Source organism: Rhamphochromis sp. 'chilingali' (genome assembly GCF_963969265.1).
Source record: "Rhamphochromis sp. 'chilingali' genome assembly, chromosome: 9".
Lineage (NCBI taxonomy): Eukaryota > Metazoa > Chordata > Actinopteri > Cichliformes > Cichlidae > Rhamphochromis > Rhamphochromis sp. 'chilingali'.
Genome location: NC_137936.1, coordinates 2494689 through 2638867, shown reverse-complemented (window position 1 = coordinate 2638867; position 144179 = coordinate 2494689). Strand labels below are relative to the sequence as shown.

Below are 144179 nucleotides of genomic sequence, written 5' to 3'. Positions count from 1 at the left end.
GATATCGCTGGCGCTCCGGCGTATTCCATTACTCGCATATTGGACGCCAGGCGCCGCGGTAGGGGCTTCCAGTTTTTGGTGGATTGGTCGGGGTACGGTCCGGAAGAGCGTTCCTGGGTGCCGCGGTCTGCAATTCTCGATCACGGTATGGTGAGAGAGTTCCGCCGTCGGCACCCTGACAAGTTTCGTGGGTCGCCCGGAGGCTCCCGTTAGAGGGGGGGTACTGTCATGGTCGGACGGTCCTTCCCGGGGCGACCTGCCTGTGTGTGTGTGTATGTGTGTGCTTCTCTCTCTCTCTCCTCCTCCACCCAGTGGCTGACACACCTGCATCTAATTTGCCACCCAGCTGTCACTGATCATCCTTCGTTGTGGGCTTTATGAAGACCATGAAAAACGCTTTATTTCACCACGTTAGTGCGTTTCTCGCTATTACATGCATTTGAATGGAGTTCTCGCCCGACACAAAGTAGTTTTCATTTTGTGAATAACTTGAAAATCTTAGCTCACACATCTGTAAAACCTGTTTGCCCAGCACGGGGAAATTGAATTCTATAAGATAAAGCCATGAATACGTATATCTGAGTCTTCTATCAAAAGTTACAGCTATTTATATGAAGTTGTACAAAAACGCTTTCTTTCGTCAAGACAGTGCGTTTCTGACGATTACATGCATTTGAATGGGGAACTCGCACGAAAGAAAGTATAGGTTTTCATTATGTGAATAACTTGAGAATCTTAGCTCAAACAGCTGCAAAACCTGCTTGCCCAGCACGGGGATATTGAATTCTAAAAGATAAAGCCATGAATACGTATATCTGAGTCTTATATAAAAAGTTACAAGTATTTATATGAAGTTGTACAAAAACAATTTATTTCGCCGAGACCGTGCTCTTCTGATTATTACATGCATTTGAATGGGGAACTCGCCCGAAAGAAAGTATAGGTTTTCATTATGTGAATAACTTGAGAATCTTAGCTCAAACAGCTGCAAAACCTGTTTGCCCAGCACGGGGATATTGAATTCTATAAGATGAAGCCATAAATTTGTGTGTCTTAGTCGTCTATCAAAAGTTACAGCTATTTATATGAAGTTGTACAAAAATGCTTTATTTCGTCAAGACAGTGCGTTTCTGACTGTTACATGCATTTGAATGGAGTTCTAGCCCGACACAAAGTATAGGTTTTCATTATATGAATAACTTGAAAATCTTAGCTCAAACAGCTGCAAAACCTGTTTGCCCAGCACGGGAATATTGAAGTATGAAACGTATGATGCCTTTTGTATGGCCTGCTTTAACAAACTGCTTTAACAACGTGCTAACCTTATTTTCAATCAATATTGTATGGATGTAACAATGGTGCTAAAGATACAGAGGGCTGTTAAAAAATAAAAAGAAAGTTTATCTATAAGATATCGCCATAAACACGTGTGTCTGAGTCTTCTATCAAAAGTTACAGCTATTTATATGAAGTTTTACAAAAACGCTTTCTTTCGCCAAGACAGTGTGTTTCTTACGATTTCCATGCATTTGAATGGGGAACTCGCCCGAAACAAAGTATAGGTTTTCATTATGTGAATAACTTTAATATCTTAGCTCAAACAGCTGCAAAACCTGTTTGCCCAGCACGGGGATATTGACTTCTATAAGATAAAGCCATAAATATGTATGTCTGAGTCTTCTATCAAAAGTTACAGCTATTTATATGAAGTTGTACAAAAACGCTTTATTTCGTCAAGACAGTACGTTTCTTGCGATTACATGCATTTGAATGGGGAACTCGCCCGAAACAAAGTATAGGTTTTTGTTAGAGATTTACAGTTAACAAACAGTCAGGTGAATAATCAACACTGAGACACTCGAGATAATTAACGTGCTGCACGGGTGAATTACTCAGAGCAATCACACACAGTGCGAGGCACAGCTCTTTATTTATAGGTTACATCGTCAATATGCAAATATAATCACATTTCCTGTTACGCAGGTCCTGATGCTGTCTGTGTGTAAGCTGTGTGTGTGTGTGTGTGTGTCACAAAGTATGTGTGTTGCAAGTCAATTTCTAAGAATAATATAATGCAAGTCAACTTCTGCGGATATGTATTTCTGTACTGGTCTCTAGCGGTAAATTTCAGTGTCACAGGGTCAGCTTCCTGTTTCTACAGAAAACTGTGTCTGGTGAAATATGTATAACATAACATTTGAAGCATAATCAAATAAATAGAACATGACTTAGAAAAGGACATTTAAGGTCACATTTTGTCTAAGATGGGGAGAATTGTCCCATATGTGTTTATTTCTCTTCTCTTTTAAGAGGACAGACGCAGTTACTGAGTGTTGTCTACTTCCTCTTTCTGATTCTTGAAAGCATGTTTGATAAAATACTCTTAGGAAAGCGTATTTTTGAGTGATTCTAAGTGTGTGAATGCTGTGAGTACTCGATTTGAATGATTCTGTGTGATTTGTACAAAATAATAAATAACTAATAATAACTCATAGGTGAGTGTATGAACAGAGGAAGTCTGAGAGAGAAGTGTGTGCGTAGGCAAACTGCAGAGTGCGTGCGTGAAAGAGGGGGTATTGTTTTTACATCAAGATTTAGTAGAACTAAAGTAGAACGTCACAAACAAACAGATAAAAAAGTCAAATAAAGAGAGAAAATAACTGACAATTACATTAATGAATAGAAAACACACATACACAAAGTGCCATATGTGAAATTATTCTAGGAAAGAATCAGAAGTGAGATAGTTTAATATAAGATGCAATGAAGGAAGCAGCTTACTGTCGTGGTCTGGGTGGTTTTCCACAGCATCAGCTCCTCCCCACTGGGTGGAGACTTTGTTGCTCCTCACCTGATGGCAATCGTACCAGCAGTATTTATGACCGGCGCACTCAACTGGTCTTCGCCAGATTATCTGCCAACTTTAGTCAGTTCTCGGCCTCACGTCCGTTCCTTGGTGACTAATCGTGTGTGTTAACCGAATCTCTGTTTTTTCTCGTCAGCCTCTGAAACCCACCTACCAAGCTCTCCTGGATACCAGTTGCTGCCTGCCTCCCTGCATTGCATGCAGCACCCGCCTGGACCTCTCCTGCCTCCCCCCTCCACGCAACCCCCACCTGCAAGCTTGTAAGACAGCTCAGTGTACTATCCTTGGATTCACTCGCAAACCTCTGTGGGATTCCCCTGACTGCTCTGTCCTCTGTTTCAGTGCCCTGGCCCGCCACAGTTTCCCCTGCCCAGTACCTGCACCCAGTTATCCCTGCCATCTAGTTATCACCACAGTATTTTTCTCTCGCCTCAGACACCTAGTTTATGTTCATTGATTCAGTCTGCACTTTCTGTTAGCCTCTGAGCATTGTAAAAATAAATCTCTTTTCGTTACACCTCACCCCTGGCCTCCGGTTTTGAATCTGCACTTGAGTCCATCCCATGTCCACGGGCCACTGCGCCTGACACTTACACTCCAGAGCCAGTGTGTCCCCTCCCCTCATAGCACCCCTGCACACTTGGCCCCCGTATCAGGCGAGTATGGAAGGCTGGATAGCCCATGACGGGTAAGATCCCACCTCGAAACCCTGGGACAACCTAAGGCAGGCACAGTCACGATTACTCGGCCTCAGTCCCTGTGAGCTCAGACTCACTGGTGAGATGAAGTGAAGAAGACGGGGCCTCAAGGGTAAAGCCGCTGGCTGAGGCGGAGGGGGAAAGTGGCAAGTGGAGCCCTACCTTCTGGCTGAGGACAAGGAATGCTGTTATTTAAGGTGGGAAATCAAAATTTGGGTTAGCAAATTTGGGAAGGAGAAAATTGACTGTTTAAAGGGAAAACTGTGAAGGAGTCTGAAACACTGCAAAGCAACACATGCAAAATCACACACACACAAACAGAAAATGCATTAACCTTACAAAGACAAGACAAGCTCATGATGATTAATGCATAGACATTGATTAAACCTGGCTTAGAACACAAACATACGCGATGAAGATCAGCTTGCTATTTGTATGAGTGATAGAATGGGGTGAATGTATAATAGAATACACTTGAGTTTGAAGCTGAGGAATAACTCAAAAGAAGCTATATGACAAAGGGAGTTATTGTCACGGTCCTGGGTCTCCTGACCCAGCGTTTTTAGTTCTTTGTGATTTTTGTATTATTGTACTTGTGTGTGATTTATTCTATGGCTTCTAGTTTTGATCCCTTGCCCTTCATGTCTCTCTGTGTCCCCTCTGTTCTGTGTAATTGTGTGTCTTTGCATGTTTGAGTTTCTTGTTTTCTGTCACTCTGCATTGTGCATTATGTTCTCATGGTTGGTTTTTTGTTACTCTCTCTAGTCTAGTCTCTTGTGTTCCCAGCTGAGTATTTCCCTGTGTATTTTGGTTCTTAGACCTCTGCCTTATGGTTTATGTCTCTGTATTTCTTAGTTGCTGTCTCCACTGTGTCAAGTTCGCGTCTCTGTGTGATACTTCCTGTTTTACTTTGATGGTCCGTGTCTCATGTGAATGCGTCCTGCTTTGCTTGTCTCGTCAGTCCTGATTTCTCCCAGCTGTGCCCTCCTTCTGTGTCTCATTCCCCTCGTTACTTCCCAGTGTATTTAAACCCTGTGTTTCTCTGAGTCAGTGTCGCGTCGTCCCTCATGCTGTGTGGATCTCCCTGTGTGTCTCTCTGTGAGTTTTCCAAGTTCCCAGTTTAGATTAGTTTGTATGTTTTTTCCCTGCCAGCAAATAAAGCTGAGTTTTGAGTTCACCTCCCTGAGTCTGTGAGTCCTGCATTTTGGGTCCAACTCCTGCCTGCCGCACAGCGATTCATGACAGAACGACGCGACCAGTAATGGATCCAGCGGACTCACCGTGGAAGCGCAGCTCCCGTTTTGACGGGACTCGGCTAGCGCTTGGAGGGCCTCCGTGCTGCCGTTCCTCGCTGGCAGCCTACCCTTCGGCCCACTCGTCTGCTTCCTCCCCGCGGACGCCCAGGTCTCGCAGAAAACGCTCCAGCCGGTCCCGGGAGGATTACTACGAGCCTGCAAGCAATCAGCTCACGCCTGCACAAGCATTTTATAAAATGCTGGGGATTATCATTGTTCCCCCCAGTGCACCCAACATTTCCACACCGCAGCAGGAGCAACTGCAGCCGAGTTTTCCCACATCACCTTCAGCCAGCCCTTCTCCCTCTTCAACAGGGAAGCGGCAGACACCCCGCCAGCATTCACAGCCCCAGCGAGGGCCTGGATTTCTTCCTGTACAGTCGGCTAGGGTGAGTGGTGGAGCTACTCTTTTGGCTCCTGCAGAAATAAAAACTGTTAATTCCGGGCCGGCTTGTTGTGTAAGCGGCACCGGAAATGAAAGAACTGCTTATTTTAAGGACAATTATTCTGGCCCATTGAGCCATTCAAACTGTGTCACTCCTGTTCCTTTCGAGCCTATCCATGAAACTAGGAAGATTGGTGTCTCTGTGCTCAATAACTCCAAGGATCCAAAGACTGTTTTAGACTCAGATGGTTGTGAGCTACAAACTGAAATGAAGGGTCCTGAGGGTTCGGTTAAAAATGAACTGTGTGTTCCCCAGCCCTCAGCTCAGTTAGCCGCCCGGCCTAAAGCCCAGTCGCCGCCTCCACCACCACCATCACTACACCCAGCCATTCAGGCTGCTACTCAGTCAGACATTCAACCCATAGCCCTGCCGTTAATACACTCTGTAGCTGAGCCACTAGCTGCCCGACCCGCAGCCACTTCAGCCACTCCTCCACCCGTTACACCTCCACTACAACCGTCACTGCAGTCTCTAGTGCAGTCTCCAGTGTCCCCAGCGCAGTCTCCAGTGTCCCCAGTGCAGCATCCCTTAGCACAGTCATCCACTCAATCACCAGCTCCACTTTCCCCTCAACTATCACTACCACCTCTAGCTCAGTCTCCTGTGCACTCACCTCTGGTTCATTCTCCTGTGAAGTCATCAACTCCACTGCCTACTCCACTCTCACCACCTCCGTTACAACAGACATCAGTTCAGTCCCCTGTGCCAGTGCAGACGCCCTCAGTTCAGTCTCCCGTGCAGTTATCTACTTCACCACCATCAGTAGCTCAGCTCCCACTCTCATCCGCATCTCCAGTAGCTCAGCTCGCACCTGAACCATTGGCCCAGTCCCCGATAGCAATACGGTCTTCTGTTCGGCTTAACATTCAGCCAGGGGTCCCAAACCTCTCTGGCTCTACATCAGCTCCTGCTGGAAGCTCGGATGAGCTCATCCAGGACTCCGCGGCTCCCACGCCGCCATCTACCTCGTCCGCTGGGGGTTCCAGTGAGCCCGGCCAGCACCTCCTCGTCTCCGCTGAAGGGCCCGAGGGGCCCGTTCAGCCTCCTGTCTCCGCTGGAGGGTCCGAGGGGCCCGTTCAGCCACCTGTCTCCGCTGGAGGGTCCGAGGGGCCCGTTCAGCCTCCTGTCTCCGCTGGAGGGCCCGAGGAGCCCGTTCAGCCACCTGTCTCCGCTGGAGGGCCCGAGGAGCCCGTTCGGCCTCCTGTCTCCGCTGGAGGGTCCGAGGGGCCCGTTCAGCCTCCTGTCTCCGCTGGAGGGTCCGAGGGGCCCGTTCAGCCTCCTGTCTCCGCTGGAGGGTCCGAGGGGCCCGTTCAGCCTCCTGTCTCCGCTGAAGGGTCCGAGGGGCCCGTTCAGCCTCACGCCGCATCAGCTGGAGGGCCCGAGGAGCCTGTCCAGCCGCCACCTGCGACCGCCTCGTCGTCGCCTGGTCCGGCTGCATCTGCCTGTGCTTCTGCTACGCCTGGGCCAGCCTCTGCCTCTGCTTCTGCTACGCCTGGGCCAGCCTCTGCCTCTGCTTCTGCTACGCCTGGTCCGGTCTCAGCCTCTGCTTCTGGTCCAGCTTTGGCTTCTGCTTCTGCTCCGCCTGGCCCAGCTTCGGCTTCAGCCTGTGCTCCCCCTGGTCCAGCCTCAGCCTCTGCAGCTCCGCCTGGTCCAGCCTCAGCCTCTGCAACCTCGTCTGGTCCAGCCTCAGCCTCTGCAACCTCGTCTGGTCCAGCCTCCGAGTCTTCGTCCTCGTCTGGTCCAGCCTCCGAGTCTTCGTCCTCGTCTGGTCCAGCCTCCGAGTCTTCGTCCTCGTCTGGTCCAGCCTCAGCCTGTGCTTCGCCTGGTCCTGCCTCGTCTGGTCCTGCCTCGTCTGGTCCTGCCTCGTCTGGTCCTGTGCCCACCAGGCCATGGCCAGCACGCCTGAGACTGGAGGGCCGCCGCTGCCTTCCGCGCGGTCGGCCCCCTGAACTGCTCCGTTGTCTCCTTCGCCGCCGCCGCTGCCTTCCGCGCGGTCGGCCTCCTGAACTGCTCCGTTGTCTCCTTCGCCGCCGCCGTTGCCTTGCGCACGGCCGGCCTCCTGAACTGTTTCCACGTCGCCGCCGTTGCCTTGCGCACGGCCGGCCTCCTGCACTGTTTCCGCATCGCCGCCGTTGCCTTGCGCACGGTCGGCCCCCTGAACTGGTTCCACGTCTCCGCCGTTGCCTTGCGCATGGTCGGCCCCCTGAACTGCTCTGTGTTTGGGTTGTTTTCTTGGGCTCCGGTGTTTGCTGTGCTCTTCTTTTGTTTTCTGTTCCGAGCCCTCCGTCCTGGGCCCCCGCCGCCCGCCCTGGGTTGTTTTCTGTTTGGTTTTGTTTTTCTGTGTTTGGGCTGTCTGGAGCCAGCCCTTGAGGGGGGGGTACTGTCACGGTCCTGGGTCTCCTGACCCAGCGTTTTTAGTTCTTTGTGATTTTTGTATTATTGTACTTGTGTGTGATTTATTCTATGGCTTCTAGTTTTGATCCCTTGCCCTTCATGTCTCTCTGTGTCCCCTCTGTTCTGTGTAATTGTGTGTCTTTGCATGTTTGAGTTTCTTGTTTTCTGTCACTCTGCATTGTGCATTATGTTCTCATGGTTGGTTTTTTGTTACTCTCTCTAGTCTAGTCTCTTGTGTTCCCAGCTGAGTATTTCCCTGTGTATTTTGGTTCTTAGACCTCTGCCTTATGGTTTATGTCTCTGTATTTCTTAGTTGCTGTCTCCACTGTGTCAAGTTCGCGTCTCTGTGTGATACTTCCTGTTTTACTTTGATGGTCCGTGTCTCATGTGAATGCGTCCTGCTTTGCTTGTCTCGTCAGTCCTGATTTCTCCCAGCTGTGCCCTCCTTCTGTGTCTCATTCCCCTCGTTACTTCCCAGTGTATTTAAACCCTGTGTTTCTCTGAGTCAGTGTCGCGTCGTCCCTCATGCTGTGTGGATCTCCCTGTGTGTCTCTCTGTGAGTTTTCCAAGTTCCCAGTTTAGATTAGTTTGTATGTTTTTTCCCTGCCAGCAAATAAAGCTGAGTTTTGAGTTCACCTCCCTGAGTCTGTGAGTCCTGCATTTTGGGTCCAACTCCTGCCTGCCGCACAGCGATTCATGACAGTTATGGAAAAAAGAAACAGTGATTAAAGTAGTTTTAAAAGAGTGACTTAGGAGTGCTCTCGTACTGAGTGATCAAAACCAGTGATCACGGTTGAAAGAAATAAAATAATTTAATAAGGTGGTAATGTTTGAACATGTATTTCTCTGGTCACGGCAACTTCTTGAGAGATGACTCAGTATGCAAAGTAGTTGAATGACTTGGGACAGGAAAAGAAAAAGAGGAACTTGGGTTTCCTGTCTGACTGTGTGAGTGAAGCTTGCACTGGAGGAGACACTGTGACTGTGTGGCGTTTAACAAGACTTTCTGTGTATTGAGCAGGTGAAATTATGTCAGTTGACTTCGGAGTGACAGGACCATGAAGAACTTGTGGCAAAATGTTCTGTGTTTAGGATATTTGAGGTTGTTGTTGTAGTGATGGATTGATTCGGTCAGTTTGCTTTGGATGTTCTTGTTATTTTAATAGAGGGAGTTTGATTATCCATGGACATGTCTGAGACGGGCCCATTATTTTGGTAACAGTGCACTTAGAGAAAACCTGTCAGGTGATTTTGTTTTGTGCTTTGATGAGCTAATAATCAGCTCTCTTTCTCTCATTTTTGTTCTAAGCAGGCCTGCAACAGTGAATAACAGCGCTGAAAATTCTCAGGAAGAGCAAATATAAGGTGGGCTTTCCAGATTACAACTGGCTGAGGAGAAGCCTACCTGTGATCAGGTCTGTCTAAAAGGATTGTAGCGATTCAATCCAGTCAAAAGCATAAAAAACTAGCTTCCAAAACAAGAAACAAAAAACAAAACAGAATAAAACAAATGAATGAGCTCATGTTGCTGAGAGTGGAGAATCTGATTATTTGCGCGGGGGTCTCCACTATTAGCAATACCTGGTGTGAATATGTATGAATAGGATGTGTGCAAATGGACGGTGACTGGACGGACGAGGTGAACGAAGGTTGGACCAACTGGACACTGAGGTAAAGACTGGACTAAGGTTAAGCACATGACTGATGACTGTTCTGTTTTAAGTTTTCTTTCTTATAACACAGATTGGATGATAAGTGAGGAAAACTCAGTATGAAATGTGAAGTTTGGGTTAACACACAGGTTTTGTTTACCTGAGAAGAGGATTGATGAGGTGTGAAATGATATGACTAACCTTTTTCTTTAATTTTCTAAGCTCAGGTGAAGCATTTGTGACACATCTTAATGTGTCACAAAAGGGGGGATTTAAGGTTTAATTTGAAATGGGTTTTAGGATCATTTTATGACTTTTGGGGTGTTTGATGATTTAGATATGGTGAAACTGAGGCAGAAATTGTTATTTTCATGTTCAAGTTGAAGGATTAAAATGAACTGAATCCTGTTTAGAAGATAAACTCTTTACACACATAAAGAGCATTGAGATTAAGTAAAGTTAATATAAAGGATAGAGCCCAGAACATGGTATCTTGAACCAACTTTGAATGATTAAGGGAACATTAGATGAACACAGTAGATTAGTGAGGTGTAGCAGGGAGAGGCTTTCTGCTTTCTATCCTTTACAGGAGAACATTCCAGTACCACAGCGACCACAGGGGTGGCGAGGATCTCCAGTTTCACAAAACAGGTCACATCTGGAGTACACGCTGTGGACAGGGCGACCCCGGAGGCAAAGGTGGTGTGGCTGAAGGTGCTCAAACGAAAGTGGAAGGAACCATGCTGGACGGGTCCTTACGAGGTCATTGCCAGAACGACTACAGCAGTTCAACTGGAAGAGAAAGGCGACACCTGATACCACTGGTCGCAGTGTGCACCAGCACACGAGAGCTTGGTAGAGGAAAACTCGTCTTCAAAGAACACAGGTGTCAACAAACAGAGGCAGAATAAACCCTCTCACCTGTGCAACGGGCCGACCAGTAGTCCACCTGGAAGGCCGAAGAAAGAAGAAGAGCATCGCAGAAGGTCGCCGCGCCACCAAAAGGAGCGGTAACAAATTGAAAGAACTAGAAGGAGTGAAGGTGTAGGAAGTAGATTTAGGGCGGCTCACAGCCTGGCGTAAACGCAAGGTGCTGTCTCACAGCTTGATTTATTTGTTTGATTTTTTGATGACAAAATAATTAGGAAACATTGAAGCATACAACCCGTTGAGGGGAGAGATAGGGTTCGGCAATTAAAAGGTATTGTTTTGTTGAGCAAAATCTCTTTTGTTATATTTTAACTTTTAATATGAAACACGCCTCTCTGGAGCTTTTCTCCTTAGGGTACCCGGGGAAAAAACCCTTATCCATAGAGACTATGCCAGCTTCCAAACAGATAAGAACAAACTAAAAGCTAGAAATAAACAACTTAAACATAAACAAGCACGAAGAACAAACAACACAGAATCCACATCTGAACCAAAGATTAAGACAGTGAAATGTGGATTATTGAATATTAGGTCTCTCTATGTTGCAGGGCCAGAGCGTTCTCACTCCCGAGGCGTAACATGTCGACGTTTTGTCACGTCCCGCGGCGTTCCTGAGGAACGCGAAAGGAGACCTTCGGCGTTCTTATGGTACGCGGCGGGTTATGGCTGGAATCCAGTGCAATGACGCTCCCGCGGTAGTAGACGTTCCAGCCCTGTATTCCAGCCCTAAACCTAACCTTATCCCTAGCCCTGACCATAACCTTATTCCTGACCTTAACCAGGACTTTAATGATGTTAAATAGCGTGTTTCTAAGCGATTTGAAGAAAAAGAGCGAACATGTGTAGGTTCAGTCCAGACGGTTCTCATATTTCCTCTTTTTCCGAGGTCGTCATTTAGGAACGTGGTGGGTAGCCGAAAACGTAATATGGTGACGATTTGTCACCTAGCGTAAAATGTTACGCTTTGGGAGTGAGAACGGGTTGGCAGGGCGCATTTTCTGAATCGGTCGGACGCGGATGCCAGTCCAGCACAGCACTTCCTGAGACAATAGTTGCTCAAACGGGATCGCTGAAAAGACTAAAGCGCGAGGTGTCAGGTAAAGGTGATGAGTGTCTCAGCACATACAATGGCATAGAATTAAATTATGTTAAAGGGTCCACCAGCTCATTCACGTTTGATTTGTGTGACGTCATTAAGTGTGCAGGAGCTAGTAGCAGCTGGAGAGCATATGATGTGTGGGTCTGTAATCACCCTATGATATGCTCCAGTCATGCTTATTGGAGCCCCTCCTGGGGCAAACACATCCATACATACACAGCAGGTCAGTGGTGCTCCTGGGAAGGTGAGGTAGGTTGGACAGGAGTAGGATGGCAGCCAAATGTGCCAGAAGGCCTGCAAGGAATAGTAATTCAAAGGGTTTATTCTGTTTTTCATAACCCTGTCACCATCTTCTTAGGTCCATGGAACATACTGCCTAAAGCCGAGAGCCCGGGAGGCGTATTCTATCTGGTAATCAGAGTGGACATGTCAGGAACAGATTCGTTTGGGGTAATTAGGGTACACTTAGTTTACCCCAAAGCCTGAGTCACACTTAAAAACTCAACCACCACTCTAACTGATAAACTAATAATCTCGGCACCAAACACGATAGGGCAAGCGGAGAATGCCAATTCATTTATGCCAAAACAAGATAACTATACATGTTTCAGGTTTTCTACAGATAATGTAAAGTACCACGTGAGAGAAATCGACCCTACTTGGTGTGCCGTCACACCCACGGGAAGAACCACGAATAATGTGAGTGACCCGAGCACATTAATGGGAACATAGGCAAGAAGTGGGTTGTATTATTATTGTGGGCAAAGCACCCTTTTGGTTCGTGTCCCAATGGGAAGCGTAGGGACATGTGCGATGGTGCGACTGGGAGCTCCACTCATACTGATTGGAAATCAGGTAAAGGCTATTCAGCAACACAACACACGTACCTTAGCAGCCAGACATAAGAGACACATTTTGGCAAAAAGAGGGACCCAGGGTATACATGCATATGACCCCCGGTTAAACTCTCCGACTAGGATAGACTCCATAGGAGTGCCCAGGGGAGTTCCCAACGAGTATAAGCTGGCAGACCCAGTAGCTTCAGGGTTTGAAAGTATATTCCTTTGGATAACGCCTAATAAGAATGATGACCGCATTAACTACGTTCATTACAACTTGCTGAGACTCTCTAGCCTTACCAGGGACGCCATGGAACAACAATACTGCCCCAGATGGCTCAGTAACCCGAGCTCTGGAGGGCCTGAAAATTTGTCTAAAACCATGCATGAGCACTCAGGTATTGAAAACCCGCTGGCATCCTGGATGACATCCGTGTTTGGACAATGGAAAGGTGTGGCTATATCAGTGATGTGCTCATTGGCTGTATTTTTGGGAATATTGGTCATCGCTGGGTGTTGTATGTGTCAGAGGATTGTTGGTAAAGATAGTGGCGAGGGTTGCCAACCCTGGCTGGGTTGGGGGCAACATGAAGTATGGTGACATTCCTGTTGGAATGTCAAAAGAGGGAATGTTGGGATTCAGAGATTCTTTTATTGCTATCATATAATTTGCCTTATGAAGAATGTATTAATAACATGTTTCACAGTATCATTTATCAGTAATATTTCCTACAGGGTTTATATTGCATTGAATATGTCTGTCATCACATTGACCTTTCTATGTTTATAGGTTGAGTTCATTTTATACACAATGCATAAATGTGCTTGGTTAGAGTTGATGTTCCATTCTAGAAGGTTTTAAGCTTCACTGGTGAGAGTGTCCAGATGATACATGCTGAGGGGAGATGAGAACATAGCAGGTTAATTGCATGCACGCTTACGATACACATATTAATCTAGTAGCAGGTCTGAGCAAAGGCCTAAGCGTCTTCTGCTTCAGTTTGAGACTGGCTGCAAAGTACTCTACTTAGTGATTAATGACGAGGGTCCATTATTAGCTCTCAGAGATGCTAAGACCTGAAGTTATTACCTTAAAAGGCAAGTAATGTAGAAAGGAGAAGTTATATGTCGGTGTAAGGTTATATGTACGTGATGTACCCTTGTCTGCACGAGTTGAACTTTTGCCCGTCTGTCACCATGTATTTTTGAACTGTATTGACGTAGGTGTGATATTTTGTCCTATAAAACCAGAACCCAATGTATTCTTGTCAGAGCAACACATTCCGTATGCTGATGGTTGGTTGTTCTCCTGTGATGATAAAACTCATCGTTTGATTGCACTTTTCCGGAGTCTCCGTCGTTTGTTGTCTGGTCTAAAGTTGATCGATCTCGCAGCACTGACCAATACCATCCATATTTCACCAGGGCCAGTGTTGTTAGATGAGGCCATCCACATTGCACTAGGGCCTGTGATGCTGGCTTATACCATCCACATTACACCAGGGCCAATGCTTCCTGGGAGTCCATCTTCACCACACCAGGGCGTGTGCTGCTTGTTGATGCCATCCACATTACACCAGGGTGTGTGTTGCTGACCAATCCCATCCATATTTCACCAGGGACAGTGTTGTTAGATGAGGCCATCCACATTACAAATGGGCCTCTGCTACTGGCTGAGGTCAACTACAATTCACCAGGGTGTATGTTGCCATCTGAGAACATCTACATTTCACCAGGGCCTGTGTTCATGGCTGAGCCCAACAACATTTCTCAAGGGCCTGTGTTGCTGGCTGATCCCATTCACAATACACAAAGGCTTGTGCTACTTGCTGATGCCATCCACATTACACCAGGGCAAGTGTTCCCTGTGAGGCCTTCTTCACCACACCAGGGCCTGTGCTGTTGGCTGAGGCCATCCACATTACACCAGGGACTGTGATGCCGGCTTCTACCATACACATTACACCAGGGCAAGTGTTCCCTGTGAGGCCATCTTCACCACACCAGGGCCTGTGCTGTTGGCTGAGGCCATCCACATTACACCAGGGACTGTGATGCCGGCTTCTACCATACACATTACACCGGGGACAGTGCTTCCTGTGAGGCAATCTTCACCCCACGAGGGCCTCTTCTGCTTGTTGATGCCATCCACATTAGCGCCTATGGTGCTGGCCGATATCATGCACATTTCACCAGGGCCAGTGGTGTTAGCTAAGGCCATCTACATTACACCAGGGTGTGTGGTGCTGACCAATACCATCCATGTTTCACCAGGGCCAGTATTTTTAGATGAGGCCATTCACATTACAACAGGGCCTGTGCTACTGGCTGAGGCCATCTACATTTCACCAGGGCTTGTGCTGCTGTCTGAGGCCATCTAAATTTCACCAGGGCCTTTGCTATTGGCTGAGGCCAGCTAAATTTCACCAGGGCGTACGTTGCTGGCTGTTGCCATCCACAATACACAAGGGAGTTTGTTGCTGGCTGTTGCCATCCACAATGAACAAGGGCCTCTGCTATTGCTGATGCCATCCACATTTCACCACGGCCAGTGCTCCCTGTGAGGCCATCTTCACCACACCAGGGCCTGTGCTGCAGGCTGATACCATCCACATTACACCAGGGTGTGTGTTGCTGACCAATCCCATCCATATTTCACCAGTGTTGTTAGATGAGGCCATACACATTACAACAGGGCCTCTGCTACTGGCTGAGGCCAACTACATTTCACCAGGGTGTATGTTGCAAGCTGAGAACAACTACATTTCACGAGGGTGTATGTTGCAAGCTGAGGCCATCTACACTTCACCAGGGCCAGTGTTCATGGCTGAGGCCAACAACATTTCGCCAGGGCCTTTGTTGCTGGCTGATCCCATCCACAATACACAAAGGCCTGTGCTACTTACTGATGCCATCCACATTACACCAGGGCCTGTGCTCCCTGTGAGGCCATCTTCACCACACCAGGGCCTTTGCTGCTGTCTGAGGCCATCCACATTACACCAGGGACTGTGATGCCGGCTTCTACCATACACATTTCACCAGGGCCAGTGGTGTTAGCTAAGGCCATCCACATTACACTAGGGTGTGTGGTGCTGACCAATACCATCCATGTTTCACCAGGGCCAGTGTTGTTAGATGAGGCTATCCACATTACAACCGGGCCTGTGCTACTGGCTGAGAACATTTACATTTCACCAGGGCCTGTGTTCATGGCTGAGGCCAACTACATTTCACCAGGGCCTGTGTTGGTGGCTGATGCCATCCACAATACACAAGGGCCAGTGTTGCTGGCTGATGCCATCCACAAAAAAAGGGCCTGTGCTACTTGCTGATACCATCCACATTTCATCAGTCCCAGTGCTCACTGTGAGGCCATTTTCACAACACCAGGGCCTGCGTTGCTGTCTGAGGCCATCCACATTACACCAGGGCTTGTGTTGCTGGCTGATGCGATTCACAATACACAAGGGCCACAAGCCAGCTGTAGCTACTCCTCCGCCTGCACCTCAGTTTAGGAGAGGACTGCGACGATCAAATGCTAGCTGGGATGCACAAGGTCGGCCTATCTGTCGGACTTGTAAACTAGCAGGACATATAGCTAGGTTTTGCCAGACCTCCATGTCTTCTCAGCCAAGTTTAAACTAGATGACCCTGCTGCTGAGGTCCGAGGGGCGGGAGCTTTTGGTTCACCTAAGGAATTAAGGGCCACAGAAACATTTATTGGGCAGTGTCCAACAGTGAAGATAGTGATCGAGGGGGTGGAGCTTCAAGGCTTGTTAGATACAGGATCACAAGTGATTTTGATATAGGAGAGTTGGCCGCAGTCCTCTCAGTTTAGGAGAGGACTGCGACGATCAAATGCTAGCTGGGATGCACAAGGTCGGCCTATCTGTCGGAGTTGTAAACTAGCAGGACATATAGCTAGGTTTTGCCAGACCTCCATGTCTTCTCAGCCAAGTTTAAACTAGATGACCCTGCTGCTGAGGTCCGAGGGGCGGGAGCTTTTGGTTCACCTAAGGAATTAAGGGCCACAGAAACATTTATTGGGCAGTGTCCAACAGTGAAGATAGTGATCGAGGGGGTGGAGCTTCAAGGCTTGTTAGATACAGGATCACAAGTGATTTTGATATAGGAGAGTTTGTTAAATGAGCATTTTTCCCAGGCTAAGCTTGAGAAAACTCCAACCGCCTTTAAGCTGAGAGCCGCCAATGGTCTGGAAATTCCCTATACCACCTATGCTGTCCTGGACATGGAAATAGAAGATGTTAAGGTTCCTGGACGCGGGGTTGTGGTGGTAAAAGATGACCATTGCACGCACCCACTGATTGTTGGTATGAATGTTGTGACTGCCTGTTGGAATGTATTTAAGTGGCCGGAAAAGACTGCTCCTGTCCCACAGCAATTAACGAATCAACAGGCCTGGAGGACTGCCTTCGCAACATGCGTAGAAGCAAGTACAGTGGAGGACGGAATGGTGGGGTATGTACGGTTAGCTGGCCGAGGCAAAATTAAAATTCCCCCAAGGAGTGAAATAATGGTGTGGGGCCAGGCTCAGATGGGTCCGCAAGGAACGGATTATTGTGCCCTGGTGGAGGCACTGCCTGAAACCCCTGATGTGGGGGTGGCGAGAACCCTCGTCATGGTAAAGGCCGGGAGAGTGCCAGTGAGGATTTGTAACCCACACCCCTATCCTCTTTTTATAGGTCGCTACCAGAAACTGTGAAAGTTATTCTGCGTAGATGAAGCCGACGTACATGGCTCACAGGACCAGAGCCTGTCCCTTGGGACAGATGATGTGGTGGAGGTGGCTCTGGTCGACAGTGGCACCCCCGCGGAGGATGAAGGATTACCTGAGGAGGTGAGTAAATTGATTGAAAGACCTGATCTGTCTGAACTGCAACAGGGCGAGCTGCGGGCTTTACTGCTTAAATGGAAGAAGGTGTTCTCTAAGGATGACGAAGATTTTGGGAGGACTGACCTGGTGCATCATTGTATCCCCACAGGTGATGCAGCCCCCATTAGGGGGAAGTATTGTCCTTTGCCCCCTGCAATGTATAAAAAAATGAGGAGCCTCTTGACAGATATGATGGAAAAGGGAGTTATCCGGGAAAGCTGTAGCCCGTGGACTGCACCCATTGTTTTGTTGAGGAAAAAAGATGGTACCTGGAGGTTCTGTGTGGACTACAGAAAATGTAATGCGGTGACACATAAGGATGCTTTCCCCCTGCCACGAATAGAAGAGACATTGTCAAGCCTTTGTGCAGTAGAACAACATTGTGTTGCCCAGGTGGCCTCTTTCAACTACGAGATCAAGTATCGTTCGGGTAAGAGCAATATTAATGCTGATGCCCTTTCTCGATTCCCCACTGTCCAGCATAGCACCTGGAAGAGGCTGGATCAGAGCGTGGAGTCACTTCAGCAGCCATTGAACTGACCTGTGAGGCAGAGGGGAGTGACTGGGCAGAAGCACAAGCTGGTGATCCGGATATTCAAGTGGTAAAGCAACTTGTGGAAGCTCATGTCGCGCCCATAAAGTTAGAACGTCAGACATTGTCACATGGTGTGCGGCGACTCCTGCAGCAACAACAAAGACTTCTGATCCAAGATGGCATACTGTGCCGTAAAGTGCTGGATGAATATACCCAGGAGTTTCTTTATCAAGTTGTGTGTCCCAGTTCCAAGTGCCATGAGGTGTGGCGGAGGATCCACGAGGCTGCTGCCCATGCGGGGATAGACCGAACCCTCTCTCGGATACGGCAGCGGTTCTACTGGGTTAACATGGAAGGGAAGGTACATCAGTTTCATCTGGGTTGTGTCCCCTGTAGTTTACAGAAGGAGAGAGTAGAACCTAGGGCTCCACTACACCCTATTTCAGTCTCATACCCTTTGGAGGTCGTAGGCATGGATTTCCTGTCCTTAGGCCGGCCCACTGACACTTACCAGATCATACTTGTGGTTACTGATCTGTTTACACGGTTCGCTTGGGCTATCCCTACAATAAACCAAACAGCAGAGACTATAGTAAAGGCTTTGTGGAAGTATGTGATACAGCCGTTCGGTTGCCCAGGCCGACTCCACTCCGACCGTGGGTCTAATTTCGAATCTGCATTAATGAAACAACCGCACGACACCTTACCACCCTGCAGGGAATGGTAGTGTAGAACGTTTCAATCAGACCCTATTGAACATGCTTCGCTCACTAGAATCAGTTAGACAGAGTCAGTGGGTAGGAAATCTGCCAGAACTCGTCCATGCTTATAACAATACTATCCATATTTCCACAGGTTATGCGCCTGCCTATTTGATGTTTGGTTGACCCTTGAGACTTCCCATTAGGCGTGGCCCCCCAGCAGGCGAGGCAGGATGTAAGTGAATGGGTGTATTCTCATCAACAGAAACTCTCCCTAGCTTACCGTTTGGCTGGGCAGAGGATGTATAGGGCTGCCTCCCAACACAAAAGCCAGTATGAGAAGAGAGGTTGTACCCTCCCACTGTTGCCCGGAGAGAGAGTCTGGGTATGTGACCGAAACAGGCAGAGCAAAGGAAAACTGTGTTCCTGGTGGTCTGCTGAGCCGTATGTGGTGTTGGAACAGGTGCGAGATATGGGCTTAGTGTATAAGGTCAAACCAGAAAAGGGGGGTAATATACAAACTTTACACAGGAATGCCTTGAAAGTGTGCATTGCTCCTCAAACAGACTTTACCCCTCCTATGGAGGAGCCAACCACAGGCACCTTATCATGCGAATTCCTGAGATCAGATGGCCCAGGACAAGACTCAGCTGTCCATCTGCATCTTAAGGACAAAGGACACTCTTTCGAGGATGCCAATGCTCACATTTTGGACAGAGAGGACAGATGGTTTGAAAGAGGAGTGAAAGAAGCCACTGTGAGCGACCATCTTTGAACAGAGGCGGGGGTTTACGACACCAACTCTCTGCCATCTATAATCCAGTTTTGAGATCCCTTCCCAGACGCCTTAACGCCCACTCACATCCTGGGCCATCTGATCTCAGGAATTCGCATGATAAGGTGGGGCCAGGTTTCACAATGAACTCACCCAAAACTCTGGCTGATTGGGACCCACACCCAGTTTCACACCTTGGCTCAGGCGATTAGAGGATCATCAGGGGGTCCTTTTGTCCCTCTGTGGGGGGATACTCCCACTAGGTTTATAGGGCTTTGGAGTTGACGTCACGCCACAATGCATTGTGGAAGCGCAGCGCCATTTTCGGGGTCTACGAATCGAAACAACACACTGTGTTGGAACGACGACTACAAGAAAGATGCTTAAAAGCAGCTCAAAAGAGAATGAACTGTATAGAGACCGATTGAGTCCAGAGGCGAAGCAGCGGTACTTGCAGAAAATAGCGTGCATTGGAAATGTGGACCCGTATGAAATACGGCCGTGGAGTAGAAACCCTGAAGACCAACCACTATTGACGTAGCCTGACATATTTTCGTACCTTGTCTGTGGAGTCAGCGCGTACAAGTCGTCATTCAAACAAAGGTAAGTCAGCTCGAGTACTGCGTGTGAAATGCATTTGATTTCCCTGCAAACATTCAGATTAGTGCAGCATAAATTCATTCATGAGGGGAAATTACAGTGAGAACATGTGGAGGCTGTTAGGTGGATAACATAGTGAGTCCAGTGCATTGATGTGACATTGTCCTGAAGGATTTAGTTATTCTTTATGGTTTAAGAAATTGCACTAATTTATTCATATTTATTATAAATAATCCTAATTATACATCTTGCTTCCATGTTTGTATCCTGTGTCACTAAAAATAAATTTTATTTTAATTTTATACATTGATTAATGACCTGCAGAATCTCCTTATCATGTTAAGTGATTCATAATTGTCACTTTATGCTTTCTCCATCTTGAAAGTGATTACATCCTTGCATTACATACTTTAGGTTCATTTTCTGCAGGCAGGTTTCTGACAGAACAGGCAGATTTAGAATATAACATGCAGCGTTCTATAGATGGACACATAAAGAAATGAAAAATTACATGTATGTGCTAACTTTCTAAACACTTTGTTACATTTATGATAAAGTAGATTAAAGACATTTATGTCGGCCTTGGCCCATTAGTTCTTGTCTTTAAATGAACTTTGTCTGTGTGTGTTTCAGGTTCTGCACTCTCAAAGACTGAACGAACCAGCATTGCAGCCACGGGTCACTGTGAGCATCACAGGGAAGGTTGAAGCAGCCCACTGCACCTGTATGGCCGGAGTCACAGAGACCTGCACCCACGTCACTGCTCTTCTGTTTAATGTAGAAGCAACAGTGTTGATCCGTGGCACAAGGACTGTTACAGATGAACCTGCATACTGGGTTTTGCTGGGTAATATGACCAAGATACAGCCAGAGGTTGGCCATAAGATAGACTTCTCCTCTTCAGCTGCCCAAAAAAAGGCTCTCAATCAAAACATAAACAGACCATCTGTAGTGACAGGTAAAAGGAGCTGTCCTCAAAACAGAAAAATCCCACCTGCTACTGTGGAGGAGTTGTCACTGCTATTGGATACTTTGCTGGAACACAGTAAAGCTGTGGGTTGTGGGAATGACCCATAATGATTTATCTAGGGGTCTAGATTTATGCCTGTTGTGCTCTGCCATGTAAATAATTTGCATTTACTGAATATGTACTGACTGAGTCCCACTGTTCAAAAGTTGAATAAAGAAACAAACTACTTTTTGCCTCTTTTTTTTTTTTAATTAAAACCACTTTATAGAACATCACATCAGTTACAATGTAGAATCCATTACATTTATAGTTTACAAATGACAAAATGTTTAAACAAAATCATGAGTGTTTACATGATATCACCCACTACTAACATTACTTTATTTACTGTATCTTTTGAAAAACTACAGCAATTTTAACAGCACAAGACTTAAGAATATTTAACAGGAGCAGGTTTCATTTTTCCCTGGTTTTATTATCACACTGTTCACCAAACGCAGCAAACCTTCACCATCTTATCCAGGAGGGTCACCTCTTCACCCTCACATGGAAGAAGTAATCTGATGTTTGAAGCAGGTCCCTTGTGTAGCGCTGGAACTCAGTCACGATGTGTTTCATCCATTTCATAGGCTGGTTTGCTGCAATAATGCCAAATAATTAGCAACTCTATAAATAGAAGGTAGTTCTGCAAAATCACTCAGTAGGATGTTTGTTCTAATTTGCTATGAGCTCAGAGCGCATAGAAAATAAAACTAATAGGCTATAAAGAGTGATATGAACATATTTAGAACTTACCGGAATGAAAATGTCTGGAGCACCAACAGATATCTGGAGATGGAAGAGAACTGCACGTCAGCTCGTCTCACAGCTGCTATCCAGGCTAGACGCCTTCGTTTGGTAACATCAGATACACGAGCTGCCTCATGTTGCTTCCAGGTTGGGAAAGAATGAAAAGACAAACCCTTTTCAAGCTTATTCTCTTGCCGGTCGTGTGATCGAACATTGCAGCCGACCACACGGCAAATACGAACCATGGCTGTTGTGTGTGCCTTCGCTCCCTTTTCACTTGCGCTAGACCCCCAAAATGGCGGATCGGGGCAAAATCCTTTCCACGCCCACCCCCGTGACATCACGTTCCAAAGCCCTATATCTGGGACTCTCCACCATTTTGTGGAGGTAAGCATCAACGACACAGAGCTCTCAGTTCTCACTCCTTCTTTATTCGTCTCCAACATCAACTGCGCATATCGCGCCACAAAACACAGGAACACACTTCCTATACACTGGGTGTGAGTGGAGCCCTCTAGTGGTCCACCACACATGCCCCCCCCCCCCCCGAACACCCAGCAGAACTAGTCCAGGCCCCGGGCTTAAGCAAACGGCCAGAACGGCTGAACTGGGGGGGGGGGGGAACTGACAGAGGGCAACCCAGCCCGGGAGCGAGGCTGGCACTGGCGGTCAGAAAAAGCTGCAGACGACTCGGACTCCGTTGATTTTGGGTCGCTCCTGGGGGAAAAAACAGAATCCATCAGCCCGGTGGCAGGTGGGCGGCCGCGGGCGAGGGACCTGGGCCGGGACCACCTGATCCTCTTGCATAACATGTGCAGGCTTAAGTCTGTCAACAGAGACAACTTCCTGCCGACCGCCAAAGTCCAAAATAAAATGTTTGTTGCCTGGTTTAAGAACCCTGTATGGCCCGTCATATGGTGGACGCAACGGAGTCCTATGGGCATCGTGCCTGACGAAAACGAAACGAGCAGAGTCCAATGAACTCGGAACAAAAGTGTCAGGCAGGCAGTGGTGCACAGGACCAGGAACAGGAAATGAGTCTCTTGGGGGGCGAAAAGGCAACAGAGAGGTATCGAAACATGGGGAGGGCTCTCAGGTAAGAATTACCCGGGGACCCGGAGAGGCTGGCCGAGGACCAGTTCAGCCGGGGAAACCCTGAGGTCTTCTTTAACCGTGCTACGCAATCCCAGCAAAACCCACGGAAGACAGTCGACCCAGTCGCCACTTGTTAAGGAAGCACGGAGTGACCAGTGAAACCGTTCGCACATCCCATTAGCTTGCGGGTGGTATGCTATGGTGCGGTGGACCTTGACTCCCAGGCCGTCAGCCATAGCAGACCAAAGCTCGGAAACAAACTGGGGGCCACTGTCCGAGGTAATGTCAGCAGGGGGGCCGAAACGTGAAACCAACCAGGTCCACATGAACGTGATCGAAACGCCTACCCGGGACACGGAAGGGTTCGAGGGGTGCCTGTGTGTGCCGGTGGATTTTCGAGCGTTGGCATGGGATACAAACCGCCGCCCATCCTTTCACCGTCTTGCGAAGGCCCGGCCAAACAAACCTGGGCTGACCAGCTTGACCGAGGCCCGGACGCCGGGATGACATGACGACGCCACGAAAGGGGAACCACCAGGCGGGGGCGGCCGGTGGAAACGTCGCAAAGAAGGTGCGGACCGCCATCCCACACCGGAGTGTCCTCCAGCACGAGGCCCGTTTTTGTTGACTGAAGGGCAAGGACGTCCGGGTCAGCACGTTGCTCGGCGGCCATGGCAGCGTAGTTGATGCCGACATACACCGGAGAAACCAACACACGTGAGAGACAGTCAGCGACGTGATTGGACTTACCAGCCACATGCTGAATGTCTGTGGTAAACTCAGAAATGGCCGCCAACTGGCGCTGCTGGCGTGCGCTCCATGGGTCAGAGACCTTGGACATCGCAAACGTCAAAGGTTTGTGGTCAACTTATGCAATAAAGTTGCGACCCTCAAGGAAAAAACGAAAATGTTGTGTCGCGAGGTGCAGGGCCAGCAACTCCCTGTCAAAAACACTGTACTTGCGTTCAGCATCCCGGAGCGTACGACTGTAAAAGGCGAGCGGTTGCCAGAGACCAGAAACCCGCCGTTCCAACACCCCACCCACTGCCACGTCAGAGGCGTCGGTGGTCAACGCGATCTCTGCCGACGGAAGCGGGTGGGCCAGCAGGGCGGCGTCAGCCAGCGCAGACTTGGCTGCGGAAAACGCACGGACGCGTTCCTTCAGCCAGTCAACCGGCTGTTTTACCTTTTAAGGTAGCATAGAGTTGGCTGTAGCAGGTGGGCAGCTCTGGGGAGAAAGCGGTTGTAAAAATTTATCATCCCCAAGAACTCCTGCAACGCTTTAACCAACGTGGGACGCGGGAAAGCCGAAACGGCCTGGACTCTGTCGGGCAACGGAACCACACCTTCAGCGGAAATGCGGTGCCCGAGGAAATCCAGAACAGGCAACCCAAACTGGCACTTGGAAGGGTTGATGATCAGGACGTGCGCTGCCAAACGCTGGAAAACCTGGCGCAGATGGGACTCGTGCTGGCTCGCTGAGCAGCTGGCCACCAATATATCGTCCAGATAAACAAAAACGAACGGCAGCCCATGCAAAACGGAGTCCATCAGCCGCTGAAAGGTTTGGGCGGCACCTTTCAGGCCAAACGGCATGCGCAAAAACTCGAACAAGCCAAAGGGGGTAATGACAGCGGTTTTAGGAAAGTCTTCGGTGCGCACGGGAACCTGGTGATACCCCCGCACCAAGTCAATTTTAGAAAAAATCGACGTTCCGGCGAGATTGGCAGAAAAATCCTGAATGTGGGGGATGGGGTAACAGTCATTCTCCGTGGCATTATTTAAACGGCGGAAATCTCCGCATGGCCGCCACCGACCGTCCGATTTGGGCACCATGTGAAGCGGAGAGGCCCATGCACTGTTCAAACGCTGTACAAGGCGCTCCATGGCTGCAAACTCTTCCCGAGCGACGGACAGTTTCGCGGGGTCGAGGCGGCGTGCGCGCGCGAACACCAGGGGCCCGACCGTGGGAATATAATGCTCAACCCCATGCTTCGTTACCGTGCTAGAGAAATTAGGGACAGACAGCGATGGAAACTCTAAAAGCAAACGCTGAAAAGCATCCCCGGAGGTCACTACATTAGCCCGAATCAGGGGCTCGGCGGCCCGAGTAAAACAGGGTAGCGAAGAAAATGAGAGAGCATCGATTAAACGTCTGTTAGCAACATCGACAAGTAGTCCATGAGCACACAGGAAATCAGCACCCAAAATAGGTACAGAGCTAGCGGAAACAACAAAGTTCCACTGGAAATCCCGGCCATGAAAACAAACAGTCACCAACCTTTCCCCAAACGTTTTGATGGGAGAGCCATTAGCTGCAATGAGCTGCGTCCCACAGTTCGCTGCTAGTCCGTCGGCAGCGGTAGGGGGAAGGAGGCTCTTCTGGGAGCCGGAGTCCACGAGAAAACGTCTCCCGGAGCGCGAGTCCTCTATGAAGAGCAGTCTTTCTGTATTGCCAGCGGTCGCGGCTGCTACGGCGCGCTGGCGGGTCCGTTTCCCTGGGCCGTGAAAGCGCAAGGCGGCAGGCAGCGACGCGCTCTGTCGCCAAAACACTGATGGTAGAAACAGATGCTCTTTCCGCGGTGCCGGCGTGTAGCAATCCCTGCTGTCAGCAAGGGGGCGGATGCTCCGGGGGAGGCAGGTGGAGGCGTGGAAGGTGCCGCTGGCGTGTCCGTAGCCAGGGCGTGAACGTCGAAAGTGCGGCTAGCCAGGAGAATGCGATCCGCTTCTTCAGCCAGGGAGCGATAATCCTTCGCAGGCAGAAGCGGAGAGTTTGCGAGGACAGCTCTCACGGCGGCCGGTAGTTGGCGGAGGAAGAGGTGCACGAAGAGGAAACCACCGTGATCCGGCCCGAGCAACGATAGCATGTTCTCCATGAGCTCGAGCGCGGTACCGCCACCCAAGCCTGACAGGTTGAGGAGCTTTTCGGCTCGTTCGGCGTCGGAGAGGGCATAGCACCGAAGAAGCAGCTCTTTGAAGGCGGCGTATTTCCCTTGGGCGGGTGGGTCCCGGAGGAGCGCCATCGCGCGACGGGTGGCCAGCGGGTCGAGCGAGGCCACCACATGGTGATACTTCGTGTCGTCAGCCGAGATGCCGCGAAGGGCGAACTGAGCCTCCACGTGTACAAACCATGACGGGGGGCCAAAAGTCCGGCAGTTTCAGCGCCACAGCGAACGTAGCTGCAACAGGAGGCGGAGGTCCGGCGGCCGCTGATGCATCCATAGCGGAGTCTGCGTTATCTACGGCCCGTTGCATGCTCAAGTCAGGGGTCACCAATGTGGAGGTAAGCATCAACGACACAGAGCTCTCAGTTCTCACTCCTTTATTCGTCTCCAACATCAACTGCGCATATCGCGCCACAAAACACAGGAACACACTTTCTATACACTGGGTGTGAGTGAAGCCCTCTAGTGGTCCACCACAATTTGACCTTAGAACTGAAGAAGCTTCTCGGATGAGAGGTGAAACGTCTTCAAGTAACTTAAAGAAGTCCAGACGCTTTTCTTTGCAAGCTCCTTTGACTTCTTCTGCAAATGTTAATAAACGGCTGTGCTCCCTGGCTACCTCACGGGAAGCAAGACCAAACGATACCTCCGTCTCCTCCTTGTCTGAGCTCGCCACATTGGTGTCAGAAGTGGGATAGCTCACCCTCGCCGTAATGGAGAGAGACATTCAGAGGCCGGTGCTCACCTCGCAACCTAACCAGCAGGTGCCCCCCCCCCCCCAAACTACCCCCAAATCAGAGCCGCAGACTGCGACGGGGAGGGGGAGGTCACTGAGATGTCCCAGCTGCAACCCTCAGTGCCCCGGAGGCGTCCTCGTCGACTGACCGACCGCAGCTACCGGTGCGATGAGCCTGGCCACGTGGCGCATGACTGCCCAGCACCAGCTCCAAAGACCAGAACTACGCAGCCTCAGGGAAATGAGGAGGGAGCGGTGTAGCGAGGGGACCACCGCTCCAGCTTCCTGCCCCCCTCCAAGGACGATGCACAGTGGTGGGCCGAGTCGGGCACCTCAAGGGACTCTACCTGAGCTGCTGTGTTGAGGGCCAGCCATGCCAGGCCCTGGTGGACACGGGGTCTACCATTTCCCTGATACGACCTGGCATGCTCCCTGAAACATCCGGGCCACTGGTGAAGGGTTGGTTGCCCACAGACACCCAGCTGATGACAGTGAAGGGGGAGAAAACTGTTATGCGGGGGAAGAAACCGTTGCGGATCCGAGTGAAGGATCTAGAGCTGGTGCACGACTTCTGGCTCGCCGACATTCAAGACCAGTGCATCATTGGCCTGGATCTGCTGAGCCGCTGGGGGGCCTGTGTCGACACCGCGAAGCTGGCTATCACTCTTGGCGCAGAGATTTTTCCTCTCCAGCGTGGCCAAAAGTAGGGAGCGGGGACCAGACGAGACAGGCGTCGAGCAGCTGCCGCTCAGCAGATTTCGAGTCGAGTGCCGCTACTGCCTGCGACAGGAGGAGCGGGCCCGGGAGGTGCTGGGGGTGGCTACTGCTCAGGCCACAGCCGGTGGAGGGGGGTGGCTCCCATTGACAAAGCAGCAGCTGAAGCGGGAGCAGCAGCAACATTGGTTCAGGTGGGGGCCTGGCTAGAGGCGGCGCAACGCCCCGCCTGGACGGGGGTGTTGGGAAAGGAGCCCGAGGTGAAGGCCTACTACTCCCAGCACAACAATCTGGAGACCCACGACGGCCTCCTGTACCGGAGATGGCGAGCCCCCGGTCAGGGCAGAGATCTCCTGCAGCTGTTGGTGCCTCGGTCGCTGCGGTCGCAGGTGCTTGAGCTGGTCCACGGCTCGGTGGAGGCAGGACACTATGGGAACGCCAAAACTCTCCACCGCCTCAGGGGACGGTTCTACTGGCCTGGCTGTCGACGGGATGTGGAACTTCATGTGCACTGCTGTGACACCTGCACGGCACAGAAGGGCCCAACTCAATGCTCCACTGCCCCCCTTCAGCAGTACCTGGTGGGGGCCCCAATGGAAAGAGTGGGAGTGGACGTCCAAGGGCCTTTCCCGTCACAGAGTCAGGGAACCGGTATGTGTTGGTGGCTATGGACTATTTCACGAAGTGGCCAGAGGCCTACGCGGTGCCGGACCAGAGCGCAACGACGACGGCCGAGAAGCTGGTGGAGGAGATGTTCACCCGTTTTGGGGTCCCGGCTGAGCTCCACAGTGACCAGGGGCGTAACTTCGAATCGAAGGTCTTCGGGGAGATCTGCCGGCGACTGGGGGTGGAGAAGACGAGAACCACACCGCTCCACCCACAAAGCGAAGAGTTGGTTGAGCGCTTCAACCACACGCTGGCCACCCAGCTCGCCATTCTCACCAGCTGCCACCAGCGGGATTGGGACCGACATGTGCCCCTGGTCCTTTGGTCGTATCGGACTGCGGTGCAGGAGTCCAGCCAGTGCACACCTGCCGCTCTGATGTTTGGACGGGAGCTCCGGATGCCTGTGGACCTGGTGTTCGGGTCCCCCCCCCGAGCCGGAGATTGATGGTGGGCCAGAGATGGACTACTACAGGAGGCTGAGGGAACGCTGCAGGTGGTTCGTGACTACACCCGCCAGGCCCAGGCCAGCGCCAGAGTACGACAGAAAAGAGCCTATGACACCAAGTGCCAAGGGGGGGTTTTCATGCCTGGCGACAAGGTTTGGGTGTACTGCCCGGTTCGCCAGAGAGGAGTGTCCCCCAAACTCTGCAGTCACTGGCAAGGGCCGGCGGAGGTCGTGGAGCAGCTAACAGACGTGGTGTACCGTATCCGCATGCCGGGCCCGGGACGCATCGTGGTGTTGCATCGGGACAGGCTCTCACCGTACCGACCGCTCGCTCCGGCAGACGCCGGGGCAGGGGATGATGGTGGCACCCCATGTTCTGACCCGAGTGACTTTTCCCCCGGCGGCCGTGACCAGCCGGTGCGCCAAAAGAAGGCACCTGGACATTTGCAGGACTTTGTGTGGGGTAATGGGGTCCTCGGGTACGACTGACCCCTTAGGTGGGGGCTATGTAGCGGGTCAGGGCTGTTTGGGGTTCTGTTTGTACAGTTCTGTTTGTTTATGTTGCCATAGTGACGGGTGACGCCCTCTCGCTGCGACGGTGTGTCCATCCGGGGTCAGAGGGCGCCCTGTGTGTTGTTGTTGAGTTCCCTCCCCAGACGCCTTAACGCCCACTCACATCCTGGGCCATCTGACCTCAGGAATTCGCATGATAAGGTGGGGCCAGGTTTCACAACGAGCTCATCCGAAACTATGGCTGATTGGGACCCACACCCAGTTTCACACCCTGGCTCAGGCGATTAGAGGATCATCAGGGGGTCCTTTTGTCCCTCTGTGGGGGGATACTCCCACTAGGGTTAAATCTGGGACTCCTGACCACTTGACCTTAGAACTGAAGAAGCTTCTCGGATGAGAGGTGAAACGTCTTCAAGCAACTTAAAGAAGTCCAGACGCTTTTCTTTGCAAGCTCCTTAGACTTCTGTGTGTACAGTTATCGCAAAATCTAAAATTATGGCTTTAGATGCCTTATGTAAGACTTATGACCTCGATAAACAAGACTTCTTCCAATACTTGCAATTTTGTGACTATATTGGCAAAAGAATAAACAGCTGTGTCCTTGGAGACTTCTCGATTGTTATCATCTTCATTGACGCTTATGACTCCGAGAGTAACAAAGCACTGATAAGTAAAGTGTACAAATGTATGATTAAGCTTAAAAGGACTCAACAATTTACATAAAACAGAAATGGGAAAGAGAAATGGACATTGAGATTACAGAAGATGGGTGGACAAGTATTTGGGTAACGCAGTTCACAACAACTAATTCCAACATGTGGCGGGAATTTTGTCATCTCTTGGCTCTTGACGGAGGCGGTCGCACTTTCTCCTGCTCCCTCTCCCTGCCGGATACTCGATGGCCGGTTGTATCGTGTGTCTGGCAACACTATCGATGGAAGACATTGAATAACATCTACCAATTCGGAACCATGATAACAGAGTTCTGGCCTATTGGAGCTGGCTCAGACCCGGCTTATCGAGGAACAAAAGCAGCTACAGCTGTTAAAAAACCCACAAGGCTGGCCAACATGATAGATGACGGGCAGGACTGTGTGTACTCAGACTGTGTTTTTTTGAATGCAATATGGATAAGATCTTGGAGAAGAACAACGGGAATTGAGAGACCTGGTGACTAGTGACGGACATTAGACCTACTGTAAAATTGGATGCAGTTTGTTTGCACTAACCAAAACCACTACCATCTTCATCTCATGTGGCCCCCCTGGCACCAGCTGGATGCTCAAGGCAAAAGCTGACGGGAATAACAATTCTCCCTTAGATAATAAGACTGTTGTGACTCTCTCCCTCCTCATTCAAGGTCACCCGCGTCGACCGAAGATTGTTGACTTTTGCCTAACCGGGTGAAGGGACACTTTCTCTCGGCTGAACATGGAACACACACACGCACACCTACACATGTACACTGACAAGGTCACCCGCGTCGACCGAAGATTGTTGACTTTTGCCTAACCGGGTGAAGGGACACTTTCTCTCGGCTGAACATGGAACACACACACGCACACCTACACATGTACACTGACACAGACCTACACCCACCCACCCCCCACCCCCTCCAAACACCTTTGAAGCTTATGTCTTCTATGTTGTGAGATGTGATGATTCATGTGCTATTTACTGAGGTTTTTTTCTGTTCTCAAACTGAGCTCCCTGTTGGAGTTCTTTTTTCTCCTTGTCTTTCCTCATGTAGTGCATTTTCCATTGATATACCTCTCTGACCTGTCTTCCCCATGTGATGTTGTGTAATGTATGTATGGTCGGAAGGGTAAGATGGAGTTGGCAAAAGGTCGGCAGCCTTAATCCAATTTCCTTCGGGGTCAACCTTCGGGATCAATAAAGTTTAATTGAATTGAATTGAATTATATGTTTTTTCATAGGACCTAAACAAAAGTCTAAATTCAGTGCTACACCTGTGCTGTGCTTGAGAAACTGTGGGGAGGTGTCAGAGTTCCTGGGTCTTTGACCCAGTGCTTTCAGTTTTGTCAGGTTTAGTTTATGTTGCCACATCAATGTTCTCACTTCCTGCTTTTCCTGTGTCAGCTCGTCTCTTGTGTCGTTAGTCAGATTATGTTCAGCTGTGTACTCACCGGTCTCTCATTATCATCCTTATCAGTCTGTGTATTTAAGTCCTCTGTTTCCACTTGTTCACTGTTGTGTCATTGATGTTATGTTGTCGTTTCTGCCTGCGTTCAGTTCAGCCAGCCATCCAGTCTTTCAGCCAGTCAGTCCTTTCGTTCCTGCCCTGTTCATCCACTCTTTGTAATAAACAATCTTCCGTTCTTCATTATCCACGAGTCCTGCGTTTGGGTCACTTCCTCGCCTCCACACAACACAAATCCTGACAGGAAGTCACGGCGAAGAAAATGGCTGGGATTTATCAACTGTGGTAGCATTCTTTAATGCATAGAACTTCCAGCAGCAGCAGCAGTCATTTTGCCATATCATTTTTTGATTGGTCGACATGGTGCCTTTTTCCACCAACATGAACGGGCTGGTTTTTTTTGTATTTTTATTTTTTGCTCATAAGCAGAGAGTGCTCGCCGCGCTGTCCTTAGACAGTAAACGTGACAAAACTATTGAAGAAAAAACGCGTATATATTGTTTATCATGACTCTGGTTTTACGTGGACTATCAACACAATTTAAAAACTGGTATATATCACCTTGTTGCTTTGTCATCTTAAAGTGGTCATGTGATTGGCTTACCAAGACTACTTTATTCTTCCTCAGCCAAACAGCAGCACTCATGCGATTGGTTTGCCCCCTGAGCTCCAGGTGTTGTGCCAAAAAGTGATCATCTACCAGACAGTGATTGCTGCCCGCAGGAGCGTGCACAGCTGCTTAAAGCTGTAGCGCCCAGATTACTTACATAGACAGCTACTTCCATTCAACTGATATAAGGTGCGGTAGACTAAAGACAGCTTCAACCGTCTGTTTGTTGAAAAATAGTAACGCGACCGCACCGCATTTTCTTTCTTTCTTTCTTTCTTCCTTTCTTTCTTTCTAACGGTAACAGCGTTGTAACGATAGGAATAGCAATTAGTTAGATTACTCGTTACTAAAAAAATTAACGACGTTAGTAACGCTGTTACTTGTAACGCCGTTATTCCCATCACTGGATTCCACCCTCAAAGATATCATCGATTTGATGAAAGCTAATCTGCTGCTTTTTTCTGACTATCCTCGGCAAACATTGGTGATGACATCGTTGTGGAAGTTGATAAGGCAATAAAACAACACACCTATAGAGTGAATCCTACCAACCAACTGGTTTTAATGTAACAGTAAGTTGAATATCTAGTTAAACATGGGTTAGCTGTGCCCAGTAGCAGTGCATGGAGTTCGCCCTGTATTTTGGTGCCCAAACCAGATAACATCCCACGTTTCTGTACTGATTACAGAAAGGTTAATGCTACATACGTTACTAAGCTAGACCTCTCCGGAAAATTATAAAGGTATGATTAGATGATGTTCGTCAACTGTGAAAACCTGTTTTTGTCATCTGCCATAATAAACTACACACTCTTTGTTAAAGTCCACATTTGGGTCATCTCAAAAGAAAACCACACAGTCTGCCACTGCTGTTTGTCCTTGTGTTCCTGCTCCCAGGATAGCTAAGGCCCAGCCATTCCCTGCAACTGTATCAGTTTCTCGGGTGAGGGTGGCTAGGACGGCTTTGTCAACAAAGATATGTTTATTTACTTCACTGACCCCATTCTCAGATGGCCAAATCCCTACACTCTGAACATCTCTGTGGGACTGAAATGCGTTCTGTGGAGGAAACAAAGAAGTCCTTTAAAAATGTTGGTATATTTGGCTGATCCCAAATGCTCCTATGCCGTTCTGCTCCTCTCATCACCCAACTAAGTGACTCACTACTCGTATGAAATAAGAAGACCATATGGCTGCGAATCTGATGATACATTTACAAAAACATCAACATAGGTTTGACCTAGGCTGCAAACCAAGTCAAGGAAACAGTCCTCTTGCCTACCAAAAATCCCAATGTACAGACATTGAAGTATAATGACCTTACCAATGGTGGAGTGGAAATGAGTCCAGCCTCTTCCCAGGAGACTAGTTCCAGAAACAAGACTGTGTATTGATGTGGTCCTACCTTTATTTCCATGGTACCTCTCAACCTCACATAAAAGTTCTGGCTTCTTCCTTTACTAACATTAATGTTAATTATTGTCTGTGTGATTTTAAAAATACTATACCATACAGTAAAATGTCCCAGAGACATTCTGGGACTATTTAGTTTAACGTTGTAAAATGTTTTCATTCATTTATTTTGTGCACTGCACCGTTTTTGCATACATTGTGTTTTCTGTTCAAATAGTTCTGCTTTTTCAGTCTTATCGACCACTACTGCCATGTACTTTTTCAATAGTAATATTCCAAATAGAACGAAGTATTTTATTCTATTTGCATAGTACTTTTTATATTGTATATAGTATTTTATTCTAGTTTGTATAGTTATTCTATTCTACTGTTTTTTCCCCTTTTTTTCTTAATTTTTACTGCTCTTAACTTGTACTTTCTGCCATGACCAAAAGATTTCCCACATGTGGGATTAGGTTTATCTTGTCTTATGGCTCCAGTCTATAAATATAATAAATCAATACATTTTTCACATATGCATGGGAGCAATGAGCAGAATTGAAGAAGCGCTCAAACATGCAAGCACATGCGTTGCTTGAGTCTCATTGGTGCAGGCAAGCAGCAGGTTCAGCTGGCTGGGCTTAGATTCTTGCAACACTTAGTCACATGGGCTGATGATTATCTCACACAAATAGGCACACAGAGCAGGGATCTGTGTATTCTGTGATTGCACAAGCCCTTCCCCCTCCCTTTAGAGCTCTCGCCCTGTCGCTCCCTCCGTCTCTCTGCTTCCCTGCCCTTTTCTGTTGTCTCTATTTTTCTCTGTAGTGCACGCCTACACGTAAAGGCACACACTCAGCCAAAGCAAAATTGTCGGTGCGCAGCTACATTTGCGATTTAAGAGGTAGGAAAACACTGATTATTTTTCAAACTACTTCAATTTTCATGTGTTTTATTCTTTAGTCAGTGCTGGTACGCCCCTTCTACAGTACGCCTGTTTATCTCCACTGGATACCTTTGGGTATGTGTGAGGAAGAATGTCTGTGCCTTTGTCACTGCATATCACAGGCTTGTTCAGACCATTATGGACCTATATTGTGGGAAACTTTCAATGTGGAAGCTGAGGGGATTGCTGGGTGTCCTAGAAGAGCAGTTCTTATTCCAGTCATGTTTGGGCTAGACATTCCTGCTTCCTTTTATTGTTTCTTAATCCTGCCAATTTTTACTAACCCAAGCTGTAATTGCTATTTCTCTCACATATTTGTAGCACTACTCAAGTGTAATATTCTGGATATTTTTTTTACATTTTTAATTTTTTTATTCACAGATGACAAAGAGGATACAGTGTTAGGGAGTCTGCCCCTGCTCAGTTTCCAGATTGGAGGAGTAGAGCTTTCAGAAAACATCACCTGCAAATTTGCCTTTAAGGTCAGTAACTGAACATTACAAAAGGTTCATATATAATTGCTTGTTATGGAAGAAATACATTGTGTATTGAACAGCATAGATCTATTAAATGACTTTGGAATGTGCAATTGTTGCAATAAATGCATTGGTTCTTATATAATGCTTTTCCATCTTAGCAGTCAAAGCATTCGCTTCACTCTCCCATTCATACATCAGTATGTATTTTCTATGTAAGTGCTTATAGCTAGCTTTCACACTCCAACAGATCCATCCAAGAGCAACTTAGTTAGTAGGTTAGTATTCTGGTAATCGCCAATCTTCTGATTAGCAGATGACCTGCTCTACCTCCTGAGCTAAAGCCACTTCTGTAGTCTTTAGTCTGTAGCTTAGTGGAAAGCAAATATGACTTGGTTCTTCGTATTAGTGTACTTTGCCTTAACTTATACAACTGATTAATGAAGGTCTTTAGAAAGGTTCTCTTTAGCACAAGATGATTTTTATAATGAAATAGGCAGCTGTTATAATATCCCATATAGTGGGATGGTTGTTACCTGTTCTCCTGAGTGATAACAGTTCCTCACAGAACAGCTGTTTTAACCCCTGAGCTCCCTTGTGCAACAAAACGTCTCATTGAAAAAATTAGGATTTGCTAATGTTGGAACTTTGTTGTTGTTTTTTTGCCTTGGTGTAGTGAAGGATGTTGATTTGGTACTGGCTAATAAAAGTTTAATAGCCTTGGGCTGAGGCAACGTTTACATCATAGTGAAAGATTTATGTTTTATTTTCATTTAAAGAAAAGACCTGGGATTAGAACAATGGATTATTATTAAAATATATTCAGTTATTTTAAATGGTAAATGGACTGATTCTTATATAGCGCTTTTCTACTCTCCCGGAGTACTCAAAACGCTCTATACAACATGCCTCATTCACTTCTAAACACAAGTGCAAACTAATCTACATTCACATTTATTCACACTCCAATGAATGCATCGGAGGGCAACTTGGGGTTAGTATCTTGCCCAAGGATATTTGACATGTAGACTGGGGAAGCCAAGGATCGAACCACTGACCTTCTAATCAGTAGCTGATGTGCTCTACCACTTGAGCCACCACACCCCATTTTAGTCTTTAGTACATTATATTTGCCTTTTATTTTCAGCTTTTACTGCAATCACTGTTTTCTTTTTCACTTTTCAGTAGATCTAGGCTTTTCTGTCACTCTCTCTTCACTAGTGCAAACTCTGGCTCAAAGTCCAGTTTATGTACCCAGTGTGTACACACACACAAACAAAAGCCCAAGTAGGTTGTTTACTGAGTGGAGACAGACTGCTTTTTTCCCCCCTAAAGAACATGAACTGAAAAACCCTTTTTTTATTCAGTGTTGTTACAGTACTTAGTACTCTTGTCTCTTTTCCTCATAACTAAGGTATTTGGTTTTGGGTGTACAGAGACCATACAGTTACATAATAGCAGGTCCATCAGTGAGTGGTGTACTCGACCAGCTAAGTCAAACTGTGTTTTTTATGTCTTGTTAATCCTGTTGCAAAGTGTTAAAACGTTAAAACGAACACAGATAATTGCAACTCTTGTTTTCACATTTACAGAAGCATGCGGGAGGTCATTGCTGACCATTTTCAGTGTAGCAAGATTTTTTTCCTTGCTAATAACAAAAATAGATTGGTGAATATGTAATAAAATCTTTCTGTTAAGTTCAGAAAAGCGGTCATTTTGAAACCATGAACATGCACACCAAAATTTCAGGTCCTTCAGTTCATCTATCCATCCATCCATCTTCATCCGCTTTATCCGAGGCCGGGTCGCGGGGGCAGCAGCCTAAGTTCATTGTGTAGTTTTAATGATATAGCTGCATCTGGCTGGGTATGTGTTTATGTATGAGACAGATAATCAAGGCATTTCAGTTTTTTATCAGCATGGTTCAAATATCAGCTCAACTAGCAAGCTATTGAAACCGGTTTTATCAGCAGATTTACCACCTTCCTGTACAGTGGTGTGGGTTAACCTAGGGTACATTTAAGGGTTTCAGTAAAGTTGACAAATGTGCAACTAAAAGTTATGTTTCACCTTAGTGTTCAAGCCAAACCAAAATTATTATATTTTAATAGAAATATTTAATCAAATGTCAAAGCACTTTATACAACTTGCCTCATTCAGCCAAGCACTTCTTTCTACTGAAGTGCTTTCTTTCTAATATTCATACATCAGAGGGTAACTTGGTATTAGTATTTTGTCCATGGATATTTGACATGCAGACTGGAGCAGCCATGGATCAAAACCACCAGCCTTTCAATTAGGAAAGGATCTGCGCTACTATCTGAGTTACAGCCACCTGAGAAGAACTCAAGGTTCTATATCATGTCAATTTCTCCTTTATGGCAAATAAGGCTGGCTTGTCAGATTTATTCACAATATCAGCTATTGTGCTAGATTTATCTGAAAGTCTTATGCTGTGGGACTGCATATGACTGACACTTTCTTTTTACTATTCTTAAAGTTAAAATAAGGATGCAGAAATAGGATTGGGTTTTAAAAAACGATTTTCCCAAGTCAAATTAATTTTATCTTAAATAAAGCAATATCGATTCATTAAATCTCAAATCGATTTTTTTAAATGTAAATGGACTTTGCCAGAAATGCCAGAATCTCAGGTTAAAGCTCACAAAACTATTTTAATGACCACTAAACAGCTAAAACAGTAAATGAGAGCAGTTACACGGATTCAGCACAAAGATGTAAACACAGAGCATTGTTCACCTGATGGCACATACGCAGGCATGCCATCTGAGCTGAAAGCCAACATCTAACAGATTCTAAAGATGCAGGTTTCATCCCCAAAGTTCACTGAATCAGCAGCAAAAGAAGATCCAAATTATGCTTCACGTTTGATAAAAATTGTCATGAATTCCCTCCACCACAATAAAAATCACACTTCCTGCACAGCTCTCTCTCTCTCTCTCTCTCTCTCTCTCTCTCTCTCTCTCTCTCTCTCAGTGTACTCTGCGCATCTGCATGCATCTATCCATCCACCCATTTTCTTACATTTATCTGAGTCACAGGGGCAGTTGTCACAGCAAGGATACCCAGATCTCTCTCTTGCCACCTCCTCCACCTTATCTGGGGAAACATGAGGTGTTCCTGGGCCAGCTGATTTGTCCAGTGTAGTGGGTCTGCCCCAAGGCCTCCTCCCAATGGCACATGCCTCAAACACCTCACCTTGTCAGATGCCCAAATCACTGAACCACTTTGGCCCCAGTCCATCTGACAATCTCATGCCTCATGAGCAAGACTCTGATATACTTAAACTCCTCCACTGGGGCAGTCACTTCTCCCTGACCTGAAGTAGAGACTCCACCCTTTTCTGGCTGAGGACCATAGCTTCCGACTTGGATGTTCTCATTCTTATATCTGCTGTTTCACACTCAGCTAAGAACCACTCCAGTGTGAGCTAAAGGCCACTGCCTGATAAGACCAACAGAACCATGCAGAATAATCTGAAAAAATAAGAGATGCAATTCTATGGCCACTAAAATGGTAGCCTTTTGCCACCTGGCTATGAGTAGAAATTCTATCCATAAAAACACAGAGCAAAATTGGTCACAAAGGGAAGCCCAGGCAGAGTCCAACCCGCACTGGGAATGAGTCTGATTTTCTAGTTCAAAGGTGGGGCCCAGTAACCCTACTCCAGAATACACTTGCTTTTTTCTCTCACAAAGGGGTTGACTGAATTACTCTTTGTCTAGCCACTCTTCCAGGACCAGTTTGCTTTGGGAGACCCTGTCAGGGGGCAACTGTGATGAATGTACAGTAAATGTCCTGGTGGTGCGGGACCCAAATGCAGGACTTAAACGAAACAGGATAAACTCAAAGAAGCAGCTATATTGCTGTGAAAAAATCCAAATGAAACATAGAAGTGAAATAAAAACTAAATCTGAAAAATAGAACTTAGACTAGGAACAAACTCAGAAATAACCTGGAGGACAGGAAACATACACAGGAACATGGGATGATGTGTCAACAGGCAAATGAAAACAAGACTAAATATACAGAGGATAACAAGGGAATGAGAAACAGGAGGGAAACACAGCTGGAGCTAATCTGTCATAACAAGACAGAGAGGAAGCAAAAATGAGTAAACTAAAAATAGGGCAAGGGACTATCAAAGTAAAATAGGAAACATGAGTCACACACTGAGACACAGGACTTGATACTAGGACCAGGGAAGAATAAGATCAGATAAACCTTTATTAGTCCCACACGTGGGAAATTTTTTTGGTCACAGCAGAAATGTTAAGAGCAGTAAAAATTAAGAAAAAAAGAAAAAAACCGAGTAGAATAAGATAAGATAGAATAACATGCTATACAAAAAGAATAAAATACTTTGCTCTATTGGGAAAATTGCACTTGGTACTGTTGCACATTAGGGAGACAGGGTGAAAGTTATCATTGTGTTTTGGATGTGCGTGTGGGTCTGTCTGCCGCAGCCTGCCACTGAAGGAGCTGCTCAGTGCTGTCACAGTCTCCTGCATGGGGTGGGAGATGTTGTCCAACAGGGATGACAGCTTAGCCACCATTCTCCTGTCACTCAACACCTCCACTGGGTCCAGAGGGCAGAACAGAGCTGGCCCTGTGGATCAGCCTGTTCAGTCTCTTCATGTCCCCAGCAGAGATGCTGCCGCCTCAGCAGACCACACCGTAAAAGATGGCTGAGGCCACCACAGAGTCATAGAAGGTCTTCAGGAGTGGGCCCTTCACGCCAAAAGACCTGAGTCTCCACAGCAGGTACAGCCTGCTCTGCCCTGTCCTGTAGAGGGCGTCTGAATTATGAGTCAGTCCAGTTTATTGTTCAGATGAACACCAAGGTACCTGTAGCTGTCCACAGTCTCAATGTCCATACCTTGGATGTTCAGTGGTTGCAGTGGAGAATGCTTGTGCCTGCGGAAGTCTACCATCAACTCCTTGGTTTTACTGGCGTTGATCTGGAGGTAGTTCAGCTGGCACCAGTCCACAAAGTCTTGTGTCAGTTCTCTGTACTCCTTGTCATCCCCTATCAGTGATGAGGCCAACTATTGCAGAGTCATCAGAGAACTTCTGCAGGAAGCACTGGGTGGAGTTGTGGGAGAAGTCTGCAGTGTAGATGGTGAAGAGGAACGGAGCCAGAACCATTCCCTGTGGGGCCCCCGTACTGCAGACGACCCTGTCCGACACACAGCCCTGAGTTCTCACATACCCCCTTGAGGTCCACACCAAGAAAAAAACGCAATGGAAATTTTTTTTGTTTGCATTTCTTAATGACTTGGGTGAATAATAACCACAATCAATTTTTTTTTTCAAAATAAAAAAATTTAAATTAGTTTTCAAATTATTGATCTCTACCAAATGGTTGAGATTTCACTTAATGGTAAAAGTATGAAATGAAATAATGCAAATACAAGTACAGTAGATAATACAGTTGAAAAAATCTAATAAAGGGCCAAATTATAATTAAATTACTGACAAAAACTATACAGGGCATTTGATACAGTTTATTTCTAGTAGCATGCCAGTGAATATTGCTATATTCATTTCATCAAAGGAAAGTATTATATCAAACAACAAAATACATATTTTTGTAATCTGCAAACGTGAAAAATGTGCAATAGCACAAAATACTCACATTCAGGCCACTTCTAAATGAATGCTACTATGCAAAATCTTTTTTTTTTTTATAAAAATAAAATAAAAACAGTGCAAATCGAGCACATCTGCTTGTGGTTTTGGTCGTTGGGGTTTTAGGGTGTAGCATTTATTCTGTGGTCTTGAAGAGCTGGATCATGGTTGTCTAACTCTAGATGCTGGCTTGTTAACTTGTAGACCAGGTATTCAAGTTAAGGATGTATCCGAACCGTGGAATTTGCCATCTCCTTAACTTGTTAATTATATCTTATTCTGTGACTTAACTTTCTGTTCATTTTAATCTTTTTGTACAGCGCTTTGTGACGGCCTGTCCATGAAAAGCACTTAATAAAATAAACTTTACTTACTTACTTACTATAACTTACTATAACTATAACTTGTCTTATACAGGTGTAATAGCATATCAGAAAGTACAAGGGGTGGCTGTAGAGCAGGTCATCTACTGATCAGAAGGTTGGTGGTTCAATTCCTGGCTTCTCCTAGTCTGCATGCCAAACATCCTTGGGCTCTTCTAACCCCAAATTGCTCCCCGATGCATCCGTCGGAGTATGAATGTGTGTGTGAATGTCAGTTAGAAAGCACTTAGAAAATGTGCTGGTGTGAATGGGTGAAAGCACAAGTTGTGTAAAGTGCTTTGAGTGTTCAGAAGAGTAGAAAAGCACTATATAGAAACTAGTCCATTTACCATTTATCATATTCCAGGAGCCTGCGTTTCATTTCAGCTGTGTTGTTGTGTATTGTAGACTATACTATTTTTACTGTTTATCATGCTACTGTAACAGAAAAATGTCCCTTGTTGGATCAGTAAAATATTTATTTAATGTGGATAGCATTCATTTGAATAACACTGACTACAATGAAAATTTAGCTGTAACCACAAAAAAGAAAGTTATTTTACTGCTTTTATAGGAGCTCAAACCCAACCCAAGGACGTACCAGGCTTAGAGCTGCACTGTGGTTTTAGTGTTTTTCAGAGTGTTCAGTGGTTAGGAATTTTTTTTTCTGTTTATTGAGCTTCATTTATGCAAGTAATGTACTTAGGTCAAAGGTGAAGGGCACAGAAATATTTTATAGATGCATTAACATTTTGTTATATAAAATACAAAAACAATTGCATCCATAAGTATTTGACCTGATTTTGCCTCTTATTAAAAAGTGCTGAAGTTTAATTACATTTTTTGTTTAATTCAGGTTCTTTTTTTTTCTACTTTTGAAGAGGTTTTATGTAGTGTGCTATTGTCTGCTTCATCTCTAGTTCACTGAAGCATATTATTGCCACCTTAGTATTTTCTTTATTGGCTTTGTTTTTCCTTTGTTTCTTCTCTATTTGTTCTTCCTTTCTTCCGTCTTTAATTGTTTCTCATCTTTTGTTTATTTTTCAGTCTTAAGTTTCCAGTGAGGAAACGTGAAACTGGAAACCTTACTATGTTTTTGCTCTATTGTCATTCCATTTCTTATATTATCTTTTTAGCCTTTTCTTTTTTAATTTATTTAATTTTTTTCTGCTTCCCAATCTAATGCCTTTGCCTAAATGCATTTTCATTTTGTGTTAGTTTTGGTATTAAGTATAATAGCAAATAGTATACAGTAGATTTAAAAAGTATATTTGTATAATTGTAAGTAATACATTCATGATTTAAGAAAGGAGCAAAGAATGGAGGGATCAGTAACTTGTTCTCCTTCTTTCATTTTCTGCTCTAGAAAGAAAGAAAGGACAACAAAGAAGGGTTATACATACACGTACATGCACACACATGCTCTGCCCCAACCTCTGTTGCTAGGTTACTGCTGCGTCTTAATATTCAGCCATTTCACACAGTTGCATCACCCTCTGTGAGTGCTGGAGGTGGAGTCTCATGATGTTCCACCGTGGAAGGAAATGACTCTTGTTTATGAGTGACATCATGTCCTCTATCCACATTAGAGGACATCTTCTCTACACACACACACACACACACACACACACACACACACACACACACACACACACACACACACACACACTGCCCCAAGTGGAGCAGTCCACATATCTCGAGTCTTGTTCCTGAGTGAGGGGAGAGTGAACGGTGAGATTAGCAGACCGAATGGGGCACCATTTGCATCTGTTGTGGTGAAGAGAGAGCTGAGCATTAAAGCAAAGCTGTCGATTTACCAGTCACACATTGTGTTTTCAGAGGCAGTATGCTTTAAAATTAGAACCGCAAATGAAAAGGAGTTATGAAAAATGTGTCCAAACTAAATCTACATCCCAGAATTTAAATCGGACTGACAGATATGAGTTTCTTGAAATATGAAGAATTACCTGTGTAGCCAAAATGGATTGATTATGTCATTATTTGAAATAACTACAGTACTAGATAAAGCAATTATTAATATTTGGTAGATATTTAAAGCATTGTGATCCATAGTGCACAGTGTGTTGAAGCTAGAGTATAGTGCAGCATTTTATAAAGAGCAGTGACTGGTGGCTTTTGTCACAGCTAATCTTTTCCTCCCCTCTGTGTTTTTTTCCTCCCACTTTCATCTACACACATGAGGGCTTTGTCTTTTTGTTTTATTTGGAAACGCAGTTGGTAACAACATTAATATCCCAAAAGTTGTTTCTGTTCATCTGGACGTAGCGTTTTCAGTGGGAGAAACATTTTGTCACTCATCCAAGTGACTGCAGGTTTCCAAAATTATAAACAGTACATTTGCATAATGACTGAAACCAGCCCACTGAATGATTCATGGTCTGGTAGGTCAGTTCTTGATCATTATTATGCAAATTGGCATGACCATTGATCAACAACAACTGATCAATGGCCATGAGTACCATTCGCAGAGAGTTGGGGAATGGGTGCAAACACAGCATTGTAAGATAGTGAACAATACAGCATTAATATTTTATGTCTTACTCTGATTTAGAACTTCCCTGCCTGCAAGGAATGCACTATTATCTCTGTTGCACTGAACTGCATGCCATTTTTTCAGTTATTGTGTGTGAATGTGTGTATGAATGGGTGGATGACTGGATATGCAAAGCGCTTTGGGGTCCTTAGGGACTAATAAAGCGCTATATAAATACAGGCCATTTACCATTTATTATCTGTATGTCATCTCTATTCTCCATCCTGGTTTAGTTCATAAAGTTTCACTTTCACCTCAAGAGAACATGTAAGGATTCTGGCATGCTACTTAGCAAAGCTAATCAGAAACTATACCCAGGATAATACTGAGCTATTAGCACTTTGGACTAGTTTGCATTCTAATTTTATTATTAAACAAAACCACACTCTGGGAATATGATGGCACCACTCACCCACGAGCGTTTCAGAATAAAAAAGAAAAAAAAAACCTTTATTTTATTTTATAATTTTTATAAAGCCAGCTACCAATACTAATGCGCTTTTATTATTAAATATATTATTACATTTATAGAAAAATAATAAGTGTCAAAATTACTGCCTGCAGGATAGTAGTTTGTGTCACAATCTGGTTGTAGGAACTCAGGTGTTAGATGTCTCCAAAAAACAGTTTATTTACAGCACCAGTGCACAGTATATCCAGTGAAGGGAATCCAAAACTCCAGGGAATCACAGGGTAGCTCTCTCACGTCTTCTTCCCACACTCACACACGTTCACACGGCAGGGAGGTCACAGGTCTGGGGAGGAAGGTCTGAAAGCAGGAGAGAAGGAAAGAGAAGAAACGAATCACGAATCTCAAATTACTAAGCACAAGTTCACAGGAGCTGCGAGAAACACTAACATCAGTAGTACAATCATCCAGTGACAAGAGGAATTGTGTTCCAGCCTCAAATAGTGCTCCCGGTGATGACAGGTGATTGTTGTCAGGTGTGTGGGTCAAGGGCGGGAGCCCACAGTGAGCTCCGCCCAGGCAGAGAGGGAGAGAGAGAGAGAGAACCAAAACAGCACATGTAGCTTTGTGGGGCCGGCCGGGCAGGCACGGAGACCATGACAGTTTGAGACTGAGTTGAATGTGTTGCATCTCTTTGTTTCACTCTGCAGGTGTGGAAGGAAGAGGAGAAAAGTGAAAAAGGCAATTTAAAGCGTTTATTTGATTTTGCATTCAGGTGGAGCATGTCGGGACCAGGACATACTATTTCAGCACAGACAGCTATGCAGAACAGGAAGAGTGGATCAGAGCCCTGAGTGATGCTGCTGAGGTCACTAGTCAACCAAGAAACAGGTTTACACACACACATGCATGGAGCTATAAAGAGATTGAAAATGTGACATCATTTTGGGGTAAAACCGCAAAGGATTGTGGGTACGAGTGGCAAGCGGTACTAGCGCACGCAGGCTTTCACGTGAAAACAGTTACACAGCCATAAAAAGAAACACAAAGAATGGCAAGAAGCTGTTGTAGTATAAACTGCAATATCCGGTCGCATAACACTCACGGGAAGCGTCGTGGAAGAGAAATTGTTTAAGCCATGTTTCTGAAGTAACAAAGAGCCGACGGATGGCCTGGATTGCAGCCATTCGAAGACCAACTATACAATACAATACAATACAATTTTATTTATATAGCACATTTAAAAACCCGAAGGCACACCAAAGTGCTTCACAGTAATATGAAGAGTCAACTATAACGTCCCAGAACACTCCAGCTCACATGTTAGTCTGCTCCAAGCATTTCCACAAAGGTAAGTCTTCTGTTGTAGTTATTACGTAATTTATCATAACATAATTATTGATGTAGGTTACAATCAAGTCTTATATTGATTTGAATTGAATTCATTGCGCTATGCTGCTTTGTTCACTGTGGCTTTGCGGGCTATTATTTCTTGTGTTTTGTAAGAAAACCAGCCTACAAAATGCTGGAATGTGATCCAGACTGGGCCCCTCTATCAACCTGGGTCAGACCGAGTTTAAAGCTGCTACCACAGCGAGATTTGAGAGAGAGAGAGCGATATCAAAACAGCCACGAAAAGTCCTGCATATATGTGCCCAAGTGTTGTATTGAAGCAATCAATTGATGAATAACTGTTTTCCAGTATGTTGTTTTGCAATGGCTTATTTTTGTTGCATTGTTGATTTGTTTTTCACCGAAGCAGCTAATAAAGCGTGATGGAATACAATTTTGCCTCTTTCTTGTAAGATTCTATAATAGAACGAAACAATAATGCCAGTTACAAATAAAGACTATAATTGAATGAATTACAAAACACTAATTTTATTTCTAATAGATCTGAGAATGTTGTGTAACACTACAACCTGAAACGACAACTAGATTGCGTTGACCTGTACAGGCGATAAAGGGGGAAAAATTAACAACAGCTGTGAAATGGAATAGTCCAAATCACCAAAGTAAGTGAGTGAGTAAGTAAGTGAGTGTATGCACTCACACTTAGGACCATATAATAATAAATATTTGCGTGATGAAAGTTGGGCAGCACGCTAACGTCCTTACTCCACTCTGTATGCTTGTATGGGTCTTACCCTTTCACTCCTTTGATTTTTTTCCTCGTACATTTTTTTGCCTTTTCGTCACGTCTGTCTTTGTACGGAGCTGCCGTGTTCTCCTTCGTTTTGTACATAACAGTTTTTGGGGCAAATAAAATGCAAGTAGGGATTAAAACCGCAGAAATAACGATTACCTGTGCTGGAAATGCTAGCACTTGATGCAGTGTTTTGATTTTGTTGCCACTCGTACCCACAATGCAATGTGCGAAAGTCACGTGGTCTGTCAATCTCTATACATGGCACTTGAAAATATGTATATGTATATATTCAGCCATAGTCTATTGGGCCAATTCATTTGAACCTATCCAGATTTCCAGTCAGATTGGTGTGAATGCAAGCCAGGCAAGAGATAAATGGAAAATTTGGATCATGTTGTTATTTTGCATGAAAAGAGCAGAAATGTACAAAAGGTCAACTTATCCCCAAGGCCATAGCCAGGGCATAATTGTAACCACATAGCAGATCCATTTTTATCAGCAAATACAGACTCCTTTCCTAAAACCAGTGAATTGACAACTTGGTTATTGATCTCTTGGTTATTGGTTATTGATCTCTATCAGTCCTAACTACAGTACACAGTACAAGAGCCAAGGCTGTGAATTACTACAGAATAAATAGTGGCAGAGTTGAGTGGCACAATTTGACATGAAATGAAAAGAATATTTTAATGATGCAACTTAGCAGGTGAATAGACTTATGTGGCTCAGAAAATGAATGTTTTTGATCATATATTACAAGATCTGAGTGAGTATTTGTTCTGTGTCTGTTAGCTTGCCATCACCAGTGTGTGAATGTGTGCATGAATGGGCGGATGACTGGATGTGCAAAGCGCTTTGGGGTCCTTAGGGACTAGTAAAGCGCTATACAAATACAGGCCATTTACCATTTCACAATTTAGAAATGTTGATGTCACAGATCACTTTCATATTTTAAAGATTGATCCAGCCATCCATTCTCTCCCCCTTATCAGGGTCACGGAGAGAGGCAGGGTACATCCTGGACAGATTAACAGCTTAATGCTAATACTGATTAAATGCAGAGGTGTATAAACACATAGTGAGTGGAACAGGTGACTGAAGAAGAAATACTCATAATAGAAATCCCCCAGTAGCCTACACCTATTGCAGTGTAACGCGGGAGAGGAGGATTCAGGGTCACCTGGTCCAGCCCTAACTATATGCTTTAGCAAAAAGGAAAGTTTGAAGCCTAATCTTAAAAATAGAGATAGTGTCTGTCTCCTGAATCCAAACTGGAAGCTGGTTCCACAGAAGAGGGGCCTGAAAACTGAAGGCTCTGCCTCCCATTCTACTTTTAAATACTCTAGGAACAACAAGTAGGTCTGCAGAGCGAGAGCCCATCCATCCATCCATCCATCTTCATCCGCTTTGTCCGGGGCCGGGTCGCGGGGGCAGCAGCCTTTGCAAAGAGGCCCAGACCTCCCTCTCCCCAGCCACCTCCTCCAGCTTGTCCGGGGGAATACCAAGGCGTTCCCAGGCCAGCCGAGAGATATAATCTCTCCAGCGTGTCCTGGGTCTGCCCCGGGGCCTCCTCCCGGTGGGACATGCCTGGAACACCTCACCCAGGAGGCGCCCAGGGGGCATCCTTGTCAGATGCCCGAACCACCTCAGCTGGCTCCTTTCGATGTGGAGCAGCAGCTGCTCTACTCTGAGCCCCTCCCGGATGGCCGAACTTCTCACCCTATCTCTAAGGGAGAGGCCAGCCACCCTTCGGAGGAAGCTCATTTCTGCCGCTTGTATCCGCGATCTCGTTCTTTCGGTCACTACCCACAGCTCGTGGCCATAGGTGAGGGTAGGGACGTAGATCGACCGGTAAATTGAGAGCTTCACTTTTACACTCAGCTCCCTCTTCACCACGACGGACCGGTGCAGCGTCCGCATTACTGCAGCTGCAGCCCCAATCCGTCTGTCGATCTCCGGCTCCCTTCTCCCATCACTCGCGAACAAGACCCCGAGATACTTGAACTCCTCCACTTGGGGCAGGAACTCATCCCCGACCCGGAGTGGGCACTCCACCCTTTTCCGGCTGAGAACCATGGCCTCAGATTTGGAGGTGCTGATCCTCATTCCCGCTGCTTCACACTCGGCTGCGAACCGTTCCAGTGCGAGCTGGAGGCCTTCACCCGATGAAGCCAACAGAACCACATCATCTGCAAAAATCAGAGATGAGATTTTGAGGCCACCAAAGCGAAAGCCCTCCGCCACTTGGCTGCGCCTAGAAATCCTGTCCATAAAAATTATGAACAGAACCGGAGACAAAGGGCAGCCCTGGCGAAGCCCATCACCCACCGGGAACGAGTCCGACTTATTGCCCGCAATGCGAACCAAGCTCTTGCAACGGTTGTATAGGGATCGAATGGCCCGTAGCAATGAGCGAGAGCGAAGTGCTCTAATGGGGCATGGAACCCTGTGGAACTACATTATTAACCCTAGTCTGTGAAGACGACTCTCACTTTACATAACCAAATTGGAGTATATTAGATAGATATGATACAAACCACTGCAGTGCAGTACCTGTAATACCTACAGTGCGCTTTTATCGCTCTGGAGTTCCTATGCCCATCAACTCATCCAGCTCAATCAGGGCGACACCAAGTGAGTCCCATGCTAGCGAGAGATATAATCTCTCAGCAAACCTAGGTGTGCCCCAGGGCCTCCTCCTGGTAGGACATACCCAGAATACCTTACCTAGGAGTCATACTGGAGGCATCCTATTAAGATGCCTGAACCACCTTAACAGACTCCTTTCGAAGTGGAGGAGCAGTGGCGCTACTCCAAGGCCGTCTTAAGTAACCAAGCCCCTCACCCATCTCTAAGGCAGAGTCTTGCCGCTCTTCGAAAAGAAAAAAAAAATTTCTGCCAGTTGTATTCTTGACTTCATTCTTTCGTCCACTACTAACAGCATGTGACCACAGGCGAGGGTATGAATGTAGACTGACTGGTAAATCGACAGCTTTGCTTTAATGCTCAGCTCTCTCTTCACCACAACAGATGCAAATGGTGCCCCATTCGGTCTGCTAATCTCACCGTTCACTCTCCCCTCACTCAGGAACAAGACTCGAGATATGTGGACTGCTCCACTTGGGGCAGTAACTCTTTCCTTGTGACAAGTTATTGCTATTAACTATTATTTAATTTTATGGCTACTTCTTGTATTTACCTTGTGTTCCATCTAATTTTTGCTGGTCTTTTGTTGGTTTCAAGCAATATCTTATTGATTTTCTATTTCTTTTACCTCACTTTGCTTTATTTTTATTATCTTTTTTTTTTTGGGGGGGGGGGGTGCTATCTTTTTGCTTTTTTAAATTTATGAATGCTGTTAATAGTTATTATTTTGACCAAAGCTAATTTCAATTGAGGGTGTGTGGGAGTTTGCCCAACCAGTCTACATGTGTTTTGTGGCATTCGACCAGGTCCCTGGAGGAAACCTGTGGGGCTGCTTTGGGCGTACAGGGTGTCTGTCCAGTCGATGGAGGCCATTTAGACCCTGTACAACTGCAGGAAGATCTTGGTTGTATTGCCGGCAGTGAATCAGACTAGTTTATGGTGTATTTTTAGACTGCCAGGGCTGCTCTTTGTCACCAATTCTGTTTATAGTTTTTTTTTCATTAGTCCTTTATTTATCCAGGTAAAAATCTCATTGAGATTAAAAATCTAATTTCCAAGAGAGACCTACCAGCAAAAGCCAAAAATACATGTACCACATAAGTACATAACAATTAAAATAAATACAATATCCCATACAAACATTAAAAAAATGCAATAACTGATCATTATGAGGTATATTAGAAACAATCACACTGATTTTGAGTGGTTGCAGAGAGACTTCTGTTGATTAAGCTGTTTTAAATCTGGATAGAAAGATTCAAATAAAGACCCTGATGAAAGAAAATGCCCATTAAAGCAGTTTAAGATGTCACATTTTTCTGTTAACGTGCACACTGGCATCTCATTGGTAGTTATGTCCCCATGAGAAGATTTTCTTATTTTTCATTTTTTTATTATATCCAGAATTTTTTAGGGTCATTCAGATGTTTAGTTGTTTTTTAAAGACAGAATTCTGATTTGGCCTTTTTAATTATGGAGGTTGAACGAAGTCTGAGCTGTCTAAAAATCAGACAATCCGCTTCAGACTGAGTTTTTCTGGCCTGAGCCCAGGCAGCATCCCTTTTTTGAGGAGACTGGATAGCTGAGGAGAAAACCAAGGGTTGTTTCTGCACTTTACTCTAAATTTGCGCATGGGGGCATGTTTATTTATAATTTTGATAAAACTGCCATACAAATAATTCCATCTGAGCTCAACATCAGTGATCAGGTGGATTTTATTCCAGTTATAGTCCCATAAAACTCGAAAGAAAGCTTGCTCACAGAAATGCTTCAAATCTTATTTAAAAACTATTTGTGGTCTCGATTTTGGGACCTTCAGTTGTTTGACTACAGTTATCAGACAGTGGTCACTGATATAATTTGCAAAAAACCCAGTGTGAGAATATTTACAGTATTTACAGCGTGTCAGTTAAAACTAAATCTATAAGTGACGACTTTTATGGGCATTTAGGATTTGGATGAGTTGTAAATTAGTTGTGTGAGATTGTATGAATCACACATAGATTTAAAAAAGTCTGAGGCAGAAGACGACCAGTCCCAGTTGAACTCTTCAGCCAGCACAATTTCATCAAAATCTAATGTAGATAGTTTTTCACTAAATGAAATTCAAGCCTCACTACTAGCCGAGGGGTGTCTGTAACAGCCCACAATGGTGATAAAATAGCCTTTGAAAACCTCCAAAAAGTTGATTCTGTTCATCTGGACGTAGCGTTTTGTGGGAGAAACGTTTTGTCGCTCATCCAAGTGACTTCTTCAGTCTCAGCAGGTTTCCCCAATCTTATAAACAGCACATTTGCATAATGACTGAAACCAGCCCACTGATCATTGGTCATGAGAATTTGCATAATTAAGATTAAGGAACTGAACTTAATTAGGAACTTTTTTACATAAATTGCAAAACCGCCACCCTGGGGCAGTCGCAACAGAAAAGCCGTTATTGTGATGTCTGTCAGGAATTGATTTTGTAAGCCAGGTTTCTGTCACGGTCCGGGTCAGCGGCCGTGTGAAGAGTGGAAGGAGGACTCAAACGCAGCACTATTTCAGACGTGAAGGGTGATTTATTGACAATACCAAACATAAAGTGGAGATGGCAAAAACTGAACTCAGGACGAACTAAACTGGGAGAAACTACACAAAGGAGTGGCAAACCTGAACATGAAGGGAGAACAGCAGGGAGAGCACGCAGGGGATTTCACAGGGTATGAACACAGACGACGCGACGAGGAGCAGAGGAAAACACACACTATAAGTACACAGAGAGACACTGGGAAATCACACACAGGTGGGGGAAACAGCTGGACCTGATTAACCTGACGAGACAGGGGAACACTAACACCAGGGACCAATAGAGGGAGCACAAACCCAGAACCCAGTATCTAAAATCCCAAACACAAACCATCCCCAAACAGCCACGAATAATAATGAAAGTAATAACAATAAAGAACATAAACACAAAGTCACTGAGTCATGGCCACAGGACCATGACAGTACCCCCCCCTCAAGGGCTGGCCCCCGACAGCCACAGAAACACACCACCTGCGGGCGGCAGGGGGCCCAGGACGGAGGGACCGGGCCATGACCAAAGATGGAGGCCCCAGAGTCCCAAAATAAGGCACACAAAACTCACAGGGGAGCAGAGTCCGAAACACAGTTCAGGTGGCCGGCCTGGGGCCCGATAACACAGGAGGCCAGGCCAGGAGGCCTCCTGAACTGTCCCATCCTGGCCTCCAACTAAACATCATTGCCAGACCTGGCCCACATCTGGCTGACATACACCCTGCCATGACACCAGTCAGTCAGAAGTGCCAACTTGATGCCGGATCCAGGCCAGTCCTGTTTCCTATGAGCCTGGGCCACATAAACCAAGCCACAATCTGGCCAGATGTGGCATGCCATCACATAAACAGTGACCCAAAACCCATATCTCTATGACATACCACTTACCATGCCAGAAGTCAGCCAGCAATGGGTGATGGTGGAACCTGGCTGTGAAAAAATATCTAGACATAGCTAAGTGATAGCCTTCAGGCTTCATCAGGTGGTGACCACCAGTTTGCACTGGAGCTTTTTGTGGCCGAGTGTGAAACGGCGGGAATAATAATTAACACCTCCAAGTCTGAAAGGGCAGAGCACCGACTGCAGATCAGGGCCGAGTTATACCCCCCAAGCAGTGGAGCTGAAGTATCTCACGTATTTGTTCCCAACTGAGGGGAGAATGGAACACTCCCTCACGTCATCTGTCAACATGAGATAATACAACACATGAGCTCTGTTGTGGCAATGAGAGAGCTGAGAATAAAAGCGAGGATGTATTTTTACCAGGCAATCTGTGTTCCTATTCTCACCCTATGGTCACAAGCTCTCATTAGTGGATGAAACAATCAGGTTGTGGACACAAGTGGAATAAATTTCTTTAGAAGAGTGGCTAGGCCCTCCCTTAGAGATAGGGTGAAGAGCTTGGTTATTCAAGAGGGACACAGTGTAGAACGGCTGCTCCTCTACTTCTGCTTCTGTGCCAGTTGAGGTAGTTGGGCATCAGACTAGGATTCCTCCTGGACGCTTCCTAGGTGAGCTATTCCAGGCATGTCCTACGGAAAGGCCCTGGAGCAGGACAAGTCCCTGGCACATACCAAGGACTCAGCAACAACAGAAACTACTATTATTAAATAAATAAGTGGGGTAATATCGGTAACAGTGACTCTTGACTCTTTGGTGCCGTACTCTGCTTGATCTTTTGGTGTCAGATCCAGTGCTGTCCTAATTCTCATTCATTCTTTTTCTTCCAAATACCCAGGAAACACCAAGATTTTATCAACCACAGCATGGAGACAAAGCCTCATAACTCACAAACACAACACTTATGCTCTCACATAAATGATAGAATGGAAGGGAAAAGTGAAGAAGCTGAAGGGGGAAGAACAACTCCTCCTCCTAGTGCCATGCCCCTCAACAGCAGTAGTAAACCCCCTCCATCCAACAGCCACAATGGACATCAACCAGCTGAGGGACATGAAGAGCCAGGTGTTGGTTTATCATATGAGCCCAGGGAACAACAGGAGAATGTGGTGCTGAGGAGAGGTTTTGTCCCAAGGACAGCTCCAGAGAGGTTGGCCCAAAGAAAGTGCTCAATGGCTCAACTGCAACAGTGGGTCAACCAGCGGCGGGGCATGGCCTCGCAAGAAGACATCAACAGGTAGCTCAATTTAGAAGAGAAGAAATATAACTGCTCTTTGTGTCTCCAGGTCTTCAAATATTATAAGTTATTTACTATGATTTTACACTGGCACAGTGATCATTGAATTACGTGCACACTAATAATGTAAACTATCAGAAATACAGATTATATACATTATTGTTGATTATTTTAATGGAATAGAAAACCTTTCAAAAACAAATATTAAAGCAGTGCACAACTTGTTTTGTAAGGCTGTTTGAAGAAGTGTTGGTTCTCAAATGATTTTCTATAGTTTTCAGACACCTTTGGCACTAACCAAATTATTCACACTTCTTATTTAATCCCAAAAAAATATTATCACACTAATTTCAAAGATCCCATAATTAAATAAAACCTTTCAACTGTTTTTATTTTCATCTTTTCTGTTTTGTATTGTTTGTCTATAACTGCTATTTCATGAGTAAGTTTCCTTTCTGTGTTTCTAGAAAGACTTAATTTGATTTGTTTTATGAAAATGTAATGTATATATATAAAAATTAATGTGTATTTTAAAAAGGGAAAAATGTAATTTTAGTCTTTATCCTATTGTGTTTCTTAAAGAAGAACTAGACCAAGATAAACTTTCACACATTCAAATAGTTTTTCATGTCGGAAATATTCTCTAATTTTTCCTGTGCTTTCAGGCCACCCTCTTACTATTCTGTGAACCAAGAAGTCTCAGCTGGCTACTATAACTTTGTGGACGAATACTCTTTGTACCTACCAGGGGTCCGACCAGACAGCATCTGCTCTATGTCTGCTGTGGGGGGCTATGACAGACTATGGACTATTGAGCAAAAGCGACACTCTCTGAGGGATGAACCCCACCGGTTGTACAGGAAACAGATGCCCCAAGACCAATGGGGGCCACAGTACTATGGTGGAATGGAAACATCCATGAGGAGCCTGTTTATTCAGCCACGCTCCAAGTCTGTGCCCAGATCACCATCCTCATCATCGAGGCGGCCCTATTCACCAGCGTCATGCACCTATGCCTCACCTGCTCGATCACTATCCAATGGTTTTGACCGGTTTTCAGGGAGGATGAATGAAGATGCAATCTATCCACCAGTCTACAGTCTGAGAAGATCTTTCAGCTCCCCAAAGGTGAACCGGTTTACTGTGTTTGTGTGTAGCTTTGAGAAACTAATGTTTGATAAGTCTTTGAATAACATTTATCAATACAGAAAGTCAGCAGGGATAAAATCAAGACTCTCCAGTTTTGATATAGTGACACCATATTCATCTAACACCACTCTGACACTCTCACTCACCTTACTTCTATTTTGTCCTTTCTTCTTTCTATGTTCTCTTCCCTACTGCCTTTAGTATAACTACCATGGTGATAGGAGATCATTAAACCAAGGATTATACCACCACAACTACCCTGTTTCCCCTTCTGTTCACAGTAAAATGGTATGTGCTGCAAAAGTATGTAAATTGTACTTAATGCACTTCATGCTGTGGCATATGTAACTTTGTATTGTAAATGCTGTCAGCTGTGGGGTCTGGCATTAATTATCTGTATGTCCAAGTAGAGATGTCTGATCCATTTTGGTTACCTTGGCTTTGGGTATCTACTGATAATAAGCAATGATTGGGTACCATTAATACACTGTATTTGTGATTGTGAAAAATAAACTAGGAATGATATGCAAAGGGGACATTAAGGATGACTTTCACATTTTGGTCTTGTTTTTAAAGGAACTTTACAAATATATATTTATTGCATATGCATTTATTAAAACAATACATCATAAGATCAAAATAATAAGATAAAGAGTTGCTATCTATACAATATTTGTCTTTTTGATTTCCACGCTTGCCACCAATGCTGCTGCTTGGTTCAGGAGGATATATTAGATTTTCAGCTCCAGCGCAACCTGGATTACCTAGATCAACAGGTAGGAGGAAACATACAGTAGTGTTTGCCAATAAATACTTTATACACACCATTTTTCATAATTCTTGACAGTTCTTACCTACTTTACTGCCCTTTAAAATCTCTTTTCTATGTTTTTTGTGTGCTTCTCTTGTATAGAGTATCTTTGGCTGTCCATTAACTTCGAAAATATGATTCCTTTATAACAGTTCAAATATTGTTCCAGTTGTCCTGTCATACAACTTTCTTCTCTGGTCTATAATCCAAGCTTCAGTTACTCAGGGAAAGCTCTCTATTTGGGATGGTCCCCAATTTTTTCGAGCACTCACCCTCAACAACAAAGTAGAAGTAAGGAAAGTAGCAGCCCCTGAGGAGGCAGGCTTCAGTTGAGACTAAACGTATTTATAACACCACCATAACAACAAAATGTCATTTATTTTGCTCTTTTTGTATGGTATAGTGTCCTAAATAGTCAGCCTAATTTAATGTGTTGCCTACCTTCATTTCTTATTGAAGTCAAAATCAAATTAATGTATTGGCTGTGTAATGTGGGATACAGACTTTGGAGATTACATACATGAAAACTCCCATTTTTATTTATGCTTTGAATTACAGTGGAACCCCGACTTACGAAATTAATTCATTCCCGAGGGTCTTTCTTAAATCGAAAATTTTCACAAGCCGAAGCATCCATCGCGCGTTTTGACTGAGGCGATGCTGCACGATAGGCTATAGGCTAATTGCTAACTAGAACAACAATATGTCATTCAAGTGGAACAGCGAAGCGCAAGTACGGAAGCCAAGGGGTTGTCACATGATTCGAAAGGCATTGTGGGCATTGTAGGCTCAGCCAATCAGAGCCAGCGTATTTTGTTACTTGGGCATTTTGCCGTAACACGGGCAAAAATATTGACGTTCAGTGCCTTCGTAACTTGAATTTTTTGTGAAACGGGGTATTTGTATGTCGGGGTTCCACTGTATTTGAAATTTTTTGACACCAACAAGTTGGGATGTCCTTAATATGCTCATCTTAAGTGCACAGTTCTGGTTATGATAGCTGCTGTCCACCTACAGTTAGGCCCATAAAAGTTGACACAATTTGTGTAATTTATGTCTCTGTACATAACAACAGGGAATTTTAAATAAGAAAAAATGAAGTAAAGGCTTCAAGACCTTCAACAAAAGTACTGAATTAACTGTTTCCAGCCATAGTCCCACATTTTCAGGGGTTTATAAGTAACTATACTAAATGCTTAATACTTGGCTGTTTCTGTACCTGAAGGTTTGAACCGCCAGAGAGCATAGCCGTGTAAACCTCAGAATTCATCCTGCCAATTCAATCAGCAGTCACATCATTATCATCATCAGTAGTGACCTGCTTCCAAATGCAGCCATACATGTCCATGCCATAACACCTTCAACATGTTGGAAAGATAATGTTGTTCCTTTAGTTCTCCATACTTTTCTCTTCCCATCAATCAGGTACCAGATAATCTTGTACCGGAATATTGTTTAATCTATCCAAAAATTGTTTTTGTTCTCTTGCTTAGTGGCAAGTGGCAGACCACAGTAACATCCCTAAAAAGGATTCAGTAACCATCACAGTGGCAGACATCTCCAAGAAAGTGTCTCAAGCATGAAAAGTTACACAGTACCAGGCCCTAACATGATTCTAACCTACTGGTTAACAAAGCTAATTACACTCCACAAATGTCTCTCAGCACAAATGAACCAGCCGCTAATGGATGAGATACACAGAGAATGGCTAACTGAAAGACAGACAGTCCTGATACCCACGGATCCCCATGTTGCACCGGTCACATCCAACTACCGACAAATAACCTTCAGCTCAACATGGAAGCTCCTGTCAGGCATCATAGTAGTTAGCATGAACAGGCACATGCAGAGGAGCAAGAAGGGGACTATTATGGAAAGACAGGTCTGTGCACCGCATCTACCACTGGCAGATAGAAGACATAGCTGATGTCAAGAAATCCTACAATGGCTAGAGAATGCTAGACTCAAAGAAAGCACAGAGGAAATAATCAAGACAGCACAGGAACATACTCTAAGCAAAAGATCCCAGGTGCAGGCTGTGCAGAGATTCCCCCAAGACAAGCAAGTAACAGCAGGGCGCAAGATAATCGCAAGTAGGGAATACATGAAATGCCCTAACCAAGTGACTAGCATAGTATACAGGGATATCTGTGCTGGGTATGGCCTGGAGGTCCAGAGGTCAAACTACCCTTGTCTTGCCTCCCAAGGGTAGTTGAGATTGACCAACCTAAGATCCTGTGGGACTTCCAGATACAAATTGATAAACAGCTGATGGCTAATCAACCGGACATAGTAGAGGTGGACAAGCAGAGGAGGATGACACCAGTGATAGATGTAGCTATACCAAATGATAGAAACACTAGGAAGTAGGAACATGAGAAACTTGAGAAATAACAAAGAGAGAGGAGTTCAAAAAGACCGTGAAGGGAACAGTAGTCCTCATGCTGGTCCATGCCAGTGCGCTTGAATGAGAGTACCCTTAACACTACTGGGTGTTTTTGAAATGGCCCACTGGTTCACCAGCTCACAATCAGAGTACGATGCACACCAAATGGACTGGACTGGTTCTTATATAACGCTTTTCTACTCTGAGCATTCAAAGCGGTTTACACATCTTGCTTCACATAAGCACTTTTTTTTATATGCTATTTCTATGTAAGTGCCTTCTATCTAACATTCAGATGCATTCATACTCCGATGGATGCATCAGAGAGCAACATAGGATTAGTATCTGAACCAATAATTAGTAGGCGACCTGCTTTACCACCTAAGTTACAGCGTCACTGGTGCATGTCCTCCCAAATCCCCGGCCAATGAAATTGGGCCATTATTCATTCCATCCATCCATCCATTTTCTTACACTTATCCTGGACTGGGCCGCGGGGGCAGCACCCTAAGTAGAGAAGGCCAGACCTCCTCCAGCCTCTTTTCTAGGGGAACACCAAGGCCTTCCCAGGCCAGCTGAGAGATCTCTCCAGTCACTACCCAAAGCTCATATCATAGGTAAAGGTAGGGATGTAGACCAACCAAGAAATTGAGAGCTTCGCTTTTACGCTCAGATATCTCTTCACCACAACAGACCGGTACAGCATCCGCATCACTGCAGCAGCCGCACCAATTTGTCTGTCAATCCCCCGCTCTCTTCTCTCCTCACGCATGAAAAAAACCCTGAGATAATTAAACTCCTCTACTTGGGGCAGGAACTCATCCCTGACCCAGAGTAGGCACTCGACCCTTCCGGGGCCGATTCTCATACCCGCTGCTGCTCTAGTTTGAGTTGGAGGCCATCACTTGATGAAGCCAACAGAACCCCGTCATCTGGTGGACCAGCGCTGGCCCTTGGTCACCACCAGGGTCTTGCCAGCAATGCGTACCAAACTCTTGCAATGGTTGTATAAGGTTTGAATGACACCCCATACTCCTGAAGCACCTGTCATATGTGGTCAAATGCCTTCTCCAAGTCAAAACACATGCAGACTGGTTGGGCAAACTCACATGCCCCATCAAGTATCCTCCATAGCATGAAGGGCTTGTCCAGTATTAAAACCGCATTTTCCCTCTTGTATCGACTAACAGACGGAAAATCATTTCCAACACCTTGGCATCTAGACCCAGGAGATTTTACCCTTCCCCCCAGGGTGGAAGCAAGCAGACCGTCCCAGGCTCCGCAGCAGCAGGGAGGCCCCGCATCCCAGATCCCAATCGGACGGCCAACACCTCCTTCCAGCCCCCCCGCCCCAATGGCCAGTCATTCCTTTTGAATAATTTTTTAACCCTGTCCAGCCATCGGCAATTCGCTGCCGCCTGCTTGAAGTTGTATAGCTGGCAGTTCCACCACTGTCTGGACTAGCACCTCCAACTAGTGATGTGTCGGTCGCGAACGAAACGGCTCTTAGAGCCGGGTCTTTGAAGTGAACGACGCGAGCCGTGGTTTTTTTTTCTTCTTTCTCTCACCCTCTCTCTTGAACTTTTTTTCCGCTTCACTTCGCACGCGACCTGTGCTTTGCGCTGGGAAGAGGGGGGAGGGCTGGTAGTTACACTCTTAGTAGCACAGGAACAGAGCGGGAGGGAGAGATAGAGAAAGAGAGCCAGTGACAACAACTTCACATTAAAAAGGTATAGTAATGGTCCACAACTATTTTCAGTTGCGGATGATAAAGGATTCAGAAAGTTTATTCATGCAGGCCCATATGACAGAGAATGTACATCTTCTTTTTGTTTTTATATTTTAATTTATATTTAATTGTGTTGTGACTTGCAGTGTTTTATGTTGTTTTACTTTAAATTTGTTTAAAAGGAAAAATCTGAAAATTTAAATAGTTAAAAGTTGAAATGTAAATAGTTGGTTTTTGTATTATATGATTTCTTTTTAACATTTTATGTGGAGTGAATAAACAAAAGTATATTTAAAGTATATTTACGGCACATACAAACCCCGAAGCACGTAGAAACTCCAAAACACGTAAAAACTCCATAGCACATACAAACTCCGAAGCAAGTACAAACCCCGAAGCACGTAAAAATTCCAAAACACGTAAAAACTTCATAGCACGTACAAACTCTGAAGGACGTACAAACCCTGAAGCACGTACAAACACCAAAACACGTAAAAACTCCAAAACATGTACAAACTGCATAGCACGTACAAACTCTGAAGGACGTACAAACCCTGAAGCACGTACAAACACCAAAACACGTAAAAACTCCAAAACATGTACAAACTGCATAGCACGTACAAACTCTGAAGGACGTACAAACCCTGAAGCACGTACAAACACCAAAACATGTAAAAACTCCAAAACACGTAAAAACTCCATAGCACGTACAAACTCCGAAGCACATACAAAACACAACAGAAGTGCTCCATGATGCTAGGCGCAGTGTTGAGCTTTTGTTACCTAGTGGCTACACAAGCCAGGAAGTACCAACGACTGGATTTGGTGTGTGGTAGTAACAGGTAAATGAAAAGTTTTTGAATTATTTGAATATATATGAGTGCTTGTGTATAAATACACAAACAATACACATATGCTTTTAATTGTGCAATTTAAGTGATCTAGGTAGCTCTGTTTTGGAAGTTCAGTTAACGCTAGAAATGTGTTTTGGAGTTTGTACGTGCTTTGGGATTTGTACGTGCTTTGTTTCAAGGGGCCACCGTATATATTTATATATAAGCATATACAAATAAAACCACTTTTTTTTTTACATTACTAATTCCTTTTCTGCATAATTTTATATTGTTGTTAATAATAAATTAAAGCAACAAAACAATCTGAAGAGCCGCTTGGGACCCGAAAGAGCCGGCTCTTCTTAGTGAGCCGAGCCGAAAGAGCCGGTTCTCTAAAAAGAGCTGGAAATCCCATCACTACCTCCAACTGTTGTGGAGGTCATCGATTTGTCATCACACTACTGGGTTTCAGCACCACTAGCACTAAGGAATAATGGTGACTGCTTATTTTATTGTACACTCAACCCCTCCCCTGCAGCTGAGATTTCACTGAAGATATACATGGAGAATCAGCTGAATTCAGGTCTGATTCACTGGCATTTATGGCATTAAAATTAAAATGTGCAAGCATAGTGACAAGAAGATCTCTAGAGTGAATTCAACATAACTGAATGCTGCACTTGGCAGGATATTTGAGCCACAGTTGTGAAAACTGCTAATTATTTATAGTCGTAGTCCCAAAATATATCAAACACTCTCGTGTGTGGCCAGAACATTGGTTGCGATACAGATTTGTTACTTACAATCTTAATGTCACCACCCCACAACACAAACAGGATTTAGTCAATCCAAAAGCAATCCGTGTCACGCTCGTCTTTTTACCCCTTCTGCTGTGATTATCGGGGATCCCATAATTTGAAATATTGGTTTCGTTAATGTGGTCACATGTTGTTTTACTTTTTTCTCTCACACTTCTGAATTGCTTATGTTTAAGCTCAACCTTTACATTACTGTTTGCTTTCTAATTATTTATCACCCTTTTAAAGGGGTGAATTGAAATTTTTAGAAAAAAGTGGAAATTTATGATTTTGTTTTATTTTATGTACTTGTTGGTTTTATTTGTTTTTGTTGGTATGTAATTTTAATACAGTCATGTTGACTAGATTGAAAACCGTTACATAGCTCAATTTAGTCAAGTTTAACAGTACAGGAACTGTTGATCTCAGAAAGAACATAACCATTGATCTCAATAATTTTGTGAATAAATAGAATCATTGAGATTTTATTTCAATGTAAAGATGTAATTGGGCTTTACATTACTTTAATAAAGACCAGAATATATATTTTAATTTTGTTTTCGTCTCAGTGGAACAGTATACAGTCTCTGATTGATAATGACAGGCAAATCATTTTTTACAGGTGCCTCCTTTCCAGGATATAAACTACAGAGAACTGCATCCTACACTGAAACTCAATGAGATCGAAACCAGTGTAAGAGTTTTGCATTCACACCCAAATGATGTGCTTTTTATTTTTTTATACAGTGCATGGTGAGAAGTATGTGAGCACTCATTTCCCCATGTTTGTATGTCCTGTAGACTAGGAACCTAATCTCAATTTTACAGTCCACAATAATCTCCAAAAGTTGATTCTGTTCATCTGGATGTAGCGTTTTTGAAAACGCTACGTCCAGATGAACAGAATCAACTTTTGGAGATTTACTTTCCTGGATGATTGAGAATGCATCAAGAAGTCCACAATAATATATTTACAATATAGTTTTCCTAGTTTTTGCATGAGGGTGAACATTGTCAGTAAAACAATAAAAAATATAATTACAGTAACCCTATTTATTAAATGTCTGAAATCAGTTGCTACTCAGTTTAGTGGTTGAAACTAGAAGAAGCAGATTAAGAGTCACATATTGCATACAAATGTGATGTTTTTGTGCACATATATACTATGCTGTATATTTTTTACTGACATATACACACTGCTGTCCTGTCTTTGTTTTATATTTCCTTCCTGGTGTCTCTCAAATTCACAAAATAACCACTCCTTGTTACACAGAAGCTCTTGGGGCGATTATGTGAGCAGAACCAGATTTTGAAAGACCATGAGGCAGTTGTCCACAGACTGAGAATGAATAAGGTACACAATTTTCTTCGGAAATGTGACATTTTATTGTGAAATTCTTAAGAAACGCTTCGTATGAAATCACTGGAGTTTTTTAATAGCTACTGAACACAGCAATGTACTACTGTCATGGTAAAGGAAACCCATAAAGCCTTATTTGTCCTAACCATATTTGAAGATAATATACTTTATATATCAGAGGAAAGCAGTTTAACTCAGTACATTAGAACAACCTAGCTATTAATACAACCTTACCTTTAGTCAACACTTAATTTGTGGTGACTTCAAGCTGTATTTTGTGGTGTTGTTGTACGGGACCTCTTTACACTGAAAGTTGTTTTGTTTTTCACCACCCTGGCCTCTTTTTTCATTACAGTCAGCACGACTTTGAAACAAATGTATTTCAACTGGAGGAATGTCTCGTGCCTATGTGGATTCTGAGGGGATGCGTCGCTCTGGCAAGCTTTGAAAAAAGTGTTATCTGTTGTGTTTTAACCCAAAGCATGATTTTTTTCTAACCCTACCCAAGTAGTTTTACTCCCTGCGGTGAGGCTGAATTGTTCCAATACAACAACCCCACTAACTACAGCACAATTAATGACCACAGAGTTGAATCAACGTCTTCTGACTCTTGCGTTAAATTAGTGCACAATGTAGTGTTTCTTCTGGTCAGTTAGCATGTATCGTAGCTAATAATTTCACTCATTTATTTATGTGAAACCATTATAACCTTACATCCGAATATTTAGATGAAATGTGTATGTTCTCTTAAATAGATCAACAGGGATGTTGCAGTGCACTGTCTATTTACTAAATAAGCAGAAAAACTAATTTTCAACAAAACACTTGCTGTTACCAGGACAGCCTAGAGGAAGCACTGTTGGCTACTCATCAGGAAATGGAGATATACCATAACCAGCCTTTAATCATGGAAAAGCTGCAGTTCAAAAAGGAAACCCAGCAGAACCAGCTGATTAACATCAGAGGGGAGCTCTCCCAGGCCTCCAGTGTGAGTTCAGTAACTTGTCTGCATTTCAAAAAATGCACAGCTCCACGTGATTGTGCAATGTACATCTGCTCATTAAATGTTCTATTTGTTATATGTCTAAATCAAACAGTCTGAATATTGCTGACAGTATAAATAATACTATTTTTATTTTATTTTGTATGTCTCTCAGGCTTTAACAACTGCTTGCATGGAGTTTGAAGCATTAGAGGATGAGGCCAATGCCATCCATGGAGACCTGTGGGAGCAGCTTAATGCTGGAGGACAGGTAAAAGGTCACAATGTAATATAATACATATATTATTAATATTATTATTAATATAAAGCGCCTCGAGGCGACTTTTGTTGTGATTTGGCGCTATATAAATAAAATTTAATTGAAATTGAATTGAACAATATCATCATATCTGTAATCCCCCCCCCCCCCTTTTTAATTAATCATTATTTTTAGGTTATTTTACAGTAAGAGATTATCTAGTCATAATTATTCAGCCAGCCACCACCATCTACTTTTTTTGATTTGTAGTAACTGTCATTTTTTCTTTATTTGTCTGTTTTGAATGATTTTTAATGATGACAACAAAACAAAAAACGAAAACAAGACAGCAGAGGTTTTGATGTGATATAAGTTAATCTAAAAATCTGATTAAATATTTTTACAGCAACTGGCTATTATAGGGTTTTTGCAACCTTAGGTCAAAGGAGGTTGGCTGGCTACATTCTGTTGATTTGTGTCAAAGTGACACTGGAAAACAATTTTAAATATTAAGCTTGTGTGAATTACATATAAGTAATTCCAGAGGCTAATTTAACAAGTTTGTCACTGTGTGGAAAAAATGAGATTAAATTGAAAAAGGCCAGATATGCAGGATATGCACATTTTGTGATTAATTTGGAACGTTTAAATTAAGCAAAGTGAGCCTGCTTTTTCTGCCAGTTTCTAATTATTAACTAAACAACGTTTTATTGACTCTCTCAATTGATAAAAATCCAGTAATATCAACACCTAAACCTAAATCTCACTTTAAAACAGAGTCCGCTGCTCACCAGTCCTACAAGCACTTGCAGCCCATTTGTTCATTGTAATTTCTGACACTGATTTCCTAATCTAATCTCTTTATGTTACCGGCCCCTCCTTTACCTTCCCTGGGTGCACCTTGTGGAACAGAGTTTAGTGGGGGAGAAGTGGTTGATAAAGATGAACAAACACAAAAAGGTGGAGCTGAAAAGCTGAGAGAGAAAAAGAAAATAGAAATAGATGCAGCAAACTCTCATATTCACTGACAGTCAGGTGTCAGGGCTGTTGCTGCACTGTCAACAGTACCAGCAACAACTAGTAACCAGCCCTCGCAATCCCAAGAAGTGCCAGAGAATGGATAATTGAATTTTCAATTTAATTCAATTTTATTTATACAGCAACAAATCACAACAACAGTGGCCTCACGGCACTTTATATTGTAAGGTAGACCCTACAATAATACATACAGAGAAAAAAACAAAAACAATCATATGACCCCCTATGAGCAAGGACTTTGGTGACAGTGGGAAGGAAAAACTCCCTTTTAACAGGAAGACACCTCCGGCAGAACCAGGCTCAGGGAGGGGCGGGGCCATCTGCTGTGACCAGTTGGGGTGAGAGAAGGAAGACCGGATAAAGACATGCTGCGGAAGAGAGACAGAGATAAATAACGAGTATGATTCAGTGCAGAGAGGTCTATTAACACATAGTGAATGAAGAACAAACACCCAATGCATCATGGGAATCCCCCAGCAGCCTACACTGATTGCAGCATAACTAAGGGAGGATTCAGGGTCACCTGGTCCAGCCCTAACTATATGCTTTAGCAAAAAGGAAAGTTTGAAGCCTAATCTTGAAAGTAGAGATAGTGTCTGTCTCCTGAATTCAAACTGGAAGCTGGTTCCACAGAAGAGGGGCCTGAAAACTGTGGGCTCTGCCTCCCATTCTACTTTTAAATACTCTAGGAACAACAAGTAGGCCTGCAGTGTGAGAGCAAAGTGCTCTAATAGGGTGATATGGTACTACAAGGTCATTAAGATAAGATGGGGCCTGATTATTTAAGACCTTGTATGTGAGGAGCACAATTTTGAATTCTGGATTAGCAGTCCCAACAACAGAGTGAGGATGAGATGGAAGAAGGTATAATTGTCATGGTCAGAAAATAGATGGTGGGATGTAATTAGAGCAGGAGATTCCAGCAAAAAGTGAACTACTTTGTCAATAAGCGACTGCTAATAGCTAAAGATTAGCTTTTAATTGTGACATGTTGCACTGTAGTGTAACTAAGGTCCCAACCCAACAACAACTGTACAAACCTGATTAAAACAGAGGGAGAGGCAGAAAATATGTGCACAGGAGGAGATTAGGGCAAAGTGGACACACAGAAGGACTGGAGTACCATGACAAGTAAGCCAGCAGTCTAAGAACAAAGTGGTAGACTATGAGGTCTTTAAGATAAGATGGGAAGCATGTATAATTTAAATAGAACATATCCTTGCACATAAGCCTGTGAACTCTGTAATTAACCTCATTGTATGAAGAGGACTCCACATTAATATGAACAAATTTGAGTATATCAGATAGATATGATTCAAACCATTGCAGCACAGTACCTTTTAATACCTGTGACATGCTCTGTAATAAAACGCAATGATCAACAGTATCTAAAGCTGCACTGAGGTCAAGTAAAACATGCACACGGTAAGTCCACTGTCAGAGGCCATAAGAAGATCATTGTGATCTTCAGTAATCATGTTTCTGCCTTTTTGAAGCTCTTCAAATAAATAGTTCCTCTGCAGATGAGCAGTTAGCTGTTTTATGACTGCTATTTCAAGAATTTTTCAGATAAAAGGATAGTTAGAGAATGTCCTTTAATTAGCTAAGACAGTTGAGTAAAGTGATGGCTTTTTAAGTAATGGTTTAATCACTGCCACCTTAAAGGCCTGTGGTATGCAGCCCAGTAATAGGGACTGATTGAGCGCCTTTATATGATTAAAGCATTAATTTATGGTAGTATTTCTTTGAGCAGTCAGATGTTATGAATAAATAATTCTCTAACGGTTAAAAATCTTTGTGTAATGAAATTCATAAAGTTGTTACTGGTTAAGGTTAAAGGAATGCTTGGCTTAACAGAGCTATGACTCTGAAAATAAACCTCTTATTTTCTTAAGTCAGTGACTTAGTGAGCTTTATGGAGGAGCAAACTCTTTCCAGCCTAAACGATCATCTTCTAAACTAGTGAGATGCCATTCCTCTCCAGCTCATAAAATTCGCCTTTGAGAGTTATTTTAGGGAGTCGAGCCTGATTTGAGTCTTCTTTCCGAAGAGCCATATTATCCAGAGTTGAATGCCATTGGGATGTTTCATGTCTGCTGTAGCTGACGGCGTGGAGTGGAGTGTGTGGACCCAAAGGCAGATAAATGGAGACAGAAATGGAGCAAACAAAAGGAGAGCCGTTTATTTCTGGCTGAACAAAAAAACAAACAGTCATGGGGAGACTGAGAAAAATTATCAAAACTAAACAGGGCAACGCTAAACAAAAAACACAAGATATATATCGAGAAAAGTACAAAAACCTATTATCCATTACTTCTACGTAATCTTTGTGTAATCAAAGTAAAAATATGTCATGTTATCTAATTTTTACTGCACTACAAACTTTTTAAACAACATTTAGAAAAAACAAAGAAAACAAAATGAGTATATTACAAATACTAGTGCATGCGAAGTAAGTACTCAGAATGATATTCTCTGCTATCTTAGTGGAGGTCTGCTATCATATAGTTTATATATATCTAATCCTTTAATGATTCCATAACAACAGATTTTGTTTGTTTTTTCCTCTTTTTTTGTTAAAATGAAACAAAAAAAAAATGCCAGCAATTTCGATGACATGTAGTTATTTTTTTCCATCCATCCATCCATCCATCCATCCATCCATCTTCATCCGCTTTATCCGGGGCCGGGTCGCGGGAGCAGCAGCCTAAGCAAAGAGGCCCAGACCTCCCTCTCCCCAGCCACCTCCTCCAGCTTATCCGGGGGAACACCAATTCCACATTTTTTCCACATAACTGAAATTAATAAATGGACCTGACTGTTATTAGTATTAGGGTCTAATTTCTGCTATTTTTCCTTGTAATTTCTTTTTAGAGTGAATTAGTTCGGCGGCACATCCAAAAAGAGTTTTGGAGAGTCCAGGATGTATTAGAAGGTCTACAAAAGAACAGCTTATCCAGAGGCATAAAAACAGCCAAGGGTAGAGGTAAAAGAAACTAAACTAATCTTGAACATAATGGCCTGTGTTTCTACCTTCTATCTAATGGCCTTTTCCTGACACTTTAAGTTTGTTTCTCTTTTCAGTTGACAGTGGTGCATCAGGGTCCTTTACCACCAATAGTCCAGCAAGCCCACTGAGCTCAGTAAGCCTTACCAGTCCACTGAGCCCCTACTCCCCAGTGCCTGTTTGCCAGGCTTCTCCAACCAAGGAGTTGGGTCTGGAGGTAAGCACTTAATCCTAAATTGCATAGAAGAGGAAATTCTAAACGTCCCAAGCCATGCCTTGTGCCTAATTTCAAACCTGACAAAATGCCAAACCATGGACCCCAAAGTTATAGGGAAGCTGACCCAGTGTCTTATGCAGAACATGTAAATTATTATGGTTGTGAAAACTGTGAGCATACTTTTCATAGATTACTCTAGCTTTCTAGAACCTCAGGGAGTCCTTAAGGACATTAAACCCTGTAGAGGAGGAAATAGATCAAAAAGGGACTAACTAAGCTATAAACCCAGGAAAGGCCAGAGAACAGACCAGTTTTCTTGGTGTACAATGCCAATATTCTGAATATACCAATCAGCACTCAGATGCAATCCATATCCATTCTGATACTCGAGAGATTAATTAGTTAACCTTCGAAGGTTGCAGAGATGAAGCCAAGCTTGTCCTCAGAAAACATGTCGTAACATGCTTACATCTGGATCATTGTTAGTTTTCCCATGATTACTGGGGTGTTTCCTAACATCGGGCTCATTCAGTAAGTGTTTAAGTAAATAGTTCATTACATCAGTGTGCATTTAAAAAAACACAGGTATGACATTTTTATTCTTAATTAATAACTTAATATACAACCTGTTTGATGAAAGGTGTTTTCATAATTTCTAAATAATGGCTTCACTATTTCTAAATTTAAGAACAAATCATTTATTTATTAGCTGTTCATAGCATCGTATTGCCATGCTATAGCTGTCCTGGCTGCCATGTTTTTTTGCAATGTTCTGTGGAGGTCTGAAGTGGTGCCTTTAAAATGGGAGATTGGGGTATTTGTTCCCATATTTAAGAAAGAGGACAAGAGATTATGCTCCAATTATAGGGGGATCACAGTGGGAAAGTCTATGCCAGGACTGGAGAGGGGAGTCCATCTGTTTGTTGAACCTTAGATTCAGGAGGAACAAAGCAGTTTCGTTCCTTGTCTTAGAACTCCTCTTTATCCACTCAAGGATATTCAAGGATGCACGTGAGTTTGCCCAACCAGTCTAAATGTCCAGCTTTGTCCAGCCACTGGTAGGATGTCAGCCACTTCCTCTGTCTGTCGGTGGTACATACTGTGCAGGGGCCTGTCCTTCCATGATGGTTCCTCCTCTTTCTTGGGTTTCTGCTGCCTAAGATATTCACTGAGCACACAGTCAGTTGTGGCTGTCTTTTTGATGTACTCAAGGATTTTTGTTGTCTCATCGTGGACTGTGGTACTGACACTCACCAGTCCCTGGCCTCCTTCCTTCCACTTAGCATACAGCCTCAGGGTGCTGGACTTGGAGTGAAACCCTCCAAGCATGGTCAGGAGCATCCTGGTCTTGATGTCAGGATCTTGTTCTTACCATTCAGCTGACTCTTCAAGACTTGCCTGACCTTCTGCAGGTACTTGGTGTTTGCATCTTTCCTAACGGGCTCCTCGTTGTTCCCATTTGCCTGTGGGATTCCCAGGTACCAGGTTCTCCAATCCAAACAACATTCCGATGTCATTGCTGTATATCCTGGTGGTGTGGATCAGTGAATCGGCATACAGCTTGATGTCATCCATGTAGAGGAGGTGGCTAACAACTGCTCAACTCCGTAGTCAGTATCCGTAGCCAGTCTTGTCAATGATTTCACTGAGGGGGTTCAGGCCTATGCAGAACAGCAGTGAGGACAGAGCATCTCCTTGGTAGATCCCGCACTTGATGCTGACTTGTGCTATGGACTTAAAGTTGACCTCTAGTGTTGTACGCCACATCCCCATTGAGTTCCTGATGAAGGATCTTGGGGTCCTGTTGATCTTGTATAGGTCTAGGCATTCCAGGATACAGTTGTGGGGCATTAAGTCATAGGCCGTCTTGTAATCAATCCAGGTAGTGCACACGTTAGTCAGCCTCATCTTGCAGTCTGGTGTGACTGGTCTGTCTCCCAGTAGCTGGTGTTTTGCGCCTCTGGTATTCTTGCCAATCCCTTTCTGTGCCCCGCTCATGTATTGAGCCATAGACCTGTTCATCTTAGCCACTATGATGACTGTCAGGTGGTACTGAGGCAGGTTATTGGCCGGATGGGACCGGTCCCTTCTGGGGATCAGGATTGCCTGGCCTTCAGTTAGCCATTCTGGGTGTCTCTCATCGACAAGCAGCTGGTTCATTTGTGCTGCCAGACGCTTGTGGAGTGCAGTCAGCTTCTTCATCCATTAGGTGTGAACCATGTCGGGGCCTGGTGCTGTCCAACTCTTCATACTGGAGACCCTTTCTTGGATGTCTGCCACTGTGATGGTTACTGGACCCTGTTCATGGAGGTTCCTGTGGTCTGCTTCTAGATCCACTAGCCACTGAGCATTGCTGTTATGAGTTGCATCCTTCTCATATATGTTCTTTCAGTATTTTCCAGTCTCCAGCTTTGTTGGTGCTGTTCTCATATTGTTCTCATACTGTTCCCCTGCCACTGAGAGTACACTTTGGATGGTTCTGCAGAGAACAGCTGGTTCATTCTCCTGCTTTCTATTTCTCTGGTGTACCTTGTCAAGTGGCTGGCCAAGGCTGTGAATCTTTGCTTGGCAGTTTCCAAGGCCTCCAGTATGGACAGCTTGCTGTACGTCTTAGGCACCTTCTCCATTGCACCTCTCTGCAGCTCTGATACTTGATCCCCCTGACATGTTGTCCAGGCTCCCCCTTGCCATAACATTTGTTTTGTACCTTGTCAATCTCTAGCTGTGAGAGCAGTTCCTTCTTCTGAATGTTGAAATACTGAGCTCCTAGCTGTTTCGATATCAACAGCGCCCTATTTTCTTCTCTTTCCCACTTATGCCATATTGTTCCAGTAGCCCACTTCTCATCAAGGTGTCCTGGTTTCTCAACACCTGACGTGCACCTTGTTTTGTGTGTGTGTGTGTGTGTGTGTGTGTGTGTGTGTGTGTGTGTGTGTGTGTGTGTGTGTGCAAAACACTGGGTCAAGGACAATGACAAATATTCAGGCTTGAATTCCAGAGTCCCTGTCAATAAAATAAAGAACAAAGTCAAAGCCAAATTATTTTAGATTAATTTCAAATTGTTTCCTAATTATTTTAGTATCAACATCAACTTCAACTGAACAACTAAAGTTCTGAACAACTTAAGAAGAGGTAAATAAGAAGAAGAGATAAAGTATTTCAAAAAATCCTGTCCTATCCGAATTGTGATCTGAATGCATTATGGTGCCAAACACATTTTGCTATTGCACGAACAGCTAGAGTGTCTATGGGTCCATCCTCTTCATGTGAATCTTTAATCTATTTATTTATTCATTTTAATTTGTTTTATTTCAGCTATTACATTGTATGATGATGTATACAGCAAGACAGGCAAGAGAAATAAACAAAAATAAAACCAACCAAAAAGGAGGAGGTGGGGGATAGAATAAAGGGATAGAATACAAATAGAAATACAAAGGGGTGACAAGTCTAAGATATTAGATGTTAAGATAAGAAGGGAAGAGTGCATGATCAGTGCTTTTTACCACACTGTTCTACTTGAGGTATGGTTAAGATGTAGTTTTGCACTCTATACCCTTAATATTCTTGTAAACAATCAAGCCTGTTTCAAACCTCACAATTGCTGTGCAGCCCTACCGTATAATGTTTTAGTTTAAATTTGACAGGTATACGGCTCTTACTTGGCTGGCCAGTGTTAGGTTTATGGTCAACACTTAAGACCATCTTTAGATCAATACTTTAGATTAACATTAGTTTGTGAAAAGACGATGCCTTGAACTTTCATATTACTTGATTCCACATTAATATGGAGCTTGCAAAGAAAAGCGTCTGGACTTTGTGACTGTTTGGTCTCTCCAATGTAGAGGTCTGGGCCTCTACATTGGAGAGACCAAACAGCCACTTCACAGGCGCATGGCACAACACAGAAGAGCCACCTCCACAGGACAAGACTCAGCAGTCCATCTGCATCTTAAGGACAAAGGTCACTCTTTCGAGGATGCCAATGTTCACATTTTGGACAGAGAGGACAGATGGTTTGAAAGAGGAGTGAAAGAAGCCATCTATGTCCACTGTGAGCGACCATCTTTGAACAGAGGCGGGGGTTTACGACACCAACTCTCTGCCATCTATAATCCAGTTTTGAGATCCCTTCCCAGACGCCTTAACGCCCACTCACATCCTGGGCCATCTGACCTCAGGAATTCGCATGATAAGGTGGGGCCAGGTTTCACAATGAACTCACCCGAAACTCTGGCTGATTGTGACCCACACCCAGTTTCACACCTTGGCTCAAGCGATTAGAGGATCATCAGGGGGTCCTTTTGTCCCTCTGTGGGGGGAAACTCCCACTAGGTTTATATCTGGGACTCTCCACCATTTGACCTTAGAACTGAAGAAGCTTCTCGGATGAGAGGTGAAACGTCTTCAAGTAACTTAAAGAAGTCCAGACGCTTTTCTTTGCAAGCTCCTTTGACTACGATGACCTGGATGACTGAGAACCTTCACAGACATTAATATGCGTAAATAATTATTTTCATATGTTGAATTAAGTCTGTCTTAATGCTTCTTAGAGTTTAGCTATTATAAGGTGTGATCAGTGTTTCAGCAACCAGCTGGGGATTTTCATCCAACTCTTTAACTAACTAGACTGAAACTCAATCAATACATTTCTGCTTTGCAATTTGCCTGGCTTATTGTCACTTATCCTGATATGCAGCACTCTCTCTTCCTCCTATCCTATGTTAACTTCCTTCTTCACTCCCTACTGCCCTTATGGTGATCAAGGAAAGTGTTCCCCCTAGGCCTCCCCTTCCCAAATCCTATTACCCATTGGATCCCTCCTATACCTTTCCTCCCTCCATCCCTCCCCTGCCTTTTGACAGCACGACCTGGCCACACAGCTTCGGCATCGATGTTGATTACCTTGGTGGTGAAGATTCTGACTTCAGAAAGGTAATTGGGTATTTCTGCTGGTATACTCTCTTTCATTAGAGAAAGAAATAAAATGTGAACCAACCTTGGTGCATCACATTTGTTGAAGTCATGTGTACTTGAAGAGGACATTTTGATCAGCACTGTCACTTCAGTTGGCAGCTGGTCAGCTGTACAGTAAAGGTATAGTACTGTTAAAGAATGGGTTACTGCAATTCCTTTAAAATAAGAAGACTTTTTCAACCATAGTGTGATTGCATCATTGGGGATTCTTCAGGTGTACCAGCTGTTTCTTCCATTACAAGGCATTATCTAATGCATTCTTGAGTTTTTTGAACAGTATTAGAATCGTTCACTACCTTCAGGTTCAGTGCTGACAAAATAAAAACATCTCTGCATTCCAGCCCAAGTTTGGAGAATCGAACAATATCAGTGATGTTCAGGAGCAGGCCCAGGACAGGCAGTCCACCATGAATAAAGGTACAACAGTTTAATATCAAGATTTAAAAATGGCAATAACAATGACAACAATAACTTGGGTATGCAGAACCCAGAGATACATTCTTTAAGGCGCTTATAATAGCAAGTTAAAGATAAAAATTCAGTATTCTGTCTTTTGACGTCTGATTGCATGAATTAATCAAGTGACACTTTAAAGACTGACTCATAGTGTTATGTTTGAGAATACAAACATGTTTTTTTTGGCCTGTACTTATAAGTGTATTTATTTTTTCACATGCACAGTTGGCATTGTTCCTCCTAGAACCAAATCCCCCACTGATGAATCACAGAGGAACTTTACTGAAGTTCATCGCCGTAACAGCAGAGTGCTTAATGGAGTCTCCAGGGTATGTCAACCCACTCTGGTTAGGAGAGAAAAAATATAAGCCTTAATAAACAACAAACAATAATAAACAATGAACAGGTCAGTGGAACTGAGAAACATGTGAAATGGGTCATATTCACAACATTAGACATGAATGCACATAAGAGGTTGTAATGTGGGTTGTACTCAGTGGTTGAGAGGAGCAGTGGAAACACTTAGCAGGACAGTCAGAAAAACTCATGACCACACTGGCACTGGGAATTCCACAGTGCTTGTATTTTAATGCACACTCAACCTTACAAAGACCCATTGAACAGCTACTAATTATCATACATGAAGCACAGTGTTCCTACAACCCGTTGCAAAAAGTTAAAGAGGTCCGAGTCCATAAACTCACTTGCAAGCAAGTGGATCTCATACTCCAAAGTGGGCAGTGGTGCATACTTATGACATCTCTAACCCTTACATTGTCTTAAAGAGACACCACACCACTGCAACTGTTACAAGGTTGATATTCATTTTAGCGCTGTCAGCGTTAATCTCGTTAAAATGACGTTAATGCCATAACCGCCATAACCACAAATCTCCACCGCGTTAATGCGGTTATGGCGTTAACGTCATTTTAACGAGATTATCACTGACAGCATTAATTTATTTATAATCCATTTTATTATATTTTTATATGAGAGAAATTATCTCTAAAAATAAGCCTGTTCTCTGTCATAGGAGCGCCCAAAAAGTGCTGCTTTTCCCACAGAAATTAAGATGAAGATGAGTGTGGAGGAACAAAATGAGCGACTTCGTCGCAACCAGTGCAGTTCTATGAGGGACAAAAGGAGAAGCCTAAACCTGTCAGGAGGCCAGTCTCCAGCCAATTACAAAGTGGTATGAGCAAGCTAATGGTGATCCTTGTCATGTATTTAATTGTAGTATTGTCACAGTGAGCTGGTAAAGTAAAAAATGAATCATGTATGTGTTTATTTTTCAGATGATAGTCATAGCTGCAGTACATGTGTGAAAGAACTTTCACACATGTACTGCAGCTTGAAATTTTTCTCAATATCACACATTTCCCAGATTTCCCAAATTGTTGCTGTCATACCTGCCTACCCCAGTACAAAGCTTTGTAATTTCCATGTGAGCCCATCTGAGAAAGTTGTGGTCTAGCAAATTCACTTGGGTACAATAGCTAGACATAACCCATGTAAACACCAAGTAGTTACAACTTATCTGAAATGGACCTTCTCCTGTTGTGTGAATGTGATTCTCCAACACCGTCAGTTCATGTGTAAAAATGACAGAATGATAGAGATCACTTTACACTGATCACACTGGGGTGGCTGTAGCTCAGAAGGTAGAGAAGGTCATCTGCTAATTGGAAGGTTGGTTGGTCGATTCCTGCCTGCTCCAGTCTGTATGCTAAATTTTCCAAGATACTAACCCCAAGTTGCTCTCCAGTGCGTCCATTGGAGTATGAATGTGTGTGAATGCTAGATAGAAAGCACTTGCATAGAAAAAGTGCTTGTGGGAACGAGGCAAATTCTGTAAAGTGCTTTGAGCACTTAGATATGGTAGGAAAGTAAAAACCAGTCCATGTACCATGCGTATTGTCCACCTGTTTGCATTTCTGGTACTTCCAGGTGGGTAAGATAATCCACTGAAAAACATTGCCAATATTTACAAATATAAAACCAGTGATTGAGATAGGCCAAAGTTGTATGACTAGGGTATACGCATTTTAGCTAGCTGATGATTTGATTGTATCTGCCTGTGTGTCCTATCTAGTTTGTGTTTGTATTCACAGGTCCGTAGGCGGCTGACAGCTCATGAGATTGACATCAAAGACTTAGAGAAGGCAGTTCGAGGACAGGGGCAAGAGTCACCAGAGGAAGAAATTGCTCGTCTGAGACGTTTACAGATTGAACCAGAGCATTACTACATCAGCAAAGAGGTGAAATAAGTTGAATCATTTATTAACTTTGTGGCTATTTTAAGGCAGGTATGTTCACAATAGAATCATAATAGCTTACCTTTGTGTCCAAAATCATAAAAGACAAAGATAAAAGAGATTTTTTCTTTCTTGTTATAAAAGATGGCTCCTGACAAGGTTCTGATCCCTGAACGCTACCTGGATGTGGAGAATAACACTCTCTTGAGCCCAGAGGAGCAGAAGGAGAAGCAGAAGAAGCTAGAACGAATCAAGACCCTTATTGCCAAATCAAAGTACAGTTTTAACTTCCTTTAAATTTCTAGCAAAAGTCTGTTTATTTAAAGCTGTACACATTTTAAATTTGTAACATCTTTTACCTCTTCATTTATAATAAAAGGAGATGATTATGGGCAGAAATCTGTGCCATCAGAAACTGAATTTGAATAAGTTCAATTTGAATTTGAATTGCTCAGATTGAATCTGAATTGTAACTTGAATAAATGCTTTTGAAAACTGAATTTGAATTAGTCTAAATTGAAATTGAATTTATATTTTGAAAATGAATTGATTTGCTTTGAAACTGAATTTTATCCTTTAAAAATTCAGCTCTCGAATAATTTCAGTTTCACTTCTCACCATTCAGTTTCAGTTCTACAATTCAATTTCAGTTCCAAAATTCAGTTTTTTGGAACTTACATCCGGTTCCGGTTCAAGCGCAGATTAATAGAACTACGTTTTACTAGCGGACCGAAAGTGTTACTGACGGGAATCTACAGCATGTTGAGCTGAATTAAGACTTCAGAAGTCATTCGTCATGTCGAATGACCAGCGGATAAACTCTCAGGTTGGTAATAAATGTATTACATGTATAAGAACAAGCGTCATGTTAACAAATGATAGCCGTAAGGTAACTTTTGTGCTTATTGTAGCTGTTAGCTAAAAACGTTAATTTAGCGTAGTTTTCCCTGAATTCAGCTTTGACAAACAAATATGATCGACTGTTTCTAGTAGAATTCCAAAGTTGTCATCTTGTACCCTCTCAGAGTACCCCCTCTGTATGCTTGCAGAGACCCCTACAGTAGGGAAACATGCAAAACAGTGTCCAAACCTTTGTATTTTAGCTTTATTTATGTCTTGCACAGCATCCCAACTCTGTAGCTAACTTGATAACTTTAGCTAAAGTGAATAGTTAGTCTAATTCATTAGTGCAGCATTACTGGATCACCTCTGTTTGAAGTGATATACAACTATCACTGTGTTTAACTACCATAATAATTCTTAGGGTACTGAATGCATGCTTAATTTGATTTTTTTTTTTTTTTTTTTTAAAGCATACTGCTCCATTAATATGTTTGACAGGCTGAAGTTGTCGGGTCACCTCCTAAATCGACCATCTTTTACAGGTGTTTTGTGCCAGAAATGGAGTGTCCACTGAAGACTGAAGATACTGAATCTCTACGCCTTGCCATTGATCCGTATTGTGCCTTCATCTAGACAAGAGACATTAACTTAACCACTCTCATATGCTCTGTGCCTACACCACCTTCCCTGACAGTTGTAGCTTGGCTCATCTGAGGGTGAAATTATAAGAATGTGTTATTTTGCAAAGTGCTCTCTCGGGTTCCTAAATAAAATATGGCATTGAGGTCATTTCTTTTGAATTAATCCCTTCTTCTGAAATATAAGAATGTCTCCTGGTTTTAATGGCACTTTGGATTTCTTTAATTTCTGTTCCACTTCCAAACCCAAATAGATCCTGACAAGCTGACACAGTAACATGGAAGAGGGAAAGACGTTGGAAAGGACTACTACAAATAAACCCAATGCCTAACAATGAAAAATGTAAAATAAGAACAATAATAATAATAAAGATAAAAGATGAAGTAACAAGTTTTTTGTTTATTCCAAATGATCATCCAGATGTCTGTGACATGTGATGACAAACACCATAATGGAAGGCCTTAGTCATCACATGCTTAAACTCATCATATATTTTTGCATATGCTGAACAGGCAGTCAGACATGCTGTAACTGTGTGGTAGAAAACAGCATGAACACCATACGGCAGGTGTCTCAAACTCCAGTCCTCGAGGGCATGGAAAAGTTGCATGACACCGGCCCTCGAGGACTGGAGTTTGAGACCCCTGTCATACGGAATATGACAGGTGTGGTTGAACTGCATGAAGACTCTGAAGTTTCTCTTCTCTTCTGGCAGGACAAGAATGTGGCCTTGTCCTGAGATCCACTGTAAGGATGTACTTAGAGTAGAACTGGACTGTCACCGGCCTCAGGCTCTTCACCCTTTTTAAAAGACAAAGCAGTCATTTAGATAAAATATTAGATATTGTTTACCTGTAAATGCACAAAGAGAATTTAGAAATGTAATTATTGTCAAGAGTGAACAAGCACTGATAGTGTAATCTACAGCTGTGGCCAAACGTTTAGAGAATGAGAAGTGTTGTTTGCTTATTTACAAAGTTTGCCGTTTCAGTGATAGTTGTATATCATATTATATCACTTCAAACAGAGATGATCCAGTAATGCTGCACTAATGAATTAGACTAACTATTCACTTTAGCTAAAGTTATTAAGTTAGCTAAAGAGTTGGGATGCTGTGTAAGACATAAATAAAGCTAAAATACAAAGGTTTGGGCACCGTTTTGCATGTTTCCCTAACTGTAGGGGTCTCTGCAAGCATACAGAGGGGGTACTCTGAGAGGGTCCAAGATGACAACTTTGGAATTCTACTAGAAACAGTCGATCATATTTGTTTGTCAAAGCTGAATTCAGGGCAAACTACGCTAAATTAGCGTTTTTAGCTAGCAGCTACAATAAGCACAAAAGTTACCTTATGGCTATCATTTGTTAACATAACGCTTGTTCTTATACATGTAATACATTTATTACCAACCTGAGAGTTTATCCGCTGGTCATTCGACATGACGAATGACTTCTGAAGTCTTAATTCAGCTCAACATGCTGTAGATTCCCGTCAGTAACACTTTCGGTCCGCTAGTAAAACGTAGTTCTATTAATCTGCACTTGAACCGGAACCGGATGTAAGTTCCAAAAAACTGAATTTTGGAACTGAAATTGAATTGTAGAACTGAAACTGAATGGTGAGAAGTGAAACTGAAATTATTCGAGAGCTGAATTTTTAAAGGATAAAATGCAGTTTCAAAGCAAATCAATTCATTTTCAAAATATAAATTCAATTTCAATTTAGTGATCATCATTTTCAAACCATAAATTCAATTTCAAATTAGACTAATTCAAATTCAGTTTTCAAAAGCATTTATTCAAGTTACAATTCAGATTCAATCTGAGCAATTCAAATTCAACTTATTCAAATTCAGTTTCTGATGGCACAGATTTCTGCCCATAGATGATATTCAAAAGAGAACTGTGGTTAGAAAAACAATTTGTTGTCACGAGTCGCTGAGTGGCAGGCAGGATATCGGACCCAAAAGCAGACTTCACAGAGGCAAAAATGCAAACTCAAAAAGCAGTTTTATTGCTGACTCAAGGGAAAAAGCATACAATACTACACTGGGATAATATAAACAAAAGTCACGGAGAATCATAGAGTGAAACGCACACAGCATGAGGGAGACGTGGACACAATATAGAGAAAGATAACAAGTGACGTGGGAGCACACGGGGAACACAGCTGAGACAAATAATCATAACGAGACAGGCAGGAGCAAACACAACATGACGTACACTGACGGGAGACTATCAAAGTAAAACAGGAAGTACACAGAGGGGGAGAGAGAACACAGAGGAGCATGGGGGAGAGCACAGACTGGGCTGGGGAAACATGATGAAATAAAACACAACCAGTGTTGGGGAGTCACAGATTACATGTACCGGCATTATGTATTTAAAATACAAAATATGGGTAACTGTATTCCGTTACAGTTACCATTTAAAAAGGTGGTATTTAGAATACAGTTACGTTGTTGAAATAAATGTATTACACAGCGATCTTTTACTGTTTCATATGTTAGGCTATGCTCTCTCTATTTTTGGTAATTCCACGCCGGTGGAAACCCAATCAAAACACACATCAAGAGGCTCTAAAGCCTGTGTCTCAATCCCACGGCCTATGACAGCTCTACTTGCGGTCCGCATAATGACATAAAGAAATATTTTAAAAAATTATTGTTCAAAAAATTATTTAATTTGAAGGCAATAGGCAGAGTGTGACAGGCATAGCCCTAAAGAATGTAGCCTCATGGGCAGTGTAGCCCAGCTGTAAGTAAGCTATTAAGACTCGACTGTACGCTGTGTTCGTGTTTTCCTCCGAAACAATAAGCTCCGTTGAAGCAGCCTTTCTACGCCTCTCTCTGTCTCTCGCTAGCAAAGGGACCCAGAGAACAAAGTAAAGCTAGTTTTTGGCTAAGAGCCTGACACAAACCCGATGTATTAGCCAGAGGTCCCTTTACTATGGTTGGGAGCCGCAGACCTGTTTTATATACGCGTGTAACAGAACGTAACGTAACAGAATACCTTACAAAATACATTTTGGGGCATGCAATCTGTAATCTGTAGTGGAATACATTTTAAAAGTAACCTTCCCAACACTGAACACAAGGAGGGGAAACAAGGGTCAAGCACTCACACAATTAAATAAACACCGATGCACAGAGGGAGACACAAAGTACAAAGGTTAACACAGAATAAACTCAGGATACCACAAAGAATCATAAACCATAATACAACAGGTCATAAAAACATAAAATGCTGGGTCAAAAGGACCCAGAACCATGATATTTGTAAGAATAAGGAATACTTTATATACCCCAAAATTTGAAGAATTACTATGTCCCAGGTCTAAAAACATATAAAGCAATGTACCTAAAATAAATACAATATCCATTAAGGAACCCAAACTGACAATACAAAAGCTGAAAAGGGAAACCTTTCAGTTTTAACAGTGTGACTCTTTTACATTGACTCAATTTATCAGACTAGGATTTACTGTATACAATGAAATGAAACTGACACATAACTAAGCATACTTGTCAGTACAAACTGTGAGGGGTGGCAAAATGACAGACTTTCACAAAAAAGAAAACACTCCAGTGAAATTTAAAGTAGTGAAGCAACTTCTTTACTCGAGTAAAAGTGAGAAAGTACAGGCTCTGAAATGTACTCAAAGTAAGAAAGTAAAAAGTAGCTCCTTAATGAACAATTCTGTCAGCTATTTTTGTGCAAACTTAAACTAAACCTTGTGCTAAAATAATAATAATAATAATAATAATAATAATAATAATTATTATTATTATTATTATTATTACCAAGCTGAGCTAGAAGAGGACATGACAGCTAACACAGATACCACAGTGTGGGAAGAAATCTGTGTTATAACTGACCACGTCCTCCGCCTCCACAAGGTAGCCATACAGGCTACTGGGAGAGCCATGGGCCTCATGGTTCTTCAGGAGCGAGCACGCTCACCAACCTGATGACTAAGGAAAAAGAGGAACTCCTCGACACCCCTGTCGTCCCTCACGGTCTCTTCGGTGCGGCTGTTACATCCATGCAGAAGAGATGTGAGGAGAAAAAGAGAGATGATGAGGCTCTGAAACTCTGCCTGCCGAGGAGGGCCCAGCACGCCACCCCAGCAGCGCCGCGCCAGTCATTCGCGCAGGCAGCGTCTCGCCCGGTCCCCGCTTTCAGGATTCCCAAAGTGCCTAAGACGCAGGCAGCCCCCCAGGCTGCCGGGGCCCCTAAGAATCCATGGACTCGGAAGCAATCTCCCCAGGCCAGACCTCAAGCGGCCCCTCCTCCTCACCCCGCTGCCGCGATCGTGAGGAGGAAGAAGCGGCCGGCCTGACAGCCTCTCTTCTAGGCGGGAGCGAACCCAGTTTCCCCCCTTCATGGGCCACCCTCCCGCCTCCCAGCTCCGTTCCAGAGCAAGTTCAACGGGACATGTTCCACACAGAGTGCTTAACTCGGGCCGGCGTTCCTGTCACCGGACCCGCCAGAGGGAAAGAGAGCCAAAGTTCGCAGTGTTGTTTCACGAGCACTTCTCTCATGCATTCTGTATTAAAAAAGCCCCGACACATGCATCCAGGCAGTTTGCCAAGGGCGGCGCTGTCGAGTGTTGCAAAACACATGAAAAAATCAAACATGCTGAAAAACGGAGCACCGTCTGCCATAACGCAGCCCGTGGAGACTCGCGTTTCCACGGCTGTGATGATGCAGATGAGCCCGTCACCTCGTTCGCCTGTCTCTCCACATGAAGAGCTGGGCCACCTGCACTCAGTCAGCATGGGTGCTGAGGACATTGAAAAAGGGCTACAGGCTGCAATTCAGTGTCGCTCCACCACAATTCAAAGAAATTATTTACTCTCGTGCTCCGGGCGAGTCTGCCAGTTTTCTCCTGGAGGAAATTTCCACCTTGAGAGACAAAGGAGCTATAAGAGTTGTCCCTCCCGAGGAAATGCACAACGGATTTTATTCAAGGTATTTCCTTGTGCCAAAGAAGGGGGGGGAGGGGGATGAGAGCCCTCTGTGCCCTGAACCGGCATTTGAGGACATACAAGTTCAGGATGTTGACGCATGCCTCGCTGCTACGGTTTGTACGAGCGGGCGACTGGTTCACATCAATCGACCTGAGGGATGCTTATTTCCACATCCCCATATATCCCCCACACCGAAGGTATCTGAGATTTGCTTTCCAGGGGATGGCATACGAGTTTGTAGTCCTGCCTTTTGGTCTCTCACTGAGCCCAAGGGTGTTTGTGAAATGCACCGAGGCAGCAGTGGCCCCGCTCAGGAAAAAGGGCATTCGGGTGGCCACGTACATCGACGATTGGCTGGTGGCAGCCCCAACCCGCCAGGGAGCGACTTGTCACACAAATGCTCTCATACACCATCTGGAGAGTTTGGGTTTCCAGATAAACGTGGAAAAGAGCACATTGACGCCAACTCAATGCATTACTTTCATAGGGCTCAGCCTAGACTCCCTTCGGGTGAGGGCTTTTCTGTCCCCGGAGAGAACGGCGGCCATACAGTCATCCCTTGCACTGTTTCGCAGAGGCAACACAGTGACCCTCAAACAGTGCCAGAGGCTGCTCGGTCTGATGGCTTCTTCTCTAGTGGCGATACCACTGGGACGCCTGCACATGAGAGGCTTTCAGCGCTGGGTGGGCTCGCGGGGACTGGACCCTCACCGAGACGGCCACCGTCGCGTGAGAGTCTCTGCAGACTGTTCACTCGCTCTCCACGAGTGGAAGAGGCCAGGTTTCTTGTCTCAGGGCGTTGCCATGGGGGCAGTTTCAGCCAGGAAGGTGATTTCCACAGATGCCTCTCTTTCCGGCTGGGGGGCCACCCACGTGGGCAGAACAGTGAATGGGGAATGGGGCCCTCACATGCACTCCGCCCACAGAAACTGTCTGGAACTGCTGGCGGTTCACCTGTCACTAAAACACTTTCTCCCTTGGCTGAGAGGTCATCATGTTTTAGTGAGGTCGGACAATTCCACCGTTGTGGCCTACATCAACAGACAGGGGGGTCTGGGGTCCCCCAAGTTACACACGCTGGCACACAGACTGATAGTCTGGAGCAGTGTCCACCTGCTGTCACTGAGAGCAACTCACGTGCCGGGGATCTTGAACTTTGGAGCAGATCTTCTCTCCAGGGGCAACCCGCTGTATGGGGACTGGAAGCTTCACGCGGAGGTAGGGAAGCAGATCTGGCTGCGATTCGGTCAGGCGACCGTGGACGTTTATGCATCCAGGGAGAATGCTCAGTGTCCCCTATTTTACTCGCTGCACGATCAGAGAGCTCCACTCGGGGTGGATGCTCTAGCTCACAACAAAATTCACAATATTGGACACAGTGGGGACTATTAATGTGATAGCTTACCTGTGTGGCAGTATAGTTTAGATAGCTGCTCTAAATTGTGTTGGTACATGACAATGAAGAAATGAACAGTGGTGGAATGACTTCCTTAACTCAGGTACAGTATTTTCAGAAAAAACACGTACTGTAATGAAATGTATTTCTCAACGCTGTGTAATTCATTAGTGAAAAGTTAAATGTTATTAAGAAATTGAGGGTTTTGTATGCATTTTTTCTAATATTTTTCCGTGCGGGTATTTATAAATTTACTAAATATATATATTGAGAGATTTTAATTTTTATGAATGTTATCACATTCATGTACTTCCTGTCAGTCTGCAGAATATGGTTCCCCTTCTGGACGGCCCAGTGGAAGGTGGAGCTCCAGCCAGCTCCCAGCAGCAGTTGCAGGAGCAAGAGAAGCGTATTGAGATCTCCTGTGCTCTGGCTGCTGAGGCCTCTCGTCGTAGTCGCCTTCTCTCTGGTGAACACTCTCACCACATGGCAGCATCACATGGCACCTGAGTCCACCACACTCTTTCAAAACTAAGTCATGACATAGACAGGACCACAGTGGCACAATTGCTCTCTGTGTTTTAAAGCCCTGACTGGTAGCTGCTTTTATGTGCATGAACTTATATATATGAACTTATATATATATATATATATATATATATATATATATATATATATATATATATATATATATATATATGAATAAAAGATAAGATAAGATAAAACTTTATTAATCCCTCGGGTGGGTTCGTCTGGGAAATTCGGTTTCCAAAGGCACAGCACCGACAGAAGTTACAATACATATACGCACACACACATATATAAATACAGAGACATATATAAATAAAATATACGAAGGGGATAAATAGAATAAATACGAATAAAAATAAAAATACAAGTGAATTGCACATTTAAAGTATTGAGGTCTATTGCACCGTTGACTATTAACAAAAGTATTGCACAGTGAAGTGAAGAGGCACTACAGCTTAGTTGTTCCCCCCTCCTTTGTCCTCCTTTTCCCCCTCCCTCTCCCCTCCAGAGAGGCGTTAAACAGTCTGACGGCGTGTGGGACAAAGGAGTTTTTAAGTCTGTTGGTTCTTGTCTTTGGGAGAAGCAACCTGTCACTGAACAGACTCTTCTGGTTGTTTATGGCCGTGTGCAGAGGATGCCCAGCATTGTCCATAATTGTCCAGCAGTTTTTTTAGTGTCCTTTTCTCTGCCACTGTCACCAGAGTGTCCAGCTTCATGCCAACCACAGAGCCAGCCTTCCTGATCAGTTTCTGTAGCCTGGATGAGTCATATATATATATATATATATATATGTATATATATATATATGTATTTTTTTTTTATTTTTTTTTTTTTTAGGGGTGCAACGATACACAAAATTTACGGTTCAGTTCGATACTTTGGTGTCACGGTTCGATATTTTTTCGATACAAAAAAAAATGTTCATGCCTTTTTAATTTGTCATTTATTAACATTATATATATATGTATTTTAACTCAAAAGTACAGTTTTTAAATGTAATGTTGCTGAAACAACAAAGTAATAAAAAAATTAATCTATCTGATCGAGGAATCACTCCTCTTTGGAAAAGAGAGTTTATTACAGAGAAATGGCTCTTTCAAAATAAAAGCTATACTATACGCTTCTTCTGGGGTATACTCTCAGCAGCATATTAAACATATCAGGTCCCCATAAGGAGAATCGTGTGCTAACGGCTGTCTAAATGACTCTGGTAAAGTTTGTAGCATGCGTGCTTGTTGTTTTTGTCTGCTTCCACTTGTCTTTGCACTAGGATGATGTTGGAGTAAATGTGCAGTCATATTCATTGTGTTCCCACTAGTGCTGTCAGTGTTAATCTGAAATGACGTTAACGTCACAACACGGCAAATCTCCGTTAACGAGCTACCGCGGATCGCCCTGTGCGTGGGGCTGGACGGCATCAACACGTTAACGAACTAACTGCGCTAATGCACTAGTTCCCACCAATTGAGCATTGCGTGGCACATCCAACATATACTGTTTTACTTTTGTCCACGACGCGCTTACCTTCAGTGTCATACTTCACATGAAAACCAAAATAGTTCCAAACGCCAGATCTGAATTAGGGTGGGGGAGGTTCAATTTGCCATATTAGAGAGCTTAACTTCTGTCTCGCTAGCTTGCTCTGCGCTCAGTGAATCTGCGTTTGACTACTCCGCCTAGGCTGCACTGTCGAGCACAGATCCACTGAGCGCTCAACACAGACAGCATCGTCAGAAGGAAAGTTGATCAAATAAATTTAAAATGTTGTATTGTTCAATACATATGCGTACCGAACCGAAAGCACTGTATCGAACGGTTCAATATCGATACGAGTATTGTTGCACCCCTAATATATATATATATATATATATATATATATATATATATATATATATATATATATATATATTACTATCAGCTTCATCCATCCATCCATCTTCATCTGCTTTATCCGAGGCCGGGTCGCAGGGGCAGCAGCCGAGAGGCCCAGACCTCCCTCTCCCCAGCCACCTCCTCCAACTTATCCGGGGGAACACCAAGGCATTCCCAGGCCAGCCGAGAGATATAATCGCTCCAGCGTGTCCTGGGTCTGCCCCGGGGCCTCCTCCTGGTGGGACATGCCTGGAACACCTCACCCAGGAAGCGCCCAGGAGGCATCCTGCTCCTTTCGATGTGGAGCAGCTGGCTCCTTTCGATGTGGAGCAGCAGCGGCTCTACTCTGAGCCCCTCCCGGATGGCCGAACTTCTCACCCTATCTCTAAGGGAGAGGCCAGCCACCCTTCGGAGAAAGCTCATTTCTGCCGCTTGTATCCGCGATCTCGTTCTTTTGGTCACTACCCACAGCTCGTGGCCATAGGTGAGGGTAGGGACGTAGATCAACCGGTAAATTGAGAGCTTCACTTTTACACTCAGCTCCCTCTTCACCACAATGGACCGGTGCAGCGTCCGCATTACTGCAGCTGCAGCCCCAATCCGTCTGTCGATCTCCGGCTCCCTTCTCCCATCACTCGCGAACAAGACCCCGAGATACTTGAACTCCTCCACTTGGGGCAGGAACTCATCCCCGACCCGGAGTGGGCACTCCACCCTTTTCCGGCTGAGAACCATGGCCTCAGATTTGGAGGTGCTGATCCTCATTCCCGCTGCTTCACACTCGGCTGCAAACCGTTCCAGTGCGAGCTGGAGGCCCTCACCCGATGAAGCCAACAGAACCACATCATCCACAAAAAGCAGAGATGAGATTCTGAGGCCACCAAAGCGAAAGCCCTCCGCCACTTGGCTGCGCCTAGAAATCCTGTCCATAAAAATTATGAACAGAACCGGAGACAAAGGGCAGCCCTGGCGGAGCCCATCACCCACCTGGAACGAGTCCGACTTATTGCCGGCAATGTGAACCAAGCTCTTGCAACGGTTGTATAGGGATTGAATGGCCCGTAGCAATGGGCCAGACACCCCATACTCCCGCAACACCTCCCACAGGACACCCCGAGGGACACGGTCGAATGCCTTCTCCAAGTCCACAAAACACATGTAGACTGGTTGGGCAAACTCCCATGCACCCTCAAGTATCCTTGAGAGGATAAAAAGCTGGTCCAGTGTTCCGCGACCAGGATGAAAACCGCATTGGGGCGACCGTGGCTCAGGGGGTTGGGAATTGCATCTGTAACCGGAAGGTCGCCGGTTCGATCCCTGGGCTCTCTGTCCTAGTCGTTGTGTCCTTGGGCAAGACACTTTACCCTACTTGCCTACTGGTGAGGGGCCGATGGCGCGATATGGCAGCCTTGCTTCTGTCAGTCTGCCCCAGGGCAGCTGTGGCTACAAACGGTAGCTTCCTTCCACCAGTGTATGAATGTGAGAGTGAATGAATAGTGGTATTGTAAAGCGCTTTGGGTGCCTTGAAAAGCGCTATATAAATCCAATCCATTATTATTATTATTATTATTGTTCCTCCTGTATCTGAGATTCGACTAGCGGACGAAGTCTCCTTTCCAACACCCTGGCATAGACTTTCCCAGGGAGGCTGAGGAGTGTGATCCCCCTGTAGTTGGAACACACCCTCTGGTCTCTCTTCTTAAAGATGGGGACCACCACCCTGGTCTGCCAGTCCAGGGGTACTGCCCCGGATCCCCACGCAACATTGTAGAGGCGTGTCAACCAGGACAACCCTACAACGTCCAGAGCCTTCAGGAACTCGGGGCGGACCTCATCAACACCAGGGGCTCTGCCACCAAGGAGTTGTTTAACTGCCTCAATGACCTCGCCCCCGGAAATTGGCGACTCATCCCCAGACTTTGCTTCCTCCTTGGAAGACGTCTCAGTGGGATTAAGGAGGTCCTCGAAGTATTCCTTCCACCGCCTGACAATTTTCTCAGTCGACGTCAGCAGCGCTCCGGCAGCACTATACACAGTGCAGGTAGAGCACCGCTTTCCCCTCCTGAGATGCCTGACGGTTTGCCAGAATCTCTTCGAGGCAGTCCAAAAGTCTTTTTCCATGGCCTCTCCGAACTCCTCCCACACCCGAGTTTTTGCTTCAGCCACTGCCCAAGCCACATTCCGCTTGGCCTGTTGGCTGCCTCTGGAGTCCCACAGGCTAACCAAGCCCGATAGGACTCCTTCTTCAGCCTGGTGGCTCCCTTGACCTCCGGTGTCCACCATTTGGTTCGGGGATTACCACCACGGCAGGCACCAACCTCCTTGCGGCCGCAGCGCAATGTAGCAGCTTCGGCAATGGAGACGCTGAACATGGTCCATTCGGACTCAGTGTCCCCAGTCTCCCTCGGAATGCTGTTGAAGCTCTACCGGAGGTGTGCGTTGAAGCTCTCGCGGACTGGGGCCTCTGCTAGACCTTCCCAGCACACCCTCACTATGCGTTTAGGTGCACCGGGTCTGTCCAGCGTCCTCCCCCGCCACCTTATCCAACTCACCACCAGGTGGTGATCAGTTGACAGCCAGCCCCTCTCTTTACCCGAGTGTCCAGAACATATGGTCGCAGGTCTGGTGATACGATTACAAAATCGATCATCGACCTACGGCCTAGAGCGTCCTGGTGCCACGTGCACTTATGGACAACCTTATGTTCGAACAAGGTGTTCGTTATGGCCAAACTGTGATTTGCACAGAAGTCCAATAAAACACCATTAGGGTTCTGATCAGGGAGGCCGTTCCTCCCAATGACGCCCCTCCAGGTCTCGCTGTTGTTACCCATGTGAGCACTGAAGTCTCCCTGCAGGACAACAGAGTCTCCACGTGGAGCACCTTCCAGCACCGATGACAAGCGCAGATGACAGTCGAGACCCGTTCCCCGACCCTAAGGCGCAGGGAACAAACCCTCTCATCCACCTGGAAAAACCCCAACGTACCGGCAGCCAGCTGAGGGAATATTAGAATACCCACCCCAGCCCGCCGCCTCTCACCAGGGGCAACTCCAGACTGAGACAGTGTCCAGCCCCTCTCTAGGAGACTGGTTGCAGCGCCCAAGCCATGCGTAGAGGTGAGCCCGACTATATCTAGCCGGTACCTCTCAACCTCACGCACTAACTCAGGCTCCTTGCCCACCAGAGAGGTGACATTCCATGTCCCTATTGCCAGTCTTGGCAGCCGGAGATCAGTCCGCCAGGGCCTCTGCTCCTGGCCGCCACCCGGCACACAATGCACACTATGGCGCCTCCTGCGGGTGGTGGGCCTGCGGGAGGATCTAAAATTTTAACCTTCTCATCTTTACTTTGCAAAAATACAGAAGAAATGTGTCCTTGAGCGTATTCAACTGTACTTGTGTTACTTTGCAGTGTCTCAAATCACATGAAGCCCAGTCTGGAGCTTCTTTGATGCTCCATGTCTGAGTGGAAAGAAATCACTGCTCTGTTTTGTTTTACATTTTCACCTTCTGCCCGTCTCTTCTCACTGCAGCTCAGTGTGCCTCCAGTTCTCCAGTCTCCCCAACAAACATAGTTTCTCCCCCTTCCTCGGCTGACTTTCCCATCTCAACCCACACCATGAAGGTGTGATTCTCACAAGGTGAGTCTCTATTAGCAGCATAACCTTTCCACCTGTCCTTTTCAGAAGAACGTCTTCTTACATTACTCTCTGGTGCTGTTTTTGTGTGATATCGCCCAAATGATATGACTATTTATAAGGATGTAGGTTTTGAAAAGTCGTAGTTATGTTCACAATGTGGGCAAGTGTTCCCTCAGTAATATCACAGTCTTGATGCTTATTTTATTAATTTACAACATCATAAGAAAAATGACATGGTTATACAGAAAAAGTATAACCATTTATTACCCACGATAAGCTATCTTTGCCTCTCTTATAATTTTCTTTTATTCCTCTTTTAGTTCAAGCCCTGGGCGCTGTTAAGGTTGATGGAGCATCTTTCTGAGGATTGACTCAAAAAACTGGAAAGTCTCAGAAAATGGAAAAAGAAAGACCAAATTTTTACAACAAAATCATTTAAATGTGTCAAATTAAATTTCTGGGAGGTAATAACAATTTGAAATCCAAAAGAATGGGGTAAGACTCATGAACTCAAGACTCCTCCTGTTATATATGCACTGTAATGACAAAGGAACACTTCAGATTACTTAGCATACTTCTTTTTCTTTTAGCTCAGGATATATCCTACAAAGTAGAAATTACTGAAAAACTAACAAGGGAACATAGCATATAAGAAGCTCTCGCTGAAGATCAACTATGAAAAAAAGCTACAGAGAGTATGAAGAGAGACAGTTTCTAAGAGTGTGATGTAAATGAATCTAAAGATGCATCTGGGCCCTGAAAGCCAAAGTTGAAGAACCAACCAGCCCAACTACTGGCCTGTGAAGCTCAGTGAGGAGTGAGGCTATGGATATTTATTCACACTGGTTGAAGTCTTTGGAAAGTTTCGTGTAACAGAATCACATTTTCTTTACGGTCAGATGCTGTGTAAAATGCAAATAAAAACAGAATGTAATGATTTACAAACAAATTAATTACGTTTATGAAAACGGTACAAGAAAAACTATATATATAATAAAAAGGAGAAATTTTTTTGAAAAGAAGAAGCTCCCATGTTTGGTGTAATTCATTTCATAATGCACCAAATGTTTACAGTGGGTGAAGTAGGACCTGAAGTGGAGGCAGGCCATTTTAGGACCTGGACATGTTATCAATGCTGATACAGTCCAAGGATTTGGCAGAAAAGCATGTGTGATTGAGAGCATGTTGCTGTATAAACTTGTACACATATCGTTGCATGTAAGTAAATTCACATTTGCCTTCACAGATGTTGAAAATATCTATACCATGCTGCACCCTCAAATTGTTACTGATGCTGGCCTTGAAGCTGTGCACCAGTGACACGCAGCAGCTTTAAAATATGTTGCTGCTTTATGTCAACATTTGATATGGATCTTTTGTTTTTCTTTACATTTTATACAGCCTACCAAGAGCTGAACACAGATGCCGTGTAGTCATGTACCCTTCGTAGTGTTACAGGTTTATCTCTGAGCACGATGTCCGGGACGCTGAAGAGACCTATAACCTCTGTACATTGAAATAGCCATCTGACTGGTGTGGGTACTGTACAGCAAATATTGAGGGATGTTGAAAATTTATGTAGCTGAAATCTGGTGGAAACCAAGATAAGTTGTTGTATATGAATGTAATTTAAATTGGACTCACATACAGGATTGGTAGTTCTATTTTTAAGAGACATGATTACCTCAACACAGACACATACTGCATTTGGTTAAATGGCTTTGCACTTAACATCAAATTGAGTAGGAGTTCCTCGATGACTTTTCCCTGTGATTGTGTCACGTTTATAGGTATGTGGATTGTTTGTTTCTCTAGATAATGATATGCTGTATATGGGACAATAGAAGTGACCTTAGAAGAGCAGTTTGGTAGTTTGTTATTTAAAAGATGTTCTCTTTTGTGAAACACTGGCATTTCATCCAATAATGCAGAGCCATAACATTTTATTTGCTTCTTGTACTGTACACACACACACACACACATATATATATATATATATATATTAGGAGTGCAACGATACACAAAATTCACGGTTCGGTTCGATACTTTGGTGTCACGGTTCGATATTTTTTCGACAAAAATGTTCATGCCTTTTTAATTTGTCATTTATTAAAATTATGAATATATATTTTAACTCAAAAGTACAGTTTTTAAATTTAATCCTAACCCTTGTGCGTGTTTTTTATTTTGACAGCGATTGACAGAGAAATGTCTCTTTCCAAAATAAAAGCTATACTATACGCTTCTTCTGGGCTTTATTCTCAGCAGCATATTAAACATATCAGGTCCCCATAAGGAGAATCGTGTGCTAACGGCTGTCTAAATGACTCTGGTAAAGTTTGTAGCATGCGTGCTTGTTGTTTTTGTCTGCTTCCACTTGTCTTTGCACTAGGATGATGTCGGCGTAAATGTGCAGTCATATTCATTGTGTTCCCACTAGTGCTGTCAGCGTTAATCTCGTTGAAATGACCTTAACGCCACAACACGGCAAATCTCCGTTAACGAACTACCGCGGATCGCCCCGTGCATGGGGCTAGACGGCCAACACGTTAACGAGCTAACTGCGCTAACACACTAGTTCCCACCTATGTAATTGAGCATTGCGTGGCACCAGAGATGGGCAATCTGTAATCTGATTACTTTTTTCAAGTAACGAGTAAAGTAAGGGATTACTATTGCAAAAACGGTAATTAGATTACCGTTACTTTCCCGTAGGAACGCTGCGCTACTGCGTTACTAAAACCGTGATTTTTTGCGAGAATGTCTCACGACAGTGACGTAAGCGAGTGCGCCGTTAGTGACAACAGCTGTGTGCAGATCAACAATGGATCACATATCGATTGTGGGAGAGAGTATGAGCGTGCAGCGTTTAAAGCGTGGAAGTACTGACCGTACTTTGAGTTTGATTCCATAAAAAGTGACAAAAACATTAGTGTCCATCGTGCGTGGGAAGAAAACTTCTTTTTACAGCGAAAAAAACCCCTAAACTTCCAAGCAAGCACCGAGTAGCTACGACGTAACGGGAAACTCACAGAGAAAGTCACGGATTCTTCAACTGACCGCGGCACACCTGCACCAGGGTAAACCTCCGCCTACCGCAGTCCTGCTTTACAGGTGAAAATAGAGCAACAGGACCGCTGAGTCTTTGACTTTATTTATTTTCTGCTGTGTTTTACTTGCATCTATTTGAAAGAGTGAGTGTAAACACAAAAAATATTTTATTTTATGTGCTGGAATGTGCAGAAAATAGGTTTAAATGTTAAACTAATTTATTCAAGTCAGAGAATGTTGCATATAATTAAATTTTTGCTTGATGCATAAAGTTAAAAGATTAAAACTGATAAAACAAGTTTAAAAAAGAGACTTTTCCATTTGATTACATTTTGTACTTGTACATTTTTTGGACTGAAAGATCTATCGCTTTATCACCTCTTCAGGTTGTAAATCGTGTTTTTAAAAAGTAACTGAGTAACCAAGTAATTAATTACTTTTGAAAATAAGTAATCAGTAAAGTAACGGGATTACTTTTTTGGGGAAGTAATCAGTAATTAGTTATTGATTACTTTTTTCAAGTAACTTGACCAACACTGCGTGGCACATCCAACATACTGTTTTACTTTAGTCCATGACGCGCTTACCTTCAGGGTCATACGTCACATGAAAACCAAAATAGTTCCAAACGCCAGATCTGAATGAGGTTCAATTTGCCATGTTGCAAGGAGAGCTTAACTTCTGTCTTGCTAGCTTGCCCTGCGCTCTTCCTTCTGCCTATGCTGTCTGTGTTGAGCGCTCAGTGGATCTGCGCTCGACAGTGCAGCCTAGGCGGAGTAGTCAAACGCAGATTCACTGAGCGCACAACACAGACAGCATTGTCAGAAGGAAAGTTGATAAAATAAATTACAAATTTTGTATTGTTCGATACATATGCTTACCGAACCGAAAGCACTGTATTGAACGGTTCAATGTCGATACAAATATCGTTGCACCCCTAATATATATATATATATATATATATATATATAGTACAAAAAAAAAAAAAGCTAAGTGCGCTCTGTGATACTTAAAACCCTCTAAGTATCATGTTACAATGGAAAGTAATCAGGTCCTCACCAGGTTTTAAAATGGGGCCAATACAAGAACAAAACTCTGCACATTACACTGTGTTATTATTTAGGTGTGAGGAAACCTAAGAACGCATTTACAGTACCAGACAAAGCATACTATGACCTCATAAGAGAGTAATCCTAAGCACATCAACAAGAAAGCAAAAAAAAAAAAAAAACCCACAAAACATTAATAATCTAATCAAATCTACAATAAGAAGGATATGAGTAGAACTGAGGCATTATCATAGTCCACGGTTCAGACCCCATCTATTGTGGTTATGACAGGTGTCCATGAACAAATGTCTGCAAACCTCAATAAACTGAAGTGACTGTATAGAAGAGTACGGCAAAATGGCTCCACAAGTATGTGAAAGGTGATGAGAGGATACAAGCTACTGAATCATTGGATGTCATTAGTTTTTCACACACTGCTTATGCATTTTGTCTTTGTTAATTAAATCAATTATGACATAGTGTTAAACTTAATGTTCATCTCAAATTGTATTTACCTCATTTTAAAACCTGGTAAAAACTATACATAATTGTTTTATCACTCCCTTATAAAACCTTAGATTGATTTTCTTTTTACCATGACCTTAGGCTTTACAAAATGTGCAGAAATGACTGCATTTGTTTGGTTGTTTGTTTTGTTGCTTTGTTTTGGGGTGTTTCACACATGGACCTGCAGAACTTTGATCCTCTTTGAAACCATGCTCACAGTTAAAGATACTATCACTGACTAGAGTATCAGAAGGACGAATAACTTTTTTGCTAATTTTTAAATACAAATATAAATACGCTGCACAAAAATGAAAGAAACACCTTTTTAATCAGAGAATAGCATGTAATGAGTGAAACTTTGAGAACATGCGCCATCTGCTCCAGCCTGTCAAACATAAACAATCTTTCCTTTTAAGTACTTAGGAAATCCTTGAATTTATAAAAACAAAACAAAACTAACAAAAAAACCCACAAAAAACCCAGGAAAAAAATCACTGTATTCAGTCATAATACTTTTTCTGACTATATAAATGCAGTAGACACATAAACTGTGATGTTTTAAACCAAAACCACACCTTTGTTAAAAGTTACCAGTTTATGTTATAGACACACTGTATTAGATTCACACATGTACACCTCCCTGTTTGGTGTGTATTCTTTGTGCTTTTTGCCCTGAAACTCTGATTGTAAAGGGTCTGTGAACAGATTGTGTGACAATAGCCACAGAAAATGGAATTTGACACACAAATGATCACCGCTCACACAGTGCATGTAAGACAGGTGGACACATACAGTTAGCCCATAAATATTTGGACAGACAACTTTTTTCTAATACTGGCTCTGTACATTTTAAATGAAGCAAATCAAATGCAGTTGAAGTGCAGACTTTCAGCTTTTATTCAGTGGGTTGATCAAAAATAAATATGAGGAAGTAAAGCATGTTTTAACTCAACCCCTTCATTTAAATATTGTCTACCTTACCTTGCAAGCTGCTTTTAAAGCACCTTGAGGTAACTGTTACTGTGATTTGGTGCTGTATAAATAAAATCAAATTGAATTTCAGGGGTTTGAAAGTAATTGGACATATTCAATAACTGAAAATAAAATGTCTGTTTCTAATACTTGGTTGAAAAGCCTTTCCTGGCATTGACAGCCTGAAGTCTTGAACTCATGGTTTCCTCCTTTTTAATGCTCTGCCAGGCTTTACTTCAGTGACTTTCGGTTGATGTTTGTTTGCGGCCCCGTCTGAAGCTTAGTCTTCAACAACTGAAATGCACACTCACTTCGTTTAAGATCAGGTGACTGCCTTGGCCATTCAAGAATATTCCACTTGCTTTAATAAACTCCTGGGTTGCTCTGGCTGTATGTTTGGGTCATTGTCCATCTGTATTATGAAACAAGGCCCAATCAGATTGACTGCATTTAGCTGGATTTAGCAGACAGTATGTCTCTGAACACCTCAGAATTCATTCAGCTGCTTCTGTCCTGTGTCACATCATCAATAAACACTAGTGTCCCAGTGCCACTTGTAGCCATGTACACCCAAGCCATCACACTGCCTCCGTAGTATTTTACAGAGGATGTGGTTACTTGGACCATGAGCTGTTCCACTCCTTCGCCAACATTTTTTCTTGCCATCATTCTGGTAGAGGTTGATTTTGGTTTAATCTGTCTAATGAGTGTTTTTCCAGCACTGTGCAGGCTGTATTAGATGTTCACTTGGTTGGCTTTTGTGAATAGGTTTTTCTTCAGCATGGAAATGATTCTGCAATCACCCACCACTGTTGTCTTTGACGTCCAGGTCTTTTTGTGTTGCTGACTTCATCAGTGCTTTCTTTCTTACTCAGAATTGACAAAACTGTAGATTTTGCCATTCGTAATATTTCTCAGACAGCTTTTTTTTTCTGTTTTTGCAGCTTTAGGATGTCTTATTCCACCTTCATGTAGAGCTCTTTTCACCACGTTTTCTGTTCATAGCAAAATCTTCCAAATGCAAGCACCACACCTCAAGTCAACTGCGGGCGTTTTATCTGCTTAATTGATAATGACATAACAAAGGAACTGCCCACACATGCAAATGAAAGAACACTTTGAGTCAATTGTCCAATTACTTTTGGTACCTTTGGTTAAGACGCTGAATCTCCTAAACCCCTTCATCCAGTTTGAATGTGGATACCATCAAATGACAGCTGCTGGACAACTTTAGAAAATACGAAATAGTTTGCAGATTTTGAACTTTGTTAGTTAATTGATTTGGTGGCAATGGAGGCGGCCTTCAATAGGAAAAGCTGTGAAATACAAAGTTCCTGTTTTTCCACTATGACAGTGCGTCCACAGTAAGAAAACAGGGCATTCTCTGTGAATTAACAACAAATTTATGTTTGTAATTATAAAATTACAGCACAAGACCTTTCTGTAATTTTCCACATTTATCATGTAGGATCAGAAAATAATGATTTTTGTTTATTGGATTATTGGAGTCTGATGTATTCAGAAATCACATTCAAAAGCTAGTGTGTTGTATTTCATGCTAAATGTAGCTATCAGTAATATGACTAACATTTTTTTTACAACATTCTGAGTTGAACATTTTTATATTTATTTTGGATCTTAAAATAGAAAAACTGCTTTAACTATGCAAATTATAGTAAAAGGAGACAAATGCTATTCACTTGCTTTGTAAATAAAGAAGCAATAAATAAAATAAAGTAAATGTATACACTTTTAACTAGATGCTTTTGGTTTCATTACAGTATTTTGTATGATACATTGTGTATAATATATTTTATTGTTGTTATTTTAATTCATTTTATGATGGTATTCACTGCCATGAAGTCTACTGAGGAAAACTGTCCTGTCTGTATGTCTGAATGAATAAAGGGCATAACCAAAGACAATTTGGACTCTTTGAGTTTTAACAGGCCGTTGTATTTGTGATCATCTTAATTTCTAGTAAACATAAAGACTCAATTAGACGATTGGTTAAATTCAGAGGTGGAAAAAGTACAGGCATTCTGCAGGTTGAAGGACACATACTAGCACTGAAAATACTCCAGTAAAAGTGGAAGTACTGATTCAACTTCTTTACTCGAGTAAAAGTAAAAAAATACTCTGGTATCGATGGTCAATACTAGTGCGACAGGAAGTTCAGTATCTGTATTGGTATGAGCAATACTGGCCCTGTATTTATTTGGTATTGGATAGATACCTAAATCTGTGCAATGCGCACAGCACTACTTTATACTAAACAGTATGAAGGTGAAGTTCAATCAATCAATCAATTTAACCATCATCAGCTTAACTTCAAACAAATTTCTGCTACACTTAATGTAACCTAACTCTGACCATGAGCACCACAGCCACTGTGCACCAGTCCAGCACAATGCTTTGATTTAAATCCATCACATTCCTGCAAGCTAACCAGTTAATCCTGCACTAAACTGCAATTTTTTTCATGTAACCTTTTAATAGCAGCTAGTCTATTTTTGTTGTTTTTTAGCACATTTCACATAATGTCACATGTGCACATGGAACGCCAGGACTGACATAATGAATTCGTTAAATACACCATTAAATAATTAATGAAATGTGGCATTAATTAATTAAAATTGTAAGTAATTAATTAAATCAATATTTATGACACATTTAATTAATTAATTATTGACTCACACTAACCCATAATTTATTGACATAATTAATTAATAACACATTTAAATAGTTATTGACAGTTTAAATTGATTATTTAATGATGCATTTATTTAATTCATTTTGGCACTATTGTCCCCTTCATGTCTCACCTTGAAATCATTTTATCTGTCAGCCTCACCCATCAACCTAAGTGGGCGGGGTTAACGCTGCCATTGCAGCTTCTCTCACATTTGATTGGTTGCCGTGCAAAGTAAGTCAAGACAGGTCAATCCTAGATAATCGATTGCTTGTGTGGACTTGGGGCAGCCAGGTATCCCAGAATGCATTTCAAATCACAGGCAGCAGTGGTGGTGGTGTAGTTTTAAAATACCCCGTTTTTCTGTCACCAACTACACTTTTAATAGTGTTTTAGTGTCGCGGCGTAATCTTCACATGTCTGGTCAGGTTGTCAACATAGAACATGTTTACAAAAGTGCTCAGATGTTTTCAGAGATATCACTAGCTCTGCTAACAGTCAGCATGCAGAGTGCACCGAGCTCACAGCCCCGGTGTTCCAGCTTAACTGCTTTTTTTTTTTTTTTTTTTAGCTCAACAGGCCCGCAGTTTACCTGCATGCATCCTCCTCCTCACCTGTCAGCTGTTTAACACCTGCTGCTAATTCAAGAAACGCGCCCACGTTACCTGGTGATAGTCACAGTTTAACTGGGCAGCCGGTGCTCGATATAATGCAATGTCGGCACATTTTTCTGCACAAGAAAAGTAAATATAGATTTTTTTCCCCCGAGCGCAGAGCTGCTGGAGCTTGTTTCCCAACAGAGCACTTTATAAGCCAACCCACTTTATCAGCGGCTGATGTCCAATCACCGGCACACAACTTTGAAACCTCACCTGAGTTTTAGCTCTCAGTGGTTAAACGCTGGACTTCATTCACTCAGGTTCTGTCTGTCGGGTCACGTTTACTTCGCTGTTTTATTTACAACTGAGCAAATCGGTTTGGCTGAGGTTAAAGTTACGTTTCATAACTGCATAGTTTTACAGACCTTTAATGGTTCACTGGCACATGTGTTAGACTGAACTATTCGCTTTTCTTTATCTGGTGTGTTTTGGATTTAACAGTGAATTTTGAGATTAAACTGACTTTTAAAATGTTTTTATACAAAGAGGAAAGAGAAGGCGCATTTCCACTGAGAGGAGCAGAGTTTGCAACAGCATGTTCATCATGAAGTCTGCAACCTGGACAGAAATATTATATCATCTGTTTTTTAATAGTTATTCAACTGTATTCTAAGCACCAGCTGTCGGTTAGAATTTTTAGAGTTTACTTAACTAAAAATAAACGAGGTTAACATACAATTTGTGTGATTTTTTTTCCCGATTTTCTTTTTCGGTCATGTTATGTTTAACTGTCAAAGGATTATTAGAAACTATAAAACACATCGTGCAGACTTCTGGAGGGTAGAAGAAACTAATACTGCTCATAAATGAGACTAAAGGCAGGAAGGTGTCCTCTAAAACTAAACATGTTAATAGGACCTCCCTGTTTATATCATAGTTTATGACATAGCACGTGTATTTCAGTAATAGCCTACTTATTTCAGTGTAGTGGTGAACAGTCGCACAGCTCACGTAGGCGTTATCTGTGATACTCCTTAACTATAATTTATCCAAGTTAACTTCAGTTAACCATTCAGACAGTTCTTTTGCAATGACAAACATAAACACTCATGTCGTCTGTAGGTTTTCGCAGTGCCAGCTGTTTAAATTACCTGTGCTTATGCAGTAACCATGGTAACCACAGACTCTGAGCAGCTGGACGCAGGTCAGACAACAATTTTACATATATGATCTTAAAACAGGACACAGCAACTATACGTGCTGGCCTCATATCAAATGTGTACATAGACTGAGTCTATGTTTGACGTTTGTTTTCTATCTAATCTTCCTCTCAAACACTTAAACAGCAGCGAGTCTGCAGCTGAGGGAATACAAACTCAAATTGTCGGAACAGGTTTGATTGATTTATCAAATGTATAAATGTTATTCTAATCTGCTGCTGAGTCTCTTATGCTGATGAAAATGGAGGTAACACAGATCATGAACATCTGTTCAACCAATCACATTCATTCCACTTTGATCTGCGACAAACTGATGCGTTCATCTCTGTTACAGTGTTGCGTTAGACTGCTGTATTTTTGTTCTTTATACTGTAGATTTTCACGTCTCTGGAATAGTTGGCAGTAATAAGGATGATTTTCTGTAAAATCATATTGATATGATCCGTGAATTATTCGTAGATGACTGTTAGATTAGTTTGATGCTGCCGACACTTTCATGTGACCAAGCTGGGAAACTCTGTGTTAAATCAGAGAGCAGAAGATATCGTGCTGACCTGGCTCCATGGTTTACCCTCATGATTAATATTTGCAATAAAAATATCAGCTGAACATCATGAAGTATGTGTTTCATATGTCGAACAACCTTTGTACAGTTAAACCTAGTAGTTACTACATGACAGAAAACCAATGTTATCTCTTTTAATAAAGTTTATGCGTTTATACACAGGTCATGCTGATTATTGAACAAAAACCCAAAGATCAGATGTGAATCAGATTTATTTGCTCTCCCTCCTCCTTAAACATGTTTTTAATGTTAGTTATAATTCAGAATTGGCGACTGAAACAGGTATGACACATACGAACATCAGGAAATAAAAACCCGATAAATATAACCTCAGTAAATGAAGTCAGTGTATGGCAGCTGACTACCGGGACCTGCATTTTGTCGGCGGTAATAACAGCTCGATTGCTTACAAAGCAAGCGGGTCTATCCCACGCTTTGCCGTGAGACTGGGCAGACATCTCCAAAATTATCGAAGCACTTTTGCAAAGAGGCTGTATCTTGACAAACCAACCAGATATCTGAAGATTAAACCACTACATTCTCGGCTAAAAAATATTAAAGCGGTATTTGGTGACACACAAACAGGGTTTTTCAAAGTACAGTTCTGTTAGTTTCAACATGCTGGTTCTTGTGTGCTAAAAACAATGGCCACCAGGCCAAAGCAATGGTTTTTACTGGATCAGTGTTAACCCCGCCCCCTGAGGTTGACAGATAAAATAAATTCGTGGTGAGACCTGAAGGACTCAATAGTGCCAAAATGAATTAAATATATACACCATTAAATAATTATTTAAATGTGTCAATAATTAATTAAAATGTGAAATAAATAAATAATTAATTAAATCTGTCAAAAATATTTATTTAATTAATTATCTCCCATTTTAATTAATTATTTACAATTGTAATTAATTATTGCCACATTTAATTAATTATTTAATGGTGTATTTAATTAATTCATTATGGCAGTCCTGGCGTTCCATATGTGCAGACCCAATATCTGATTTAAAAACGTGAGGACTTATATTTAAGCTTTAAATTGCCAGTTATCAAACACCAATGAGCAGTCCTTATCTTTAAATATAAATTCTCTTCCTCATCTCCTGTCCTGTCTTTACCTTTGTGAAAAACTGCTGGTATACCTTTAGCCAGCAGACAAACTGTAGGCCCAAACAGTTTGTGTTTGCTGAGCTGATAGAAACGCGGAACTTAAAGTTACCTGCAACTTAAAAAACATGACTCCCTTTATGCTTCTCTCACTACTCGTTTGTAGCACTACCTAGATGCTTTATATAAGTATGGTAACTGTAACTTATAGACATCTGCACTCGTTTTGGTGTTGTGCCTAAAAACAAAACAACAACAACAACCAACTTTAACCCCTGTATAGGGCACATGGTTTTGTCTCTTTAATCACTTTTGATGCAAAATGTCTTGACAATTAATACACAATTAATATTGTCTTCCAAGTGTTAATTTTTAGGCTCAAATCAGTTTGATGTACAAAGGCTAGCAGTGACATGAAAAAACTCTCCTCAGAGCCTATTTTGAAAATGTAGGGAGTAAAAAGTACAGACTTTTGGGATGCTGGTTTAGCTTAGTGCATTGAGCGGGTCAGCACATGCCATATGGTTGAGAGCGGCTGGCCCGAGTTTTAGTCTGACCCGCAGCTCTTTGCTGCATGTCTTGCCCTCTTCATCTGCCCCTACCTTCCTGTCCTCTCTTCACTGTATCTATCGAATAAAGTTGAAAAAGGCTCCCAAAAAATAGAGTACAGATATATTCTTTAAAATGTAGAGATTAAAAGTTCTCAAAAAATAATTAAAATGGTAAATGGCCTGTATTTGTATAGCGCTTTTCTTAGTCCCTATGGACCCCAATGCGCTTCACACTACATTCGGTCACCCACACATTCACACACTGGTGATGGCAGCTACATTGTAGCCACAGCTGCCCTGGGGCGCACTGACAGAGGCGAGGCTGCCAGACACTGGCGCCACCGGGCCCTCTGACCACCACCAGTCGGCAACTGGTGACGTATCTTGGCCAAGGACACAACGACCGAGACTGTCGGAATCGGGGCTCGAACCGGCAACCTTCCAATTACAAGACAACCTGCCAACTCTTGAGCCACGATCGCCAATTACTAAAGTAAAGTAAAGATACCTGAAAGTTCTCCCTATCATTTGTATATGCACTTCTTTACTTCCTTCCTCTGGTTAAACTGTAATGGGCAGCTAGCAACTCATCGTGGTTCTGCCATCCTCATGCTCTACTAGACAATTGAAATTTTGTTATGAGTGCATCTTGTTAGAAGGGCATGACATTGAGAAGGACCACTTCTGAAACAATCCAGCAGAATAAACACATTCTCTTCACACTTTTTTACATTAACTCCTGATTTCAACCTGGATGAGCTGAAATACTATATTTATTCATCCCATTAGCAAATATTACAATGGAGAAGAAAAAGACAAAAAATGGAGCTGCATCCTCATCAAAACACCCTCAATGACTGGACTCATTCACCAATTTGCCAACCCAGACAAAATCAACCTCTTCATCTCAGGTTAGCGACACATTATTTCTTGAGATCAAAAGCTATCAGTGCTGATGCCAGTTTGTTAAACTGTTGCACAACGAACACCTGGTCCTCATAAGAAAGCAAGTTATTAAAAAAAAACCCGGAATGCAATAATCTCTGTTGACAAACTATATTGAAGGACAATTTTTAAACAGATGAAGCCTTCTTGGCTCTGCTAAAAAAAACAATGTCGTGAAAAGAAAAAATGTGTACTACTAGTGGTGGCCAAATAATGCTTTCTGAAGCATTGAAAAAGGGTTCATTACTCAAAGCTTTTACACAGTCCTCTTTGGTGCCATCTGCTGGACAAAAATATGAAGAGCTGCTTGAATCTACAGCTTGCAATCAACGATTTTGTTACAATTGCCCACTCAAGAGAGCTGAGTTGACAACTTCTGTATAATATCACGTGACAGTTCTGTCTGATATCGGGATACTGTTTATGTTATGTCTGTTTCACTATGAAATAATTTTGATGAATGAACCTTCCTTGTTTAAAACATGTACCATGGTATGGTCTCTCTTTGATTGTGACATTATGTATAATAATTTACAAGAGACTGTTACAATAGGTTGGGAGTGTGCTGTGATGTCCTGCCTCCATGTGGTTATGTAATTATCCAGTGGACAGGTACATTTGATATAATCTATTATAACTTTTATGTGTAGTGTATTTCTTATGTATGTTTGTGACCTGTGAGCAGGATTTGTAATGAACTGGTAAAATAAAAACACAAAACATATAAAGTTATTCTATTTGTTTGTTTTTTATTTAGGAATAGGCAGAAAGTCCTCTCTTCCTCGCTGGCTCCATGACATCTCGCACACTGGTTCACTATCTCTCGCACAGAATCATCACAAAACGTACCAAAGATCCCACCAATGATTTACTTCATTAAACCATTGAATCAGGTACTGAAAGCAGTGACGTGACTCGGGTTAGATGAACCAAGCCTCAGCATAGTGCTTCTCAAGCACTGTGTTGTTTTTCTAATAGAGGCACCAGCGCTTCAGAAAACAGTTTGTTAGCCTCTTACTTACTTTTTTTTTTTTGATGATGCATTAAAAGACCATATTTCACTGAGAACAAGTGATTCTGACGTGTACAGTGGTCCCTCGTTTATCGCGGTAGTTACGTTCTAAAAATAACCCGCAATAAGTGAAATCCACAAAGTAGCCAGCTGTATTTTTACAATTATTATAGATGTTTTAAGGCTGTAAAACCCTCACTACACTTTATACACTTTTCTCAGACAGGCATGAACATTTTCACACTTTTCTCTCTTGTTTAAACTCTCAAAGTTCAAACCTTCGTACACTCGAAAAAATCTGTTGTTGAATGATGTTGAATTTAATCATGGCACCTTTTTCCACGTGATTTAACCAAGTACAATAACCCATTTTTGACCATGGCAAACCAATGCATTTGACATTTGGTGGTTTAATGTAATCAGATTACATTGGATCAACATAGTATACTTGCATTGACTTGAAGTGATTTATTGAAGTATGTAAAGCGAAATCTGTTTTAATTCATTTTACACAAGTTAAACACTTCAGGAAAACACAATCTTGTTGTTTGAACAACTACTTTGTTAATCAAGGCAATTACTGCTAGTCTTGCTTAATGAACCAATATTGGAGTTGATGATTTCATAGAGATAAACAATCATCTGCACTTACATTCATGGATAATTTAGAATGACCAATTAAGCTCACTCTAATAACCCACTGCAAACCAACCAGATTGTGGATTTGAACCCATGCCCTTCTTGCTAAGAGGCAACAGCACTAACCATCACACCACCAAACCAAATCCAGGCTTATCAAAACTAGGAAACCTATGATTACAAGGCTTGATGCAGAATTTTCTGTACATTTTTGTCCTTGAGAGGTTAAACCACAATAAATAGCGATAGCATACACGTGGTGTGGTGTAGTTGTCTGCCTCTTAAAATTCCAGCCATTTTCCTGCAGTTTGACGTCTAATGTGATCTTGTAAATTTTGTGAGTCCAGGCAACTAACCACTCTTACAACAAGATTGTATCATGTCACCTCAACAAGAACAAATTAAGTTGCTGAATTTCATGCAGATGCTACATGATTTAATTATGTTCACCATAGAAACATGAAATTATTTAGTTCAAATTACAAGTTTGAATCTTGTACATGTAACAACCACCCAATTTCATTTTTTTTGAGTGTAAAAACACAAGTCCAGTATTATAGAATGAAACCAAAGGCACCTGCAGGTCCCTTTGACAGTGCAAAAGTTTCATCAACATTGTTGTTTGTTGGGGAGAAAACATATAAACGTACAGTACAGCACTTCAGAATCACACTGCTAGCAATCGAAGATCTATGTAAATCTTACAAGCTGAACACATTCTGTAGTGTACAGGAGACACGGCATGAGACTGATTGACAATGGTCTACAGCCAATCAGGAAGCAGAACAAAATGTGCTGTAAATGAAAAAAAAAGAAAGAAAGAAAACATGCAAAATTGCACAAAAAAATCCACGAAACAGCGAGGCTGTGAAAGGTGGACCGCGTTATTGTGAGAGACCGCTGTACTCCCTGAGAATTTATAATAGCAGTTAATGTAGTGAAATGACACTGTTCTTGTTTAAACATGTTCATTTTGTCATTTTGAGTATAATTTGAAATTCTTAGCTCAAACTGAATAAAAGATGTTTGAATTACATCTATCTATATGATGATGCACAAAAACAACGTATTTCACTGAGAACCAGCAGATTTTGAGGTGTACGCAATAGCCAACGTAATTGCGATTAATGTGTTGAAACGAAAATTAAAGATTACATTTTGTCATTTTGAATATGATTTCAAACTTTTAGCTCAAACTGCTGGAAAACCTGTTTGCCCATAATCATTGTCCTATCTACTATAGTTTACATTTATGAAATAACTGTTTGTTAGACTATAGTCCCTGGTTTTTGGGCTCCTATTATCCAATTACATACATTTCAGTGTAATATTACTCAACTGTAACCACTGTTGCTACCATGATATTATGTGAATATTAACCGTTTATTACTTTGGTAACTGAACATATCCATCCATCCATCCATTCGCTTCCGCTTATCCTTTTCAGGGTCGCGGGGGGCGCTGGAGCCTATCCCAGCTGTCATAGGGCGAAAGGCGGGGTACACCCTGGACAGGTCGCCAGTCTGTCGCAGGGCTAACTGAACATAACTGAACTATAATTACCTCTATCAGTGCGCCCCAGGGCAGCTGTGGCTACAATGTAGCTGCCATCACCAGTGTGTGAATGTGTGTGTGAATGGGTGGATGACTGAATGTAGTGTGAAGCGCACACGTGGTGCACACGTGAGAAGTGGAACGAAAATCAGACATGATTCCAAACATTTTTTACAAATAAATAACTGCAAAGTGGGGTGTGCGTAATTATTCAGCCCCCTTTGGTCTGAGTGCAGTCAGTTGCACATAGACGTTGCCTGATGAGTTCTAATGACTAAATAGAGTGCACCTGTGTGTAATCTAATGTCAGTACAGATACAGCTGCTCTGTGACGGCCTCAGAGGTTGTCTAAGAGAATATTGGCAGCAACGACACCATGAAGTCCAAAGAACACACCAGACAGGTCAGGGATAAAGTTATTTAAATTTAAAGCAAGCTTAGGCTACAAAAAGATTTCCCAAGCCTTGAACATCCCACGGAGCGCTGTTCAAGCAATCATCCAGAAATGGAAGGAGTATGGCACAACTGTAAACCTACCAAGGCAAGGCCGTCCACCTAAACTCACAGGCCGAACAAGGAGAGCGCTGATCAGAAATGCAGCCAAGAGGCCCATGGTGACTCTGGACGAGCTGCAGAGATCTACAGCTCAGGTGGGGGAATCTGTCCACAGGACAACTATTAGTCGTGCACTGCACAAAGTTGGCCTTTATGGAAGAGTGGCAAGAAGAAAGCCATTGTTAACAGGAAACCATAAGAAGTCCCGTTTGCAGTTTGCCACGAGCCATGTGGGGGACACAGCAAACATGTGGAAGAAGCTGCTCTGGTCAGATGAGACCAAAACCTTAGACTAAGGCGCATTGGTTTCATTGATTCCTGCAAAAGCCTAACTTTTTACCTGAAATTGCATGTGATTACAGGGTAATTGCACCTTAGTTGTGGGTCTTAGTGTGCAATTGCTTGATTGTTTCCAGCAAAAACACGACTTCTTATTAACATGTTACTTGCACCATACTCACGGTTCATCCTAGTCATAAAAAGGAAGAGAACATTTTTGAATCTTTTGTTTTTAGAGCTTGCGAGTGCAACTGAACTGGATGAATTTTACTAAAAGTTAAAGAGCCAGCAGCTTGAATTTGCTTTCCTTATATTTTTTATTTCTTACTGTAAACTGGTGACAGAGCAGTGAAACTTTGTTATTTGAAATGTAAAAAATTTCAGATAACAACAACAAACAAATAACAATAATCTGCTTAAAGCAACATTAGTAACTGTGGCCATCTCATAAATCCCAGTTTTCTACCGACACTACCCATATGGAAAAGATATATATAAATCTTATAAAGTTTGTATCTGTCTTGTGTGAAACTTGTATGAAAAGCATACAAGAGTGAAAACAGATATAAGATCCCTTGAAAAATTATATAATGAAACTTGTATGTTTTGGATACTTACTAAAACAATGTATGAAAGTAATGCGAAAGTGGCCACTTTCATGAGTAAATCATGTAAGCCTTATATGATTTACTCATGAAAGTGGCCACTTTCATGAGTAATCACATATAAGTTTTTACTATTTCTTTTCCGTATGGGTAAGGCTAGATCCACACATACATAAATTTTTTAATTAGGATTTTCAGCTTTTGTTATGAAAAATATCTCTGTTTCTGTCTGTGTATCTCTCTGTACCAGATCTGAACTGTAAAGAAGTTATTTAAAGATAAATAATGCCAAAGCAGATAACAGATTTAGTATCACTGCATAACTTTATAGCTCTAATAAAGGCAAAATGCTAAAAATGAGAATTTATGGTGTTAGAATATCAGACAGTCTTTCATGGTAATACTCGTAATTTTCTTTGCAGTCCTCCCACAGATTCAGAGGCTGATCCTCATTCTCAACAAATGTATCGCAGGTGTAAGAGAAATCTAGAGGCTTCATCATCCTCAGTTTACAGCCTGCAGCGTGCAGGGTCCTCAGCCCAGCCTGGATCTCTCCTTCCTCCCACTCAAACAGCCGAGCAGCAAAGATATTCAACTTAAGATTTTTCCGGTCCGTCAATAGTTCAGCTATCTTTGTAGCACAAGTTGAACAGGGACTGGAGGACACGTACCTGGAAAAAAACAAGGCAGAATTCAAATTAAAATACATTTCTTTTTACTTGTCAGTATACAGCAAAATCTAATTTATGTCACTGGATGCTTTTATTGTATCTAGTTTGATTGTCTCATAGTCTGAGAACAAATGATATACCAGACGAACAGTGTGGGGCTCAGACATATTCCACATTTTACACAGGTACACAGGAGTCTCACACTGAACTGCCCACCCAGGCCACCATCTGGTATGGAGCAGAATTTTGCTTTAAAAAAGGCAGGAAAAAAAAAACTTTTAGATGTTGCAGCCTTTTACATACAATGAATGCCTTTCGTGACAAAGCTTCAAGGTATTTATGTCCCCTCTCAAGCTCAAATGAGGGATCTGCTGCTTGTTAATCAAACATGTAAACCAGTATTCTATGGAGCCAAACCAAATAGAAGGTGGCCTGATAGAGTTGTCTTTTTGAGTTCTTTTGCAGTGTTTCAGTGAGATCAATTTTAACATCCATTTTGCTGAGGTTTCAAATACTGCAGATGCCTTCACCTTTTGCGTGTTTACCCATCTTGTCTAATGAAACAGCCTAGCTGAGCAGGTTCAGGCTCAGTGTGCACTGAAAACTATTTGATTGGATAAATGTAATAACTTCAACCAGCTGTTCTGTTAACAACCCATGTTCATTTTCATTAATATTAGTAATTAATAGTTTTAATTCCCCCTGTCATTATTGTATGTATGATTTTTGCCTTGAAGGGTGAAACTAGAGGTGAGTGGGAGACTTCTGACCTGACTGAAACAAGAAATAAGTTTCGACTAAACTGCCACGTTCTCAAGACCACACGATACTTTAAACAAATATTGTACCAGGTGACTGTATATTTGACTGCAGGGTTGCAATGTGGCAAACACTGAGCGAAGAAGGCCTCCTCAGCATGAGTCCCAGCATGTTCATCCTCCAGGTAGCCTCTTAGCAGTCCATCTGATGTGTTTCCTTTATCCACCAAGTAACAAAGTAAGGTCTTGTTGCGTCCTGAAGAGTATTCAACATTCTTCAACTGGAACTTATAGATAAAAGGATCTATCCTGTCCCTGTATAAAACAGAATAAGTGAAAAAAAAACATTTGCTGACATAATATTTTATACATACACGGTTAAAGATGCATTTTTCAATCTCGTAGAGAAAGAAACAAAATGGTCTTATATATAGTCAAAAACGGGGGCGCTAGTGAGCCCCGAATGGAGTAGACATGGTTCTGTGGAGCTCCTCATACTCTCTTCACATTTTGGACTTTATTGCCTTATCCCTCAGAATTCCTGATTTCACTGAAGAATACTTGTTTCCTAACTCAAACAGGATGCCCAAATTAAAAGCTGAAAAAGCTAAAAAGCAGGATAAGCCTCTGAACAGGACCAACACCGCTCCCCCTGAACCAGTCGACGAAGCTGAGCTAACCTCGGAGCCTGCTAAAGACGTGGACAATGGTGATAAAAGTTTTTTCAAGGTTCTTTCTGAAATTCAGAAAATAAATATCATGATGACTGAAAGGTTTGACAGTCTTGAAGTGTCTCTTGCTATATCACAGGCATCTTAGACGAGTATCTGCGGTCGGCTACAGGAGGTTGAAAACGCTAGCTCTGATCACCACCATCGTCTTTCCCTTGTTGAGAAAACATGTTTAAAATTGCAAGCGGATAATGAGGCGATCATCATCCCCGGGTAACTATAGCGCGGATTCATCGCGTTCAAGTGAGAGAGAAGACACTACAGCTTGCTCGGGAGCAGTTTCCCTTGAACTTTAATGGCAAGGCGATTCACATCCTCCCTGACTTCCCGACGAAGGTGGTGAAACAGCGACAGGTCTTCCAGGACGTGCGTAAACGCCTAATGGATGCTGAAGCTCCGTGTAGTTTCTACTATCCAGCGCGTTTACGGGTAACGCATGGCTCCATGGTCAAAGCGTTCACCACGCCCCGTGAGGCTGAGGATTTTTTGGGAACTATACAGGAAGGCATCTCTGATATCTCATTTGAAACTCATTGCATCGGGATGTATGTGACTATTTCATTTTTCTCTCAACTATGTTGGCATTGAGGGTATTTTTTTTTTTCTTTTTTTGTGGGGGGAGGTTGGAAAGCTCGTCACCTTGGACCGTTTAGTTCGTAATGGTCATGTGGACCCTCTGTGAGTATGCAGGGTTTTTTCTTTGTCTGGGAAAGTGGGATGGGGGGAAGAGGGTTATGTTTTTTGTGTTGTCGGTATGTTGTACTTATTAATGTTATACAAGGGCAATTCATGTGTACACTGCTATTTATTATTTCTGGAGTGAATCCTAATTCATCATCGCTAAGTGGTGGCATTAGATTTGTGAGCTGGAATGTGCGAGGAATGGGGCATGTGCACAAATGAGCTAAGGTTTTTTTCTCGCTTGAAATCGCTAGCTGCTGATGTTGTGTATCTTCAGGAATCTCATATGAAACAGACTAAAGAGAGGTTGCTCAGGTGCTCCTGGACTAATCATATTTTTCAGTCGACATTCTCCAGTAAAGCCCGAGGAGTGGCTATATTGATCCGTAGAACAGTCCCATTTAGACATGAGTCCACGGTTAGTTAGTTAGTGATCCGAATGGTCGATTTGTTCTGGTGACGGGCCATATTCATGCAACCCATGTTACTTTATTGAATTTATATGGTCCTAATTTTGATAGCCCAGCTTTCTTTTAACAAATATTTAATTTGTTACCTAGTCTCGCTGATACTCATGTAATTTTAGGAGGCGATTTTAATTGTGTACTTGATAAACACTTGGATAGATTCTACTCAAACCTCCCAGTTGATTAACGCTTTGACTGTTCTGAATAATATGTTGAGTTCTACTAACCTAGTTGATGTTTGGAGACTGTGTAACCCTACTGGTAGAGATTACTCTTATTTTTCACAAGTGCACAAATCGTACTCCAGAATAGATTATTTTTTGCTTGATTCTAAATTGATGTCTAAAGTTGTATGCTCAACTTATCACAACATCTTGATCTCGGATCACTCTCAAACCACTTCTGTGGAACGAAACAACAGGGTAACTGGCGTTTTCACCCGTCACTCCTGTCTGAGACATTCTTTTGCCAATTTATGACAGCTAAAATATCAGAATTCTTGGAAACAAGACGTTTCTGATTCGATTTTATGGGAAACACTTAAAGTGGTAATGCAAGGAGATTTCTTTTGAAACTTCGAGGAAAAAAAGAATGCCGGAAACGCCTGTTAGAAATAGAAATTGAATTAACACAGTTAGAACAGGACCACAAGGCCTCGTCTTGTCCCTCTTTGTTTCAAGACATCATTAAAAGGAAGTTTGAGTATAACACAATTTTATCTAGTCAAGTAACAAATCAGCTATTTAGGATCAGACAGAAGCATTTTGAGTTTGGAGATAAACCCCATAAGCTTCTTTCTCTGCAGCTGAGAGGCCTTAAATCAAGATCAGGCGAAATTTTAATCAGCCCTAAAGCTATTAATGAGTGATTTAGAGAATATTATGAAGAGCTCTATATGTCGAAATCTTGGGGCAATATTTCTGATTGGTTAAGGAAGCTGGATCTCCCGAAAATGAATGACGCTGCACTAGAGGCTTTAAACTCAGAAATTACTATTGAAGAAGTTTCAAAAGCTATTAAGTCATTCCCCAATGGAAAGTCCCCAGGCCCAGATGGGTTTGGCACTGAATTGTATAAAAAATACTCTGAAAAGGTGGTCCCGCTTTTATTGAGAATGTTTAAGCATTCTTTCCATACTCAAGCATTTCCCCGTACGCTATATGAAGCTAATATTTCTTTGTTATTGAAAGAAGGAAAGGATGAAACACTAATGACGAAACGTTTCTCCCACAAAACGCTATGTCCAGATGAACAGAATCAACTTTTGGAGATTTGCTTCCCTGGATGATTGAGAATGCATCAAGATGTTGTCTGTTGTTTTTTTAGTGTCTTTTTTTTCCTTATATCAAAAAATCCCAAACTTCTTTGTGAAAACAGGTTGCTTTTTGACCAGTGACTGTATAAAAGATGAATGACATGGTTCCACTTCCAACAACTGCACAGAAATGAAACCAAAATTTCCTGTTTGTGCAGGCTGCCATGTTGCACATTTGGAGCCAGATTCTGCACAGCAGTGACTTCAGGTAGAGTCACTGCGTCAAACCCCAACCACAAACCTCAGCTCTACTTTAAAAATGGCACCATACCACTTTTTTATGTCTGATACTGATTTCATAATTTTGGATTTTTGCCAATACCGATATGAATCTGATACAGTCTTTTATAATCAATGAAACTGTTTTTTTTAATGTTTTACTCCATTTTGTATAGGGTCATACTCAAGTTTGAAAAAACAAAACACTAAAGCTATTCTAGGTTATACCCATATCCAAATAATACACTAGACCCAAAATATTTCGCAGTTCAGCAATACTGATCTTTCTGTTTAAACTTTTAGCAGAACTTTAAATCTAAGTATTTAAAGAAATATTCAGAAAGTAACATAAAATACAATTTTATGCAGATTTCAAAAACTTTTTGGTTCTGAAAAAAAGAAGTGCAATACTAGGACAAAATAAAGTTAGTATTCAACAACTTAAAAAATTGACCCTTCTATACTTTAAGCTGAACATAAATAGATTTCCAGAGTGGAAAGCAGTGCAAATAAATGCAAACACAGCTTCACGATACTCATCTGTTATCAGGATGGATGTCAGTGTAAGCTGCTTCTATCACGTTTAACCTGAGAAAGAATTTCATGTAATTTCTATACAACACTTAACAAATGTATGACAAAAGTGTTTTTCATAGTTTTTTTTTTCCGAACCACCAAACCAAATAATTTCCCCCAGGGATCAATAAAGTATTCTGATTCTGAAACCGTTTAGCCATGTGTCGTTCCAAGGTAGGTATCCCCAATAGAAACCATTTCTCTTGCGTTGGGAGCACATGCTGGGCGCTCCAAATCACGGACAAACAGTATCCCACATTCTTGATTTTTAGTTCACAAACACTTCTTATAATGACTACCTACTCCTGAAACTTTGGAGGTTTTAGTTACAGGAGGATAAAAACTAATTATCAGGCAAAATGTCCTTCATTTGTTAGAATAATCCCCCTACAATACCACGTGAGAACAATAAATATATAATTTTCTGCTGTAACCCTCAAACTGAATGGTAATGTAACCACACTCACTTTTCACTTTTTCAAAAAACTAAAACATCACTACTTCCATGTCTAATTGTGTGTAATGGAGGCGGAGTAAACTGGATCTCTGTGCCCAGCAAATGCTCGTGACACAGGGGTAACTTATCTTGTCGGGGATACCTACCTTAGCACAACACTTGGTTTGGCAGCGTGTAGCAAGGCTCCAGATGCTTACAGTGTGAACTCCAGACTGCCCGACAGGTCTCATACACAACAGCTGCTCTGTCACGTGACGCATACTGCTCCAACGTGCTAAGGTTGGCCTGGCCTATGCATTGTTGCAAGTTTTGTGAGATGCTTTTGTGTTATTTAATGGATCGGATTACTTTTCTCCCCGATATCCGACAAGTAATTTAGGTCAGATTAAGACCGATACCGATAGTGTATATCGGATCGGTCCATCTCTAGTTTACTGTGACTGACAGCTTGCTAAATTAAGATAAATACAACCACGTTGCTATAATTAAAAAGACATATGCCTTAACAGCTTATAGTTGATCAGTTTGTTGCTCCTATCATTAAGAACTTTGCTAGATTAACCGTTTAGCATGCACACAGTGTTAGAGGCTTGTGCTAGCTAGTTAGCAATGCTTCACACCTGTGTTACTCTTGTAGTCTATATAGTCGAATGATTCAGCACTCCTATTTTAGACTGAGATGACATCAGCTGCCCACTGCACAGAGGCCCAGAGGAAGTGTTAATGTCAGAAATATCTGAAAATTAAATGTTGTCCTTTAGGATTTTAACTAAGACTGAGGATCAGACCCATTTTGCACTCACAGGTCACTCTACAGCCTGGTAACATGGGAACTTTAAATAAAATGTTCAATGTAAAAACATAGCAGCAGGTTTCATATAAGTGTAATTAGATCTTTTTATTTGTTAACAGGATCCAGAGTCCATATTATTATCTACAGATACATTCACCCTGAACAAAGATGGGTGAAGAAGACCATCAGGAACAAGCTGTTCCCACTAATATGGAGGAGGCGGGGTTTATGAAGCTAGACAACAGGGGGCGATAAAGACATTTTGGCTTAATTTTTGGGGAGTTGTTAGGTCATCGGTGTTTTACATGGATGTTTTACATGTTCTAAAGTCATTGTTTTTTCCCAAAGCTGAATTTAACACATGGGCATTTTCTGCCTGTAGGACAAAACCATGCATGACAAGTATTGTCCCAGATCGGTGGGAGATATCATCATCCATGGAAAATCAGATTAGATCAAGGCAACACAGAGAGAAGTTAGCCAACTATCAGAACTGCAGAAAACTGCGATGACGAAAGGAATACCTACAAAATATCCTGTCAGTGGCCGGAGAACTATATGAAAAAACCCCCACCAAGGTTGGAGATGGAGCAATACTGGAAGAGTATATGGGAGATGGACAGAACGCATAACATGCTCAGTGGCTAGTAGAGCTAACACCACGCAGACCACAGCAAAATGAACATGTTACAGTAACAGACATCTAAGAAAGAGTCGCAGAAAAAACAGACAGAAAAACTGTGTAAGATGCATTTATTTTAAAATAAATTTGTCAAAGGGGTAACCTACCCTGTAATTATTTCAAAAGGAGGTAGTTCCATTGGCTCCAACTGAAAATCTCCAGTATGGCAACTGGTGGTTGCTGCTTCAGCTGATGCAACTTCTCTATTATCCACAGTTTCCTGTTCTTTGTTCTTTTTTTCTTTTGCATCCTTTGCGATTTCAGCAACTTAATTTTCTTCTTTTTGTCTTCTTTTCACGAGTGTTTGACATTTTTCATCCATGGCCAAAGAAATATACTGTCAAGGGAGGTAAGGACTAGTGAGCAAGAAGGAGAAGAATGATAGATGGGGGCAGGGCTGAGAAAAAGAAGAAAGGAATGCAGCCAATGAGAGAAGGAGAGAGTCAAAAGGAGCAGCCCATATAGGTGAGACAGTAGTTCACAGGATAAATCTGGCTAATATTAAGTTTTGTTTATTTGTTTGTTTGGTGTCAAGGTGAGGAAATCTAAGGGGAACAATTTCACAGAGATTACAGCAAATAACTAAAAATCTCTGAGAGATAGGATAGGTGACAACCCACATTTATTCTTGGAACAGAAATGCAAAGATATTTAAAAACAAAAAAACTTTATCAGCACTTTAATCTAAAAATAGCAGGAATGGGATTAGCCTTTAAAGGCTTAATTGGGTCAAACCAGAGTAAGACGCACAGAAGCAGCTGCCCGGTCTGTGAGCTGCAGCTATTTAAAGACCTTGAGAGTGGGGGAAGCATTGCTAAATTTGTTGTCAGTGATGTAGTGTAACTGTAAGAGGCACAGAGAGACATTCTGGATAAAAGAGAATGTCTGGTGAAAGAGGCTAAATATTCAGAAAGCAGAAAACTGTTCAGTTACAGTGTTAGTATCTTAGAAGCACATGACTGGGTGTGAATAGAATTAAAAAGGGTGTCAGAACAGGGCCCACCTCTGTATGAAAAGACCACATTTGGTATTCTCTTTAGAAAGTGCTAAACTAATATATATGTGAGTATTTCTTATAACACATTCATTTTAGTTTCACCTATATTGTAGAAGCATTTAGCATACTTTTTGAAGTTATTTGTTTAAAAAGAATCACACAAATGAATTCATTCACATTCATTTATTTTTTTTATTCAGCTGCTCTTTTGACAAAAAAGTCAAATGTTTGTCATCAATTGCTTTGAGTACTGAGATCAGAATAGCGCTCTATAAGAACCAGCCCATGGCTTAGTCGGGCCGCTTCCGGGTGGTGGGGGGACCCTCGGGTCTCTGGGCCCGGGGGGGTGTGTCTGCTCTGGCGTAGCTGGCTGCTGGCGGAGCCTGTGGGCACATCGTCACAGCTTTCTGTGCACAGTGCCTGCAAGGTGACTGCCCCGTCTGGGGCTCTCCTCAGCTCTTTTCTAGGAGGGTGGGGTGACAACCCCTTCAGTGGTCCTCCTTGGGATCTTGTGCTCTGGAGGGCCTCTAGATTTCTGGAGCCTGGATAAACTGTTCTCTGACTTCAAGGTTACTTCCCTGTCTGTATTAACTAAGATTGTAAATGCAGCTCGTTCTACAACCTGTTCTTTGGATCCTCTACCAACCTGGGCCAAATGGCTGCTCTCGGGGGCTCTAAGTGTTAAGGAACTAGTGATGCGCGAATCATGAATGAATCGTTCAATACTCGAGAATCACTTTACTGACTCATGAATCATGATTCACAAGCCCAACTGACTCACAGACTCATCCCTGTTGCTGTTAGCAGCAATGTATCTAACTTATAATTAAAATTGTGGAGAAAAACACAACATCCAGTATCTTAACAAAAAAATTTCTGCTCTGAACTGGAAGAAAAAACCCTGAGGAGAAGCTCATCAAGACAATAGCTCCTCGGTTCACAGTAGCATCGCTCTGCTAACAGCACATTTGAGCTACTCACCCCCTCCCTCTTGTGCTGAATCGTAGGGTAAGCGAATCACTCAGGACTCACTCACCCCCTCCCTCCTGTGCTGAATCCTTGGCTGTGTCCCAATTCAGGGTCTGCAGCCTTAAAGTACGCGGCCGCAACGATCCTCAAGGGCCGAGTACTCAAAGACCGCTAAGGCCGGAAGTGCGAGGCTTGTGAAATGGGACCATCTAGCCTCCGTCGTGTTGCCCAGGTTGCCTAGCAACCATGATACTAACAGCTGGAAACGTGTCATACAGCTTTGTTTGACAGAAATGAAGGAGAAAATCTTTTGTTCATGTGTTTGTTTCTACATGAGCTTTGATCATTCCGCCCTCATCCGCAGTTTTTTTTCGGCAAAATTATCCACACCCACTGCCGTGCTATGCATTCTGGGATATGTTGGACCATGAAGTCTACATTAAAATCATTAAAATTCCTTAAAATTCAGGGAAATGAAGGACACATTTGAGGGCCACATTTCGAGCAGCCTTTGAATTGGGACAGCCTTCATCGAGTCGCTGTGACGTAATCGGCCTTAAAATGCGGCCTTTAAGGCTGCAGACCCTGAATTGGGATACAGCCATAGAGCGAACGAATCACTCACTCACTCACCCCCTCCTTCCTGGCTCACAGCTTCTTCTTCTTCTTGGTTGGCAACCAATGTTAAGGCGCATTACCGCCCCCTGGCTCACAGCTCAGTGGACATTTAGATGAGAAAATATATATTTGACGCATTTAAGGAAAAATCTAATAAAATAAAAATAAACAAAATAAATGTTTATTAAGCAATTTTGATAGGAAATTACTTAATTTTAGAAATGTATTTGTGCTTTTTTTGCTCTATAAAATAGTTTTTTTTCTTTTAGAATCACTCATCTTAGCAGTAGGATTTACATGAAAAGAGAAACAAATTAAGTTTGAGTGAAAATGTACATCTTTTGCACTCTCTGGTCAACTGACTCAGTGAATCAAATGAGTCAAAAAACCCGATTCACTTTGGTGAGTGACTCATTAAAACTCGATTCGGTAAAAAGAATCAAATTTACAGTCACTAAAAGGACAGTATTAGGACTCTACATTCTGTTTCTTTTAAATACTTCACTGACGACTGGAGTCTTCCCTGAATGTTTTAAATCACCTGTGGTAGTACCAATCTTGAAAAAGCTCAGACTGGATGTTGACATGGCTGCAAACTATAGACCCATCTCACATCTGTCTTTTTTGTCTAAGGTCTATGAAAAAGTTGTTTTTTTAGCAGCTCACTGAGCATTTGTCAACTAACAATCGGTATGAACCATTTCAGTAGTGATGGGTCGGTCGCGAACAAAATGGCTCTTAGAGCCGGGTCTTTGAAGTGAACGACGCGAGCCGGCTCCTTATCGCGAGCTGTTTTTTTTTTTTTTTTCTCTTTCTCTCACCCGCTCTGTCGCACTTTTTTCCGCTTCACTCAGCATGCGAGCCTTGTGCTTTAGGGGCGGTAGCACAGGAACAGAGCAGGAGGGAGAGAGAGAGAGAAAGAGAGCCAGGGACAACAACGTCACATTAGAAAAGTATAGTAATCATCCACAACTATTTTCAGTTGCAGATGATAAAGGATTCAGAAAGTTTATTCATGCAGGTCCATATGACAGAATATACATGTTCTTTTTGTTTTCATATTATAATTTATATTTAATTGTGTTGTGGTTTGTGTTGTTTAACTTTAAATTTGTAAAAGGAAAAAGCGGAAAATTTAAATAGTTTAAAGTTGAAATGTGAATAGTTGATTTTTGTATTATATGATTTATTTATTCGATTTTATGTGGAGTGAATAAAAAAAAGTATATTTATGGTGGCTCCTAAAGACAAAGCACATACAAACTTCAAATCACATACTAACCCTGAAGCATGTACAAACTCCAAAATGTAGAAACTCCAAAACACGTAAAATCAATCAATCAATCAATCAATCAATCAATCAATCAATCAATCAATCAATCAATCAATCAATCAAAGCTTTATTCGTCACATGCAGGTTGCCTTGCAGTGAAATGGGACCCCCCCCGACCTTACACTTATAGCACAAACATTACATGGGGATACAGGTGGGAGATTGGTAGAATCAGAGAAAAAAAACATTGAAATGTACACTACAATGGGGAAGGTACAAGAGGAAAAAAAGAGACCCCTACTCATGCTATGCTTCCATGGTAGGACAGCATGAGAACAGGAAACAAAAAAACTCCTCTGCACAAAAAAGCACATAAATGTCCACAGCACAACATTGTGAAGACATGACAAGCCACAGGGGTGGGTGGGGGGTGAGGAGTAAAAACTCCAAAACACGTAAAAACTCCAAAACACGTACAAACTCCAAAACACATAAAAACACGTACAAACTGCGAAGCACGTACAAACTCCAAAACACATAAAAACACGTACAAACTCCGAAGCACGTACAAACTCCAAAACACGTACAAAAGACAACAGAAGTGCTCCAGGATGCTAGGGGCAGTGTTGAACTTTTGTTACCTAGTGGCTACACAAGCTAGCAAGTACCAACGACCGGATTTGGTGTGTGGTAATAACAGGTAAATGAACTTTTTTTTAAAAAATTATTATTTGACTATTTATGAATGCTTGTGTATAAATATACAAACAATACACATATGCTTTCAATTGTGTAATTTAAGTGATCTAGGTAGCTCTGTTTTGGAAGTTCAGTTCATGCTAGAAATGTGTTTTGGAGTTTGTACGTGCTTTGTCTCTAGGGGCCACCGCATATATTTATATATAAATATATATATTTAAAACCACTTTTTTTAACATTAGTAATTCCTTTTGTGCATAATTTTATATTGTTGTTAATAATAAATTAGTTAAAGCAACAAAACACCCCGAAGAGCCGGTTTGGAGCCAAAAGAGCCGGCTCTTTTTAGTGAGCTGAACTCAAAGAACCGGTTCTCTAAAAAGAGCCGGAAATCCCATCTCTACATTTCAGTCTTCTATTAGACCAAATCACTCCACAGAAACAGCTTTAGTCAAAGTGGTAAATGATCTGCTGGTAAATGCAGACAACGATTGCACTTCAGTTTTATTACTGCTGGCATCACTGTATTTTATTGGATAGGCTTGAACATTTTATTGGAGTTACAGGAAATGTTTTATCATGGCTGAGTTTTTACTTGTCTGGGAGGTCTCCGACTGTTAGTTTCAAAAACAATCTCTCCGAGATCTGTGCAGTGGGGCATGGGGTGCCTCAGGGCTCTGTACTTGGCCCATTGCTGTTTTCTCTGTATCTGCTGCCTCTTGGTGTTCTATTACGTTCTTTTAATGTAACTTTTCCTTGTTATGCTGATAACATGCAGCTTTATGTTCCTTTAACCATTGGAAATTGGGCTGAAGTGTCTAAATTAGAATTGTGTCTATCTGCAATTAGGGGCTGGTTATCGGATAATTTCCTGCTTCTTAATACTGATAAGACAGAGTTGATGGTCACTGGACCACAAAAATTTCAATACTTGTCCCAAAATTTCATCTTGAAAATTTATGACTATGTCATAAATTGCAGGGACAAGGTTAAAAACTTGGGTATGGGGTTCGACATGGTGCTTTCTTTCGAGTCTCATGTAAAAGAGACAACAAAGACCGCCTTTTATCATTTAAGGAACATAGCCAAAATCAGACATGTTTTATCAAGCAACACTGCAGAGGTTCTTGTCCATGCATTTGTGTCTTCACGTATTGATTATTGTAACACTCTCCTTTCTGGGCTACCAAAGAAAGGTTTTAGAGGTTTACAGATGGTGCAAAATACAGCTGTTCGCATTTTAACTAAAACTGGAAAATTTGAGCACATTACCCCTGTATTGAAATCCCTTCAGTGGCTACCTTGAAGGGGCGATCGTGGCTCAAGAGTTGGGCGTTTGCCTTGTAAATCGGAAGGTTGCCGGTTCGAGCCCCGGCTTGAACAGTCTCGGTCGTTGTGTCCATGGGCAAGACACTTCACCCCTTGCCTACTGGTGGTGGTCAGAGGGCCCGGTGGCGCCAGTGTCCGGCAGCCTCGCCTCTGTCAGTGCACCCCAGGGTGGCTGTGGCTACAATGTAGCTTGCCATCACCAGTGTGTGAATGTGTGTGTGAATGGGTGGATGACTGGATATGTAAAGCGCTTTGGGGTTCTTAGAGACTAGTAAAGCGCTATATAAATACAGGCCATTTACCATTTACCTTGCCGGGTTTGAGCAGATTTTAAGGTCCTGCTGCTCACCTACAAGGCTTTAAATGGTTTTGCACTTTCATAACTCTCTGATCTTTTGCACCCTTATGTTGTATCCCATGCTCTCCGATCCCAGGATTCTGGCCTTTTAAAGGTTCCTAGAGCCAGAAAGAAACTATCCGGGTACACGCTTTTTCTTTTCGTGCCCCATTTTTGTGGAACAACCTCCCTCAAGATATTAGGCAGGCATGCTCTGTGGAGGTTTTTAAAGCTAAGTTGAAGACCCTCTTGTTCACCATATCCAACATGTCTTAATTATTTGCCTTTTAGGGTTTTTTTTTTTAATCATTTTTAACTTTTATTATGTTTTTAACTTTTATTGATATGCATCACTTTTATTTATTTATCTTTATTTTCAAATAGCTGTACAGCACTTTGTCTGAGAGCAATTTATAAATAAAGTTATTATTGTTATTATTATTATTATTATGATGAAAGAAGTGATTTTTTTTTCTAATTTTCTGGCAAGGGCTTTGCAGATTATTTTAATGTCTACATTTATGAGTGAGATTGGGTGGTAGCTGGATGGGAGTGTGGGATCTTTACCTAGTTTAAGATGTAGGCTAATGATAGCAGAGTTCGTGTTTACAGATGTAATAAGTATAAAGCTTTGTATAAGTGTTTAAAAGATTGTTTTATTTGCTGCGGATCATGAGTAATGTTCCTAGTCAAATTGTTTATATAATAAATACTTGTAAGTTTTAACTGGTTAGCAAGGACATTTCTAAATATGTTGCTATGTTCAAAGTTCTCCAAACGTAGCCTTTGCACTAGCTCCCCAAAGAATACATTGTGATATTCCTGGCAGGTCATTGTTTTCTAAATGAGTCCATACACCTTTTTCAAATAATTACGGAAATCTTGTTCTGTAAGTAATGATGCATTAAATCTCCAACTCCTAATTGGTAGTGTGTCTCTTTTCTGTCTCTGAGAGGTAGACACCTGTGTATTATTGCTGGCAGTGATAGGACGAATCTGATTATCTGTGATGTCTCTAAAAATGAGGCTGCTAACTAAAAGGTACTCCAAGCGAGAATGTGAGTGTTATACCGGTGAAAAGTGTACTCCATGTGTGTGTTTACACTAACTGGTGAGCTGAAGGTGGTTGAAATGTCAGTATAATTCCTATTGTTGTACACTTAACTGCTGTCAAGGAGTAAACTGGCAGAAAAAATTGGCTCCTACTGGTTCCTACTTTGGAGCTGAGCTGGTCACTGGGCTCAGGCTGCTGTTGTGTTAAACTCTTTATGGGCTTCCACCCTGACCAAGTCAACCATCATCTTACGTATCCCCATTAACTCTCCTCCTTGCTAGACAAACTCCCACCTTAACATTTTCTATCACTCTAGGGGTAATTGGAGAGTTGTGCCACACATACCAGGTACAGGATATTGGCCACGAGGCCAATGAAAGGTCACAGAGAGACAGAGAAAGAACGGGATGGGACTCATGCTCCATGAAGCCGTTTGGTAAGAGAAAGAACAGCAAAAGATGGGCAAAAGGGGGAAGATAGGAGGAGACCGAGGAGGTGATGAATAGGGCTGGGTATCATCACTGATTTCTATAATCGATTTGATTCTGATTCACAATGTCCTGATTCGATTTGAATCGGGGAAATTTTGCCTCACACAGTAGGAAAATATATTATAATTCTGATCATTTATCAGTACTGACACTTGTGAGACTTCATTAGAAGTGTGAGCATCACAGCAGATGCCTTTGTGTCAAACTGAAAAACATGAAGGAGATTGTCCTGGCCTTACAGCAGATAACCTTAAAAATATTTTGCAGTAGATCAAAACCTGAAGAAAACCAGGAATCGACATATAAACATCACCTAATGCTGCTGAAGTGAAGCAGAGCAAAGTTAAAGAGGTTTAATTAGAGATACAGCTAAGAGTTTTGCAATTTGATATAAGTTCTAATCAAAGGAGCTTTCAAAGAAAAGCGTCTGGACTTCTTTAAGTTGCTTGAAGACGTTTCACCTCTCATCCGAGAAGCTTCTTCAGTTCTAAGGTCAAATGGTGGGGAGTCCCAGATATAAACCTAGTGGAAGTTTCCCCCCACAGAGGGACAAAAGGACCCCCTGATGATCCTCTAATCGCCTGCGCCAAGATGTGAAACTGGGTGTGGGTCCCAATCAGCCAGGGTTTCGAGTGAGCTCATTGTGAAAACCTGGCCCCACCTTATCATGCGAATTCCTGAGGTCAGATGGCCCAGGATGTGAGTGGGCGTTAAGGCGTCTGGGAAGGGATCTCAAAACTGGATTATAGATGGCAGAGAGTTGGTGTCGTAAACCCCCGCCTCTGTTCAAAGATGGTCGCTCACAGTGGACATAGATGGCTTCTTTCACTCCTCTTTCAAACCATCTGTCCTCTCTGTCCAAAATGTGAACATTGGCATCCTCAAAGAGTGACCTTTGTCCTTAAGATGCAGATGGACTGCTGAGTCTTGTCCTGTGGAGGTGGCTCTTCTGTGTTGTGCCATGCGCTTGTGAAGTGGCTGTTTGGTCTCTCCAATGTAGAGGTCTGGGGATTCCTTGCTGCACTGTACAGCATACACCACATTGTTAAGTCTGTGTTTTGGCGTTTTGTCTTTCGGGTGAACCAGTTTCTGTCTGAGCGTGTTGCTGGGTCTGAAATGCACCGGGATGTCATGCTTGGAGAAAACTCTCCTGAGTTTTTCTGATACACCGGCTACATAGGGGATGACAATGATGTTGCGTCTGTCCTTCTTATCCTCACTGGTGTCTGATCTTCTTTTCTGTGCCTCTTTGCTGACTTTAAGAACGCCCATTTAGGATAGCCGCATGTTTTGAGTACCTCAGGAATTTGCATAATAAGGTGGGGCCAGGTTTTCACAATGAGCTCACCCTAACCCTGGCTGATTGGGACCCACACCCAGTTTCACACCTTGGCGCAGGCGATTAGAGGATCATCAGGGGGTCCTTTTGTCCCTCTGTGGGGGGATACTCCCACTAGGTTTAAATCTGGGACTCCCCACTAGTGATGTGTGATACCACTGATTTCCGATCCGATACCAAGTAATTTTCAGGATGGTATCGACGATACTGATCCGATACCGATACTTTATACAAAAAAACTTATTTTATTTATTGTATCTCAAATTATAGCGTCATAATGATTACAGGACATCAGATTACTTGTTCGTATCACTTAATAATGCAGAGTTCATCATATAGAAATAAAAAAAACTGAAGTTGTGCTATTTGAACACCTCGCCTGCCTGCAGCACTAAAGGACTCCATGAGAGAGGTCTGTCTCGCCCTAGCAGCACCTGTCCCTCTCCTCCTCTTCAGTTCCTCTCAACATACGCGCCTCATATTCTGTGATATGATTTACTCTGAGGTGTTTGACAAGGTTAGTGATGTTGCCACAACCAAACATGCCAACCCTCCCGATTTTTCCGGGAGAATCCCGGAACCACCATTCTCCCGAATTTCCACCTGGACAACAAAATTGAAAAACCATATTGCAGAATTCATAGCGCGGCCGAGCCAATTCCAGTTTCCAACAATGGCGGCAGCTACTTAGTTTTAATATTACTCTTATTTCTCTTTCTGGGTCGCAAAAAACCCCAAGTTTTAACATTTTTTCAGGTGAGAATGTAGCTGTGTGAACTTCAAATATCTGAGCCGATCGACACATCGTTTTCAAACCCCTGCGGCCTTTCGCTACTCGGGTTAAACATGATATATAAGTCACTTTGATAACTTAAAAATGTTATTGTTCGGCTTTTTCAGTGTCTTATTTGTTCGTGAGTAAATCAGTTTGGCTGAGATTAAAGTTATTAGATTAGATTAAATTAAATTTAACTTTATTAATCCCTCGGGTGGGTTCCTCCGGGGTTTTCACACAGCTGAATAATCAAACAGAAAACTAATTAAAGAGAGTGTGAGACGGTCGAGAGTTTACGCCAGCGCCCGGTTATAATTTAGATAGCAAGGAGCAGACGGCTGAGTTTCACTCCACCGAGGGAACTCATGACGTACTACCCAGCTTTCTTTAGACCGAAGGCCGGGTCCCCCGCTGTTTCCGGAGCGGCTAATAATAACGGTGACATTTAACGTATTTTATCCGATAAATAAACACTGTAAAATGTATTTATCACCCCCCCAACAGCCCTTTTGAATGTCTCCCTAATTCTGAGGTCTCAAGGTTGGGAAAGTATAGCCACAACACCTCACTCTTGGAGCACTTTTTTGCCACATGTATCGCAAACCATGTCTCAGCTGTTTGTGGAGGTAAAATACGTCCTCAAAATTACGCTCAGCCATTGTTGTGAGTGCGCGCGCCAAGGGGCTGCGAGACATTTATACAGCCGTATTTCGCACATGACTATGAAAGGCGGAAGAGGAAGTAGTTCCTTTGAATGTAGACAATCCGAATGTTATAGTTTCTTTCCACTGTGTTGCTGTTAATGATAAACTACAAATTAACCTGAAATTACTAAAAAATATCGATATTTTAATGTGAGAATCGATTCTAAAACATAAATGACTGGTATCGGAGGAATCGATATTTCAGGATCGATCCGCACATCACTACTCCCCACCATTTGACCTTAGAACTGAAGAAGCTTCTCAGATGAGAGGTGAAACGTCTTCAAGCAACTTAAAGTCCAGACGCTTTTCTTTGCAAGCTCCTTTGACTACGATGACCTGGATGACTGAGAACCTTCACAGACATATAAGTTCTAATCTTAAAAAGTTTAAATTTCTTTGGTATTTAACAGCAGAAATTAGGCTTTCTTATCGGAGGTCAATTTTGAAAAAAACAAAAACAAATAAACAACAGCAGCTGACAGCACTGTACATGACTTGTGCATAATAAGCAAACAAATAATGCAGAAAACAGAGATTGGATATGGGCAACTGTTCTTGAAGTACACTGAGAGTGATAGAGAGCTGTGCAGGAAGTGTGATTTTATTGTGGTGGAAACAAAACAGCCAAAGTTAGAGAGCATGATATTTATCAAACATGAAGCGTAGCTTTGATCTTCTTTTGCTGCTGGTTCAGGGAATTTTGATTCAGAGATTGACAAAACCTGCAGATTTAGAAGCTGTGATATGTCTGCTTTCAGCACTGATGGCGTTAGTGATGGGATTTCCGGCTCTTTTTAAAGAACCGGCTCTTTCGGCTCGGCTTACTAAAAAGAGCCGGCTCTTTTGGCTCCCAACGGCTCTTCAGGTTGTTTTGTTGCTTTAATTTATTTATTGTTAACAAGAATATAAAATTATGCGCAAAAAGGGATTACTAATGTAAAAACAAACAAACGTGGTTTTACTTATATATGTTCCAAACTCCAAAGCATGTACAAACTCCAAAACACATTTCTAGCATTAACTGACCTTCCAAAACAGAGCTACCTAGATCACTTAAATTACACAATTGAACGCATATGTGTATTGTTTGTGTATTTATACACAAGCACTCATATGTATTCAAATAATTTAAAAAAATGTTCATTTACCTGTTACTACCACACCAAATCCGGTCATTGATACTTGTTGGATTGTGTAGCCACTAGGTAACAAAAGCCTAGTATCCGGGAGCACTTCTGTTGTGTTTTGTACGTGTTTTGGAATTTGTACGTGCTTCTGAGTTTTTACGTGTTTTGATGTTTGTATGTGCTTCGGGGTTTGTATGTCCTTTGGAGCTTGTACGTGCGTTGGAGTTTGTACGTGCTTTGGAGTTTGTATGTTTTTTGGAGTTTGTACGTGCTTCGGGGTTTGTACATGCTTCAGGGTTTGTACATGCTTCGGAGTTTGTACGTGCTTCGGAGTTTGTACGTGCTTTGTCTCTAGCGGTTTCCGTAAAAATACTTTAATTTATTCACTCTACATAAAATGTAATAAATAAATCATTTAATACAAAAAACAACTATTTACATCTCAACTTTTAACTATTTAAATTTTCAGCTTTTTCCTTTTAAACAAATTTAAAGTGAAACAACACAAAACACTGCAAACCACAACACAATTAAATATAAATTAAAATATGAACACAAAAAGAACATGTATATTCTGTCATATGGACCTGCATGAATAAACTTTCTGAATCATTTATCATCTGCAACTGAAAATAGTTGTGGATGATTACTATACCTTTCCAATGTGACGTTGTTGTCCCTGGCTCTCTTTCTCTGTCTCTCCCTCCGGCTCTGTTCCTGTGCTACTGCAAGTGTAACTACCGCCCTTACCCCCTCTTCCCAGGGTAAAGCACAAGGCTCGCATGCTGAGTGAAGCGGAAAAAAAGTGCAAGAGAGAGAGGGTGAGAGAAGGAAAAAACAAAAACAAAAAAAAACACGGCTCGCGATAAGGAGCCGGTTCGCGTTGTTTACTTCAAAGACCCGGCTCTAAGAGGCATTTCGTTCACGACCGACCCATCACTACATCTGAGTCTGAGACCTGACATTTTTTCTTGTGAGACTGAGACCTGACATTTTTTTCTTGTGAGACTGAGACCTGACATTTTTTCGTGTGAGACTGAGACCTGACATTTTTTCGTGTGAGACTGAGACCTGACATTTTTTCTTCTGAGACTGATACCTGACAACTTTTTTCCTGAGACCTGACGATGTCCTAAAATGTACACCGTACCTCAGAGCAACACAAAGACTGAAAACTAGTGATGTGTGGATCGATCCTGAAATATCGATTCCTCCGATACCAATCATTTATGTTCTAGAATCGATTCTCACATTAAAATATCGATATTTTAGTAATTTAGAGTAAATTTGTTGTTTATCATTAACAGGAACACAGTGGAAAGAAACTATAACATTCGGATTGTCTACATTCAAAGGAACTACTTCCTCTTCCGCCTTTCATAGTCATGTGCGAAATACGGCTGTATAAATGTCTCGCAGCCCCTTGGCGCGCGCACTCACAACAATGGCTGAGCGTAATTTTGAGGACGTATTTTACCTCCACAAACAGCTGAGATGTGGTTTGCGATACATGTGGCAAAAAAGTGCTCCAAGAGTGAGGTGTTGTGGCCATACTAGGGAGACATTCAAAAGGTCTGTTTGGGGGGGGCGTGATAAATACATTTTACAGGGTTTATTTATCGGATAAAATACGTTAAATCACCATTATTATTGGCCGGCCCGGAAACAGCGGGGGTGTCCAAATTCAGAGGCTGCTTCCACCTGAGGACCCGGCCTTCGCGGTCTAAAGAAAGCCGGGTAGTACGTCGCGAGCTCCCTCGGTGGAGGGTGAATATAACCGGGCGCTGACGTAAACTCTCGACCGCCTCACACTTCTGTTTAATTACTTTTCTGTTTGACGTTTATTCAGCTGTGTGAAAACCCCGGAGGAACCCGGAGGATTAATAAAGTTACATTTAATTTAATCTAATCTAATAACTTTAATCTCAATCAAACCGAATTACTCACAAACAAATAAAACACTGAAAAAGCCAAACAATAACATTTTTAAGTTATCAGAGTGGCTTGTATATCATGTTTAACCCCGAGTAGCGAAAGACCACGGGGGTTTGAAAACAATGTGTCAGTTGGCTCAGATATTTGAAGTTCACACAGCTACATTCTCACCAGAAAATATGTTAAAAGTTTTTTGCGACCCAGAAAGAGAAATAAGAGTAATATTAAAACTAAGTAGCTGCCGCCATTGTTGGAAACTGGAATTGGCTGGGCCGCGCTATAAATTCCGTGATATGGTTTTTCAATTTTGTTGTCCGGGTGGAAAATCGGGAGAAATTCGGGAGAATGGTGGCTCCGGGAGATTTTCGGGAGGGGCACTGAAATTCAGTATTCTCCTGGAAAAATCGGGAGGGTTGGCATGTATGGTTGTGGCAACATCACTAACCTTGTCAAACACCTCAGAGTAAATCATATCACAGAATATGAGGAGTGTATGTTGAGGCGAACTGAAGAGGAGGAGAGGGACAGGTGCTGCTAGGGCGAGACAGACTTCTCTCATGGAGTCCTTTAGTGCTGCAGGCAGGCGAGGTGTTCAAATAGACACAACTTCAGATTTTTTTTATTTCTATATGATGAACTCTGCATTATTAATTCGTAGAACCTGGGACCATTTCGTGGCCTTTGCGTTTTTTAATTCCACGCCATTTCCACTGTGTTTAATGGAGTATAGCCAAATTTTCAAACATGTATTTTTTTCCGATTTTATTTTAAAATTTCAGTCTGAGTTTTTTAAATGAGCTTAAATGGCTGAATAAAAGGCATACATCCACTATCGAACCTCGTGGCCGATTTCTGCCCCTTGAAACCCATTATAAACGCTATTTTTCACTGCAAATTAATTACGGTCAAAGGGATCGTCGATGTTTTTAAGTTTCATTTTCATTTTGGAGGAGGCCTTAGAGTTGTAATTTTTTTATTTGTCCACCGGGTGGCGCCCTTGCTTCACATTTGACCCCGGGCTGGAAAACAGCGGGCTGCTTAGACAGACCTGCGGGAAAAGAAGCCTGATTCCCGGCGTGCAGCAGCGGCTTCGCCCGCTGATCGGGCGGGACCATTTTCGGTCCCTAGGACCGTGAGAGGGTGCTTTTTTTTTTTTAGTCAACAGGAAATTACGTATTTGTTGTCACGTGGTATCGGACGTGTGTGCTGGAAAAAGCAGTCCCCGGTGATTGTGCCCCGGTCATCGTCGCGACTTACCCCGGGAAGATGCACTTTTTTCGGCCTAGAGGAGCAGCATTTGCCGCCTGGAGACCATTTTCTGGTCCTGAAAAAAAAAAAAAAAGGCGATCGAAATGACTGTTGGTGCCAATCTTTAGTCCATCTAAAGGCCTAATTATAATAACAATTGAATATTACCTCAAATGGTTTTTTTGGAAAATATTCAAGTTTTATGTTTTTTGGGGCAAAAAAAGCAGTGCGCTCATGTGACGAAACCGGGATATAAAGGGTTAAAATCTGCGAAATGTAATTAAAACTTGACATGAATATTTCAAGGAGAAGTAGGTCTAAAAGATTGGCTAATTTAAAGTGGAATAAAATATTAATATATAAATTTTTTATAGCACTTTTTTGGGCGTGGTCGATTAGGACCGATAGTGTGTGCATTTTATGAAATGCGCTCCTGCAAAAAAAATAAAAGTGGATCGAAATGAATGTTGGTGCCAATCTTTGGTCCATCTAAAGGCCTAATTATAATAACAAACAAATATTACTTCAAATGTTTTTTTTGGAAAATATTTAGTTTTTTTGTTTTTTGGGGCTAAAAAAACAGGGCGCTCATGTAATAAAACTGGGATTTAAAGGGTTAAAACAATGAAAATATAATTAAAACTTGACATGGATATTTTAAGCAGAAGTAGTTTTAAAAGATTGACTAATTTAAAGTAGAAAAAAATATTGATATATAACATTTTTAGAGCACTTTTGGGGCAGGACAATTTTTGGTCCCGAGGTTCACGAAAGGATGGGATTTTGAGGTTCTACCAAGGGTTAAGTGATAAGAACAAGTAATCTGATGCCCTGTAATCATTATGACGCTATAATTTGAGATACAATTAATAAAATAAGTTTTTGTACAGAGTATCGGTATCGGATCAGTATCGTCGATACCACCCTGAATATTACTTGGTATCGGATCGGAAAGGAAATCAGTGGTATCACACATCACTACTGAAAACTCCCCCATAGACAGTCAATGGAGAGCTTGTTCAAAATCACCACTGGGATTCTCTAATAAGACTAATTTTCAAATCGTCATATCTCCTTAACGAAGCAAAGTTAAGACATGAGGCTTGTGCCAATACATCTTCAGATACTCCTGATGCTCACAATTCAAGAATTTTTTCCTCACCTATTACCGTTTGGTCATGAATTATGTTTGTTTGAGGGTAGGAAATTCGTCCGTCGCTCAAATTTCTTCAGATTTCAAATTCTGGAAATGAGGCACTTTTTTTTCTCGTCATATCTTTTTGATGGATTTCAACATAGCCCTGAAAATTTCCATGAATGTTCACCAATGTCTGTTGTTTCTTACGCTGAAAGAATAATTTTGATGCTCCATATAGATTTAGAGTTACAAAACGTTGTTTGAGGGCAAGTCGAGGCAGTTTTTGCTTTGCCTCTACTCAGTTACAGTGTATTACAAGTCATATATCTTTAATAATTTATATTTTATCTCTGAATTATGAAGACCTGCAGATTCCCCCATCTCTTCTGAACAAAACGATGTCAGAATGACCGTTCTAGCCCGTAAGGTTAGGAAATTATGGCCATTTGTTCGAGGGGAATCTGAAGAAAACTCACACCTCTCTCTGTGTCTGTGTGTGTAAGGGCTGATTACAGCAGGTGCAGCTAATTTGACTGACCTACATATACCAAGCCCAGACTCTTAACAGCTCCTGTTCACTTTACCCTCTGTGTATGTGTGTCTGCATCAACATTTCTCCTATGTTAAAGTATTACTGCTAAATCGTAGTATTTCTGCCAAATCAAAGTACTTCAGCTACATCTTAGTATTTTTGCTCAATCATAGCATTTCAGCCAGATCATACTATATGTGCTAAAACATAGTATTTGTACCACATCATAATATTTCTACTATGTTGTAGTATTTTGGCTAAAACATAGTATTTCTGCAAAATCACAGTACTTCTGCTAAATCATAGTATTTATGCCAAAGCACAGTATTTCTGCTAATAAGAAGAAATAGTATCTTTTAGCAGAAATTTCTGCAAAATCATAGTATCCCTGCCATGTTTGTACTGAAACATAGTATTTCTGCCAAATCATAGTATCTGTACTTAATCATACTATTTCTGCCAAATCATAGTATCTGTACTTAATCATAGTATTGCTGCCAAATCATAGTATTTTTGCAGAAACATAGTATTTCTGCCAAATCATAGTATCTGTACTTAATCATAGTATTGCTGCCAAATCATAGTATCTGTACTTAATCATAGTATTGCTGCCAAATCATAGTATTTGGACTAACTCATAGTATTTGAACAAAATATAGTATTTCTGCTATATTATAGTACTTGTACTTAATTATAGTATTTGTGAAATACTATGAAATTTCTGCTATGTTAAAGTATTTAATGCTCAGTCATAATATTTCTGCTATTATAGTATTTGGTCTAAATTATAGTATATCTTCGAAAATATAGTATTTCTGCCAAATCATAGTATTTCTGTTAAGTTATTATGTTTCTTTTAGGTCAGAAAATATTTGCTAGGAATTTATGTGAATGCTCCATGTCAGCAATAAATATCAGAAAGCCCGTGTCTCTGTCCGTTAGGAAGGGGTGCAGCTGTATTGACAGGAACAACTACACAGCCTGATGAAGCAGAAAGAAGCAGCATCTCTGACTGATGGATTCAAATTGAGCAGGTCCAGGCTGTTTGACTGTCACACACAGGCCACAGTCTTATCAGCCACTGTTCACGTGGCGCTGTAAGTGTGTCTGCGTGTGTCTGCATGTTTGTGTGCGAGATAGAGACCCTTTTGGGCCGCATGTCATTGGTGGATTCGAATTGAATATATTCGGACTGTTTGGCATAGATCCATGTGTGTGTCTCTCTGTGCATTTGTGTTTACTTATGTGCCTATACTTTTAATTTTGTCTATCTGCTGGATGTTCTTTGTAGTTTTTCTGAAGTTTGTGCCAACTTGTCTTAGTTAAACCAAAAGTAGTTTTGAGGGAAGTTTATCTTGTTCAGCTTTTTTCAGGTGGTCATTTTACTTTTCCAGTATTCCTGCTAAAATACTTAATTCCTACTAAATTGGCTGCTAGGTCCCCAGCCAGCCAATCATCTGTGAGCACTGGCACATTCAAATTTACATGTGGGGTCCTGCATGGCTTTTCAGGCAGCCAATTGTCTAAGTCATGTATCTTTAATAATTCGTATTTTCATTATGAATTGTCAACACTTGAAGATTCCCCCATCTCTTCTGAAAAGAATGGTGTAAGAATGACTGTTCTAGCCCCTACGGTTAGGACATTTTGGCCATTTGTTCGAGGGGTATTTCTGCTAAATTATAGTATTTGGGGGTGTCCAAATTCATTCACCTTCAGATTTGCGTCACCAGCTGTCTCGGTGGAGTTTAATAAACTCAGCCGTCTGCTCCTTACCATCTAAAAATAACAGGACACTGGTGTAAATTCTCGATCATGTTACACTTCTGTTTAATCAATTTTCTGTTTGTGACAGGTTATACAGGAACGTGGAGGCCACACACACACTACTGAGTCTAACTTTGATGTGTTTTAAGGACATTACATCAAAGTTGGATCAGCCTGTAGTATGTCTTTCCTCTTTAACTGAGTGTGACACCAAATCTAGACCTCCATGGGTTGGTAAATTTGATTTCTATTGATAATTTTTGTGTGATTTTGTTGTCAGCACATTAAACTACATAAAGAACCAAATGTTTAATAAGAATATTTCATTCATTCAAATCTGAGATGTCTTATTTTTGTTCTCTTTATTTTTTTGAGCAGTGTTTATTCAGGGCTCGCAGTCGGGCTACCAAAATCTATCTCTTCCCTGCCCGTCGGGCTATCATAGGAAGGAAAAATATATGTCAATGCTTTTGCATTCTTTCGGAAATGTAGCTGGGTAATTATGTCATTGGCATCGGTGAGCCACTGTCAATATGTGACATATTGAAATCGCGTTTGAATTTGTGCTTGTTTTTTGCTTTCACTTTGCAATCGCGTGAACTGTGTATAGAGAGCGACAGCACTGATTGGTGAGTGATGATAATTTGCACACCAATTCCTCTGACATCGTCTTATCAATCGTTAGCTTACTATGCAAACATGACAAGTGAAATCTCCCGCAGCTTAAACATGTGAGAGGTTGATCGCGCAGAGAATCGCTGAGCGTTATGCGAGTGTGTGTGTGTAAAAGCAGCAGGATATACATTTCAGTTCTGCTGAGCCAAATAAGACAGGTCAGGGTGAAGAAGTGACAGCCAAAGAAAAGCTTACCACAAAACGGAAAAGTTATGACAAATCAGACTATAAGGCAAAAAGAAAGTGCAGCTTTATGGTTTCATGGACAAAAGAATTTCTGTGGCTGCAATATGACGAGCTAAATAACCAGGGCTGCACATAAGTGGTCCGCAGGTGCGCATTCGCTGTCAAAATAAAATACGCGCACAAGATAGTTGCAACGCCTGTTTGCGTACATAAGATTTTCTGGAGGAGGACAGACATTTGTTTAGAACTCTTAAAGATGTCGAAGAAGCTTCTTTAAGCAATTACTTTGGTGTTCCTCCACCTCCAAAGAAACGTCAGAAGAAGTCCGAACCACAAAAGAAGCGCGTATTCTCGGAAAAGTGGTTGCAGGAGGTGAGCTGGCTTCAAACAAATGATGAACGCACAGAGATGTGGTGCGGAATGTGCCGTGAAAATCCCACTCTAGGACAAAAACACTGCCTTTTTATATGGACGCAAACGCGCGCTGCGACTTCTTATCTGGTGCGCGTCTTTTATTTTGACAGCGAATGCGCACATGCGGACCACTTATGTGCACCCGTGTAAGTAACATAATGTTCTGCCAGGTGTGTTGTTGGTTTTCCCTCAATTTCTGAACTGACAAGCGCCTTTGTTACTGGGACCAGTCATTTTAAGAAAGGCCCCCATTAGAACCCATGAGAAATGCAAGAAATGCATTATTGCTCAGTCTGCAATATCTTTCCCAGAACAAACACCAATTGCAAATAACATACTAAAAATAAACCTGAAAAATCTGTTTAGAACAGCGTAAGAGTGAACTACCACTGGCAAAATTTAGCAGTCTTTGCAAACTTCAAAAAGCAAATGTCCTAGATCTTGGTTCCACTTGTCTCTTACCTGTGACTTAAGTGGAAATTTCAAATTCAGGATCTGACACAGACTGATTCATGTCCTACACAGTTCTTACAAGTTCATAGAAATTTCTGTTCAATTAGAACCAAGTATTTGAGTTGATGGTTGTAATTTGTGTTTCAACAATTTTTTGATTAATGTTTTGTTTCCGTTACAATATTATACATTAAAGTATAATATTGCAACGGAAACAAAACATTAATCAAAAAATTGCTCTCTTTTTTTATTCGGACTACTTAAAGTTATTTTGGGCTACCAAAAGCTGAAGAGTCCCTGCCCAAAGGGCTACCAGGGATTTTGAAATTTTGCGAGCCCTGCTTCGAGGTGTTACTGGGGTTATTGAAAATGTGTATATGTGCGTATGTGTATATGCGTATGTATGGATAGATAGAAACATATATGTATGTATGTATATATATATATATATATATATATATATATATATATATATATATCTGCCGGCACCGGCACCGGCAGATAGAGGAGGTGGCTGATATCCAGAAATCCTACCAGTGGCTGGACAAAGCTGGACTGAAAGACAGCACAGAGGCACTAATCATGGCAGCACAAGAACAAGCTCTGAGCACAAGATCCATAGAGGCTGGGGTCTATCACACCAGGCAAGACCCCAGGTGCAGGCTGTGTAAAGATGCCCCAGAGACAATCCAGCACATAACAGCAGGGTGCAAGATGCTAGCAGGCAAGGCATACATGGAACGCCATAACCAAGTGGCCGGCATAGTGTACAGGAACATCTGTGCGGAGTATAACCTGGAAGTCCCGAGGTCAAAATGGGAGATGCCCCCAAGGGTGGTGGAGAATGACCGAGCTAAGATCCTGTGGGACTTCCAGATACAGACGGACAAAATGGTGGTGGCTAACCAACCGGACATAGTGGTGGTAGACAAACAGAAGAAGACGGCCGTAGTGATCGATGTAGCGGTTCCGAATGACAGCAATATCAGGAAGAAGGAACACGAGAAGCTGGAGAAATACCAAGGGCTCAGAGAAGAGCTCGAGAGGATGTGGAGGGTGAAGGTAACGGTGGTCCCCGTGGTAATCGGAGCACTAGGTGCGGTGACTCCCAAGATAGGCGAGTGGCTCCAGCAGATCCCGGGAACAACATCGGAGATCTCTGTCCAGAAGAGCGCAGTCCTGGGAACAGCTAAGATACTGCGCAGGACCCTCAAGCTCCCAGGCCTCTGGTAGAGGACCCGAGCTTGAAGGATAAACCGCCCGCAGGGGCGTGCTGGGTGTTATATATAAAAAGAATAATAAAAAAAAATACACATGACATATAATGTAATTGCAAGGAGGTATTTCTGTAGTCTATTGATACTAGATAGTGGAAAAAAGGGGTGGGATTAAATAAGCTTATGCTTCTTCCTGCTCCGTTTTGAACATGAAAGTTATTTGTAGTTGTGGTTGCTTGTTTTCCTTTTGTTTTGCTTTGTTCATTTGTCTCTTTTAATTCTATGTTGTTGTACTTTTTCAACATGTTCAAAATAAAGATTCAATCAAATCAAATATAGTAAAAAAGGGCCAATTATATCCTGGACACCAGAGGGTTAAAGGCTAAAAGCAAAGTTGTCAATAAGTACTGTTTATATTTGTGTGTATTGCTACAGCTTTTTTTGGCTTATTAACTTGGTGCCTTTGGGTGAATTAATGGTAATGTGAGTGATCCATATGGTCACAAAGAATAGCCACTTGTTTCAGTGCTACCAAAGTTCCCCGGCTTTCATTCCAAATGTTTTTAAATTAAATTTTTAAGATTATAAGGCATAAGGGGAATGAATGGGTCTGTTTTTAAGCACAAGGTACATTAAGCCAAACAAAACAGTCAGATAAGTAAAGCTTTGTTCAACTCATTTACAATAACTCGCAACATTGTTGTAACACATAAAATACAGAACAATACACTCACTTTTTCTGTTTATTCCTCTTTCACAAATTCTTCATGGGTTGATCAGTTTGATATCTGCTTCACAAGCATGTCTCTTAACAGGTGCCAGGTCCTTATGCACACACACAGCGTTATATTATGTTGAAGCACAGTGCGAATTACACCACGAGGCTCCTGACTACAGTACCAACAATCCATTAAGTGGGTGTGGCTTTGTAGCTTACCAAAGTCGTACTAAAACAATTTGAGAGATTCTTCAGCGCCGTGTCCCACATAGAATTGGTTTGAAGTCAGTAAGCACAGCCAGAATGAATACAAAAGGCGCACTGTCTATTTTTAAGAACATTAAAGGATTTTAAGTGCGCCTTATAGTCTGAAAAATACAGTAAAGCCAGGTTTATTGGAAATATGTCTAATTCCAGTTTCTTTCTGTCTTACAGCTGACCTGTTGCAGAAAGCCCTCTCCCTCTTTTATTAACAAGCAATTCAGTCTGTCCTATCACTCTCCCCACTCTATCTATTTTGATAAGCCGTTCTATCTTGTATCACTCAATCCCACAAGCTCTATCTAATTTACCAAAAATCACGTTTTGACTGGAGTCAAGTTTTGACTGGAATTGAAGTTACCAGTACTTCATCTATCTGTGACAGAATTCTGAGAGGTCTCTGCTCTCACTACTCCTTCTTTCCTATCGTTAAACTCTCTCACATCCAGTCTTTTTGCTGGAAATTACAAGTAGAAAGTTGAAATTACAATAGTAGAATTACAGTACAGTAGAAACTACTTGCACAGCCCTAGATTTGTAATATCAATTTTTACTTGGAACACTTTGGAATAAACACTGATAATTTGGCTTAAAGGTGCAATTACTTTGATACATTATATAACATTGACACCTTCTTTAAGGTTTTTTGTAATAATAAAACTTGTTATTTTGTAAGACATACATTCAGACTGCTGTATTCACAAAAATATTAAATTAGATAACGTCAAATACATTTTGCTAGTCTGTTTCATTGACTGTAACATTTGAATATAGTAGGTTTGTACTATTATTATTTAAGGACAAATCAATTTCTGTTACTCAGTGTAAGTGTTCAGTCACAATTGTCATCGAGAAGCTGCACTGAGAACCCAGACTTCCTGTTTCCTGACTGCCGCAGAACATCCAGCTGAAGAATCGTCATTGCCTATCATCGGATCACATCACCACAGCTCCTAATATTTACTTTGAATTTTAGATATCTAAGAGATTTACACACACTCTACTTAAAAGCTAATAGTTTTATTATAGCCTGTTGATTGTTGTGATTTAATCTGCATATTACTTTGCTGTCACGGTTCTGGGTCTGTTGGACCCAGTATTTTGAGTTTATTATATTTTGGTTTTATTCTGCTTCATGTTTTGTTTGAGTTCCATGTATGTATTCCATGTTATTTTGTCTCTCACTGTCGAGTCTGCGTTCTTGTTTAGTAATTCATGTTTCCTGTTTTATTGTGAAAGTCTTTGTCTTATGTTAGTGTGTGCAGCTTGGTTCCCCCCGTCTCATTAGCCCTGATCTCCCCCAGCTGTGTCTCCCTTCTGTTGCCCATTCCCTCATTACTACCCTGTGTATTTAAGCCCTGTGTTTTCCCGTGCTCGGTTTTGCGTCGTACCCTCAGATGCTGCCTGTGTGTTCCAGTTAGTGGTTTCATGTTTGGTTTCTGTTTTGTTGGTGCCAGCAATAAAGCTGTGGTTTTCAGTTGTATTTCCATCTCAGAGTCCTGCACTTGGATCCACATCTCTACCTGCCCGCACACAGAGCCCTGACATTTGCAGAAGTTAAGATCTAATCATTAACGAGTCTGGTTAAAAATATAAGAAGTAAAAATATTCTGTTTTTGAAAAAGCTACAATAAAACTGACCCAAGTGTTTTCAGATAACTTTGAATATCTTTTATATTGAGTTTAGAATAAAGTCAACCTTTTACATCTATTTACATATTTAAAAAAACATTGGAACATTTTTATAATTTTACATCTCTCACATTTAATAGTAACTAGTTATTAGTTCTTCACTGTTTCCAGGTATAAAAACAATCCTTTATTTAAAGAAAAGCAGAAGGAATGTATGAAAAAAACATATAAAGAATCTCCCGTTTTCAGACAAAAGCAGAATGAACATCTAAGAACGTCTATAGAGACTCTCCTGTCTTCAGAGAAAAAAAAGAACATAAGAAGAATCTACAGAACTTGTGTTGAATTCAGAGAGAAACATAAAGCTTGCATGAGGTCTTATGTTTACAATCTGCATAAAGAGAGTGAAGAATTTAAACAGAAAAAAACGATCTTACATCACTAAACGTTATGGAGAACACAGACAATTTCTGCAACAACACAAGGACAACATGAGAAAACGAATGAGAGTAAAATACTGGAGTAGTTTTGTTTTTGTTTTTTTCAGACAGATGCATGACATTAGATGTGCAATGACCATAAAACAAAAATATCGTCAGATGCACCGGCCAGCTGAAAGTTTACAGTGTCACCCAGATAACAGTTTAATGAATGAGGCCATATCTCGTTTCAGATCAAACATTAAGTCAGCACCATCTTATGTTTGTACTGTTTGTCTAAAAGCTTCTTTTCCTAATCAGGTGCAAAAGAACAAATTACTCAAAATACCAAAAAGTAGCTCAGCAGTGTCTAAGTGGTAAATTTGTTCATGTGTGTGATGAAGTATGTAATGATCACTGCAGCTTTCCTGCTGAGAGAGAAAAAAGGAGTATATCTGTCACACGTGTCACAGTTCCCTGAAAAGTGGACGCATGCCGAGGCTTGCCGCTGTCAACGGTTTAGAACTTCAGGATATTCCAGCTGAACTGTGATCTCAACATTCTGGAGAGACATCTGATTGCCAAATGCATGGGAAGTGATGGTTATGATGAAGCAGAACTAATGGAAATTGACAACTATGAAAAAGATGCCCTTTTGTGTGAAACTGAGTCTGAAAGTGAACAAGATATTAATATGCAATCCTGTGATGAACAACCAGAAGAACAAAATCCTGAGGAACCAGAAAGTGATTTGAACAATGGAGGTTTTGCTCTAGAAAGTTGTCTGCAGCCTTTAGACATTTCAGAAGAGATTCTTTGTTTCACTGATAACACATATTGTGTGGCTCCTGCAGAAAGTAACAATCCTATTAGTTTTTTCAAAACTCTGCATTTGGAAGCCATGGCATTTCCAGTGCAGTTTTCTACTGGTCAGAATACACTGGATGAAAAGAGACGTCTCAAGCTCACACCGAGTGCATACTTCAAGTCAAGGCTTTTCAACATTGATGCAAGATTTGCCAAAGACACAAATTATCTATTTTTCTCACAGTTTGTTACTGAAATACACTTGGCTAATTCCAGCATGACAATACAGCTAAGGAAAGGTAAAACTATGACCAAAGATGGACGCAAAATCACATGAGGAATGTTACAAAGTAAGACAGAAGTCGAGAAGCTGGTAAGAAATAAAGATGCAATCAGATTTATGCAGCCATTCAGAGGAACTCCAGCTTACTGGCAGAAAACTACCAAAGATTTATTCAGTATGCTTCGTCAAATAGGAACACCTCAGTTCTTTGTAACGTTCTCTGCTGCTGAGATGAGATGGCCTGAAGTGATTCAAGCAATAAAGAGACAGCAAGGCGAGGATGTTGATTTTGAAGCCCTCGACTGGTCAGAAAAGTGTGAAATTCTAAGATCAAATCCAGTAACCACGATGCAAACGTTTGATAAGCGTGTTGAGGCTTTGTTCAGAGATTTGCTTTTTTCTCCTGCACAGCCCCTTGGTGAAATCATTGATTACTTTTACAGAGTTGAGTTCCAGCACAGAGGTAGTCAGCATATACATCTGTTGCTGTGGATTAGAGAAAAGGTAGAAGTAGATGTGGATGACGACCAAACGGTCTGTGACTTTGTGGACAGATACATCTCAGCTCAACTCCCTGACCCAGAAAAACAACCTGAACTGCACAAAAAAGTCACTGAACTACAAAAGCAAAGCAAAAACCACACAAAAACATGCTTTAAGAGTGTGAACTCTGGTTGTAGTTTTGGGTTTCCAAAACCACCAGCCACAAGAACAATGATTGTGAGACAGGATGAGGATTCAGACATTGAAGCTGCAAAAGCCGAACTCAGACCTTTGTTGAACCTGCTGAAGGAACCTGAAGCAGCTTTGTTCACCACAGAGCAGTTTCTGTCACGATGCAACTTGACAATGAATGAGTAAGTAAGTAAAACTTTATTTATATAGCACCTTTCAAGATAAAAATCACAAAGTGCTTCACAGAAGCTAAAACCTAAAAATAAAAATCAACCAAAAGCAAGTTTAAAAAGATGAGTTTTTAGCTGTTTTTTTTTAAAAGCGACCACTGATTCCACAGATCTCAGGCTCAAAGGGAGAGAGTTCCACAATCTGAGGGCCACAGTTCCAAAAGCTTTGTCGCCTTTTGTTTTCAGCCTCGTGTGTTGGACAGCAAGTACGAACAATGCCTCCAAGACATAAACAAAAAAAATGGCACTGATTCTGAAACGTGACCCAAAGGACTGTTGGATCAATAATTACAACCCACACCTGCTTGAAGCCTTGAACTCTAATTTAGATGTCTCATTAATTTTGAATGCCTATTCATGTGTAGAATACCTCTGTAAATATATAACGAAGAAAGAATCTGGCCTTTCTGAATACCTGAAGACAGTTATTGATAACTCAAACAACGCGGTCAATGAAATATGATGTAATGAGAGCTGTGATGCAGGCTTACTCAAAAAAAAGAGAAATCAGTGCACAGGAGTGTGTGACTCGAGTCTGTGGCATAAAAATGAAAAAATGTTCCCGCAGTGTTGTATTTGTACCAACAGAAGATAACCCAGTAAAAATGAGTCGCCCAATGAGTTACCTGAAAACCACAACACATGACAGTTGTAATATTTGGATGACAAGTTTGAGTGATAAATACAAATGCAGACCTGAGACCCCAGAATATGAGGAAATGTCCCTGGCTGAAAAAAGTGGTTTGATTTATATATGTTTATATATAAATATATGCGGTGGTTCCTAGAGACAAAACACGTACAAACTCCAAAAAGCACGTACAAACTCCAAAACACATTTCTAGCATGAACTGAACTTCCAAAACAGAGCTACCTAGATCACTTAAATTACACAATTGAAAGCATGAAAGCATATGTGTATTGTTTGTGTATTTATACACAAGCATTAATATATAGTCAAATAATTAAAAAAATGTTCATTTACCTGTTACTACCACACACCAAATCCGGTTGTTGGTACTTGCTGGCTTGTGTAGCCACTAGGTAACAAAAGCTCAACACTGCCCCTAACATCCTGGAGCACTTTTGTTGTGTTTTGTACGTGTTTTGAGCTTTTAAGTGCTGCGGAGTTTGTACGTGTTTTTACGTGTTTTGGAGTTTTTACATGTTTTGGAGTTTGTATGTGTTTTTACGTGTTTTGGAGTTTTTACGTGTTTTGGAGTTTTTACGTGCTTCAGAGTTTGTATGTGCTTTGTCTCTAGGGGCCACCGTAAATATACTTTTATTCACTCCACATAAAATGTAATAAATAAATCATATAATACAAAAATCAACTATTCACATTTCAACTTTTAACTATTTAAATTTTCAGCTTTTTCCTTTTACAAATTTAAAGGGAAACAACACAAAACACTGCAAACCAAAACCAAATTAAATATAAATTATAATATGAAAACAAAAAGAAGATGCATATTCTCTGTCATATGGGCCTGCATGAATAAACTTTCTGAATCCTTCATCATCCCCAACTGAAAATAGTTGTGGATGATTACTATACCTTTCTAATTTGATATTGTTGCCCCTGGCTCTTTCTCTCCCTCCTGCTCTGTTCCTGTGCTACTGAGTGTGACTACCGCCCCTCCCCCCCTCTGCCCAGCGTAAAGCACAAGGCTCGCGTGCTGAGTGAAGCAGAAAAAAAGTGCAAGAGAGAGAGAGAGAGAGAGAGTGAGAGAAAGAAGAAAAGGAAAAAACACCCACGTGACGGCTCGCGATAAGGAGCCGGCTCGCGTTGTTCACGTCAAAGAGCCGGCTCTAAGAGCCATTTCGTTCACGAACGACCCATCACTACACTGTTCAGAGGAAAAAGATCCTGAGCAATATTATGGACGACTGTTGAGACTTTACCTTCCACATAGATCAGAACAGGAATTGAAACCCCAAAGGTTCGAAACCTATCAGTCCTTCTACAACTCAGGTTTTGTACGACTTCCATGTTCAGACCACAGTGAGTCTGTGAAAAGGATTGTAAAGAGAAATAAAGACAAGTATGAGAAGAACTCTGAAGATATTGAGAGTGCACTGGAAGAATTTGAACAAAAATAGGGACATGTTATGGTAAATGGTAAATGGCCTGCATTTGTATAGCGCTTTTCTAGTCCCTAAGGACCCCAAAGCGCTTCACACTACATTCAGTCATTCACCCATTCACACACACGTTATGTCACGGTCCTGGGTCAGTGACCCAGTGTTTTGAGTTTCTTGTGCCTCTGAGTTTTTTGTATTATGTTCTTAGTGCTCTTTGTTGTCCCAGCTTGTTCTTTAGTGTAGTGTCTTAGTTTGGTTTTCTTGTATTCTGTTTAGTTCTCTGAGTATTTAGTAGCTGCCCTCTGTGTTTCTTAGTTGCTCTGTCTCCCCTAGTCTAGTTTGCATCTGTGCTAATTCCTGTTTTACTTTGAAGGTCTGTGTCTCATGTGAGTGTATCCTACTTTGCTCCCTTGTCTCATCAGTTCTGATTTCTCCCAGCTGTGCTCTCCTTCTGTGTCTCCTTCCCCTCGTTACTTCCTATTGTATTTAAACCCTGTGTTTCTCTGAGTCAGTCTCGCGTCGTCCCTCATGCTGTGTGGGACTCCCTGGGTCTCGCTGTGAATTTAGTGTATTATTCCCCAGTTTAATTTAGTTTACTTTGTATGCTCGTTTTTCTGCGACCAGCGAATAAAGCTGTGTTTTGAGTTTATCCCTCGAGTCTGTGAGTCCTGCATTTTGAGTCCTCATCTGCTGCCTGCCACACAGCGTTTCATGACATGTTATCGATGAATGGTGTAATCTTGCGCCTGAATCTGAAGTTGTGAGGTTGCAATGTGATGAGAATCTTCCTGAGAGACATTCTGATGATGAGAACGAACAGGAGAATGTTTCCGACTACAGTCGTCAGTCTGATACTGTAACAGAGATCAGAGCCGTCGGAGAACAATCTGCAGTAGATCCAGCTTTGGTACGCGGTCGTGTATCAGAATCTGAACCAGAAGCAGGCCTGCGTGTTCTATGCTATAAGAGACTGGTGTATTCAGCGCATTTGTGGTTTCCATTTTTCTTCTATGTCAACGATGGTGCAGGAACTTGAAAGTCACATCTGATTAAATGTATTCACTCTGAAGCATCAAAGATCCTGAGCAGACTGCCTTCTAATGCAGAAGAAGCTGATATATCAAACCCAACTGTTTTACTGACTTCATTTACTGGTACAGCAGCTTTTTCTATTAATGGCTCTACGTTACATTCCCTACTCAAACTACCCAGGAGTCTTAAACCACCCATTCAAGAACTTGGTAACCAACTGGATAAAGTCAGATCTGACATTATGAATGTTGAAATTATTGTTATTGATGAGATTTCGATGGTTTCAAAACCCCTTTTTGCTTATGTGGATGCAAGACTGAAACAAATCAAAGGCACTCAGAGACCTTTTGGTGGAATGTCAGTTTTCGCTGTTGGAGATTTTTACCAGCTGCCACCAGTGCGACAGTCTAAACCTCTGTGTGTTTACGATCCAGAACAGATTGACCTATGGCAGGAACATTTTCAGATGGTCACTCTAACCGAGATCATGCGTCAAAAAGATGATGTTGCCTTTGCAGAGATGCTGAACAGGATTAGAGTCAAAGAAAAGACAGATGAGCTTTCTCAGTGCGGCAAAGATTTGTTGTCAAAGGCCGTGACTCTACCAGAAGAATGTCCAATTGAGGTCTTACACATCTATGCCACCAACAAGAATGTGGAATCTCATAACACAGATACGCTAAAGAAGCTTCATTCAAACATTATA

General features: G+C 42.4%; 2 protein-coding genes across 2 annotated transcripts; one reads left to right on the top strand and one right to left on the bottom strand.

The window, feature by feature from the left end:
* Positions 1 to 28225: 28225 nt before the first annotated feature.
* Positions 28226 to 93102, top strand: plekha6 (pleckstrin homology domain containing, family A member 6; the record flags this gene model as incomplete). Its single annotated transcript, XM_080890901.1, has 24 exons — positions 28226 to 28404; positions 32269 to 32314; positions 33592 to 33667; positions 34091 to 34191; positions 43938 to 44053; positions 52252 to 52650; positions 53316 to 53778; positions 54001 to 54087; positions 54522 to 54575; positions 60978 to 61049; positions 61629 to 61709; positions 62554 to 62703; positions 62873 to 62968; positions 66869 to 66980; positions 67079 to 67218; positions 71986 to 72153; positions 72537 to 72612; positions 72877 to 72980; positions 73685 to 73843; positions 74763 to 74909; positions 75051 to 75181; positions 83078 to 83226; positions 88695 to 88802; positions 89123 to 93102. The coding sequence occupies 23 exons, from the start codon at positions 28226 to 28228 to the stop codon at positions 88790 to 88792; spliced, it is 3204 nt and encodes a 1067-aa protein (XP_080747027.1). The 3' UTR covers positions 88793 to 88802; positions 89123 to 93102.
* A 13694-nt stretch (positions 93103 to 106796) lies between these two features.
* Positions 106797 to 114426, bottom strand: apobec2a (apolipoprotein B mRNA editing enzyme, catalytic polypeptide-like 2a). Its single transcript, XM_080892441.1, has 3 exons — positions 114159 to 114426; positions 108221 to 108445; positions 106797 to 107372 (listed from the first exon to the last, which is right to left on the bottom strand). The coding sequence occupies exons 1-3, from the start codon at positions 114188 to 114190 to the stop codon at positions 107066 to 107068; spliced, it is 564 nt and encodes a 187-aa protein (XP_080748567.1). The 5' UTR covers positions 114191 to 114426; the 3' UTR covers positions 106797 to 107065.
* Between the last annotated feature and the right edge of the window lie 29753 nt (positions 114427 to 144179).

Coding starts and splice junctions, on each gene's coding strand:
- apobec2a (XM_080892441.1), bottom strand. CDS start 114,190: ATGGAACTACCTCCTTTTGAAATAATTACAGG. Junction 108,446..114,158: donor CCTTTTGAAATAATTACAGG/GTAGGTTACCCC, acceptor TGTTTTATACAG/GGACAGGATAGATCCTTTTA. Junction 107,373..108,220: donor GTCAAATATACAGTCACCTG/GTACAATATTTG, acceptor GTTTTTTTCCAG/GTACGTGTCCTCCAGTCCCT.